At 39.8% G+C, this 144,179-nt stretch overlaps 4 protein-coding genes across 6 annotated transcripts in view; 3 read left to right on the top strand and 1 right to left on the bottom strand.

The window, feature by feature from the left end:
* Positions 1-537, top strand: part of LOC122653089 (30S ribosomal protein 3, chloroplastic-like) — a 958-nt gene extending 421 nt beyond the window's left edge. Inside the window, exon 2 of the mRNA XM_043847019.1 lies at positions 84-537. Coding sequence (XP_043702954.1) covers positions 84-365 — 282 coding nt within the window. The 3' untranslated portion in view covers positions 366-537. The remainder of the gene's footprint in view (positions 1-83) is intronic.
* A 17,690-nt stretch (positions 538-18,227) lies between these two features.
* Positions 18,228-108,298, top strand: LOC122652561 (pyruvate kinase 2, cytosolic-like). 2 transcript variants are annotated; one of them, XM_043846343.1, is made up of 16 exons: positions 18,229-18,402; positions 19,383-19,479; positions 19,560-19,657; positions 42,504-42,659; positions 42,761-42,838; positions 42,938-43,069; positions 67,887-67,967; positions 74,795-74,863; positions 74,991-75,080; positions 82,376-82,520; positions 82,633-82,721; positions 91,891-91,986; positions 92,068-92,135; positions 92,243-92,342; positions 92,497-92,553; positions 108,102-108,298. In XM_043846343.1, the coding sequence occupies exons 1-16, from the start codon at positions 18,337-18,339 to the stop codon at positions 108,252-108,254; spliced, it is 1,575 nt and encodes a 524-aa protein (XP_043702278.1). In that variant the 5' UTR covers positions 18,229-18,336; the 3' UTR covers positions 108,255-108,298. The 2 variants fall into 2 exon arrangements, with proteins under 2 accessions (XP_043702279.1, XP_043702278.1); XM_043846344.1 differs by lacking the exon at positions 67,887-67,967 and having other exon boundaries at positions 18,228-18,402.
* A 1,284-nt stretch (positions 108,299-109,582) lies between these two features.
* Positions 109,583-110,699, bottom strand: LOC122650798. The gene is made up of 3 exons (XM_043844178.1): positions 110,531-110,699; positions 110,218-110,347; positions 109,583-110,132 (listed from the first exon to the last, which is right to left on the bottom strand). The coding sequence occupies exons 1-3, from the start codon at positions 110,697-110,699 to the stop codon at positions 109,583-109,585; spliced, it is 849 nt and encodes a 282-aa protein (XP_043700113.1).
* Positions 110,700-130,947: 20,248 nt separating this feature from the next.
* The window catches only part of LOC122652660, a 19,445-nt gene continuing 6,213 nt past the window's right edge, over positions 130,948-144,179 (top strand). Inside the window, exons 1-4 of one of the 2 annotated variants that reach the window (XM_043846466.1) lie at positions 130,948-131,028; positions 138,092-138,098; positions 139,808-140,088; positions 141,516-141,763. In XM_043846466.1, the coding sequence (XP_043702401.1) occupies positions 139,845-140,088; positions 141,516-141,763 (492 nt within the window). In that variant the 5' untranslated portion in view covers positions 130,948-131,028; positions 138,092-138,098; positions 139,808-139,844. Of the gene's footprint in view, positions 131,029-131,094; positions 131,224-138,091; positions 138,099-139,807; positions 140,089-141,515; positions 141,764-144,179 lie in introns of those variants that run through there. The other variant, XM_043846465.1, reaches the window with a different exon arrangement.

Here is a 144,179-nt window from a genome sequence, read left to right on the forward strand (position 1 = left end):
GCGTTGCTTTCTTACATTCTATAGTTAAATCTGTTTCAGTATTTCGTTTGTGTTGAATTTCTCTCTAATCTTTGAATGTGTAGAAGCTTGGAGTGGTTGTTAAGACAATGGAGAAACCCAGGCTTGTATTGAAGTTTATTTGGCTTGAGAAGAACATTGGTCTGGCACTCGATCAGAAGATACCAGGTCACGGCACCATTCCGCTAAGTCCTTACTATTTTTGGCCGAGGAAGGACGCATGGGAAGAACTCAAGTCCTTATTGGAGAGTAAGCCATGGATATCACAGAAAAGGATGATTATCCTTCTTAATCAGGCTACTGATATCATCAATTTGTGGCAACAGAGCGGTGGCAATTTGTCTTAACTTGTTAATTTTGAAAGGGGAAAAAAATTCCTTTGCAGTTTTGTCTTACAATTAGTTTGTTCTCTGCATAGATTAAGCTCTATCTTATAGTTGAAATCTATGGTGCTCTAGTTCTTTGGGCTGCTTGTATTTCTTTACATTTAATTTTAATGAAATCTTTATTTTTTTTCTTGCTTCAACAAGCATACTGATTTCAGTTTGACATGACAATTACTAGATAAAGTTTTAAGTGGTGAATTTGGCTATGCTTTGCCCTATTCTGAAAGTTCTTTTTCTTCCTCTTTATGCGTAAAGGTTTGTGTTACATTTTCCAGAACTAGAGTTATATTTCCTGTATATGGTTAGGAACTTGGGTAGGACTCATCCTCAAAAGCTAGCCGTTAAGGAGAGGGTGCCCAAGTACCGATTAACCCACCCACATCCCCATTCATATCTGATGTGGTACTATTTTTTCGCCTATCTCGTGGAACTCCAACAATGTCCCCCTCCATGCAGGAACTACTAAGATCTTCCCCATCTCCCCTTCCACATGGGATCATCCGAGATCACACCGAGTTCCCACGCCTTGGCTTTCCTCCAAGTTTGGCCCTGCCACACCCTGGCCACAACTTGGCTCTGCTAAGACTTGTTAGGAATTTGGGTAGAACTCATCCTCAAAAGTTAGCTGTTAATGAGAGGGTGCCCAAGTATCTATTAACCCACCCACATCCCCATTCATATCTGATGTGAGACTATTTTTCCGCCTATCGCGTGGAACCCCAACATATACAATGAAAAACTCCTTATCAAAATCAAATGATGACTATATAAAGCAGCCAGGCTAGAGAAATTAATCTTAAAACTGTGGAATTAGAAGTTTGGGTGTGTGTCTGAAGTCCATACTCAGCGATTTGGGGTTGTTTGTTTAACTAGCTCCCTCTGAAAGGCAAAAATAAAAGCTTCACTCCTTCAGGGTGTACAAAGGTTGGAGCACACACATGCCAAGTGACCTTTATGATGAGTTAGTGAATTTTATTCTTGATAGCAAGAAAATATTCACCTTACTTGTAGTGCGAATTGGAGAAGATACAAAGAGCCTTTTGGTTTGATTGAGTCAGCTTTAGAATCTGGAGTTTGAAAATGTTAGGGCAGCTGTGTTGTAATGTCTTTTCAAAATTTGACATGGCCCAACTTCCTAGAAAGATTTGTTTGGACTTTTCTGTTGAAGAATACTAAGTTTGCTTGCCTTTCCTTTCATTGTGAGATCATGACCTAAGACTCTCTGGAACATAGGTGTCTATTTACTTGATCCATGTTTCTTTGAGGGGCATCTCATCTATTGAAGATGGTCAGACAATGGTGATATCTGGCTCTTCTAACAGTCATAATTAGTTGATTTAAAAGAAGAATCACCTAATTACTTTTGACATGTTTTTACTTCTAAAAAATGTTAGGATGATTAATAAATTACTATTTGAAAGTGTGTGCATAGTAGCTCTACACCTATCTGCGTACTGTTACTGACACATCTTATTAGTCAAAGAGCATTAAAGCAGTGCTAACCTTGAACCGGTTAGGATCGTGGGTAAGGGATAAACCCAGACTCAAGAGAAATTGAATATCTCAGAAAGGACTTGTCTAATTATGTACAAATTCAGGTTGAAGGCTGGTCTTAACAGGATAAGTAATCCTGTCAACCTTGGTCTGAATCTGATGGACAGATCCACAGATATTGAGTAATCCTACTGGGAGTAGGATAGTTTAAGTTCTGCAGAATTGCAGGACTGACTACAGTTCTAATCAGAATTCAGTTGAGAGCTTGAAAAGGTGAATACACCAGTAGCAGAAAACAGGAATTAAAATAGCAAATAAAATTCAGAAATTGAGATTTTTAGAAAGCAGACTTGAAGTAGGATTTCTGAAATCAAAGGCTGAAACTTAATGATTCAGAACAGAAATAACAGAAACTATTCAGTGACATAATCTGAACAGTTTTCTGAACTCAGACTTGAGAAACCAGATCAGAAAACAGAGTTTTTGAAGAAGCTGACTTCAAGTAGGAAAGCTGAAATTTGACTAGAAGGTTTGAAAACAAAACTTGAAACCAGAACCTAGGGCTAGAATTCAGAAATAGAAACTGAAGAAGAATAGGGCAATATAACAGCTAACAGAATAGTATTTAACGATAATAAACAGAATTAAGAAAATAGAAAGAAATAAGCATGCGCAAGAGAGATCTGACCTGTTTAACTAATGGAGAAGAGGAATAGAAAGAAAAAGGGTGATATGAAGAGGAATCCACCTGATCTGTTGGGCTGGAATCCCACTGGTACCCCAACTTGAAATCCCACCAAGGTTCACTACTGAATCTCACAGCAGCTTAACACTCGTGAATCCACAAGATTCAATAAACCTGAATACCGTATCTGCAAGCCTAAATCCGCACACCAAAACAAAGCAAAATCCTTTTCTTTTTTAATTCATCAGAATTCGTGGGTAGGACATTTACCTTACATGATTATATAAAAAGACTCTAAACAGGATTCAAACTAAACCTACAATTTCTCCAGCCAATAGCTTGCTATGGAGTTAGTCTACTGCTACTAATACTCTGAATAAAATAAGAAAGAAAAAGCTTAGAAAGGCTAGATTCATAGAGACCTAATCTAGCCCAACTAAAACATTTTAATAACGATTAATAGTAAAGGAATAGGTCTCTAACTAGATCCCACAATTTAAGTAATTAATAAGTCCATATTCATTCTTTCTACCCTTATTTTAGGCCCATTAAAGTGTCCTATTACAATAAAAACCCATTGGACCAATGGCCCAACACAAATATAACCCAACCCAAAGCATATTTGCACTAAAATAAGCCCATTTTCTCTGATTTTTCTGCATCAAGGATATGGTTTATGGCTACTACTGCTGATCTGGTTTCAAGGGTTGAATCTTGCTGCGGGAAGATTTATTTGGATAGATTTTTTCTACCCTACTGTTGGCTTCGATTCCTTACTGCCGTGGTGTTCACGCCTCTGTTCCAGCAAAGGGTTTGGGTTGACTTGGTGTTATGTCGTGGAGAAGAAGAGGGGTACTTCAGCACAATGACAAGTATGCCCCTCCATTTTTCAATTGTTATTCTTTTTCTATTTCCACTTCCAGCTTTGCCCTTAACTTATGAACTTATTTAATCCTTGACCCTACGGTCCTCTTTGTTTCTTTCAAAGGAATCGTATACTGTTCACCATAGTTACCAGAATGCCATCCCTTTTTCAACTTTGTGTTATTTGCAATTCTGCCATTCCCCTATTTGACTACCTAATTGACCCTTGAAAATTCTGGATTACATATTCCAACAATATTAATGATCCTAAAGCTTATGTGGAAATGTAAAGACTACAGAATGGAGTGAATGAAACAACTGGAAAACAGTCTTGAGACCTAATAAAAGGGTATTGATTATTTTGAGGCCTCTAATTGTACTTCACTGTTTATCTTGCAAGAGAATTTTGTGTATAAACCTTTGCTGTTTTTACAACTTGCCCACATGGTGTTCAGTGACATCATCTTACATGTTAAATGTTCCATTCTATCTACCGTTTGCTTCAGAACTACAGCTTGCTAAGAGACCTTGCTTGTCACCCTTCTAGCTTGTTGAGATAGGCTACGTTACCCACTTGGGGTAACGTAGTCCTAGTTGCTTTCATTACTTATTTTATTTTGATTAGTTTTTTATTGTTTTATTCCTGTTTTTCCCCCTATACGATTTCTATTTGGGATTCCTAGTTATAGTGGGAATTCCTAGTAGGAATAGGATTGGGGGGGGGATTCATATCTATGCTGTAACTTGTTTTTATTATAAATAAGAGGCTGGGATGATCGATCAGATCATCTAAGCATTGTTTCCAAGGCTGTTTACATGGTATCAGAGCCTAATCTGATCTAGGAACAGCTACTCTCGATTTCTGGTTCTCTCCTCTCTCTTATTTCTCAGTTTTTCCTTTTTTTCTGATCTTCCCCTTTCTCGGTTTCTGGTTTTTTCCTTTTTTCTTTCGCTCCATCACTCTCGGCCTTTTTTTCTCCATCAGGGCAGCAACTATGAGGTGATATAATGCAAATTTAGTTGCTGCCCTCAATGCCACCTCATTAAAGATCGAAGAACAAGAGGTGTGACCTATTTCTGCCGGCAGGTTTTTTCCAACCTTGGAGATCGAGCTATTTTTCAACTGGAGTTTGATTTCTGCACTTATGGAGATTGGTTCCTGCTATTATTGGTCTGCACCAGCCCTTGTTTGAAGACTGCAGCGTTGGTTCAGATCCAATTCTGCATTTTTTTCTGCATCTTTTTCCTGCAATCAGATTATATTCCTAAATTTGTCAAAAATTTAGGGCTTTTTATTGGCTCATTAAAAAGAGCTAATTTTTGAAAGTTTTTTTCCCTGCTATTAGAGGGAAACTCGACATCAGTTTCAGCCCATTCTGCAGGCTGAAAATTCTGCAATTTCAAAACCCATTATTCACACTCGAATCAGGCTTTTTGAAGATCTAATTTTTTCTCCGCTTGGCTGAATCATGGGTGACTCAGAGATGACTACTGCTACTTTTGGAGGAGATCAAACTAGGTCTGATTTTCTCCCTTATGCTGCTGCCATCAAGCTTGATGGTACAAATTACTTAATTTGGGCCAAATCATTATCCCTAACAGTGGCTGGAAGGGGACTCACTGGCCATCTTACTGGCACCACCCAACAACCTACTGAAGAAGGGGCTGCTCGCACTAAATGGGCTGCCGTAATGATTACTCGCAAAGTTGAGAGATCAGCCTTGCAAACTGCTAGTTCCACTCCTGTTGCTTCTGCTGACAGTGTTGCTACTTTTACTACTACCACTAAAGAGCCTGTTAAGTGTGAGCATTGTCACAAACCATATCACACTAAGGCTCAGTGTTGGAAATTACATGGGAAGCCAGCTGATTTTGAGGCTAAACGTGGTCGTGCTAAGTCTAAAAACAAAGCCAATCACACTGAAAGTGTAGCTCCAGCTCCCACTGCTGACATCGGTTTCTCCCAGGAAGAACTCCAAGCTCTATGTCGTATTCTGAACACATCTGCTGCCTCTACTACGTCTGCTGCCAATTCAGGTTCCTTCTTTGCCCGTGCAGGTATTTCCTTTGCTGGTCATTATGCATCAGTAGCATCCATTCCATGGATTATAGATTCTGGTGCTACTGATCACATGACAGGTTCTTCCAGTCTTTTTAATACATATTCTCCTGCTTCTGGTAAGGATAAAGTCAAAATTGTTGGTGGGTCTCTCTCCTCCATCTCAGGGAAAGGATCCATTGGTTGTTCCCCTTCCTTTACACTGTCATCTGTGTTGCATATTCCCAAATTTACAACTAACCTTCTTTCCATTAGCAATATCACTAAATCCTTGAATTGTAAAGTGACTTTTTTTCCCACTCACTGTGTCTTTCAGGAGCTGGACTCGGGGAAGACAATTGGATCGGGTAAAGTGCATGGTGGATTGTACCTACTTGATGGCGATCCTAAACATACTCAGACTTTACCTTCGACATCTTTCTCCTTTGACTTACATAAATGGTACTCTAGACTAGGCCATCCCCCTTTAGGTACTTTATCAAATTTATTTCCTGCATTAGTTAAAGACTGTAATAAGGAAGACTTTTTTTGTGAGCCTTGTGTCTTGGCTAAACAGACACGTTCAACTTATCCTATTTCTAATAAAAGATCCTCTTCCTTGTTCCATATTGTTCATACTGATGTGTGGGGGCCTAGTAGGAAAGCTTCCCTGACTAGCCATCGGTAGTATGTCACTTTCATTGACTGCTATTCTAGGTTCACTTGGGTATACCTTATGCACACAAAAAGTGAAGTTTTTTTTATGTTTTCAGCACTTTCATCAAATGATTAAGACCCAATTTAATGCCACTCTTCAAATTTTAAGGAGTGACAATGGGAAAGAGTATATGGAAGGTCAGTTCCAAAAATACCTTGCTGCACATGGAATCCTCCATCAGACAAACTGTGTCGATACTCCAGCCCAAAATGGTGTGGCTGAGAGAAAAAACCGCCACCTCCAAGAGGTGGCTAGGGCTCTTATGTTTGCCCGCAATGCCCCTTCCCTTTATTGGGGGGATGCTGTCCTTACTGCAGCCTATTTAATTAATAGGCTGCCCAGTCGGGTTCTTCTTTCGAAAGCCCCTATTGAGCTATTACTTGGCTCTTTTTCCTTTATAGTCTCACCTAAGGTATTTGGCTGCGTTTGTTATGCCAGGGATACAAGGTCCCTTAGTAAACTTGACCCACGTAGCCTCCGCTGCATTTTCTTGGGATACTTTGCTACCCAAAAGGGGTACAAATGTTACTACCCTCCATCACGCAGGACTTTTGTCAGCATGGATGTTGTCTTTTATGAAAATGTTCCATATTATGTGTCCCTACCTCTTCAGGGGGAGAGTGTTAGTGAAGATGTGCTGACTATTGACTCTCCACCTCCACTTCAGTCTGTTTACCATGAGTCTGAACCAGTTCGGCCTGCCCCTGGTACTCCCCCTGAGTCAGGGGGAGAGGTTCCTATACAGGGGAAGCAAGCTACCCCGGTCCAGACTCCTGTCCAGAGGACTATTAGTGAATTTCAGAGGAGGATTGATGCCAGTAATATGAAGACCTATGCAAGGAAACATAAGCAGGTTCAATCAACTGTTGCTCCAGTACCCATCCAATTGCCGAACCCGGGTCCAGAACCTGCCTCTCCACCTGGTAATGTTCCTGATTTACCTATTGCTCTTCTCAAAGGTGTCAGATCTTGCACTCAGCATCCCATATCTCATGTTTCTTATGATTCGCTTTCCCCATCCTTTTGTGCCTTTGTTTCCTCTCTTTCTTTTGTTCGTATTCCTAACAATTTGCAGGAAGCTTTATCAGACGGAAAGTGGAAGGCAGCTATGATGGAAGAAATGGAAGCCCTGAAAAAAAATAACACATGGGAGCTTGTAGTTCTTCCACCTGGGAAGAAAACCGTTGGATGCAAATGGGTGTTTGTGGTGAAACAGAAGGTAGATGGCACTGTGGATAGGTATAAGGCACGACTCGTGGCCAAAGGGTTCACTCAGACATACGGCATTGATTACCAGGAAACTTTTGCACCTGTTGCCAAGTTAAATACTGTTCGTGTGTTATTATCTTGTGCAGTCAAGCTTGGATGGGATTTACAGCAGCTAGATGTAAAAAATGCCTTCCTTAATGGAACATTGGATGAGGAGGTGTATATGGACATTCCACCAGGGTTCTCTTATGACAGAAACCAAGGAAAAGTATGTAAACTCAAGCGTACACTTGATGGGCTGAAGCAGTCACCTCAAACATGGTTTGGGCGGTTCCACAAGGCCATGATTTCTGTGGGCTATAAGCAGAGTAATGCTGATCATACACTCTTTATAAAGAGGGTTGGTGAAAAACTCACTGTTCTTATAGTCTACGTTGATGATATAGTGGTTACTGGCAATGATGGTGATGAGATCAGACGGTTGAAGACCTTTCTTGGATAAGAATTTGAGATTAAGGATCTAGGGAAATTACGATACTTGCTTGGGATTGAAGTAGCCAGATCTTCTAAAGGCATTTTTCTCTCCCAGAGGAAGTATGTCCTAGATTTATTGGCTGAGACTGGTTTGCTTAGCTGTCATCCTTCAGATACTCCTATGGACCCTACTGTTCAACTCAAGGAGAAAGAGGGTGAGCCTGTTGATAAAGGCCGGTACTAAAGGCTTGTAGGGAAGCTGATTTATCTTTCACACACTCGTCCTGACATTGCTGTCGCCGTGAGTACTGTGAGCCAGTTTATGCATGATCCCTACTCTTCACACATGGAGGCTGCTCTTCGTATCTTGCACAGCTCCTGGAAAAGGAATTCTTTTGTCTACGCATGGTCATCTACGGATAGAAGCGTACACTGATGCTGATTGGGCTGGTTCTGCAGATCGCAAGTCTATTTCTGGGTATTGCTCCTTTGTAGGTGGAAATCTTGTCACGTGGCGTAGTAAGAAGCAAAATGTTGTTGCTCGTTCTAGTGCCGAAGTTGAGTTTCGAGCTATGGCACAGGGTATTTGTGAGTTACTCTGGCTTAAAGGGCTGCTACAAGATCTTGGTGTTCCTATTCGTTTTCCTATGATGTTGTATTGTGACAACAAGGCTGCAATCAGCATAGCACACAACCCAGTACAGCATGATCGTACCAAGCATGTTGAGGTGGATAGGCATTTCATCAAAGAGAAGTTAGACGAAGGGTTGATTTGCATTCCCTTTGTGACGTCTACTGATCAACTTGCAGATATCTTCACTAAGGGATTGTTTGGGAAGCTGTTTCATCCCAATCTAGTCAAGTTGGGCATGGTCAACATCTTTGCTCCAACTTGAGGGGGAGTGTTGAGATAGGCTACGTGACCCACTTGGGGTAACCTAGTCCTAGTTGCTTTCATTACTTATTTTATTTTGATTAGTTTTTTATTGTTTTATTCCTGTTTTTCCCCCCTATACGATTTCTATTGGGGATTCCTAGTTATAGTGGGAATTCCTAGTAGGAATAGGATTGGGGGGGATTCATATCTATGCTGTAACTTGTTTTTATTATAAATAAGAGGCTGGGATGATCGATCAGATCATCTAGGCATTGTTTCCAAGGCTGTTTACACAGCTAAATAGATTTTCTCCAACTAGAGGGTACTAATGTACTATGATGCAGGGACAGTAACAGTGCTGTGGGTAAGGGGTTCAATACTTAAAATAACATACCAATACTTCTAAAGTAGCAAACAATGTCATTCAGAGAAGTAAAACTACAGTATTTGGATGCTGCATCTTGACCTTCTAAAATGATTTGCAGCCGCCTTTGAAATATTTTGTAGACCTGGGGGAAATTCAGAAAGATGCAAAATTTACTCACTTTCACCATCACTGTAAGAGGTTATACAGAGCTGAATATTATGATGATGTATGCTAGGCTGAAAAACAAACACTAGCAAATCTACTAGAAACCAGAATTGCAGTGAACCAGAAAACTATGAATGTGGTAGAAACTATGAATATGGCAGAAACTAAACATGATTAGAACTTGGAGACAACAAATTTGATGGGGCTGAAACTAACGTATGTTAGAGGTCCTAAACTCCTAATGGGGTATGTGGTTAGAATATTAAAGCAAGACGTTGGTTAGATTAGGAGATAGGAACATGGACAGAAATAGAAACTAAGAAAAACCAGAAAATAGCAAGGAGAACTTGAATAACTTTCAATCCATCAGTGTGATGGTGCTCAAGTTTAGGTTGAGTGGATTAGAAGGGGAAGGGAATAACATAGCCAAAACTCTGCCCAATCCGAAGGTTAGATAATTAGAAAACAGTGACTGAAGTTCAGACATGTATGCTGTAAAAGAAGTCCTATCACAGACCTGAAACAGTATTGTAAAACTAATAGAAAATAAAGATGTTTTTGAGGATAACAACAAAGGATTATTAAGACACAAAATAAGTTCATTCACCCAACAACATCCCATGATAGAGAGAGAAAGTTGCTGGAATACCTACAGAACAGTAATGGAAGAAAGAGAAAAGAATTGAAGAAGATCAGAAGATAGAATGGGATATGACCAATAGGCTTCACCACCAGTCCCAAACTATAAGGATTCACCACCTTGGGTTGCCACTTGCTTTACCACAAGGGCTGTGACTGATTCACCACAGTACACACACTCACATAGAGCTACTTTTCCAAAACATCAAATCTGTGTGCTAGTGTACTCTTTGCTCTTTATTTGTGATAACCAATGAAATGATTGCAAGAATAGAAGCTCTGCTTGCTACTTGGCTGTCAAACAAACACTAAAAAAGAATCCTTCTAGTAAGTATCCTTAGCTATTACAAGGAAAGTAGAAAGCAAATCAAATAGAGACTAGGATGGAATCCTTCTAGAGGATCCATTGCTATTACATGCAAAATAGAAAGTAACAAAATTAGGAACGTCTATATAACATAGTTATCAAGGCGGCAAAGCGACCATGGCGTTGGAGAGGGTCTAAAATCAATGTGACATCAACAAGGTGGCAAGGCGCCCGCCTAGGCGACCTGGACGCCTTGATAACTGCTATTTAATATCTATCTTAACCACAAAGTAACTCATTACATGGAATTAGAAACTAAGAAAACAGAAACTAACTACTTAATCCCGTATAGGCCTTAATCCCTAATATTTGGGTTTATAGAATCGATGTGTTACAACAGAAAACTCAAAATTACTTAGCCCGTAACCCATATAACCTATTGGGGACTTAAATTTGGGCTTAACTTATTGAACCACAGGTTCAACTTGACCCAAACAACTGAATGAAACCCCAATCCAAAAATTCTTCTTCCACATGCTGTGATTTGCATCATATTGACTTATATCCAAATAAAATGAAATATTACTCAACTTGAAGCTGACCCAAAGCTGCATGGTGGGAGGTCGAGATTCTTTTTCGTCTGCACACATCGAAGGTCTAAATATCATTCACACAATTCAACACTCAGGAGATGACTAGTTTTTTCATTCTCCTCCATTTTACCTTTTTTTTTTTTGACAAAATTTTTAGTGAGTTGGAGAAATGCAATTGAGCATTGCTGTATCTCCATTGCCTGTCTGGACTGAATAATCATATAGAGTACTGCTGCTTGTTGTCACTTAATTTCTTAATCATATATCATCAATTGTACAGAGTACTGCATGTTCTTTAAACACTTAATTATCTATTTCTGTTTGATTCATTGTTTTAAGTTTTATATATTTTTTTAAATTTTGTGTTTCTCGACAGTCCCTATTCCCTAATTATGCTTTATTTCTGGGTTTTTTTAGCTTGTATCATAAGTGGATGAACTTTTGCATCATTGGTCTGGATACTATGCCAAGGTGCTTTTCTATATAATAAAAAAAAGGTGATGAAATTGGAAGAAGTTTTGTCCTCCCCTTAAAAGGCAAAATTTTATGATGTATGAGCAACTTTGGCATCAGAATTCATGCTCAATCCTGAGATACTATCCCTTGGTTCAAGATGTTCCCATTGCCATTTTCGGACCTTGGGACTAGCATAAAGAAAATATTCACAGACGAGGTCAGCTCGGAAATTTGTTTAATTGCATGAGACAATTTCCAAGGGCCAATTTCTTCTTGAGGCCCAAGCTTCTGTGTTTCTAGTGTTATCCTCTACCATGGATTTCTTATGGTACCGTTTGACTATTTCAGAAAATTTCCAGCCATGTAGGAAGGCTAACGTTTCAGCTTTGTTGGAGTAACCTAAAGTCTGGAAGGCATTGTATTGTCCTCCCTTCACTATACTGTAAGTCTCCCCTATTTCTAAGAGCCAGATTGCAACAAGGAAGTCAAATGACAGTTCAGTTTTACTATTTTCTGCATTAAAGGACTTGAAGGTTCATCCCATCTTTTGAGATATTGATGATGATCATTCCTTCAATCTCCATGCCTGAGTATGTCCCTGAATGAAACCGATTTTAAGCGTTTAAAGATGGTAGCCAATGTGTCGCCTTTGTTTCTAATTTCTCAATGATATTTTGAATGCTTGAAATCTTATACGTAAATATAAGATATATATATATATATATATATATATATATTTTTGGATGAATAATATAAGATATTTTTGTTCCCAAGTATATATATTTTTTCCAAGCTATGTGATATGTCTTCACATTTCTGGATTTCTGAAATGCTTTCATTCCATTATTGAATCATTTCATTTGTGTCAAACAGGAAGACAAAAAGCAGCCACTTACAATAGGAAATGGTTCCAAACTAACTTCATTAATTAATTCTCCTTCAAGGACTAGCATCCATAATGATTTAATGCTTGGCTACAAATTCTATAGTAGACTTCTCTTTTGTCTGTGTGTGATGAATCAATCCCTTTATGTTAGACTTTGAGAGTGGGGGAAGAAGAAAGACCCACTTCAATTCTTCTTCAGTCTCTTTCAAGGACTAGCATGCACAATGGTTTTGGAGACTTGGTGAAAAATGCTATTTTGGACTTGTCTTTGTGTCTGTGGTTGATCAGTCCCTATATAAGCCACTGCATTTTCAAACTCTAGTGTTATCCAAATTTCGAGCCATTAAAACATCAAACAAGTAATGTCCAAAATATAGTGGTTCCTGCTGCTTCTACCACCCTAATTTCTGACAGTTTTATTAATTAATGGGAACATGTTAGGAAGACAGAGATTCGTTCAGAAGAAGTAGATCATCTAGCCAGACTCTTGCCATGTTCCAGTGTCTATATCAGTAGAATGAAAGGACTGAATGGAGGAAGAATTTCACAGATAGATATGTCAATGGATTTTTGAAGTGGTTTCTAGGTTTAAACTTTATAATGCCATCCATTGGAGTCTATTCCATATATATGTTTTTGATAGTGAAGATCCTATGGCTCCTTGATTTGAATGTGAACCTCCATTTCCATTTCCCAAAAGGACAGTATAGTGTTCCTGAATGATGCAACTCTGCCACCCTGCCGTCCTCATCATCAAGTGACTTACTCTCTCTAATCAAATCAAATGATTATTTTCTCCTTCCCTCCTCCCCTGGAAACCTGTAAGCCAGTCTGTATTGGAGAGTAAACAAGCTGCAGCTTTTGGAGGTCTAGAGAGCATTTCAGTTTCATTTTTATTGTTTCCTTATTATTTTCTCACCATATCATTGGACCATGGTATATCAGCGGTTGAACTCATTAATTTCTCTGAGGTGCAGTTAAATTTATATGTTTTATTTTCACCAACTTTACAGGCAAAGCACACATGCATATAGTTGAGCATGGGAAAATAACTGACAGGTGAAAAGGAATATGTGGCTTCCTTTTGTATGCTTTTGGTAGAATGATTGAGTGAATCCAGAAGAGTTGCATGCTTGGTGAGAAAAAGATTTGACGATAAATATGCACCAATGTCTGGCTTATAAAATATGCAACCCCCCCCCCTCCCCTCAAAAAAAAAAAAAAGTGTTCTGTGGCTTGCTTGAGTACTAGGTTGTTAGATCTTAGTTTGAATAGCTAAAGTGCCTTGACCACTTCATGTAAGAGGCTAAAACTACATCAATGAATATTTTTTTAGGGGCAATTAGAATTTTGGAACACTAGAGGTAAATTTTATTGTCCAGACCATATAGGGTTATTGTTGCCTTGAAATGTGTTTCTCACTTCTATATTTTTTAATTTTGAAGGGAAGCAGAAGATGGTTTTCAGTTCTTATATTTCAACCATATTAGATGCATTAAAAGTGAAAATGATAATTTATTAATAACTGATGGTGAGATTAAAGAGAGACGAAATTTTTTTTTCTACTACTTACTAAATGAAAACAATACACGTAATAGTGTTTTTAAAGGTTGTAACTTGTAATAACCATTAAAAAACCATAAATCACACACACACACACACACATATATATATACACGGAAAATTAGGATGTCTGAAGTAAAGGAAGCTTTAAAGGAGATGAAAATAGGCAGAGCATTTGGTCCAGATGAAATCCCAATAGAGGCAAAGAGCTTAGGAATTTGTGGAATAACTTGGCTAACTAAGTTGTTTAATAAGTTATGAGAACAAGAAATATGCTAGATGAATGGAGGAGAAGCATTGTGGTTCCGATTGATGAAAAATAAAGGTGAAATTCAAAAGTTGTAATAATTATAGAGGAATAAAACGTATGATCCGTACTATAAAATTATGGGAGAGAGTAATTGAAACCTCCCTGAGACTAGAAACTAATATTTTGGATAACCAGTTTGATTTTATGCTAGGAAGATCAACCACAAAAGCAATTTATTTCTTAGGAGACTAATGGAAGATGTAGAGAATGTAAGAAGGATCTCCATATGGTTTTTGCTAACTCGGAAAAAGCTTATGATGGAGTCCTTAGAGAGTTAATTTGGCAAGTGTTAAAGAAGAAAAGTGTTTCGAGTAAACAAGTAGACATAGTTAAAGATACTTATAATGGTGAAGTGACTATGTCACAATTGTGGGGGATAGGGTAATAAATTGCCAATTACAATTGCATCAAGTATCAGCTCTAAGGCCTTATTTATTTGCGTTAATCATAATGAGCTGACTAGGGACATTCAAGATCAGATCCCTTGGTGCATGTTTTTTGCTGATGATATTATTTTGGTGGATGAAACGAAGGCAGGGATAAATGCAAAGTTGGAATTGTGGAGATCAGCCTTGGAATCAAAAGGTTTTACGTTAAGTAAAACAAAAACAGATATGGTTTGTTGAATAGGATTGAATGGGGTAGTGAAAATTGATGATAAGGAAATATCATAAACTGATAATTTTTGGTATCTAGATTCAATCTTAAATAAAGAAGGAGAAATAGAGGATGATGTTGCATAAAGAATTAGAATAGGGTGGATGAAGTGAGAGTTGCATCCAGAATTTTGTGTGATCAACATATTGCTTTAAAACTCAAAGAAAAATTTTATGACAATTATACTGCCTGCAATGATGTATGGAGCTGAATGTTAGGCAGTAACAGAACAATATATAAACAAACTTTGTGTAGTTGAAAGTAGGACTTTGAGGTGGATGAGTGGTAAAATTAAAATACACAAAATAAGGAATGAAACAAATTACAGCTAGTTTATTAGTAGCTTCAACACATGATAAGTTGCGAGAAAGCCGTTTGTGGCATGGACACATGCAATGGAAGCCTTTGAGCAATCCTGTTAGGAGTGGTGATTTGATTCAGATCGAAGGAGCTAAAAGAGCCAAGGTAGGCCACTATTAACAATTATGGTTTTGAATTGAGCTGATTGGAGAAAAAAGATTCATATAACCAACCCCATTTAGTTGGGATAAGGCTGAGTTGAGTTGTTATGTAATAAATTTAGATGAGCTTCTGTTTCCAGTCATATTCAGTTTCTTTACATTGTATCAGAATCATTACTAATCATTAATCCCAAAGTTAGGTGAAGGTTCTCCTCTTAAACAAATGTGCCTTAACTTCTATTATTTAACAGAAGTAAGGGAAATCACTTGCAGTTACGTGATGCTAAGAGCCACAAGTTGATATGCTCTGTCCCTGGTTGGATTAACCAGATTGATGTCAGTGCACTGAATCATTGATTAACAGACCTTCTCAGCTCCATTTCAATTGGAGATAAGTTAGGAACTGGTCAAGAAGAGAGATTGGTAAACTTAGACACAACAATGAGACACTACTATTAGATTATCACAACAAAATGATTCCCTTTTCACATACTAACACACTGAATCTGGTTACAATTTATGTTTATAATCAATAAATGCAACATCCAACAAGATTTTACATTTAGCTAAACCTCTATATTAGTGTGCGAAATAAAAAGGTAGGCAACCAACCCAACCACTGGAAATCTGTGTTTACTAACTATCCCAGCCTTAATTTGTTGCACATTTTGTAGGTCATCACCTATCAATCAAGGTTGAAAGATGATGTAGAAACAGATATCCCAGATGAAGGCTTAAGAAAGCTTCTATGATCCCAGATATCTAATCAATTAAGTCTGACCTTGCATGTTTGCACCAAGTCTTTCCCCTGCATTGGTGCAAAAATGAAGGTCCTCTCATACGCAAAATTAGTTAATCCTTAGGAAATGTGATGGAAGAAAGGAGGAAGAAGGAAGCAGTAAGCATCAACCAAACAAGCATGAGTAAAGGATACGAGTCCCCTCTCCCTCCCCCTCTTTCCGTCTCTACCATGGTTCATAATCTCAGATCGGCCGAAATTGGGTGGATTGGACTGGTATCGACCAAGACATATCTCAATCCAATTTCCGATATTAGGAACCATGGTCTCTACTCAATCAAATTCCTTACCGGGTTAAACACTGGAACATTAATCAGATAGATGGTGTGTGGTTTGTGTGATTATACTTTCATAAAAAAAAAAACACTGGAACATTAATCAGATAGATCTTTAACTACTATGCCAAAAATTGATCACACATGTTATGATCAAGGAGCAAGACAAATAGCAATTAGATTCAAGGATACTCTTTAAGGGAACATAAGATCACCTGCGGTTCCTCTGTCCGGTACGGTTTCCTAGTGTCTCTAATAAAAGGGGGGTGGACTTCACCCGGGCAGTGTGTTCGGTCAGGGGTGGAATGGTCATTTCAGTCCCCCCTACCTATGAGAGGAATTGCACAACCGTACAGGTCAACAAACCTCAGGAGATAAAGGTCTGTCAAATTAATGCTTCTTCAGATCACGTAATCCATCAACTACTTGTCATATCTTTCATTGCTACAGAAAACAAGTGATTGTAAGAGAACTTTAAGCGAAATCACTTATGGGAGAGGGTTCTCCAAGTTGGCAGCTTGGAGAATGCACCAATCAAGGTTGCATACCACGGCTTGTTAGCAAGGGGTATAGACTACAGAGAAGAGAAACTAGTAACGATGCAATCAGCCAGGTTGCGTTGGATTTTTTTAAACCCTAACCCAACCCTAGGTCTAGTTATCTCAACCCAGGCCCAGTCCTATCAGGCTCAAGCCAACCTAGCCCGATCTGGATTGACCCAGATCGGATTGGGCTGGGCGAGGTTGGCCCTGATTAACCCTAACAACCCCTCTTTTTGTCATTTCAGGGCTAAGCAAGGCCAGGCTACCCTGTTTTTTGACAGCATGTATGATAGTATTATGCATGATTGTATATTATATAGTTTTCTATATATAGGGTCTGGTTCATTTCGAGGCCTCAGCCCAGGCCTGACCCGGCTCTACTTGAGTTTGAAAATCTCAACCTTGGTCCAGCCCAAGACCTATCGAGCTCATGCTGGGCTTGGGCTCACTAGGCCAAACTTGCACCATAGGAGAGAGAGAGGCTGCTGGGTTATGGATTTAGTGCATGGTATTGGATCATGTATCGGTCAATTCTAAAATCGATACTGATATCGATATGGGGTTATGGATTTAGTGCATAGTATTGGATCATGTATCGGCCAATTCTAAAATCGATACTGATACCAATACGTATTAGTCATATCCGGCCGGATTAGACGATTTTGCCTCATAGATTTTGATTTTTTTTAATTTTTATTTTGCCCCCTTCAAACCATGGTAACTTCGACCCAATATCGACCAGGCATTGACACTAATACCGTTCCGATACTGAATCTTAAAACCATGGCTGTAGCGTAGAATGCTAGCTCTGGGAACCTTTTCCAATTATTATATGAGAAATAGAACGTTGCTTGGTCACGTGGATTTTGCCTCCAAACACAGGAGTGTGTGAAATTATTTTCTCACCTCCGTAAAATAAAAAGTTACATCTAGACAGATGCCTCTATGCATCTCATTGGCCCATGTCTTGGTGCAAGTGTTACACGACTAGGCAGCAATCTCTTGCCCTTATTTTATGGGAACATTTCTCTGTCCATGAACTTGCCCTGTGCTCAGACACAGTCACACAGTGATACAAAATGACCACAGCAACCCTCCTGGTTGATGCCCAGACTTGCATTCTCATTGGTTGAGACATTGTGCACAGGAGCCACGCCCCAGGCAGAGTGAATTTTTTTCGTGTACGGTTATCATCAATGAGATTTGTCATTTGTGGCACCTTTGGCTTCCGAGGGAAAGGGCAAAAATGTGATAAAATCCGGAACAAGAGACTTTTCTGTAATTGTACCCACTCACACCTGTTCTTCTTCATTACCTACTTCCAACCACGTGGGATTCCATGCGCGAAGGAAGCTGAACCACCAAACAGCTTCAGTCCTTCCTGTACTAAAATGCATCTCACTCCCCCGTCCCCCTTCCCCCTTTCCCCACTTCGATTTCCCGCTAAGATCCTCAGTCTTCAACAACCTCTCCTCCGGTCCTCCCTCTCTCTGCAGTACTCTTAAGTTTCTTCACAGAACGATCTCTCATCTTTCTCTGCAAAGCCAATCACAATGCAAGGCCAAATGGTGATCGAAGAGCCTGTACGGCTTGCTTCCGTTCTCACATCTAGTAAACCTGTAAGCTCTTCTCTCTCGGTCCTTTGTTGTGATCTCTTTTCACATTTATGTCATTTACAATGTGTCTCTTTAGATTTTAGTATTTCGGTACCTTGCTGGTTTGTATTCATTCAAAATTTGGAGAAATTTATGTCTTGGATTTAGTTTTTTTCGCCATCTCTACATCTTCTTTGTATGAGTTGTGAGTCTTAAATTTTTACTAATGATTTTTTCCTTGTTACTCTACGATCTCAGTTTCAAGATTCTGGTTTTGATCTTGAGCTCTTCTCTGAACCACTGGCTAACTTCGCAAGGTTCTTTTTGTGGAAGATTTTATGCGGCTGTCTCTTTGATTTTTTCCTTTTAGTTGATCATATTTTGCCATTTTTGTGCTTAGGCTGTTTGTTTTACCATAAAATATAATAATAAATTTAATTATATATATATTTTGCTATTTGACCTTTTTTTTAATTGTAAATGATCCATAAGCACATTTGAACATGATTGAATGAGGGAAAGAATCCAGCCATATGCTATGATGGGGGGGGGTGGTCGAGTCCTTAGTGAGTGCCAAGAGTATCAATAATCAAGATACCTTCACTATTTTGGGAAAGTAACATCTTGAATTTTAAAATGGCTGTTAATTTTTAACTTTTTATTTTTTATTTTTTATTTCATTTCAGTTAAACATTCCCCCCCCCCCTTTTTGATCCTTACACAAATTTTTATTGATTTTCAACCAATCCCGTAAAATATTTTGCGGTGAAACAAATGTGACATTTAGTGAACATTTGACAGTTTAGAAATTTGATCCTCCATGATTTGCTCACTAAAGTCTGTTTTTGATTTTCTTGCTTTATGATATACTTGGTTTTCTTCAACAATTTGGGTTGCCCTACTATAATTGTCATTCTTCTGGGATTCTGGTGAAAAAAGGGGTGTGTGTAACTTGTTCATTTCATTATAAGAAGGTATTCTAATGTTACACGTGGAACCTGCAGAACTTCTTACCTTCACTTACAAAGATCGTTGGGACACTTGGTCCAAAGTCACGCTCTGTAAAAGTGATTGAGGGATGCCTAAATGCGGGAATGTCAGGTGATTTTAAGTCACGCTCTGTAGCAATGATGAAAGATTACTTCGTTCTGATGCATTCTCTGTATCTTTGGTTTTGGCAGTTGCACGGTTTGATTTCTCCGGGTTTGATGGAACATACCACCAGGAAACTCTTGACAATTTGAGGACAGCGGTAGAAAATGTTAATAAGCTATGTGCTGTAAGTTGTAGTCTATTGATTTTTTTACTCCCAAATCCATTTTTTGGCTTACATATTATGGAGTCTGATGCTTACATCATTGTTCCTGTATGAATTTATATTGCTTGCTAATAATTCATTTTCTTTGTGATAATTTGAGTGGATACCTTTCATTGCAATGTTTTTCATCATTTTTTGACTCTAGAATTTTTCAGTCCTGTACCTTGGTCTTTCATTATGGCAGCTATGGACTACAACAGGCTGCAAACTTCAACCTGAATTTTTATTTTCTGTGCAGCCTAACTGTGTAACTTATGTATAAAATATCCTTCACCCTGTATCATTGTTGCTCTATTCCTTTCAAAGTCATTAGCAAACTAACGAATGGCTGGGAGACAGTAGAATTTCCTACACTTTATCTATCCTACAATACATAATCTGTCAATATTTAGACATTCATTCATAAAGAAACAGTTTTATAGTTACATTTTCTCTTGGAGAGGTGAGGGGTATTGATGCAAATCACAACCAATGGAATAAGAAGGATTTTTGGATTTGGGGTTGGTTCAGTTTTTGGTGTTGGCAAGAGAGAAACCACTAACCAGTCCTTACCGTAGTAAGTTCGGGAACGACAATAAAATGGGCATGGATACGTACGACAATTAAATGGACTAGACAGCAATAATACTTTCAAAAAATCTGGCGTAATAAAATGCGTACAGAAATGATGCAGTATGTGTTTAATACAGCCACTCTGTAAGGAAAAATACGGACATATATTCACTATAAAAGAGACATGTAGACCACCTAATAAACAAAATAAAAGCATGAATCATTATTATAACACAATATGTTTTATGGGTGTGAATTCAAAACTCACAAAGAAACCTTCCAACTAATTCCATCAGATGGACAGATACTCCAAAACAACCTCTAATTACAAAGAAACCGATCCACAAGAGGGTAAACCAAGTCTGCCAATTTATTGAATAAAGCTGCTTCTCTGTTTTAGATTACTAAAAGAGTCTACCACTAACCAACTTATCTGTTTTAGGTCACTAAAAGAGTAACATTTTTATGTCCCTCTGCAAACATGGGTAAATCATAGCTTAAAGTTAAAGGCCAACCATCTGATATGATATTGCAGACAATGAATGACTTGGAACCTATCCAATTGGCTTCCTGTGCCTCCTCAATCTAGTTTTCTGCACATTGGACCAAGTTTGATGATTTGATTCCTCAATGGAGCAGCTGGAAGTATTGGAATTACAGGTTTCTTAGTTGCAGCTCAAAGATGATGTGGGATCGTCAATAAAAGTGTGCAATGGAAATGCTTTGTAGGGAAACATCTTGCAATAAAAGGACTCTTACATCTTCTGGGACAACCTTCATCTCACAGAGGTTGTCAACAGGATTGTGGCACAAAGACCTTTAAGGAACACCAAGACTGCACTTTATCTCTTCAACATCCAACAATGGAGAAACAAGTCCAACCCAAGGAACTCCCCTTGGCAGATGATTTGGTACCAGACCAGCAGCCTCATCTCTTTACAGGAAGAAATATCAAGCGGAGAGACAGGTCCAACGCAAAAAACCTCCCTTGCACTGCTGATAAAATGAGGAGCTGATGCAATCACAGTTGGAGACGGAGAAGAGAAAGGGGCTGCTGCAGGAAGATGGCACTTGCGGAACTTTGGGCCGTTGCAATGGCTGCTCGAGATGGAGAACATGAAGGGGGTTGGCGGCAGATTGAGATTGCGAGTTAGGGTTACGATTCACAAGATCAGAGGAAGAAGAAAGGGTGATGGGTTTTAGGGGGGTTCTCGTTTTATTTTAAAATAAAGCCATGTTTTTTAAAAACGTATTATACATGGATCGGTTCGCATATAATACATGTTTAATAAACGGTTTTATAAAGTACACGAATTTTACTATATGTATTGAAAAATCCATAAAAAAAATTTCATTGATACGTTCGGATACGCGTGTGATGGAATTATGGGAATAATGACTTGTGACTTTATGATCACAGCCCTACTTTATTTATAATAGATGAGAGAATGTTCTAGAATAGGAACAAGTACAAGAATACTCCTGTGTAGACACTGAATTTTGTCACCCTTTTGCGATGATGACAACAGGACACGGACAGACATCGGTATCTCTCTCAAGAAGGACTCTTGTCCCTACATCTAAGCCAAATCACCCTAAAGACCTTTTTATCAAATGCTGAAGGAGGTACTGCTCATCTTCTCCAACCACGGCGGAAGCCCATTTAAGGCCCAAAAGTGTGGGCGGTGACATACTCTAACCACGGCTCCGTAGACAGTCCTCCACGGCACCATGGAAGCCTCCCACGGCAGCGTGGCAAAAAACCATGCGGCCGGGGGAGGCTGCAACCTCATCAGGATGATGTCACCCATGGCACAGTGGAAGGGTCCTCCACGGCGCCGTGGAGGTGTTCCATGGTGCCGTGGAAGTGGGACACCCCCTATAAATAGGAGGGTCCCCCTCCCCCCATTTTCATGGATTCCAAGCCTAGGGAGACCCTCCGAGTCCGATTTTTGCCCTCTTTCAAGCCTTTGTAAGTGAGTTTTGAGCAATATTTCGAGTTGTGGGTAGATTCATCGATTACCCACTTGAGTGAAGAGCACTCACCTCCTAGTCAAGATGTTCTTCTGTTTGCATTATGGATAACAAAAGCCTCCTTTTATATCCGTTATTCTGTCTGTATAGAGATAACGAGAATCCCTTATACAGTCGTTGTTCTACCCGAAGTCTGAGTAACGTAATCCATCTCATATAGTCCTTACTCTGTTCTACAAGAGAGATGCAGGCTGATCGTCATCTCCACCTGACCCGTGAGACATCACATATTTCGTATTTGGTACATTTTTATTTATTTCTTGTATTTCTTGATAGGTATCTGTCTCTTTCCTTATTATTTTTGGTATAATGTAGACCATTAAAGTAACTTGCTTTAGTGTACATAGTAAATGATTTTTTTTTTTTTCTTTCTTTGTTATGTTTAGTACATCAAAATCTAGCCTTGCATGTTGATATATGATGTATTATCAAGGGAGAATATTCGAAAACAAGCATCTAGTAGAAAGACCGGATTATCCGGGCGAGGTGGATGCCTAATATCTTCCCACTCTCATAACCTGAGCATTTACCCTGAGTCTCTGACCAGACCATATGGAATCATGTAGCCCTTTCTGCTAATCCCGGATGCAAGGATTTAAGTATCGGTATCGGGTATCGTATCGGTCAGGCGATTTTAAGAGACGTATCGTATCGTATCGTATCGGAGATACGTATCGATCGGTGCAGAAATGCATGAAAATGATCAAAATACACATGAAAATACACTTTTGGACACAAAAAACAATATAAACAAGCAATTTGTATCATATATCATGCATATATACTAAGAATTGTGAATAATCAATAACCAGACAAGTGCGGCATTTTGAAATTATTATAAAAGATTAAACTAACATAGAAATTGCATCATTTTCATGTATTTACTACCTAGCAAAGTTGCCCTAAACAATATTTAAACATTTTTATATTTTCTACAACTAGTTACACATTATTTAATTTTTCATAATGAAAAAAAATGACATAATGAACTACATATATGAATCTAACTCTTCTCTTCTATTTCAGCCAATTATACATTTTATTAAATTATAATGAAAGAGTATAGATGGAAAAATCATGATTTTTGACATTTTTTAAAGTATTTTATAAATTCAGAAAATACCCAAAAAATTAAAAAAAATACAGATTTTATGATAAATGTATAATCTTGTTGGGACGTCATAGATCTATACATAATGTACTATATATACTATATACATTAGCATTTGTTTTAAATTTAAGAAGAAGAAAAAAAAAATCATTTTAAAGAAGGAATTTTCGGTTTTGGGTGAAAAATGCCAAAGAAACATGGATTTGAAGTCAAATCTTTGTAAATGTATACAAAGAATGCAATTTCTATGTTAGTTTAACACATTCCCTTTGATTCATACAAAAAAACATACCAAAAATCAAAGATTTAAGTAAAAGAATCAAGTTTTTTTCAAAAAACTTACCTTTCCCTTCAAGAACAGCTTTTGATTTCAAATGTGGGCTGTTAGATGCACCAAATGATGTGATTTCACCAGCTTTAGGGTCGTTTTTGGCAAAGGATTGAAAGCCCTCAACAAATCTTACCCAAAAACCAAGTTTAAATGTGTTTTTTAAGGGTTTCTCAAAGCTGGAAAGAGGTTTTTTTCGCCAGCCTGCTCAAAGTTTGACTTTCTGGTTTTGAGAAATGAAATGAACATGTGGGTTTTAAGTAACGATACGTATCGAGACGTATCGAGTCGTCTCGATATGTATCTGTATCGGTCGATACATATCGAGACGACTCGATACGTATCGTTTTTTTAAATATAATAAAATAACATTTTTAAAAACTCTCGGCTGTATCGATACGTATCGATCTTATCGTATCGTATTGGTACGTCTCGGTCGATACGTCTCGATACAGTCGAGACATTTGCATTTTTTTAAAAAAAGAAACGGCTCGGCCTGTATCGTATCGACCACGACCGATACCGAGACGTATCGACCGAGACGATACGATACGGTCCGAGACTTAAATCCTTGCCCAGATGGGACTACACCCATTGGGTCCTAGGCCCTAATCCTAGGTGGTGACTCCATTTCTTTATTAAGTATGATCCCAATCCCCATGATGATATGTTGGAATGATATGCCGTTATTCATCGAAACCAATTTTTGTCACCATAAGGCTGAGGGACCCTCGTCCTGAGGACCGCAGTACTTACACCCTGAAAATAAATAAAGATTAAACTACCCATGTACCCATATTACAACACTCCCCCTCAAGTTGGTGCATAGTTGTCACGCATGCCCAACTTGTATACGATTGGATGAAAAATCTTTCCACTAAGACCCTTCGAAAACAGATCCGCCAATTGCTCCTCAGACTTAACAAACAGAACACTAACAATTCCTTGTTCTAGTTTCTCCATGATAAAGTGACGATCGATCTCAACATGCTTTATTCATTCATGCTGCACCAGATTATGAGCAATGCTGATGGCTGATTTGCTGTCGTAGTAAAGCTGCATTGGTAGTTGGATTGGAGCATAAAGATCTTGAAAAAGACCTCGGAACCACAAGAGTTCACAAATACCATGGGCCATAGCCCTAAACTCAGCCTCTGTACTTGATCTAGCAACCATTTCCTGCTTCTTGCTTCGCCAAGTGCCTAGATTCCCACCAACAAGAGTACAATACCCTGAGGTAGATCTTCTATCATCGGGGGAACCAACCCAATTAGCATCAGAGAAGGCTTCTATATGTAGGTGGTCATGAGGAGAAAAAAGAACACCTTTACCAAGAGCCAACTTGAGATACCTCAAAATTCGATACACAGCCTCTAAGTGAATGGAATGGGGATCATGCATCTACTGACTAACTAGGCTAACAGTAAATCATAGTTGTCACGGCGTCACGGCGATCCAAGTCGGTGGAAGGGTGTCACGTCGATATATCGACATGTCGCCCGCCATGGCGTTGCCATGGCGAGCATGTCGACCATGTTTAATTTTTTATTTTCTGTATTTTTAATGTCATTTAGTATGCTATAATATATGTCCTATAACATCAAAAATCAACATGAAAGTGTACTACACTACTACTAATATACTATGCCACTATGGTTTAATTCATGAAAGTGTAACTAATATCCATTAGTGTATATGAAAGTATGAAAAATTGAAAATATAGATTAACCTATCAAATAATTGAAAGCAATAGTAAAAATCAAATGATAGGCTAACTTTATAAGCTTGATAGCAATAGTCTTTCTTTAGTGTATGTGATTTGGCAAAGCATCTAAGCTATTAAATGGTTTAAAAAAAATAAATTTTAATCTAACTTTTATATGTACAAATATCGACCGATATGCCAACATATCGTGGTATGGCGTCCATGGCGACGCCATGCCATATCGAACGATATATTGACATCCACCATGGCGTAGCTCGATATGCCACCTCTCCCAACGCCAGGACGCCATGGCGGTGCCATGGCGACGCCATGACAACTATGCAGTAAATGCAATATCTAGCCTAGTGTGAGAGATAGATCAATCTCCCAACCAATCTCTAATAGCTTCCTTTGTCAACTGGCTCACCATCCTTACTTTTAAGATAGAAATTTGCCTCGAGTGGTGTATCAGTTGGTTTGCAACCCAGCATCCCTGTGTCAGATAAGAGGTCAAGTGTATACTTCCGTTGAGAAAGGAAGATAAATTGAGCTAACCGAGCAACCTCAATCCCAAGAAAGTATCACAACTTCCCTAGATCTTTAATCTCAAATTGTGTGCCTAAAAGGTCTTCAAACGAGCAATTTCTACAACTTCACTCCCTGTAACCATGATGTCATCAAAATATACAATAAGGACCGTAATGAGCTCTCATGACTTTTTTTAATGAATAGAGTGTGATCATCGTTATTTTGCTTATAGCCAACAAACACCATTGCTTTATGGAAGCGACCAATCCAAGCTCGATGAGATTGCTTCAAATCATACAAGGCTCGCTTCAATTTACACACCTTGCCTTGGGTTTCCTGGCTAGAGAAACCAAGAGGGACATTCATATATACCTCCTCTTTGAGTTCTCAGTGGAGAAATGCATTTTTTACATCAAACTGTTGAAATTCCCAACCAAGTTGATTGCATAAGAGAGAATTACGCTAACGGTGTTCATTTTTGCAACTGGTGCAAATGTTTCTTGTTAGTGAATGCCATATGTTTGTGTAAAACCCTTGGTAGTTAGCCTTGCTTTGTATTTGTCTACCGTCCCATCCATCTTTTGTTTAACAGTGAACACTTGCTTGCAGCCCACAGGTTTTTTTTCTGGAGGAAGGGATACCAAGTTCCACGTGTGATTCTTCCCAAGTGCCCTCATCTCTTCAACTATAGCAGCCTTCCATTATGAAATCAGCTAAAGCTACCTGCCAGTGTTTAGGGATAGAATCAGAAGACAAGGAAGAAACAAAGGTACGAAACGAAGATGAAAGGGAATCATACGAGACCACATTAGAAATGGGATTTTGGGTGCAAGTCCTATGGGGTTTGCGAGTAGCAATAGGCAAGTCAAGTGTAGGATCTTTAGTAGGAGTTGTGGGAAAAAAAGACTCACTAGGTGGAGACAAAGTAGGAGGACTTAGATCAGAAGGTAACAATTGGCTCAGCATAGTAGTAGTGGTAGCATCAACTTGCTTCTATCGATGTCGAGAGCGAGAGAGAACAGAAACCTTCAACGGAGTGGGTTCTCCCTGAGCAAAAACAGTGGTCTCCCTGGGCTCCCCCTAAGAAGGCACTGTGTCTGTGTCCTGAATAATACTGTCTTTCTCAAAAGGCAAGGGACTTTCCATTGTTTCCATTGGACTTTCCATTGGGGCAACCAGAAGCACAGCTTCACTGCGGAGGGTGAGAAATAATCCTTAGTTTCATGGAACAACACATCCATGGTAACAAAAATATGGCAAAATGGAGGATGATAGCACTTGTATCCCTTCTGCATGGGTGAATAGCTAAGGAAAATACACTGGAGACTGTGGGGATTGAATTTCCCATGTTGGTGGTGATTATGGGCAAGAAACAAACATCCAAACACCTTGGGAGGAACAACAAAGGAGGAGGAGCCAATGAGCAGCTCTATAGGGCAGGGATGTGCATTTCAAACATAAGGGACCGAGTCACCTCCAACAGATGGCGATTCTTCCATTCGGCTACACCATTCTGAGTCGGGGTGTCAATGCAGCTTGTCTGATGAATAATGCCATGATCAGCCAAGTATAACTGGAACGAACCATCCACATATTCCTTGTCATTATCAGTGTGAAGAATTCTGATCTTAGCATCATATTGAGTCTAAACCTTTTTGTGAAAAAGCTAAAAGCAGTAAAAACCTCACTCTTCTGAGGTAACAAATAAATCAAAGTAAGTCGAGTATTGCATTCAATAAAAGTGACAAACCACCGATACCCAGAAGTTAAAACACATCGGGTACAACCCCACACATCCGAATGAATTAAAGTAAAAGGTTCGGAGCTTCTATCATCAGATGGGGAATAAACCGACCATGTTTGCTTGGCAAAAATACAAGCATCACAAAAGAAACCATTTGGATTACATTGTTTAAATAAACTAGGAAAAATCTTTGCTAAACTGCCAAGAGGAGGGTGGCCCAAACGAGGATGCCATTGATATATTGAGATAAAGCAACTGTAGAGGAACTAGGTGGAGCTTGAGTAGCCGAAGCAGAAGAAGGTGGGAGCCCATTATCTAGTAGGTACAAGCCACCAGCCACTTTACCATTGCCAATTGTTCGCCCCGTCGCCAAGTCCTGAAAAAGACAATGGGAAGGAAAAAAGGTTACTTTACAGTTCAAATCTCAAGTAATACTACTAAGTACTAATGGAGAAACGATTGGTAGAAAAGGTTGGAACATATAACGCTTCAGATAAAGATAATGACGGAGAGCACTTAGTAGATCCCTTCCCAGAGATGGAGGAAAGAGAACCATCAGCCACTCAAACTTGGCCCTTACTGGAGCTAGGAAAATACTCAAAAAATTTATGTGAAGAATCGGTCATTTGGTCGGTGGCCCCTGAGTCGATAATCCAAGGAATGGATTCAACAGAGGCACAATGGCCACCGACAGAAATACTTGAATGGGCAAAGTTTGGGTCAGAGGTCCCTAGCAGGGATACAGCTGAGGTTGTAGAGGGTGAAGGAGGTGTCTCGAACTTGGTCACCAGACGACAGAGAGTCAACAGCTCCTCCTGAGATAGGGACGCCCCTGTGGGAGCAATGTCAGAGGTCTCGATATGATGTGCCTGAGCTGATCCTTAACCATATCCACGACCACGACCTTGACCACGACCACGGCCATTAGTAGGACGGCCATGAAGGTTCCAACAAAATTCCATGGTATGGCGCTTTTTCCCACAGTGATCACATTTCACCGTTTCCCTGCTTGAAATGGGGCAATCACTAGAACCACGAGATGAAGATCCTGAACCAGAAAAAAGTACAGATCGATCCGGGGAAATAGGTTGCAACATAGCAGCACGACGATTATCCTTTGATTGAACCATGGAATATGCCTGTTCCAGTGTAGGAAAGGGACCACAATTTATAACATGAGCCCGAATCTGATCAAACTGGATGTTGAGGCCAGCCAAAAAATCATACACTTGGAGCTTGTCTTCCCGTTTCTTGAAGTTTGTGGCATCGGTGGAACGAGTAGCAGAGAAATCATCATAATAATCTAATTCCTACCACACACTTCTCAACTTGGAATAGTCCTGGGAAAGCGTCATCTCTTTCTGGTTAGTTTCATTAATCTTCTTGAGCAGCTCATACACCTAGGCATCATTGCCGACCTGAGAATAGGTATCCTTGGCAGCTGAATCTAGCAAAAAGTAACCTCAAGCAATGTTAGGGTTCATGGAGTAGATAAGAAAAGACATGACAAGGGAGTTGTCTAAACTCCATTTTCTCTGAGACGGACCAGCAACAATATGCTTCTCAGATTCAAGAACAAAAGGAAGTGAGAGTGAGACCACATCAATTAATTGCTCCCATCAAATTTGATGTAGCAATCGCTGACTTCGTCCTGGACTGTTGATGCAGTAGTAATGTTTGACATAGCTGCTGGTCAGAAAGAATCAAGAACAAAAGGCTCTAACAATAATAGAGCAAAGTCGAAATCTTTAAAACACGAACAGATCCCGGAGAAACATTACAGAAATCACTGATCTCGGAAAGAAACCCGGAGATCTCTTCAACACATTATAAGGGAACCAAAAAAGGGAGCCCTCGGTGGGAGAGAATATCACCACCAAGGGTGAAGAAGGGAGGCCGAGAGGTGGTGCTGGTGCTAGAAGAAAAATGAGAAGAGAGAGGCAGAAAAACTGAGAGGGGAGAGAGAGGTGGAAACTAGAGAGAGGGAAAAAACAAGAGGGAGAGAGAGAGAGAAAGGGAGGGAGGTGGAGGCGAGAAAGAGAGGGAGAGAGAGGTGAAGGCCTAGGGTTGAGTGGTGGCGGCGGCTATAGGCATTAGGTTGTGGATCTTGAGGGAGATCCTAGCCCTGATACCATGGTGGAATTTTGGGAATAATGGCTTGTGACTTTATGATCACAGCCCTACTTTATTTATAATAGATGAGAGAATGTTCTAGAATAGCCGAGGTTTTAAGTCTCTTAACTTATCCACCGATACTAACCAATATGTAATTTATTTTTAGGGTACTGATACGATACCTAAAAAAAGTATCAACTATATAGGATTGATACTGATCGATACATTTGATACATCTCTTATAAACTATATTTTACATATTACTTATTTATAGTGTTTTATGCTTCAAAATTGTATTGCATGTATCCTAGACATTTCCATGTGTATCTTGCATCTCTTTTATACGATACGGTACATCTCTTAAAATCACTCTTCCGATACGATACCCGATACCCGATACCGATACTTCAAACCTTGAGAATAGGTACAGTACAAGAACACCCCTGAAAAAAATAAAGCCCAAACTATCCTTTTACCCATATTACAACAATGTATAGTCCTTACCAGAAAGAGTTTAACACTCCTGCAGTACTGTGGAGGTTTAACAATAATACCCCTGCAGTACATATCTTAAACTCCCCCTCAAGCTGCACCCATGCCCAGCTTGGAACAGCACTTCCAGAAGTAGGACTAAACAAAGGCTTGGTAAACATATCACACAACTGATTTGCAGAAGAAACAAATGGAGTAACAATCAACTTTCTCATCACTCCTCACAAAGTGCGTCAACTATATTGTGTTTGGTCCTTTCATGAAACATCAGGTTACTGGCAATGTATCTAGCAGCTTGATTATCACTGAACATATTCATAGGTTTAGTAACCAGAACTCCCAACTCTTGAAGTAATGACATCAACTACATCAACTCAGCTGCATTATGAGCCGTAGCCCTATACTCAGCCTCAACACTGGATCTACCCATGGTCGTTTGCTTTTTACTTCTCCATGTAACAAGGTTGCCACCTATAAATTTACAGTAACCTATTGTAAATCTCCTATCACCGTCAGTACCAGCCCAGTCTGCATCAAAATATCTAACAAAATCAACATGCTGATGAGGTCGGTAAATAAGCCCCTTTCCTGGAGCCCTCTTTAGATACCTTAAGATTCGACATGCTGTGAGGTCATTCCACCCCTTGTCCTTGAAGGTGGGTAATATGTTTTCATATAGTGTTGCTCCAATCTGACCTAGCTGGCACGTGATCCTAGTTCACAGCAGAGAACAAGACAGGAAGCGAGTGTACCTTTGTTCGTTTTTTCTCCATCAAGCTTGGAAGTTAAGGATAACTGTAGGTCGGTGGCTACCTATAGAAATTCCAATTCGATCTGTCCCCCAGCTGGGAGGTATCTACCTCATCCTGATCACAAGCAGAGGTCCACCGTGATGGGGGGTACTTCTTTTTTTGTTCTTTTTCTGGTTGTTCAATCTTAATACATAATAGAACATGTTCTTGATTGCATAGTTGCTCATTAGTTACGATTTCTTGCTGATTGCTCATTTGCTCATTACTTAGGACTCTGTACTCATTATTTACGACTACTTGTTCATTCCGCTCATCAGTTACGATTCCTTGTGGGTTCAGCTTGGGCTTTTGAAGATTTCTTTTCCATTTCTTCCTGGCCTTAGCAGCTCCGACAAGGCTCCGATCAATAATAACAATGGGGTGCCTTCTTGCCATTAGGCATAACCCACTCGATTCAAATCTTATCTATTCTCCACCTTAAGAAATAAGAATCTTGAGATGCTGGTAAGGGATGGATTCTAATAGTAAGCAACTGTCGCTTATCCCTTAGTAGTAAGGCTCTAATTGAATGGGGGAACCTACCTATAGAATGGAATAGATTCGGGGCTTGTAGCCCCTATTACTATTAGACAATCCCATCAAGCACTGATACACTATCGGGAGAGAAGATGGCTAGCTCTTTAACCAACGACTCCCCCCTCCCTATGGTATGAATTCATTATGTAGCATACACCCAGGTGACCGATTTAATAGAAAAGATTTTTTTGAATAGATCCCGTGAAGAGGCAAGTTGTGAGATGCCTTATCTTCATCATTATTTATGTCTTACCAATTCTCATCATTATTTATGTTTTTCAATCATTACTTCATCAATTGATTGGACGGGTGATTCTTGCCAGTAGCAAGGAGTTCGATACTAGAGGCTTATAAAAGATTCCTTCAAATTTCGAATTCTTCTTGGGTGATTCCATAAACTGACTGGCAACTCCAACAACAATGGAAATTTCAGGTCTAGTACAACAGTGAGGTAAATAAGTTTCCCAACTAATCTCCTATACTGATGTTTGTCACCAATTTCTTCGCCATCATTTGTCCCTAACTTATGGTGTGGATTCATAGGTGTATCAACGGTTTAGAAGCAAGCATACCAATCTCAAACAAGATATCTAACACATATTTACTCTTTGATAGACTAATCTGTTTCTTACTTTGAAGCACTTCGGAAGAAAATACCTGAAAATGCTGATGTAGATAAGACTTCACCTCTGTAATAAAACCAATCTAGCATCCCAATGCTGAACAAGTGAAACCCACCTCTAATTTGAACTTTTTCGAACTTGTGTAATTACAGGTTCTGGGTCTATGCTTGCCTCTATGCTGTGGGCTGCATCAGTGGTGGATTCAAAGCAATCCATTGACACACCTATGGAGGATTCTGAGGAGCCTAGACAACTAGCTATCCTTGAGTCTGAGAATCCTGCCGGGTCCCAGCATATCAGTTTCTTATGCCAGACATGCTAGATCGAGCATATGCAGAACCTCACCATCTCCTAGGCCAATCTCTAGGTAAGAATCCCTTTCTATAAGTATATATATTTGCTTAAATACTGGTTTAGGTGCAGAATAGTAATTTATACCTAGTGGGACCTACACCTCTTTGTAGATCTGGGCTGCTTAGATGCCAACATACCCGGGCCCACTTCCATGACCTATAAAGGCCTAAGTTATAACTTAAAAACTTAAACTAAGTAATTAATTAACTTTAGAAATAGATTTGTAAATTACATTTTTTAAACTCATTCTAATTATAACATAACAAACAGCCTTTAGTAAGACTTACTATATAAAGAATCCTTAGTTTAGGATTCAATTTAAATCTAAACAAGAAATGTTTTCAGCTTTGGGACCTTAGAAGAAACTAAGGGAAAAGAGAAGGAAGAAGAAGAAGGAAAGCTAGGTTGATCTTTTGGGACTTGGAGCTTGGGAATTTGGGGCTGCCATCATCAATTGAACTCTAAATTCAGGTAGGGTATCTAAACCTAAATCTGTTTTCCCAAAATCCTTTTCTTCTCTATTCTATTATGGTTGATTTCTTGACTCATACCAACCCTAGTATGATAAACCCTAAATTGGGTTGTTAATAACCCTAAACCCTAACCTAATTAAACCAATCTACTGTTCTAGGACAGCACCCAATCTTAACCCAAACTTCTCAACTTCTTCTTTATTTATCTTGCTGAATTCTTCTTGGGATTAAAACCCAATTCAGCCTAGACCTAAGGTATTGGATGGCTTGTGATAGAATCCCAATTTGGACTTGGGTATAGCTTGGTAGATCACCAAAGCCATGCTGATATACCAACTTCTTATTTTCTTCTTTGGTTTCAGCTATATTTCCAAATTACAAGATTTCTACTTTATTTAATTTTAACTGGGAAACCTAATTTGATCTTACATGCAAGTGGGTCAAAACCTTCCCCTTGTTGTACTCTATTAAAGCCCTAAACCAATTTTGGGAAGATAGCCCCATACATGAATGATCCATGAGTTTTGGATCTCAGAACAGCCACTGGTAGTCCAACCGAATTCAGACAGCTGAACCCTACGGTTAACCGGATTCAGCCAGTTTTGAATCCGGTTCTACCCACAGCTTTGGTTTTAGTTCTTGTATACTTTGGGCTTTTGACCAGGGCTAAGTTAGACCTAACAAATGTTGTATATTGGTTATATAGGCTATAGTAACATCAAGAGGTGTAATAGTTGTGTGTATTGGAGCTTCAATTGACTAGGATTATTCTCCAATACAGGTAAGGGAATTATGACTTTTCTTTGGGAGTGTTTATTCTTTAATTAATATTTATGTTGGTTGCCATTGGCATGCATCATCATAGTAGAATAATCATGTAGTTTTGTAGCTTTTATTTTGCATTAGATGAATGCATGTTATAGGTGTCATTTCATATTGCATCTGCATACTTTTACTACGATCTATTATGATGTATTGAGAAATGATGTTGAACTTCTAAATTACTATCTATTGCTGCTTCATATGACATCATGTTTAGAAATGCATGTGGTTAGGCTATCATAAACCCAAATGCTACGACCCTTGCCAACAGGGGTAAGGTGTTGGATAACCCGTGGCAGATCTGATGAGTTAATACCGGAATGTCATTCACTGTCCTAGGTTTGATGAGTACATACCGGAATGGGAACAAAAGTAGGGTTATCAGTGGGGGCTCGTCGGGGTCTGATGTGTATATTCCAGAACTGGTGGGTCCCCATAGTAATAGAGTGGTATTCTTAGAAAGACCAATGAGTTTCATTCCGTGACTGAGAATATCATACCTACTACAGTAGCATTTATACCTCATGAGACTTAGACATTGATGTTAGTAGCATTCTTAGATGTAGGTCATGCATCATAGATTATATGCTTAAGTTTGCATGTTTCCCTTACTGGGCTCAGTGGAGCTCACCCCTGTGGTACATCTTCTGTTTCAGATAGTGTTGCTGGTTCTGAGAAACCAGATGATGGTGTTATTATTGCTTCTGACTTCTACACCAAGGAGGACCGTACGGTGCAGAAGTTTGAAGTTTATGAAGCTTACTGCGGATGCGATGCATGCGCGTTCACTTGATCTGGCCTGATGGAGCAGGCTATCCCTTTTGTGTTTATAAACTTCTTTTGTGAAGTATAATATGTAGATACTGTTGTACTTTTGTATTTGTGGTGCCTTTTGAGAACTATACATTGTATTACAAGTTTCACTTAATATAAATATTCAGTTATCACCTGATCTCTTTATTATTGTTGTTATTATTACTGTTTATTCTCTTCCACTGCGATGATTTAATGTGTTTTATGAACTGTGATTAGGACTTAGGAGTACTGTACTAATTGGTCCTGGGGGATCGATTAGATGCCAATTGGCATTCGGTCACACCTTGCCCTTACTAACCGGGTCGGGGTGTGACAGAACAAATATAGAGTGATCAGAATAACATTGTGAGAATCCACACCGACTAATAATCGAACTGAACTTATTGAACTAGGCTCTAGGTGAGTGTTTTAAACCATAAATTGCCTTGTGTTACTTACAAACTCTGAGAATTCTCACCCTGAGCAACATACCTTGGAAGTTATTCCATACATACCTCCTCATGTAGATCACCATATAAGAAAGCAGTCTTGATATCCAACTGATATAAAGGCCAGTCTATATTCACAGCTAAGGAGATAAGTACGTGGACCGAATTAAGACAAGCCACAGGAGAGGTCTCAAAATAATCCACACCATAGGTCTGAGTATAACCCTTCGTAACCAAAGGGAACCATCTGGATTGTACTTAATGATGTACAACTAGAGACAACGCACAAGATCCTTTCCTAGAACCAAATCCACCTGGGTTTATGTCTGATGAGAAATCAAGGCATTCATCTCTATTTCCATAGCCACTTTTCACCCAAGATGAGATACGGTCTCCTGATGAATTTTGGGAATGGATTTAGCAGATAGTGAGAAAGCAAAGTTATGTAACGGAGATGGAAGGTGAGATATAGAAACAAAATTTTCAATAGGATAAGCAGTCATGGATTTGTGAGTACAAGAATGGGTACCTTTGCAAAGAGAGTCATCAAGAGACGAGGAGGAAGTAGGAGCTGTAGTTGGGAGGGTCAGACCGTGTAGTAGGTTGGAAGCAGGAGGAGCCGAAGCAGGCTACATATTCTTTTTACGCCGCAGATACACTTTCAATGGTGTAGACGATGTAGTCGTCGGAGCATCATCAAAAGGCATGAGAATAGGGATAGGAGGTGCGCGAACATCTGTGTCAAGGGAAGAGTTAAATGCAGGAGATGAAAAGTGTGCAGTATTTTCAAAGAATTTAACATCGACACTGACAAATTGCCATTGGTAAGAGGATCATAGAACTTGTACCCTTTGTGAGTTCTAGAGTAACCAAGAAAAACACACTTGACAGTCCTGGGAGACAACTTATCAACTTGAGGTTGCAAATTATGAACAAAACACACAGTCGCAGTAGAGAAAATAAGGGGGAGTTTGGAAACAAAACAGAAAAATGTGAATGGTTACATATTACAGAAGAGAGCATTCGATTAATCAAATAACAGGCGGTGAGCACTGCGTCACATAAAAATGTTTGGGAAAATGCATATGAGTCATTAGAGACTGATCAATCTCCAATAAATGTTTGTTTTTCTGTTCAGCAACCCCATTTTGTTGGGGGTATATAAGAACAGCTCATTTGATGGATCATACCATTAGCAGAACAAAAATTAGATATCTCACGCTGAGTGTATTCAAGTGCATTATCAGATAAAAAAAAAACTTTAATAGAAGCATCAAACTGAGTCTTCATTTCACTGTAAAATATTTAAAAACAAAAAGAAATTCTGAACGATCTTTCAACAAATACAAACATGTTAGACCGGACTGATTGTCCACAAAAGTGACAATAATAAAAATCTAACCTGTTTTTTACACGACAGGGACCCTAAATATCAGAATGTACTAAAGAAAATAAGGATGGACTTCGAGACACACTATGAGATGGGAAAGAAGACTGATGATGCTTCCCAAGTTCATAAGCTTCACACTTAAGGTGAGACATAGATTTGTAACTAGGAGCCATGTGCTGAAGTTTAGATAACAATAGATGACCCAACCAAAAGTGCCACTAAATAGGAGAAAGACCACCAGATGTAGTAGTAGCAATCAAGGTTTAAAGTATCGGTTTGTATCGTATCGTCTCGGCTTATACATATCGGTATCGATGATACATACTGGCATGTATCGTTTTTTGGAAAATAGTATGTCTCGATTGGTATCGTATTGTATCGGCCGATACACTGGTACAATATGATACAAACCGATACATGTCGATACTTGCGATACGTACGTACGTTAAAGGTTCTGTGAGTGTATCGATATGTATCGGCTGATATAGCTCGATACATACCGATACAGTAGATACCGACCGATACACGTTGATACGGCCATTAAAGGCCCATGTGACTTGACTATCATACTATGATTTTGTTTTTAAGATTGGAGAGTGAAGGAGATTTCATAGAAAAAACAGATTTCACAGAAAAAGGTAGGTTTCAGAAAAACTTGATCTTTGTGTTAAATCATGGTTTTTAATCCTATTTTTTTCTCTACTTCGATAGATTTAGGTAAAAACTAAGTTTGTTGATGCATCAAACTTGATCATTTGCAAGGATTTGTACTCAAATCGATGAAAGTCTCTTGTCTCGTTATATGTTGCTTTCCATTTTAATGTTTATGAATGATACATATTATAGATTGCTTATTTATGTTGTTTTTGCTCCAAAATTATATTTCCATGTGTTTCTTGACCATTTTCTTGCGTATCTGTAGCATACAATACAATATGATACGTCTTTTAAAATCACCCTTCCAATACAATACCTGATACCAATACCTTAAACCTTGTCGGTACCTTCAACATCTGAGCTTTTGTTTGCTATTTTTGGAGAGGAAGAATTGATCACATCTGGCCATTAGACCCTGGAGATCTTCTGAAGTATTATTAGCTTAAATACCTAGCCATCCTATCGACCTGAGTTTTGGTTACATCCACTGGTTCCATTGACTTGCGCTGTAGGTTTTAATATTTAGTAACCACTTGCTATTTCTGGTTTGGTTTATAACTCTTGATCTAACCATCAGTTGGCTGCAGTAATTAAAGTGTTTTCTATTAAGCATAAGGCCTACATCTGATCATGGTACTAAATCTCGTTTCGTTTCGGTGTTTCGGTCTGACCGAAATTTCCGAGATACCGAAATTTCGTCGAAATCTCGGTCGAAATATGGTATTTTTCTGTGGGTGTAAAATGCTAAAAATGTCCGAGATTTCCGAAATTTTCGAAACGAGATGACCGAAATTACCGAGATTTCCTAAACGAGATGACTGAAATTTCCGAAATTTCATCGAAATTTTCGAAATATTCGAAATATTGTATTTTTTCATTTCGGACTTGCGTTTCGTTTCGGACAGGTCGAGATACTCGAAATATTCGATATCTCGACCGAAATTTCGCGAGTTTTAGTACTATGCATCTGATCCAAATTTGAGGGTATTGTACTCTAAGATCTGTGAGTTACCCATAGTGGCTATTTCTGAAATATTGAACTTACCAATTATTTCCATCTGCTGTAACTATCAATGCTACAGTTGGATTGCCACCTTCTTTGGGGGTATAGTACTGTTGCTGTAGCCGTACACTTGACCTGATTTTAGGTCTAATCCAGGCCCTGTTACTGTGGTTATTGAGTCATCTTTATTGCTGCAATACAGTAACTGACAGTCCTACTTGTGGGTTAGGAAAATTGTTTACTGTTTATTGAGCATAGACCTATTAGGTATACTTTAGTATGTTATGTTCTTTCCCACCTTTAATTTGCATGAGCAAAATTTGTGTTTTTTGTTTCTATTTTCAGAAAACTCTATTAATAGTTCTTCTTGTTGCAGCATTTCCCTAAATGGCAGCCTTGTCCTTTACTTTTGCCTAAATGTCGTAAATAATATTAATTTTGTGGGAACTGGTAAAGGGAAATTTACTAGAGAATAATATTATCTGAAGCTTCTTCTTTAAATGGCACGTTATAAGGTGGTATATCAAAGAGACAGCAAATTGAAGGACTAGTCAATAATTGTATCTGCTATTCTTCTTGACCATTCCCCCTTCCAGTACTCTCTCTATATATGTAGAAAGTGTCCCTTGATTCAAAGAAAAATATTTGCAGTTGTCTTAAGAGCAAAAAGATTGTAGTCCTAAAATTATTGAATTTGTTTCACTCAAATGCAGTACAAAAATTTTGAAAGCAAGTAAGCAACTTTCAATTTATTTTTTCTGGATTCTTGTTTTCTCAAAATAAGAAATGAAAAAAAGTGGTAGCATCTGAGTCTGTGTTTCTATTGTACTATTCTGTTGTCTTATGTTCCTTGATGTTTTTCTATTTCTGATTTGTTATCAATAAATTTGATAAAGGGTGCACCCAGTGCACGAGGCTCCCCCATTGAGGGTCATAATGTACGCAGCCTAATATTATTGAATTTGTTTCACTAAATTATTGTAGTCCTAAATTTATTGAATTTGTTTCACTCAAATGCAATACAAAAATTTTGAAAGCAAGTAAGCAACTTTCAATTTATTTTTCTGAATTCTTGTTTTCTCAAAATAAAAATTGAAAAAAAGGGTAGCATCTGGGTTTTTGTGTTTCTATTATACTATTCTGTTGTCCTGTGTTCCTTGATGTTTTTCTATTTCTGATTTGTTATCAATAAATTTGATAAAGGGCGCACCCAATGCATGAGGCTCCCCCATTGCTGGGTCTGGGGAGGGTCATAATGTAAGCAGCCTTATCCTTGCTTTCGCAGAGAGGCTGTTTCCAGACGTTATCAATAAATTTGATACTCATCAAAAAAAAAAAAAAAAAAAAACGCAGCCAAATTAATGTTATCATCCATAAACAGATGCGGTTAGAAAAAGAGATTTCTCTTTGTTCTAGAGTGGTGTTGCTTATTAGTTGGGTCTGCAGGCTTGCTTCAAAGAAAACATAATGGTGGTTTCAAATTTATTCTTTTTTTTTTGTGGGTGAATAAAAAATTCATTACCAAAGGAAAGAAGAGAGGGGGGGGGAGAATACAAACAAGCGCGAACCAATTTCAAAGCTCTACCAAAAAAGGGAAGAACTTGCAAAAAAGAGGGCAAAAAACCCCACAAAAAGCAACATGCTGAGGGAAGGGCAAACTCTGGACTGCAAAAGGCACCCAGACCAGCCTTGACCAACTGACACTAACCTGGGTCCAAAGACTCGCGGCAAAGAGCATGATCTCTGATGTCCAAGCTTAGAGGTAAAACCTTCTCTGGGTAGGGAAGGGAGTAGACAATGTAAGGGCGAAGCTTAGTGAAAGGAGGGGAGCTTGGGTTACGATGACGAAAGACTCGAGTTGGAGGGGGGGGGCGATAGGCTGGGGCACAAAGGGGAGCAAACCAGCGTTAGAGGTAAGGTCCAAACTAGGGTGGGCCTCAAGGGGAGAAATTACAGGCCCATTAAGCCCAGCGGGAATAGCCAAAACGGAGATGGGCTTGGGCAAAGAGGGTAAGGGAAGAGGAGTAGGGGCCACAGGGGGGTCCACTAAGGGGGAAACACAAGGGGAAGAAGGGAAAGAGGTACGAGGGGTCAGAAAGTGCTTCTTAAGACCTTTGAGGAGATTTGAGATCCCCAGGTTCATACGGGCTGGACTATGGGGGGACATGATGGTGATGGAAGGGGCCAGTGCCAGCGTCTCAGAAGGGAGAGCAGAGTTGGCAGAAGCAACAAAGAGATCAGGCGAAGAGACCAAAGGAAGGAAACGGTTGTGACCAGCGGTCCTTAGGCCATCAGGGACCAACGGACGACAGGGAGATGAAGGGGGACGAGGAGGCGGAGACAAGGAAGCTGAGCCATGGCAGTGAACAGGGTTTTGAGTCCATCGCCGGCGACGACCTCGAGAGGGAGAAGAAAAGGGGGCACCGTCCCCACCAGGGGAGGAAACAATGGGAGGGGGTAGAGGGACGGAAGGGCTTTATGAGAGGCCAAGCTAGGGATTCCATGGGAGGCGGAAAGGTCGATGGCAGGGGTAAGAGGATTTGGAGGAGCGATGGGGTCACGGTGTTAGAGAGAGGGTTAGGGGGTGATTTTAGAAGTTAGGGAAATGGAAGGCAGAGAAGTCAGGGACTGACATTTTCAAATTTATTGTTAAGGGTCTGTGATGATGGTTACTAGATGCTAATGCTGAAAGATATGTTGATTGAAATCAATTACTAATGGAGAATAATGAAAGATTAAAAGAGAATTACATCATCCAATCGGTTCAGCTATAATGCTAGAATGACATACAGAAGTTTGAAAAATAAGATAAACCTTATCATTGATCTGATCAATGAGATAAGAATGCTGAAATTTATGCCCGTCAGGCTTCACTGAAAGAACCTAGAGAAAGAAAACAGAAGATAAGGTTTGACCTTCTAACCATGTCAGGAGAGCCATTCTCTAACCCCCCAACATCGAAGTTTCATTCAATACCAGAAAAAACCAACCAAATCCACATGTATATAAAAGTTACAGCCAGATATTTTCAACTCACTCCATGTCCAGTTAAAGTTCTAAACCTAATAATTATAGAAAAAAGCTGAGTCCTACTTTGACTCAATTAAATCCTATTTGGGCCCAAACCTGTGACACAGGGCTGAAGTTAAACTCCTGATGAAACACTATCCTAAGCCAAAACCCTAAAACGAGTAAAAGAAAATAGAAGAAATAAAAAGGAAAGCCCACATGTGCCCTCCTGTCATAAAAAAAACAAGCCCACCGCTTAACATAAATCTGGAACCCATCAGATGGACATAAATCTGGGGGGAGCTATCATGCATGTTGATTAGTTTGTGTCTCCCACTAATAAGTTACAAACTTATTTTAGATCCAAGGATGCCAGTACTTGTGCACTTAACTTCTTGGATGGTGAAGAACTCCGAACTCCCCCCCCCCCCCACTTTCATTCCAAAGTTCTAAAAGAAAAAAAAAATCATCTTTAGTGGTGGTTTCACCTGCTGCTATGTAACGCCCCAAGAATTCGGCCAAGTACTGGCTCGCCTGGGAGATCGTTGAGGTGTCCCCACTAAGACACGGTAGAGTACTAGGGGGTTTGGAAGATTGGTGAGGGGGTGCAAAACTTAGTCCAGAGTAGCCTCCTCTACTTGGTAAGACACGTTTTAAAGCCTTGAGGCCCATTGGGCCAGAGAGGACAATATCATGCCAATAGAGGGGTTGGGTAATTACAATGGTATCAGAGCAAACTCCCGACACCGGTGGTGGGGCCACAGCAGGGACGCTGTGTCCGTAAGGGAGGAGAATGTAATGCCCCAAGAATACAGCCTAGTACCAGCCTGCCTGGGAGATTGTGGAGGTGTCCCCACCAAGACACGACTGAGTACCAGGGGGTTTGGAAGATCGGTGAGGGGGTGCAAATAGTCCCACATCGGCTGGGGAGGGAGATCCTGAGCTATTGATAAAGAGTAGTCTCCTCTACTTGGTATGACGCGTTTTAAAGCCTTGAGGCCCATTGAGCCTGAAAGGACAATATCATGCCAATGCATGCTAGCCCCAACTAGGTCCATCCAATATATCCATATTTTGTTTTAAGCATTGGGCCATCTGAATTTGTTGCCTTTTCGGTATTGCTATTTTCTTTTGCTTTCTAGGTGAACTGATTTTGCTGAGCATTCATTTAAATTTTTTCGTTTTGGTATTGTTATTGCCTTTTGCCTTCTACATGGCCTGATTTTGCTGAGTACATTTATATTCTTTGTAGTTCTTTTTTTTTGTAATAATTGTTTTTAATTCATCACTATCAGGTTATGTTAGATACTGTGGGACCAGAACTTCGAATTTGCAACAACAATGGGAACCCCATTGAGCTGAAGGTTGATGGTCATGTTACCATTACACCAGATGTTTGTAGAGAACCTTCAGCTGAGGTCTTACCTGTAAATTATGCTGGACTTGCTGAGGTATATGTCGATTCTATCTCAAAAGGGAAAACTTCAAATGGAAAAGATGAAATGGTATTCTTGGTTAATAATTCCCCTCCCCCCAATTTTTGGAACTGTAGACAGTTAAAAAGGGTGACACAATATTTCTTGGGCAATATCTTTTTACGGGAAGTGAGACAACCTCCGTATGGCTTGAGGTGTAAATTTCAACTACTGTGCTCTTCTTTACTTTTCAATCAGAGAAGGGTCCTAAAGATCTAAATTATGAATTTCAACTTATCTTCTGATTTGTGCAGGTGTTGGAGACGAAGGGTCCAGATGTCATTTGCTTGGTGAAGAATACTGCAACTCTTGCAGGCTTTATTTTCACCATGCATGTTGCCCAAGTGCATATCAATCTGGCTACCCTAACTGACATTGATAAAAAGGTGAGCTGTGGTTCTTTTATTCCCTTACATAAATTGCAAACCTTTTCGTAATAGCGAAGTCATAGGCTCATATTACATTTTTGGGAGTTGGGATTTATGGAGGTTTAGCTGTTATTTTTCGATTCATGGTGGAAAAGCACTAGAAAGAAGCAACCAACCCTACAAAGTTTAAAAAGTGATTACACACTTTTCTAGCTGAGTGAAGCCACTTTTTTCTTTGTTTTCTATATTTTTTTTTTTGGGGGAGGGGGGGGGGAGATATTTTCTAATGGGACCCAAGTGGTTAAGGTTTTCAATTCTTTTAGTCAGTAGTATGTAATAGTAAAAATAGTTTGTCAAAAGACTCAGTGGTGAGGAGCTTACAGCAGGTCTACTATCTAAGGTCATAATTGTAGGAGCCACACCTTAGCTGATTTTTCAGTACTAATGCTCCACCCATTTCATGTCTTTCCTTGACCAGGTAATATAGATGGTGCAAGAGTTGAAATTCTAGGATTTGACTCACCTATACTTAAACTTGATGCTGATCCGATGTTCTCCAAACACTACCAGCATAGGAGGAAGAAAAAACAGGCTGTTCTTTAGCCTGAGGTTCTGGTTAGACCATATTTGTGGTCTGGTTTGGACCAGATTTGGTTCAACCATGGTTTGCTACTAATATTGGGTCATGGATTCCTCTTTCTTGTTTCTATTTTTGTTATTCTGCTTGTTTTAGAAGGCTGGACTCTAGTTACTAATTCCAAGCCTTAATAGTTTCTAGTTTGTTAATCCACTAGATGGTTTCTATTTTGTGAAGAAATCATAGGCTGTAGGGATTCCTCCTTTCCATGCATGGGAGGTTTCTATTTTGGTTGTTTTCTATAAAGTAATAAATAAAGAGAAGTTGTCATACCTCCACCAACGATTTTGACGATTTGTGAGGTTTTTGCTTGTTATTTGCTGTGAGATGCAGTTCCAGTGTGAGAAGCAATGCTACCTTGGTGGGAGACCTAGAGGGCTGGTGAGATGCTTGTCAAGGCCTAGGTGAGAAACCTGGTCATATCATTTTTCCTATTCTTCTTTGTATTGTCTGTTTTTTTCTCGTAAAGGTCAGTTTCTGCTCCTTTTTCATGTGCATAGCATCTACTCCCCTATTTGGTTTTTCTAACATTGTTATGTTCTCTAGTTGTTTGCTGAGTTTCTAGTTCAAGCGTTTGGCCAGATTCTAGTGTGAACCAAGTACCAAGCTCGTATCATTTCATTCCATTGAGGGTAGTGTCTACCACCTTTTAGACCCCTGCAGACGCCCTTGTATTTGGGTTTTAGTTCTGTTTTGGTACTTTCTATTTTGATACACTAGTTACTAAAATCATTCACTCACTTTCTATATTGGTTTCTCATTCTATTTTATATTCTAGTCGTTGTTTTCCAGAATTTTCTATACTTGGCTACTGCTTTCAGCAATGTATTATTTTAATAACCTGTTGATTATTCTAACTATGACCCTTGGATTAGCCTCCAATTGTCTGGAATGCTCCTAGCCATACCTAGTCCACTTGACTAAGTTTTGATCCCCAATGGATTATCCTTAATTAGGTTGCTGAAACATCCCGTATTTAAGTTAAACTTGACCTTGGGTCTAGATCACTGCTTGTTATTCTGATCCCAGCCATTGGGTAATTAGATATCCACCAAATTGTTGTTAGACCTGTGGCTAAACTTAACTCAAGAGACTCTGACTCTATTAACCTTCACGAATCACTCAACCAAATCACTAATATGTTCCAGCAGTTGTCGGATAGTATGATTGTTATGGAACAAAGGTTTGAGTCACATCCTTCATCGACGTGAAAATTCTTAGCATTCTAAACCTAACGAAGGATTACCAGCCCACTCTACTACCAATATCATGAGATTCATGGGTATAAGCTACAAAGGGTTCCTATACCCCAACCTTCCTTTGAGGACTTCATGAGAGCATATCTTGACGGTAATATTGGTGCACCTAATAGGCATTTTGACGACTCCCAAAAGGTTAGGCTAGAGCTGAAAGAGTTTGATGGGATATTTGACCCACAGGTACTATGTGATTAGATAGCCGCTTTGGATGATTGTTTTGAGTGGTATGATTTGACAGAGCCAAGAAAAATGAAGTTAGCTTGAGCAAAGCCTATCGGACCAGCAAGGGAGTGGTGGAACAATCAAGAACAGAGATTGCAAATTTGAGGTACAACACTTGCTACTTGGGATGAGATGAAAGAAGAACTAAAGAGCAAGTACCTTCCGTGCTCAATTACATAATTTACGAAACTCCTTATGGCAAGGCACCCTTTTTGTTGCTGAGTACATGCAAAAAATTGACTCACTTGTTTCGAAGACGTGAATTGAAAAGAATGATATCTAACTATTGTCTCTATTCAAGTTAGGGTTGCATCAAGAAATTCAGGGGGACCTTAGCTTGGTCGAAATTTATGATTTACAAATTTCTTTCTGAGGGCTTTACGAGCCAAGGAACTATTGAAACCACCTGTGAGATGACTTGGTTTCCAAGCTGAGGAGTATAGGACACCAATAGTGTTGTCTCAAATAATCCTACAGTTCGACAGACATGTGCTCCTATATCTACAAGAAGGGAAATGATCCTATGACTAGTGGTAGTGAAACGAAGTGCTATCACTTTAACAAGTATGGCCAGTTCACCAAGTTCAGCCCTGAACGGCCAAATAATGCCATCGTGGCAGCCGTTGAAACCAATCCAGAGTCGAAAGTTTATGATGAACTCCCTCCTGAGGAACTAGTTGAAAAGCAGCCTGTTGATGATGGTTAAAGGGATGGTGAGGAGACTCATGGCATTCTTATCTTGTGTTTTGTCCAAACAACTGAGATTATTGGGTACGGATATGATGAAGAATTCAGAGCTTGACACTACGACGGAGTTTGAAATGGTGGAAGTCGAAGATACAATTGGAGGAAACTCTATGGACACGGTGTTCATGTATGCGTCTGATCTAGAGGTTGAGAACATAGAGTTGGAGGCAACTTGGTCACATGGCGAAGCAAGAAACAATCTGTGGTTGCTTGTTCAAGTGTTGAAGCCGAGTTTTGTACCATGTCCCATGGCATTTGTGAATTAATGTGGCTCCGGGGACTGTTGAAAGGCTTAGGCCTCCCTACATCATTGCCCATGATGCAGATGGAAGTTGAGAAGTGTAAGGAAACAAGGAGAAATATGGAAGTAGAAGGTTGAAGAAGAAGAGAAGATGGTGCAATGTTGTGTGTGGGAGTATTGTCTCCACCACACCTATATTACTTCACTAATGAGATAGAAGAAATTACATACACCTCCCTAGGGAGGTAAAAGGTAAAAATAAAAAATTACAATATAAAGGTACTAGTTAACAAACGAGTTCCTAAAGTACCCTTCTAACATATAAACTCTAACACTCCCCCTCAAGCTGGAGAATAAATGTCATGCATTCCCAGCTTGCATAATAGGGTACCAAACGAAGAGAAGTAAGCCCTTTGGTAAAGATGTCTGCCAGTTGATCACCAGTTTTCACAAAACGGTTGCAAATGTAGCCAGAGTCTATCTTCTCATTGATGAAGTGCTGGTCCACTTCGATGTGCTTTGTTCTATCGTGTTGTACCAGGTTGTGAACAATGCTTATAGCTGCCTTGTTATCACAATAGAATTAAGATTTATAGATGATCGATCCTAGTAATAGAGGAATGGTTTACAGCATGAAGGAGAAGAAGAAGAGAGGAAGAAGAAGATAGTTGGAGAGAATCGTAGGATGTTAGAAGTGCCTGCTCGTAACATCCATTTACTTCATTAAACCATTCTTAGGAAATTACAAGGACCTCCCTAGGGAGGTAAAAGAGAAACAGAAATAAAAGTTAAAAATACAACTCTAGTGACTTATGACATAGACATGTGCTAAAGTACCCCTAGTACATAAACTCTAACACTCCCCCTCAAGCTGGAGAATAAATGTCATACATTCCTAGCTTGGACAATAAGGTACTAAATAGACCAGGAATGAGACCCTTGGTGAAGATATCTATTATTTGATCACCTGTCTTCACAAAGGGAGTACAAATGCACCCAGAATCCAGCTTCTCTTTGATGAAGTGTCAATCAACATTAATATGTTTGGTTCGATCATGATGAACTGGATTATGGGCAATGCTTATAGCAACTTTGTTGTCACAATAAAGTCTCATTGGCCCTTCAAAGTCAAAACTCAAGTCTTGAAGTAGTCTTTTTAGCCATATAAGCTCACACACTCCAGGAGCCATGGCCCTAAACTCAGCCTCTGCACTGGATCTAGCTACAACTGGTTGTTTGTTACTCCTCCAGGTAACTAGATTACCACCAACAAAGGTACAGTACCCAGAAGTAGATCTCCTGTCAGAGACTGAACCAGCCCAATCAGCATCTGTGTAGCCTTCAATTTGCGAAGGTCATGCTTGGAAAATAGAAGACCTTTTCCTGGACAGGATTTCAGGTATCTAATGATGTGATACACTGCATCCAGATGTCCGCTCTTGGGAGCATGCTTGAACTGACTCACTACTCCAACTGCATAAGAGATGTCTGGTCGAGTCAAGGAGAGATCGATTAGTTTCCAAACTAATCTTTGGTACTTGCTTGCATCTATAAGAGAAGAACTACATTCATTACCAAGCTTATGATTCGGATCAATGGGGGAAGTTGCTGGTTTGCACCCCATCATGTCTGTCTCTTTCAGAAGATCCAAGACAAATTTCCTTTGGCAGATGTTGATTCCTTTCTTGATCTAGATACTTCAATACCCAAGAAGTATTTCAAGAGTCCAAGCTCTTTGATCTCAAACTATTTAGCCAGATAAGACCTTAATCTATTTATTTCAGCAACATCATTCCTAGTTACCACAATGTCATCAACATAGGCAATGAGAGTTGGAACTGTACCATTACCTCTCCTGATAAACAAGGGTGGTCAACTTGACTCTGATAATACCCATTCTTCAGGATGGCTTATCTAAATCTCTCAAACCAGGCCTTAGGAGATTGCTTGAGGCCATAGAGAGCTTTCTTTAAGAGACACACTTTCCCTTCAGCTGAGGGACACGTAAAACTAGGTGGAGACTGCATGTACACTTCTTCTGCTAAATCTCCATGAAGAAATGCATTCTTCACATCTAATTGGTACATTGGCCAATCTTTATTGGCTGCCACTAAAAGGAGAACCCTGATTGAGTTATGCTTGGCTGCAGGGGCAAAAGTCTCCTGGTAGTCAATGCCATACACTTGACTATACCCTTTTGTAACCAGCCTAGCTTTGTATCTTTCCACTGTACCTTCGGATCTGTACTTGATGGTATAAACCCATCTGCATCCAACTGGAGTTCTCCCCTTGGGAAGATCAACTAGAGTCCAAGTATTGTTCTTTTCCAGAGCCACCGTTTCCTTAGACATTCCTTGCCTCCAAAAGTCTTTGGTTGTGTTTGGTATGTTCATGTCAACAAATCAACCCGTACCAAGCTTGAGCCCAAAGCTCTTAAGTGCATCTTCTTGGGCTACTCCGATTCAACCAAAGAGTATAAGTGCTACCATCCTCCTTCCCGAGGGCACCTTCTCTCCAATGATGTTACCTTCTTTCAGTCTATTCCTTACTTTTCTTCTCCTTAGCATCCTCTTCAGGGGGAGAGTACTAGAAGTGAACAAGATGCTGATGTCATTCCTTTTTTATCTCTTTTGCCTACCTCTACTTCCCCATTCCTATTTGATATTGGAAAATACAAAGAAGTGGATGTTGTTGATACTGATGGTGTTGCTGATATTGATGCTAGTAGTGGTGTTGATGTTAGTAGTGGTGGTGATGCTAGTAGAAAAAAAGAATACAAGGAAATAAGATTCAAAGATGTTGTATTCACAAGAGGCGAATGCTTGTTGAAGGGAAAAGGAAAGCAACCCTAATATGTGTTGAACGGAAAGTAACCCTGCCAAAACCCCTCTTTGGATCCACATCCTCAGACTCATCCTCCTCAGTCAGGTAATACTTCTCCTTTTGAATTAGATCTTCCCATTGCTGTGAGAAAGGGGAAGAGAGCCTGTACTAACCCCATAGCCCAGTTTGTTTCCTAAGACTCTATTTCTCCTACAGGTATTGCCTTTTCCACTGCCCTTGAGTTTTCTTCCATTCCCAAAAATGTCATAGAGGCCTTATCCGATCCAAAATGGATGCAAGCAATGTCTGAGGAAATGGTGGCTCTGGAAAAGAACAATACTTGGACTCTAGTTGATCTTCCTAGGGGGAGAACTCCAGTTGGATGTAGATGGATTTATACCATCATGTATAGATCCGATGGTACAGTGGAAAGATACAAAGCTAGGTTGGTTGCAAAAGGGTATAGTCAAGTGTATGGCATTGACTACCAGGAGATTTTTGCCCCTGTAGCCAAGCATAACTCAATCAAGGTTCTTTCGGTGGCAACCAATAAAGATTGGCCAATATACCAATTAGATGTGAAGAATGCATTTCTTCATGGAGATTTAGCAGAAGAAATGTACATGAAGCCTCTACCTGGTTTTACGTGTCCCTCAACCGAAGGGAAAGTGTGTCTCTTGAAGAAAGCTCTTTGTGGCCTTAAGCATTCTCCTAACTCATAAACCTCCTACCTATCTTAGGTTTCATGGAGAATATCAGCCAAGTCATAACAGTGGAGTTCTCAGTCTCCCACTTGAGAGAGCCTGGATCAGTTGTAGCAGGAGCCTTAATAGACCCAGTAATGTGTCCCAACTTTCCCCTACTGCGTAGGGACAACTTCACAGAACAGGACCAATCCAAGTAGTTGGTATTGTCCAATTTCATAACATATATTTGGGTGTTGGGATTGTCAAAGGAAGCCATAGTTGGGACACCACTGGCCAGAATTGGTCCACTAACCTCAGAATCAGCCCCAAACACAGTAGACATACTGCCAAACAACTCAAGGGAATGCAAAGTAAAACCTTGTACAAATAGGGAAACACCTCAACCCAACCACAATAAGGAGAGCAACAAGCAAAAGGTGAACCAAGAGCATACACTTGATGAAAAACCACAAACCAAACAACAGCAGCACATATCATCCAAGGCCATAACACTAATCAAATCTACCACTCACAGTAGCTAAGAACCACACAAGATAGCACAGCCTCAACAAAGATCTTCAACAGAAAAAAATGGAAGAGAAAATACCCTGCTGGCAGTAACAGTGCAGCATCATGGATGAGAGTAAGGCTCTCAAACCTGCTTCATGTACCAATCGAGACCTTAGGGGCCTGAAAGAAAACCTCTAGGCGACTTAAAGGGCCCAGCCCCAAAGCAAACCAAGCTGCCAACAGGCAGAATCGAACAGAGAAGAGAAAAAGTTGGCGGAAATCTGGGCAGCAACCTTTGGAGCAGCACCCCTCGAACTGCTTCTCTCTTCAACCGAATGCTGGAGGGGTTGAAAGGACACCCCTAGGCGATCCAAATGCACCAAACCTCATCCCAAAAGGTTGAGAGATGAGGGAGAAACGAAAAAAATGATATAGAGGCTGGCGGTAACAATGGTGCAGCTGGTAGAGCTTCAACTCTTCATCAGTATCTGCACTCCCTCCATTCTATATTGAGTCACAGAATGGAACTACAAGGGATGTATTACTTCACATTGTACAGCCGCTAATGGAACCTAAAGGGAAGGAGGGTTCCAAAGAGAGGTAAAAGAAACAAGGCTGACCCTAGCCGACCCTCAAACCAGAGGACCTTGAAGCTCTGATACCAAGTTAAGATTTACAAATGATCGATCCTAGTAATGGAGGAAGGGTTTACAGCATGAAGGAGAAGAGAGGAAGAAGAAGATAGTTGAAGAGAATCATAGGATGTTAGAATTGGCTACTCCTAACATCCATTTACTTCATTAAACCATTCTTTGGAAATTACAAGGACCTCCCTAGGGAGGTAAAAGAGAAATAGAAATAAAAGTTAAAAATACAACTCTAGTGACTTATGACATAGACATGTACTAAAGTACCCCTAGTAGATAAACTCTAACAAATAGAGCCACATAGGTTCTTCAGTATCAAACCCTAATTCTTGAAACAATCTTCTCAGCCATATAATTCACAACTCCATGTGCCATTGCCCTAAATTCTGTCTCTGCACTGGATCTAGCTACAATAGGCTGTTTTTTGCTTCTCCATGTGACCAAATTACATCCCACAAATGTGCAATAGCCAGATGTGGATCTTCTGTCTGAGATGGATCCAGCCCAATCAGCATCTGTAATGCCCTCTATCCTTAGGTGGTCATGTTTGGCATACAATAGTCTTATCCCTAGGGAGGACTTCAAGTATCTGAGGATGCGGTATACAACATCCAAGTGCCCACTCTTGGGGGCATGCATAAATTGACTCACAACTCCCACTGCATAAGAAATATCTGGGCAAGTCATAGACAGGTAGATGAGTTTTCTCACAAGTCTCTGGTACTTCCTTGCATCAACAAGAGAGGGACCACAATCTTTTCCTAGGTCGTGATTCTGCTCAATAGGAGAACTTGGTGGTTTGCAGCCCAACATCCCTGTCTCTTTCAACAAATCAAGAGCAAACTAACTTTGACATATGTTGATTCCTTTCTTGGACCTTGACACTTCAATTCCCAAGAAATACTTCAAGTGACCCAAGTCTTTAATCTCAAGAGCCATCATTTCCTCAGACATGGCTTGCTTCCACTTTGGATCAGGCATAGCCTCAGTAACATTCTTGGGAATGGAATCAGAAGAGAGGGTAATAGTAAAAGTAAGACTTGTAGCCTGTAGGAGAGAGCATTATAGGAAACAAACTAGGCTATAGGATTAGTACAAACTCTCTTTTCTTTTTCTAACAGCAATAGGAAGGTCTAAATCAGAAGGAAGGGAAGGGTTGTCATCTGACTGAGGATGGTGGAGCTCAAGATGTGGATCCAAAGAGGATTCTTGGCAGGTCTTCTTTCCCTTTCCCTTCAAGCATTCACCTCTTTTGTACACAACTAATTCTTTTTCATTTGCTAGCATCAACACTGAATAAGTATCAATGTCAACAACATCCACTTCTTTATGTATCCCAATGTCAAACATAAAGGAGAAATAGGTAGGGGAGAAAGAAAGGGAATATCATCAGCAGCCTTTTTACTCCCACAATTCTCCCCCTGGAGAGGATGCTAATGAGGAGCAAAGAAGGGTACAAATTTAAGGAAGGTGACATCTTTGGAGATGAGACGCCGATGGGAGGAAGGATTATAACAATTGTAGCCTCTGGAATTAGAAGAATACCCAAGAAAGAAGCATTTGAGAGCCTTGGGGTCAAGTTTAGTCTGAGAGGATTTGTTAACATGAACACAACAAACCCATCTGAAGAATTTGGGAAGAAGAGAGAAAACAGAAGCCTGAGGAGACAAGGTTTCTAGAGGAGATTTGGAACCAAGAAGTTTTGTAGGCATGCGGTTGATGAGAAAGGAAGGCGTAAGAAGGGCATCAGACTAAAAAGTCTTGGCGCATGCATGCCAAATAGAAGACTCTGAGTGACCTCCAATAAATGGCGATTTTTCCTCTCAGCTACCCCATTATGTTGGGGTGTGTCAACACACGCTAGCTGATATATAATGGCATTATCAATAAAAAAGGTTTGGAGACCACCCAACATGTACTCCCCCTCTTTATCAGAATGAACAATTTTGATTCGACTGTCAAATTGAGTCAAAATCATTTGATAAAAATTCTTAAAGGCATCACAGACATCACTCTTATGTTTTATGAGGATAGTCCAAGTAGTGCGGGAATAATCATCAACAAATGAAACAAAATAGCGATATCCAAGTAAAGAAGTAGTAGGAGAGGGTCCCCAAACATCAGTATGTACAATATGAAGGGAACGGTGGATCTATTACCATTGTAAGGATAAGAAGAACGACAATGTTTAGCAAATAGACATGATTCACACTAAAATACATGGGAAGAAGGAATGGAAGAAAAGAAGTACGACAATTTTTATCTCAAAATACTGAAGGAAGAGTGGCCCAAACGTTGATGCCACAACATCACAAAGTCAATAGTACTATGTCACTATGCCCACATACGTAGGACTAAACAGTAGGTAGGGGTGATAATCCTAGATCAAGAATGTAGAGTCCCTTTTCCTCCCGTCTACTGCCAATAATCCTCTTTGTCACCAAATTCTGAAAAACACAATGAGAAGGAAGGAAGGTGACACAACAATTCAAGGATTTGGTAGATAACTTACAAAGAGCAAGTTAGTAGCAAAGTTAGGGACATGAAGAACAGAGTCAAGAGAAATAGAAGTGACTCGAACAATATCCTTACTAGAAATAGAAGAGTGGGGGGACCATCACCAATGATAACCTAATCCCTACCATAACAAATGGTGTAGGAATCATAACACTGAAACATACCAGTCATATGGTCTGTGGCTCCAGAGTCAATGACCCACTTAGAGGTAGTAGAAGGGTTAGATGTAGAGGCCTGTGAAGTGGAAGATGAAGAATCTAGCACTGCAGGTGTAGAAGTAGAGCTGTCTAGATATGACAAAACCCTGCGAAATGCTGCAATATCAACCTAAGTGAGAGATCTAGTATCTATCTGTAGTCCATATGGAGATCCTATAGGTACAACCTCAATCATTGAAGTGCATGCTCCGGCTCCGGCTCTGGCTCCCCCTCTCCTGTTGCTTTGCATACCAGGGGGATAGCCATAAAGTATCCAACATCTCTCTTGTGTGTCCAAATTTCCCATAGTGGTTACAACTGAGCCTATCCCTATCATGTCCTTGGGGTAGAACCTGGCATCTTCCTCCAATAGCTGACATAATGTAGGAATACCAAGGTTCGAGAACTCGGGTCGCAGTGGCATCTCGGCCAGGCTAGAAACCGAGTCGCGCCGAGATCTCGCTGAGTTCTCGGCGAGTTGCTGCAATTTTTTTTTTTTGGACTCGGACCCCGAACTCGGTGGGTTGTACACATATTTTGGGTCTGAAACTTGGTATCCAGCCTATTTCAGGCCGTTTAAACACAATGGCATGCCCAGATTTGCCAAAAAACAAGTCCAAATATGAGTTTCACTTTGGACCATAGGTTGGTAGGCGACGAGTCGTACTAAAACAACCTAATCTACATATAATTTAGTAAAACATAACAAATTAGCAATCAAAACATTCTAATTAGTACACATCAATCAAAACATTGAAATAAAATGTACATTACATCAATGTGCACTTAATTTGTTACATAAAATGAGATTGAACAAGAAATTCATCCCCATATCGATCCACATAGAATTCCCATGTCATGGAATTGCTATAGTGTTGCAAATAGTGTGACACAGTTTCCATATAAGTCTTCTGATCAACATATACCAATTTCCCTATCTTAGGGTACATGGGAGGCTGTTGGTATGAGGTGTAAGATCCACTGCTACTGTCATATTGAGTTTGAGGCATGTATGGCTGGTTTGGGACTAGGAATGTGTACTCAACACCTGACGCAGAGCTTTGACTGTTATACTCAGCTGCTGACGGCCCATACTGACCATAGGCACTATAATCAGAACCGGTGCTCTGCTGGCCATAGTCATAGCCATGATGATGCTGAGATGATTGCCATGACTGATGCTCACTAGTAGTATCTATACTCATGCTTCCGAAACTTGTAAGCATGGTGTTCATACTGCTGATGTCCTCCTCCTGAGCATATGACTGATGTGAGTACTTGCGACCCTTTTTCTGTTGTATGTTTTAGGGTGGCCACTATGGTCTTGATCTTGAGTAGCATGCGTAAACTGAGACTCACCGGTGAAACGCACAGGGTCCTCCTGCGTTCCAACTTCTTGCTCGTACTGCTCGCGCATCCCCTCATGACGATCATCATAATAACCGCCACTCCGCATGCCACTAGCAGCAGCAGCTTCTCCACCACCACCACTAGCATCACCATCACCATCACCATCACCATCACCATCACCATCACCATCACCATCACTAGCATCACCAGTGTCATTACCACCACCATCATCAGCAGCAGCAGGACTTCCTACAGCAGGCTCAAAAGGTTTCGGTAACTCTGCATGTGCACGCCCCTCTTGCGTCGACATATATTCATCAACATCAGTGCGGGTTACAGATGCAATGGTGGGGTTGGGCCTACCCCCAGGCTGATCCATATCAGGTGTACCACGATCCCTCACCCACTGGAATAGGGGATCCTCATCGTCATCAGAGTCCTCTTGAAAAATGTTGGACAGTTCAATGGGTTCTTTATCATTGGCCTCAATTCCTTCATGTATGTGCCTCATCCTTAATCTCATATTGTAGTGCACATACACAAGCTGCTCCAGTCGTTCGCTACCCAACCTATTCCGCCTCTTTGAATGTATCAATGAGAATGTACTCCAGTTGCGCTCACATCCGGAGGATGAACAAGTTTGTGAGAGCACTCTCACTGCTACCTTCGTCAGGTTGGGTGAACTTGTACCATAAAGCACCCACCAGTCGGCTGCAGTACAAATATAGAATAGTAAAAATATGTACATTCTAAAGAGATAAAATTATAATTCATAAATGTAATATCATGCCACCTACAAGGGTCTGACTTTTGTCTACCCTCCTCTGCAGCTAGTCGACCGAAACTTGCTGAGGCCTCTCTGAAGTATTTGATCTATTTTTAATTTGAGGCATTAGTATTTCCTATTTAGTAATTACATTCATAAACTAACTACCAAAGTGCCAAAGTCCTATACTCTCACCTCATCATTGCAAGCGGCTTGTGTCTTTGGATGGGGCTCCAACTTCTGAGTAACAGCTTGAACTGCCTTTAACAATTCTATGTCTAGCCCAAGATCATGGGAGTAGTGATACTTTTGATTCAAATAGTATGCTGGTAAAGTAAACACTACAAATATGATTTGTTAGTGACTTAATGGCTTTAATGCCTTTAGGGTTTTGAATATGTAAATGTAAAAAAGTTATAACATTTAAAGTATAAAGTATGTTGAACTCACCAGATTTATGCAATGGATGACTCAAGTGCTTCTCCCACCGCTCATCAGTGATGTTAGTGTAGGACCTTGCACTTCGAGGTATAGCAGCTCTAACCATTTCCTTCATTTTTTGGATGGCAGCATAAATGTGGCCCAAAGTAGGCTTCTTCTCTGTATCAACCATCCTCAGTACTGCCACCACTGGCTCTAATATGCCAACCACTTTCCCCAAGTTCTTCCAAAATCCATCATTTGCAATGGTCTGTTATGCTACCTTTGCTTGTTCTGACTTAGAACCTTGCCAACCAAACCATTCATGATTTGCAAACATACACCTTAGACCTATCGCCTTACTCTGAAAGCTCTTCAATGCAATGTAATTGGTGGCAAATCGAGTGACACCAGGCCTCACTAAATCTCCATTGCATTTCTCCCTCATCAAGGCTAAAGCATAAGAATGGTTGTACACAAAAGTTGTCACTTGTCTTGCCCTATTTACCACACCCGCCACCAAAGTCTTTTTCCCCATGTCCTTCAGCATTAAATCAATAGAATGGGCTACACATGGGGTCCAAAAGAGCCGGATCCTCTTACTCTTCTTATTCATCAACTTCTCTCCAGCCTTTTTATAGTTGGAACCGTTATCTGTCACAATTTGGATAACGTTCCTTGGTCCTACCTCCTCCACCACTTGCTTCAACTCCTTATACAAGTATGATGCATCCTTTATTTGCTTTGATGCATCGATAGACTTCAAGAATATAGTCTTTCCATTGCAACTCACCATGAAATTTATGATGGACAGCCTAGTAGGTCCAGTCCATCCATCAGCCATAAGAGTAACCCCATATGTCTCCCACATTGGCTTCAAACCATCAATGTATTCTTTTAGCTCCTCTACCTCCTAAGGCAAATATACATTGTATAATTCAAATGGTGAAGGTCCCTTCCATCCTGCACGAGCCCTCCCTGCAGCATCAAGGAATGCATTATAGTATGTTCCTTGTGCTACATTGGCTGGAATGCCATGGTAAAACATGAACTTGCTGAAGGCTTTTCGTGCTTCCTCTTGTTTACCACCAAACACTTGTGGGATGGTTGGCTGGTAGGCATTTTGTTGCCTAAAAGTGGTGGGATCCTGCTCAAAAATGGGTTCTGGATCTTGTACTTGTGGTCGGGTTTGGGGTCGTGGTATATTTCTTATCCCAGTGCTTCTCCTCCTCTCATCTTCTTGCACTGGTGCAGCTGAGCCAGATCCACCAGCTCCTCTTACTTGCTCATATGCTCTTATATTATCAAAATGAAAACCTTATCTACTCTCAGCCAAAGTCTGCTGGTAAATTCTCCATTCAGCCTTTGATTGAAACTTACCAGGTGGAGGCCCAATGTCAGTATCATCTCCGCCACGGACCTCTACACCAGCCCTCTCTAGTATTGCCTCATTAAACTCTTGTTGCATTCTTTCCCTCTCAGATTTTTTTAATCTTCCTCCTTTCAAATGTTGTGCCATTGCCACTTTCACTTGGATAGGAACATTTGGGCATGATGAAACATCCTTGCCTATACCAGACAAGTGTTGCTTCAACCTGGTGGCTCCTCCAGATAGCAACTTCCCACAATAATTGCATTTGGACTTCTTTTTGTCTGCGAACATGGGAACTCCATGTTGCCATGCTATATCAGATATTGTATACAAAATGTCTTATGTTTTACACTGTTACATAAAAAAGCATGTATTAATAACCATGGATCATTTAAAGTAAGGTATTCAAGACTTAAAGTATGCTATTCATAACTCTTAAACGTAATGTCAAGCTACTAGAGCTATGAAATAATTATCTCTTATTTATCACCTAACCCTAGTATTTATTTGTTAATTAAAAATAATATTTTGAATTTTTTTTAAAACTATTTATACCTTAAAGTATAAGAAAAATATAATATAATGATGAATTTGACACCATTTGAAGTTGAATATTATGTACATATGTTGTACATAATTTTCCATAAGCAATAAGTATTTTTCCTTAATATTATATATATATATATTTAATTTTTATAATATATTTATTAAATCTGAAAAATCAAATAATTTTTTTAATGGGTGAAAATAAAAAATTAATCCATGGGGCTGTAGAGCATCCCAAGTAGTTTAACATATATCAAAATCATTTTCAAACAATCATTATTCATCCTATTTTTTTCATTTTCTTTTTTCAAATAAATCATTTATTTTTTCAGAAATTATAATAAATAATTTATTAACTGAAAAAAAAATCCGACTCCATCAAGTGATAGATCGGGCAAAGATGTTCAACATATATTAAAACCACATGAATCTAACCAGGATTACAAAAATTTTTTTGGAAAAAATAGATTTGGAGAAGAAATAGAAAATACCTTTGAAATCTTGCAAATAGGTGATGATGCTCCAAATTGGCACTTGAATCTTCACTTTGGCACTTCAATCTAACTCCAAACAATGCATTCGAGCCAACAATCGAAAGAAAGAAGAAGAAATTTGAAGGAGAGGTGTTTTTCCCCTTGGTTTAGAGCCTATCGAGTTCTGTCCCTGCTCTCTCTTATGTTGGAAATGGGTTTTTGAGTGAAAATTGGGCTGAATACAAGTAAATAGCACTTTTGGGCCGAGAAATTGCACTCCTAGGAACTGACTAGTAACTCGACTCGGTATTGCCCAAAACCGAGAAACTTGGTGAGATCTCGCGAGTTCTCGAACCTTGAGGAATACACAAAAAATGGGGATGATACCCAAACCCATTGGGGAGTACACACTCTACCTAAACAGAGACAGTTCCTTTCAGGTAAGACTTCTTCAAACAACCTCTGTCAATTCACTGATCTAGACAGGTTGAAGAAACACACTTACAAGATGGGGGAATACCCAAAGTCAAATGGGGAGTATATTCTCAACCCAAAAAAAAATTTCAAACACTGGTGAACATAGACCAGCAACCAAACAAGGCAATCAACTCAAAGAAATTCAACACCACGACATTCTTGTAGGTGTAGCTTCATCACACAACTACTAGAGAAGCTCAAACAACTTTCCTCACGAACCCCAAGCAGTCCCACTTCGAAAAGAATATCCAAATCAAGTGGAGAGATCACACTCAACCCAAATACACAATCTAATACAAGAAAAAAATTCCAGCCCAGGGACAAGCACCAAATTGATGAATCTCCACTGAAACAAACCCTTTGAAGGGTAGCATCAGCTTGACATATCCAAGAAATATACTCACAAAGTAGGGCTAACAACAAAAATTTAAATGGGGAGTTGCTACTCAACCCAAAAGAAACTTGCAAACATTGGTAATTGCAGTCCAACAAGCAAACCAAGCAAATACTTCGACAATATCCAACTCCACCATATGCTTCACTGCACAATGATCTCATACAGCCATATTAAGGGCTCATACAACACAAATCACCAAAACCAAACAGCTGGAAACATCACAGACTATGTTTACAAACAGAACAGGCCAAAAACAGGGGATGGCGGTACCATATAATCCAACAGAGAAGAGAGTTGTGAAGCCATGACTCATAGAAACATACAACGAGACCATGGGGGGCTAAAACATACCCTAGGGCAATCCAAATGAGCTGAACTCCATCTCTAAAGCAAGCTGGATGAAGAAGAGAGAGAGAGAGAATACCCAAAAGCTGGCAGTAACTGGCTGCCTGGCTGGGTTTGTGTGTTTTAAATTCCAAACCCTATTTCTTCAAATAAAAAACTTCTTTGGTGTCTCCATGGTCCTCATTCACGCTCCTTGCAAGATATCTTCAAACATTTCACATAATGGTCTCTTCCTTAGAACCCCTTTGTAACCTAGGGTTCCAAAGAGAGAAAAAAAAAGAGAAGCAAGAAGGTAACTTGACTCTCAAACCAACAAAGTGTGCTCTGATACCAAGTTGGAAGTTGAGAAGTGTAAGGAAACAAGGAGAAATATGGAAGTAGAAGGTTGAAGAAGAAGAAGAAGATGGTGCAATGTTGTGTGTTGGAGTATTGTCTCCACCACACCTATATTACTTCACTAATGAGATAGAAGAAATTACATACACCTCCCTAAGGAGGTAAAAGATAAAAACAGATAATTACAATATAAGGAACTAGTTAACAAACTAGTTCCTAAAATACCCTTACAACATATTAACTCTAGCAGATGCTTTACTGTGACAACAAATATGCCATTAGCATTGCCCATAATCCGGTCTAGCATGACAGAACCAAGCATGTGGAGATTGATCACCATTTTATCAAAGAAAGCTGGAACAAGGATTGATTTGCACTCCGTTTGTTAAATTTGGAGGCCAGTTGGCAAATGTGTTTACAAAGAGTTTAAGTAGTAAAGTTTATGGTCCTCTTGTATGCAAGTTGGGCACGTGTGATATCCATGCACCAACTTGAGAGCGAGTATTGTAATATGGGGTTTAAGGGTAAATTTGTTCTCAGGATTTATGTAATGTTGCCCTAGGGGCTTTATAGTCTTTGTACTCCATTACTTTGTTATTATAAATAAAGGAGGACTGGGGTCTCATTGACACTAGTCACAATTCCCAAAACCATTAGCATATTCCTAACAATTTTGGTGTGATGGCATCTTCACTGCATGTTTCTGGATTAATCATATGCCATCCTCTATGCTTGCCAATAAGTCTCCGTTTTTTGTTTTGTTTCCAGATTTATCGACTTTCCACTTACCCCCTTGGGTTTTTGGTTGTGTGTGTTTTGTACACAATTTACATTCCCCGAGTGATAAATTGGCTCCTCGGTCTACTAAGTGTATTTTTCTAGGTTATTCTCGTACTTAGAAAGGATAGTAGTGTTATGATCTGGTTACCCTGAGGCTGTTCATTAGTGCTGATGTGATCTTTTTTGAGGGCACTTCCTATTTTTCCAGTCAGCCCACCTTATTTGGGGACACGTGGACTGGTTCTGACTCACCATCCATTCCCTCCTTTATCCCTATCCTTACCCCCCCCCCCCCCAGTGCAGGTTTATCAATGCAAGAAGAAGGGGCAGCTCCACACGGAAGTTTCTGCTCCAACTCCATCACTATCTGCAGCGATCTCAAGCTATGGTGCAAATCCTTGTCCTCTTGTGTCTGATGACTTGCCAATTTCTCTTCGTAAGGGTACACGCTCCTACACTCAAAAATCAACTATGTACCCCATTGATAAGTCTGTTTCTCTCTCCCATCTTCCCTTTCCCTATCATGGTTTTGCTCTCTCCTTGTCTACTACTACTATTCCCAGGAATCATATTGAGGCTCTTGCTGTCCCTAGGTGGAAAGCTATCATGGATGTGGAAATGGATGCTCTCTTGATTCGTAGTACTTGGAGCTTGGTAGATTTGCCCCTGGTAAGGACTTGGTAAAGTGTCGGTGAGTTATACTGCTAAGTACCATTTGATGGCTCTGTTGAGTAGCTGAAAGCGCATCTAGTTGCCAAAGGGTACACACCCAGACTTACGATGTTGATTACTTTGAGATGTTTTCGCCGGTCGCCAGATTGAATTTTGTGCATCTTATTATTTTTCATTGGCTGTTAATTTTGATTGGTTGTTTTTTCATTTGGACATTAATGGTTTCCTCTATCGTGATTTGCTCAAGGAGGTGTATATGGAGCAACCTCTAGGATATGTTGCTCAGGGGAAGAATGATGGTCATGTGTGCAGATTGCACAAGGCAATTTATGGGCTGAAACAGTCTCCTCGGGCTTAATTCGAGAAGTTTAGTGCGACTGTGACCAAGTGTGGCTTCTCTTAGTGTTTTTCAGATCATTAACTGTTTGTTCGTCGCCAAGGAGAGAAGTTAGTAGTCTTGGTGGTTTATGTGGATGATATCATTGTCTTTGGGAATGATAAGGTTGGTATTGCTGAGGCAAAAGGATACTTGCAACAGCATTTTCAGACCAAGGATGTAGGTCAACTCCATTGGTTCCTTGGAATTGAAGTTATCAAAAGTACAAAAGGAATCAGCCTGTCTCAATGGAAGTACGTCATGGATCTTTTGTCTGACACTAACATGATTGCATCAAAGCCATTGGATATTCCTATGGACCCTCATCAGAAATTTGAGGTTAATGATGGTGATCTTCTCGAAGATGTGCATTCTTACAGAACCCTAATTGGGAAGTCGATTTATCTAATAGTCACAAGGCCAGACATATCCTTTGTTGGAGTTCTTAGTCAGTTTATGCAGTCTCCTCATAAAGCTCATTGGGATGCGTCTATTCGTGTCCTTCAATACTTGAAGGGTGTTCCTGCTAAAGGTCTTATTTATCGTTCCAATAGGCATATGGAGTTAGTGGCATTTTCTAATGCAGATTAGGCAAGATCAGCTAGTGATTGTCGTTCTACTACAGGGTATTGTACCTTTGTTGGAGGTAAACTAGTTACATGACATAGCAAGAAACAAACTACCATTGCTAGGTCTAGTACTGAGGTAGAGTACATAGCCGTGGCTTATACTACTGTTGAACTAATGTGGATTCGGTCTTTACCTCTTGAGATGGGTTTTCCTATGCCAACACCTCGAAGATGTATTGTGACAACCAAGCAGCTGTCTACATTGCTAGTAACCCTGTCTTTCATGAGAGGACGAAGCATATTGAAGTGGATTGTCACTTTGTTTGAGATGTAGTCTTAAAGAAGCTGATTGAGACTCCTTTTGTTGCATCATTGGATCAGGTTGCTGATGTGTTTATGAAGTCTTTGTTTGCTCCTACTTTTCGCTCTTGTTGTAACAAACGGAGCATGGGTGATATATATGCTCTAGCTTGAGGGGGAGTGCTGAGTTTTAGGGGTATTTTCGTCATTATTATTATTCTCGGGTTTCATATCTGGGTTTAGTATAGGTCGTGGGTACAAGGATAGTATAGTCCTTGTACTTTTATTTCCTTTGTTCTAAGATATTATAGATATATGAGGGGGAGTCTGCGGTAGTGTATTGAATACTAGCCGCAGGTATTCCCCTCTTCTTGGGAAGCTTGTTCTTTCTCTCGTCTTGTCTTTTCTCTTCTTTCTCTTTACTCTCTTATCTGATTACAGGGTCTTGGCATTGTAACAAAATGTTTGACCGCATTTTTTACCATCCCATTTAATTTCTACACTGTTTTAAACTCGCCGTCCCGAACAAAGTTTTTATGCTATTCCCATTTTAACTAACTACGGTTTGGACCAGATTTGGTTCAGCAATGGTTGCTACTAATGTAGGGTCTAAGGTTCCTTTTTCTTGTTTCTATTTTTGTTATTTTGCTTGTTTTAGAAGGCTGGATGCTAGTTACTAATTTCAAGCCTTAAATAGTTTCTATTTTGTCAATCCACTAGATGGATTCTATTTTGTGAAGAAATTTTAGGTTGTAATAATTCCTCCTTTCCGCACATGGGAGGATTATATTTTGGTTGTTTTTTATGAAGTAATAAATAAAGAGAATGGGCCATAACCCCCCCCCCCCCCCCACACACCAATGATTTTGACAACTTGTGAGTTTTATGCTTGTTATTTGTTGTGAAATGCAGTCTACCATTGACAGAAGCAATGCTACTTTGGTGGGAAACCATTAAGGCTGGTGAGATACTAGTCAAGGCCTAGGTGAGAAGCCTGGTCATATCCTTTTCCCTATTGCTCTTCCTATCTTCTCTTGTCTTCTTCCTAAGGTCAGTTTCTGCACCTCTTTCATGTGCACAGCATCTACTCCCCTATGCTTGTTTTTTTAACATTGTTGTGTTCTCTAGTTGGCTGCTGAGTTTCTAGTCCAAGTGTTTGGCCAGATCTTAGTCTGAACTAAGTACCAAAGCCCCCATCGTTTCCATCAATTGGTGGTAGTGTCTGCCACCTTTTGGAGCCCTGCAGCAGTCCAGTGCTTGGGTTCTTCTTCTGTTTCGGTACTTTTTAGTTTCTATCTTCACTTTCTATTTTGATTCACTAGTTACTAAATCATTTACTCACTTCCTATTTTGGTTTCTCTTGCTATCTTACATTCTAATTTCTGTTTTCCCTGATATTTCTAATCTTGGCTACCTTTTTCAGCAAGTTACTATTTATATCCTGTCGATTATCTAAATCTGACCCTTGGATTGACCTCCAATGTGGCTGGAATACTTCTAGCTATACCTAGTGCACCCGACCAGGTTTTGAACCCCCATCGGATTATCCTAACTTGGGTTGCTGGGACATCTCTGATTTGAGTTAAACTTGATCTATGGTTCTAGATCGCTCCTGATTATTCTAATCCCAGCCATTGGGTAATTAGATATCCACCAAAACCTTCCTTACTTCTGTCTTGTAACCATATCAGCCTCAAGTCCAATCATAGAACAGTTTCTTTCCATTCAGACTTATGATAACCTGCATTCCTGAGGTTTCATCATTCTCATCAAACCCTAGCTAGGATCCATTTTTCTCAGAAATTCCTTGAGTTAATGCCTGTTTTCACAAGTAACCCGCCTGCGCCTCAGTCATAATTGATCAGCAGCTATTAGATTCCTAGATTCCTTATTTGGAACTAGGTTTTTAGTTGTCTGAATCAGCACTTTTTTGTTGGGGTGCTACTCTCTCTCTCTCTCTCCTGTTCTTCTCTTTGCTGTCTCAAGAAGTGTACTTCTATTCCATTTCCTTTTCTCCTTGTCTTTGTCATAAATGTTGCTTTCCCCTCGCTCCCTCTTTTTTTTTGGTAAGTTTATGAAGTGTTAATTGTCAAGAGGGAAAAAGACAAAGGGATGGATGTCCTTGGAGGTGGGAGTGTAGAGGGACTGATTTTTAGAGTCTGGTCAAGGGAATGAAGGATATTTCTGGTAAAACCTTGAGCTGCAAGTCTAAAGACATGGGTTTGAGTCTGAGGGTGGCCACTCCATCCAAAAATGCCATAGGTTAGACTGGCTCCATTCTGCAAGAGCAGGATTTGCGCGGGAGCCCTAATCTCAAATGTGGCAGACCAACTGTTATGGTTTTCCAGTTTTCTTCATTGGAGGTGAAGAGAGGTGGAGCTTTTGAGTAGTTGGATAGATAGATTACTGATCTGGATATAAAGGAAAATCATCTAATTGTTAAGAGTAGGGTGTAAAAGATTAGGTTCTGGTTAAGGCTGTGATGCAGTTAAAGCTGTCCAATCGGGCCAATTGGATCTCGGAATACTTTATTTTGGCCCGTGGGTGGGTTCAATGGGCCTCGGGCTTTTTATTTTTGGGTTTATTGATGTAATAGGCCTCTTTTATAAGCCCATAAAATGGATGTAAAATTATGTGAAATTAGTAATTAATTAAGGCCGGATTTGGTATGATTTCTATTTCAATTTTGGATTGATTCCTTGAAATAGTCAACAAATAGATTTTTGGTCAAAAAATTGAAATTGTTTTGGTTGTATCAATGAGAAATATTTCAAGAATAAAAAAATCCATTTGATAGTTCAAATTCTAAGAATAGATTCTCTATATTTCTTTGGGAAGGATGGTGGTGGTGGCGGCGGGGTAGTGGTGATGGTGGTGGCAGGGTAGTGGTGACGTGGAAGTAGTGGGGGTGATGGTGGTGGCGATGGCAATGGTGGTGGCAGCGGTGGCAGCGGCAGTGGTGGCGGTGATGGTGATGGCAGGATAGTGGTGGTGGTGGTAGCGGGGTAGTGGTGGTGGTGGTAACGGGGTAGTAGTGGTGGTAGTGGTGGTGGTGGTGGTGGCGGTGGCAATGGTGGGAGTGGGGTGGTGGTGGCGGTGGCAATGATGGGAGTGGGGTGGTTGTGGTGGTGGCAATGGTGGGAGTGGGATGGTGATGGTGAGACCATTAAGAGAAGAAGGGTGGTGTTTTATTTTTAACATGAAATTACTACTTTGCCCATGAAATTAATCATGTGTTCATTCAAGAGCAAGAGTGCTAAATCAAATGAAATAGAAATTCTGAAACAGCTCCTCAGCTATTTCACTTGATTTCTATTTCTCTGAAATAAGGTGCAAAAATCAAACCAAACAATTTCAGAAATAGAAATCACCCCCTGAAATTGAAATAGAAATCATACCATATCAGGCCTAAGTGTTTGAGTTAGATTAGGATGCTTAATAGCTTTAGAGTATTTTGTTTTGAGCCTATTTTCTTTAAGTCAGTATAAGAGAATGGTTAAGAGTCCTTTTGTGTACCAATTTAGGAATTTTAGAAGGTCTTTACATATGTTATAAACCCCCATAGGTCTTTATATATGTAATAAACCCCCATCAATTGGAGATAATTTGAGAAAAAAATTGGAGTTTTTTTAAGAGTCTTGGAGCTATTGAGCTTGGCATTTGGGATTGGTACCCCAGATCTGATTTCTTCTCTTCTCTATTGATTACAAGATTAGTTTCTCCAATTCACTTCTCTCTTCATATCAATTCCTAGTTTTGATTCTGTTACATTGCATACCAATCTTATCTGTCTTTTTTTCCTTCCTGGTTTCTTGAATTCTAATTCCAACTAGGAATTTTCTGTAAACGTCAAATTTAACATTGGATTTCAATTATACTTCCATACTTACCAATAGGTTTTTGTTCTGAACCTTCTTATGCGAGTTACAGTTTCAAAATTCAAACTTGAAACTGATTTCTTCATTCTTGTTTTCCTACAAGCCTGATTTCAATTTCCTCAATCAAGATCTGTTTTCTTAGTCTGATCTCAGATTTCTGGTTATCATTAGGCTTGTTATTTGTTTCTGAAGTCAGTATCTAATCTGCTTTGTCTGAAACTTCCTTTGATTATGCTTCTTTAAGTGGGAATCTTCAGATCCTAGAAATCTGATCATTGATCAAGCTTGATTCTCCCATCGATCTTTGACCAGAATTTTGGCTGAATCTAATCCCTCGATTCTCTGTTATTGAAAAAAGGGTGTACCCAGTGCACAAGGCTCCCGCCACTGTGGGGTCTGGGAAGGGTACCGTGACCAATAATCCCGATTATCTGTTATTAAAATCCTTTGAAAATCGGTTTCAGTCCTTACTGCGATCTTCTCGCAAGCTGATCTTCCTGAGTTTCACTGGTTTGAGATTATTACTACATTAGGATCTCTTCAACTTTTACACTAAGAAGTAAGATCATGTTTTCTATATTCTAATAGTCCTTGACTCCAGTTCTTGAGCGCCCCCCCCCCCCTAACCCACCCAAATAAAAGGAAGAGAAACCTGTTATGATACTTCACTAGCTTTTGTAGATTTTTGTTTTACATTAGCTTAGTCATACTGTTCCTCTTTGGATGGAGTTCTGACTTAGTTTGAGTCGAGCTTGAAATAGTCGTAGTTCACGTAAGACTCCAACATTGGCTTTCAAACCTTTCTTCTATGCTTTTTATATTGTACATTTGAATTTTCTTTTTCGAAATTTCCTCATTCCCGTTTCCATTTCCAAATCAAATTGTTAGAAAGCCCAGAAATCATCTGATCTAGCTATGAGACTACGAAAGAGGATGTTCTGATCATTTACATATTCTTTGTGAGAAAGTTGAGTTTTCCTCAGTTTTCATGATGCTGTTCTTTGGCTGACAGCAATACAAATCTTACGTTTGTCTCAAAAATGGAAAAAAAAAGTTGAAGTTTTCATAACCCCATTTTTTTTAGTAATATCTGTTTTACCTGAAAAAAAATTGAATGCTTTCATACAGTTTTCAAAAGATGTAGGCTGCTATAATGAGATTGCTTAATATCTTGACCTTACAGTCTTATTTTTTTATTTTCTTTTCCTTTTTTGGTAGATTGCTGAATACCACTTCATGGTAATATGTGATCAATGCTTGACCTGTATGTTATTGGTTTACACTTGTGACAGGTCATATCTACTTGGGGCTCTCATAATAATGTTGACTTCATTTCGCTTTCATATACTCGTCATGCAGATGATGTTCGAGAGGTGGGTATTTTTCTTACTCCTTCAACTTATTGCTATTTTAATATTTATGGTGTTCATATCACTTTCTTAGCTTTTGATCTACAATCAGACACCATGCCCCCCCCCCCCCCGGCGGTCCCCTAGTCCAATATTGTCTGGTTCAAAGGCCACATCCCCTGCCATAGCTTTAACGTTTGGAGAACCCTTAAACTTTGCCTCCCCATCCAATCATTTCTTCTCCACTGCCACATCCCTATATCCCCCTCCTGTGTTCTATGTTGGAACAGTATTGAGTACATCGACCACCTCTTTTTCTCTTGCCCCTTAGCCCTCTCTATCTAGAAGAATGCCTTGGCCTCTATTTGGCACCGTAGCACGGTAGCAGGAGACCCTTCCATTTGCAAGGGAGTGGCTTTGGTTGAGTTGGGTTTTTTCGGGTAGTACAATCTGTGATACCGCCAGCAAGCTTGTGTTTGGTGCTGCTATTTCTCACATTTGGATGGAGTGGAATCTTCGAAGATGGACCTCCAATTCTCGCTCTATTGACATGATTTGGAAAGCCATCTTCTTTGATGTTAGCTCTAAACTACACATGTTTCCCCATAGACCTCTTGTTGATACCTTAAGGAACAAGCATATTGTTGTATCTTGGGGTCTTGATGTTTCTCTTCTTCGCTCTGGTGGCCCGGCTTCTTAGGGCTTAAGTCTTGTATAGCTGCCCCCCCCCCCTCTCTCCTCCCCTTTCGTGGATTTTGGTAATGAGTTTTTTATTCACAAAAAAAAAAAACATTGAATAACACATTCATCCAAATAAAGAAGATAAATGATACTGTTGTTCGCTACTATTTCACCTAAAAGCTTGAATTGTTAGGTAAGGGCAGCGTCAATGTATACATCAACACTCCTTTAACTGCAGGCCAAGATCTCATGGTCCTTACACGTGGAGCTCACGCGGCATTTTCTTTGCGCAGCACCGAGGGAGAAGAAATGTCAGGAAAACTCTTCTGATGCACTTCTGAAGAGTTGAACACTTGTCCTCCTTGCTCTGATACCAAGTTGAAATCTAAAGGTTGCAAGAGAACGAGGGAGCAAGAGAGAAGATGTGGGTAGAAGGTTGAAGAAAAGGAAGAAGGGAAGTTGTGGTAGAATGTTGTGTATGAGAGAATGAACTCTCTCACACTTATATTGCTTTACTAACATGATATAAGGAATTGTATACACCCCTCTAGGGATGTAGAAGGAAAAATACAAAATAAGACAAAGATAATAAACCAGTTCCCAAAGTACCCCTAATACATAAACTCTAACACTCCCCCCTCAAGTTGGAGAATAAATGTCGTACATTCCCAGCTTGCACAATAGGGTATTGAACTGGTGAGAGATGAGCCCTTTGGTGAAGATGTCTGCCAACCGATCACCTGTCTTCACAAAAGGGGTGCAAATGTAACAAAGGCCTATCTTCTCCTTGATGAAATGGTGGTCTACTACAATGTGCTTTGTTCTGTCATGTTGCATAGGATTGTGAACAATACTTATAGCAGCTTTTTTATCACAATAGAGACACATAGGTGCCTCAGTATCAAACCCCAACTCTTGGACTAGCCTTCTCAACCATAGGAGCTCACATACTCCGTGAACCATAGCTCTAAATTCTGCCTTTGTACTTGACCGAGCCACAGCTGGTTGTTTTTTAATCATCCATGTGACCATGTGACCATGTTACCACCCACAAATGTACAGTAGCCAGATGTAGATCGCCAGTGAGAAATTGAACCAGCCCAATTAGCATCAATGCAGCCTTCAATCCTCAAATGGTTGTTCTTGGTATATACAAGACCTTTTTCCTAGGGAGGACTTCAAGTAACTGAGGATCTGATATACAACATCCAAGTGCCCACTCTTGGGAGTAAGCATAAATTGACTCATCACCCCAACCGCATATGTGCTATCTGGATGAGTCAAGGAGAGATAAATCAGCTTCCCCACTAGCCTCTGGTATTTCTCTGCATCAACAAGGAGAGGACCACAAATCCATAATCCTCTCTTAGCTTGTGATTCTACTCATAGGAGGGTTTGTTGGTTTGCAACCCAACATCCTTGTTTTTTTCAACAAGTCTGGCATAAACTTCCTTTGACATATATTTATTCCCTTCTTAGACCGTAACACTTTTTCCCAAGGTTTAATCTCAAACTGTTGGGCCAAGTAGATCTTCAGCCTAGCTATCTCAGTCATATCATCTCCAATCACCACAATGTCATCAACATTGACAATAAGGATTGTGATGGTACCATTACCTCGCCAGGTAAAGAAATTGTGGTTAGCTTGACTCTGGGAATGTCCATTCTTCAAAATAGTCTGTCTAAACCTCTGAAACCAAGTCTTTGGGGACTATTTGAGACCATATAATGCCTTTTTTAGGAAATATACTTTCCCTTCTGTTGAAAGGAACTTGAAGTCAGGTGAAGTTTGCATGTACACTTCCTCTTCTAAGTTGTAAATCACCCTGAAGGAAGGCATATTTCACATCCAACTGATACAATGTCCAATTTCTATTAGCCACTAATGATTAAAAAAAAAACCCTTATCGAATTATGCTTAGCCACAGGAGCAAATGTCTCCTGATAGTCAATCTCATACACCTGATTGTACCCTTTGGCCACTAACCTAGCCTTGTATCTCTCAACAACACCATCTGATCAGTACTTGATTGTGTAAACCCATTTGCAACCAACTGAAACTCTCCCCCTGGGAAGATCGACCAATTTCCGAGTACAGTTCTTCTCAAGTGCTATCATTTCCTCAAACATGGCTTCAGTGACATTCTTAGGAACGGAAATAGAGGAAAAGGGCAATAGTAAAAGCAACACCCGTAGGAGAGAGAGCATCATAGGAAACAAATTGGGCTAATAGGATTAGTACAAACTCTCTTGCCCTTTCAAATAGAAATAGGAAGGTCTAACTCAAAAGGAAGAGAAGGAATGTAACCTGATTGAGGAAGGTGGATCTTAGGATGTGGATCCAGAGAGGACTCTTGGTAGGTCTTCTTTCCCCTTCTTTATACACAAGTTTCTCATTACTGGAACCAACACCTGAATGACCACAAATATCAACAACATCCACCTTTTTATGTTTCCCAATATCAAGCAAAAAAATGAGGAATGGGCAGGGGTGGAAAAAAAGGGGCGACATCAGCAGCCTTTTCACTCTCAGTAGAGGATGTTGAGGAGAAGTAAAGAAAGGGACAGATTCAAAGAAGGTAACATCTATGGATAGAAACCACATTCGGGAAGAAGGATGTATTTATAGCCTTTGGTAGAGGGGGGATACCCAAGAAAAAGAGGCATTTAATAGCCTTGGAATCAAGTTTAGTCCGAGCAGATTTATTAACATGGACATAAGAAACACACCCAAAAACCTTGGGGGGAAAAGAGAAAGCAGAAACCTGAGGAGATAAGGTTTCCAAAGGAGTTTTGGAACCAAAGAGTTTTGTAGGCATTCTGTTGATGAAGAATGTAGTAGTAAGAAGAGCATCATACCAAAAATTCTTCTATGCATGCATGCCAAAGAGAAGACTCATTGTGCCTTCCAATAAATGGCGGCTTTTCTTCTTAGCTACCCCATTTTGGTGGGGTGTGTCAACACAAGCTAGCTGATGGAGAATGCCATTATCGGTAGAAGTGTTTTGGAGTCCAATAGACATGTACTCCAGCTTTAACGACTAAACAATTTTAATTTTGATATCAAATTGAGTACAGATTATTTGATAAAAAATTTTGAATACATCACTCTTATGTTTCATTAGAAAATTCCAAGTAGCACGGCAATAATCATCAACAAATGAAACAAAATAGTGATATCCAAATAAATAGGTGATAGGAGAGGGTCCATCAGTATGCACAATGTGAAAAGGAATAGTATATCTATTACCATGATAGAGATAAGATGAGTGAGAGTGTGTGACAATGTTTGGCAAACATACATGGTTCACATTGAAAAATATGGGAAGAAAAAAAAATGAGGTTACTGTTTCCTCATAACAACAAAAAAGGGATGGCCCAAATGTTGATGTCAAAGCATAATAAAATCTACAGTACTGTTGTCACTACGTCCACATACATAGGATTGAGCTGTGGGCAAAAATGGTGTGTGGGGTTCAAGAAGGTAGAGCATTTTCTTCTCATGTCAACTGCTAATTATCCTCTTCATCACCAAATCCTAACAAAGACTGTAAGGAAAATAAAATGACACAACAATTTAAGGATTTGGGTAAGTGATTAACAAATAGGAGATTAGTGGCAAAGTTAGGGACATGAAGAACAGAGTCAAGGGAAATCAAAGAAGTAACATGAGCACTGTTCTTACTAGAAATGGAGGAAAGGGAGCCATCAACGACCCTAACTTTGTCCTTACTAACAAATAGAGTAGGAATCATAATACTAGGACATACCGGTCATATGATTAGTGGCACCGGAGTCAATGACCTAAGATAAGCAATGGAAGGAGCAGATATAGAGACCTGTAAAGCTGAAGCCGAAGAGTCTGGTACTGTAAGTGGAGAAGAGGCCTGCCCACTTGTGACATAACTCTGCGGAATGCTGCAATATCCTCCCTGGAAAGAGAACTGTGATCTATCTGTATGCTAGCTGAATGCCCCATAAGGTCACTCTCAGCCATCACAATCTGTGCTCGAGCACCCCCCCCCTCTTTGGCCACCACACATACTAGTAGGTCTGCTATGCATACCAAAGGCTGCCATGACGTACCCAACACCTCTCTCTAGTGTGCGGAGGTTTCCCATAGCGATCTCATCAGAGCCTATCCCTGTCATCTCCACTGGATGGCCCATGGCCTCTGCCACCACCATGCAAATCTCTATGGGAGCTAGAAGAAAGAGTAGACCGCTCAAGGGAGGATACAGGTTCCATGGCAACCCTTCGAGTCTCCCCACTCTGCAAATAGCTACATACTTTATCTAAGGAGGGAAGAGGAGACTGGACCATGATTTGTATCTGCATTGGCTCATATTCCAGGTTCAAGTTACCAAGGAGAATAAGAACACGCTCCTTCTCAAGTGTTCGGTAAACCTTAGCTTCATCCTCTAATTGGACAGTTGGAGGTCCCTATAGTGATCATACTCCCTAGAGACCAATGACAATATTATAATACTCAAAAATGTTCATATCTCCGTGTTTCATTGTAATGACTTTTTGGAGGAGTTTAAAAACCTTAGCCGAGTTACCTACTCGATCAAAAGTCTTGGACACATTGTCCTAAATATCCTCAACAGTCTCCTCTTTCATAAGCCTCCTCCCAATCTGAGGCTTCATAAAGAAGATAACTCCGTCATCCAAGTGGAGTTCTCGGTCTCCCATTTTGGATACGTTGGGTCATTTGGGTTAGGAGCTTGAATGGTGCCTGTAACATACCCTAGCTTCCCCCTACTCCACAGGGAAAGCTTAACAGAATGAGCCCAGTCCAAGTAGTTAATGTTGTCCAACTTCACAATGGAAGTCTAGGTATTTGGGTTTTCAAAAGCCATCCAACTAGGATGAGCACTACTCAAAACTTCAGCAGGTCCACTAACCTCAGATATATTGTAGAAGCACAAAGTGCGGAGTACACACTCTACCCCAATCCTCCATCCCAACACTCAGAAAAAAAAAATTCCAGCAAGGAGAGCAATTTCACAACTTGAAGGCATCCAACTCAAATACACTCTTCTAGGTGTAACATCACCTCACAGCAACTCAAGAGATCCTCATAATACAGTCCACAACCCAAGGCAGCTAACAATCATCATAGGCAATATTTCATATTCAAAAAAACAGGGGAATTGTTAGAGTTATTAGAAGCTATCCACAACCCAAGGCAGCTAACAATCATCATAGGCAATATTTCATATACAAAAAAACAGGGGAATTGTTAGAGTTATTAGAAGCTATGTAATAAGGGTAGTTTGGGAACTAGCCTAATGACTAGTTTCCTTATTATGTATTTTCTGTTTTTTTCAGTTTTACCTCCCTAGGGCGTTGAATGTAATTTCCTCATAATTAGTAATAGAGTAATATAGGTGGTTGAGATGTCTCTCAACATACAAGACATTCTATCGAAATATTTATCTCCCGTTTCTCTCTTGTCTCCTGCTTCCTCCTCTTTTACTTACTTTCTTAACCCAAAATCCAACTGGAATAGTGTTGGCGGTAACTTGAACTCAAGGAAGAAGTGAGTTGTGGCTCAACAGCTCTTCTCATCATGAACCGAGGGCAAGAGGGGATGAAAGGAGGGCCTAGGGCAATCCAAAAGGATCCTATCCCAGCCTCAATAGCATCCAGATGAAAGAGAGAGCCCCATTCCAAGAAAAAAGCTGGCGGTAATGGGGGAAATGCTGCTCTCCTTCGGTTTGAGCTTCAAACCTTATTTCTTCATGTGAGACCTCCAATTGATGTTTCAATGATCTTCATACAAGTTCATTTCATGATTTCTTCTAACTTTCCACATAGTATTCTCTTCCTTGGAACCCCTTGGAACCCCTTTTAAACCTAAGGTTCCAAAGAGAGGAAATGAGAGCGGAGAACTTGCAGCAAGAGTCTCAAACCAAAACTGTGGGCTCTGATACCAAGTTTGCTACCGTTTCACCTAAAAGCTCGAACTGTTAGGGAAGGGCAGCGTCAATGTATGCATCAACAATTGTCTGTAATTACTGATCATCTTTTTCATCTAATCCTAAATTTAAGATCATCTAGTTTCTTATAATGATCAGTGGCTCTCCATACTGAAAGTGAAATTTCATGTTTATGTTGATTGTATAGAATTGCTGAGGTAGTCCAACATTTTCTTTTCTGTGCAGCTTAGAGCTTTCCTTAAGACACAGAATCTTCATGAAACTCAAATATTTGCCAAAGTTGAAAATGTGGAGGTGAGAAATTATGTTTGACATGGAACAACTCCTTATGACATAGTTTTTTTTTGTTCTTTCTCCAGGTTAAATTATAATGACCATTTGAATGAATTGACATCTTATTTAAATTCTCTATTTTTACCAGGGTTTAAAGCATTTTGATGAGATCCTCCAAGAAGCAGATGGTATCATACTTTCTCGTGGGAATTTAGGAATAGACCTGCCCCCTGAAAAGGTAAGATGTGTTCTTTTTTGAGTGGAAAGTTGAACACTTACAATTAAGTTCACCAAACTCTTACCTCTTTAAGTTTAGCATGTAAACACTTCCAGGTATTTGTCACCCTAGAAATTGCAACCGTTAAGTTCATCCTTTTAGTGAGGAGGCTGGATCGTGTCCTTGTACCAGTACCGTCCAATGCCCTCCAGGGCCAGTCACATGGAATCCACTCCTCCTGTGGGTCCCACTGTAGATTTCATGTGACTGGCCCTGGAGGGCATTGGACGGTACTTGTACAAGGACATGATTCGTGCTCTTTTGTGAGTACGTTGACAGTGCCTTTTATTGTTAATGTTTTTATGATAATGCATTGAATAGTTTTTCGAGATTATGCTGACAATGTACTTTATTGTTAATGGCTTTAAACAAAGTTGAATGGCGAAACAGGATTCGTGTAGCTTACCAAATTTAGTTGGAAAAGGTTAAGTCGAGTTAAGTTGGTTTGAGATGATTTGCATTATGTTGCTAACCTCTTTATGATAATATTTATATAGTTATAACTGTAGAAATACTTCCAGTTATGTGTGTGTTTTACATTACATTGAAATGGGATAATTATTCAACAGCAGCCAGGACTACAATTATGTGGCTTAACAGCAAAATACTTAAAGGGGAAATAAAACACTTAACTTCCTACACGTCTCAACTTAATATAGCTCTTAATGGGTCCAGAACTGGCCCATTGAGTGGGCCTAACATAAACATAAACAGGCTTGTAACTACTGGACTCAATGGGCCTTTTGAAGCTGGAACTCAATAGGTCTTTTCATGGCTAAAGCTGGGCTGGACTGGGGCTTCATATCTGGCCTTTTGCGGCGTAAAAACTGGCTATCTCAATGGGTGTATCTTGTTCTCTTCTGCCTTATTCGAATATCACATCGACTGGACGTCATTTTGTTGTTCCCACCAAGAACATCTGCTTGGCCCAAGTCTGAGATTATTGGATCTTTCTGATCTGTTGTATTCTTTTGATGGTCCAGAGAATGTGATGTCAGCTAAATAGATTCTGTAGATTGAATAATGTAGTCATTCAATTATGTCATATTTTGGCATGGAGAATCTTTTAAGTGGTTATGTCTATTTGAATGATGTGTGTGAAATTCTTCAAGTCTGTGTTGTAGCCACAGCACAATTGCCCATTGGACCAGTCATTTGTCCTTACCCAGTACTTCCTGTGTAGAAATTAAAACTTCAAATGTGCAAATTTGAAGAAATTGATACATTTGTCCTGGAAGGCTTATGACTAGTTTGGCCTGTGCCTATATTTTATTCTTCTTTTTTCCATTTAAGTTTGGACCGTGGCTGCGATATTCGGTTTTTTGGCCATTAAAATGATTCCGCAAGTACACTCCAAGTTTGTGGTTATAACATTTAAGGTATTAACAAGCATGACTGGAGGCTCTGAAAGTACTTTTATCTTATTTACTCTCTCTCTCTCTCTCTCTCTCTGTGTCATTTAATAGTACTTGTTTTTGGTGTTTTTCTGGTAAGCACATAGTCAGCAAATTTGCTACACTGGCCGCTGTAATGGATTGACTTTAACATTAAAGACCTTAGATAATTGTTTATAGCCTGCATACTTCTCCACTTATTCTACGTATTTCCTTGCTGAATTTCTCCATATTATCTCCATGGCCAGTTGGGTCATCTTCAGGTTAGCCTGAAGCGTAAACCCAACCCAAAACCATTCTGTTGCAATCACTGCATAAATACTTGTCTTCGTTTATGAGGTGGCCTATGAATCTTTTTTTTTTTTTTTTTTTTTTTAAAATCATATATGCTTGTTTTCTTCAGGAATCAGGAGATTAAGGCTATGTTTGATTACAAGTAAAGTGAAAGGAAAGGAAGTAATGTTAAAGCAAAGAAATAGTAACTTTTCTAATCATGATTGTGTAACTAACTTAGAAATTTACTTGATAGTAGATACGGTGATTAAGCTTTTCAACACTTTGCAATTGTTAGTCCTTCGTCATACTTCTCTATTCAAGTCTAAGTTATCTTTCAAATAGATCTTTAGCCCATTCTCATACTTTGTATTCAAATTATGTAATCTGTCAAATTAATAAGCAATTGAGTTAGTCACATAATTACTCTTGTTAATGATTAAGAAAGTTTCCATGGGTATATTACCTTACGGGCGAGACGGTAAAACCTACTGCTACCAGTCAGCCTCAGAAAAAGTGGAGTTCAGACAATGCGTTGGTCATGTTGTTTCTCATTAATTTGATGCAACCTAATATAGTTCAGGGTTATTTACTGCTTGATACAGCAGCCAAAATCTGGAATGCTGCTAAGGAGACTTATTCTCAGGTTGGTAATGATGCCCAAGTACATGAGTTGCGGAAGAAGATTTATGAGACCAAGCAGAAAGAACTCTGTCACAGTACTACTCTGAGTTACGTGAACTGTGGCAGGAGTTGGATTTTTATGAAGACTTTCAGGCTACCTGCCCTGAGGATGCTACCAACTTCAAAAAATGTGAGGATAATAGATTTCTTGGCTGGTCTTAATGTCGAGTACAATCAGATTCATGCTCAAGTTCTCAGCAGAGATCCTTTTCCCTCTTTGGAGCAATCATATTCTCTGCTACTGTTGGAAGAGAGTCGCTGTACCGCGATGTTGCAGACCATATCACAGGAGCGGTCAAGTTCTGGCTCTAGTACTCAGTCTCGGGGTGGTTTCACACATTTCAGTGATCATTCCAGTTCTGATCAGGAACTTGTCAGGTGCAATTATTGTGTAAAGGAGCGTCATTCTAAAGACCACTGTTGGAAGCTTCATGGCCAACCAACCACCTCTCGTGGTCCTGGTCGTGGTGGTGGTCGAGGTCGATCTACTCTAGCCCATACGCATCATATTGAGACATCCGATACTGTACTCACAGGTTCTTCTCTTTCTCAGGATGACCTGCAAACTCTCAGGCGTCTCATGACCAAATTGGAGCCTTCTACCTCATCACCACCGGTCTCTGCACCTGCCTTGGTTACTTCTGATTCAAATTTTGCCCACTCAAATATCTCTTTTGATGGTCATTGTGCCTTGGTTGTATCCCATCCTTGGATATTTAACTTTGGTGCAACTGATCACATGACTGGTTCTTCCAATTTATTCTTTCAGTATTCTCCTTCTTTAGGGAAAGACAGAGTTGGGTAGCTGATGGTTCCCTCTCCTCTGTGTCTAGAAATGGTTTTATTCATTTCTCATCGTTATTATGTTTTCAATCCGTTTTACATGTTCGTAACCTCTCTACTAATCTTCTTACTGTTAGTAGTATCACTAGAGATTTGGGTTGTAAGGTCACTTTTTTTTCCATCTCATTGTCTTTCAAGACTTAGATTTGGTTGTGGTAGAGTGCAGGGTGGTCTATACTTGCTTGAGGATGCTCTCCCTTCAATTTCAGCTGTTCTCAGTCAGACTCACCAGACAATTTCAACTCCATCAGCCTTGACCGATTTGCATCAATAGCATAGAAGATTGGGTCATCCACCCATTGGCACCTTAGCTAGAGTATTCCCTAGTTAATTTAAGCAGTGTAATCTGCATGATTTTCATTGTGATGCTTTTAACCTTCATTGATTGTCACACATGCACTACCTAAACCACTGTACCATAAGAATGAAGTCTTTCGGTGCTTTCAGATGTTTCATATCATGATTCGAACACAATTTGATGCTAAGGTGAAGATTCTTCATAGTGACAACAGTAAGGAATATATGGAAGGACCATTCCAGACTTACCTTGCTGATCAGGGTATTATTCGCCAAACTAATTGTGTTGACACACCTGCTGGGAAGGGAATGGCAGAGTGGAAGAACCAGCACCTATTGGAGGTGGCTCATTCTCTCATATTTGCCATGAATGTTGCTTCCTAGTATTGGAGTGACCGCATGCCTACTCGTGTATTGGATTTTTGGTCTCCTCTTGATGTTCTACATGGCTCTTCATCATTTATTGTGCCTCCTAAAGTATTTGGGTGTGTTTGTTTTGCTTGTAACCATCGTTTTCCTGGTAAGATTGAACCCTGGGCTCAAATGTATTTTCCTTGAATGCTTGGCTACTCAAAAGTGTTATAAATGCTATCATCCTTCTACTTGGCATATGTTGATTACTATGGATGTGGTCTTCCACGAGAACTTTGCTTATTTCCCCTATTCGGCACCTCTTCAGGGGGAGTCTGGTACATTTGGTGAAGATGTGCCTTCATTGATTCCTCTTGATAGTCCTTGGATGAGTCCTTGGTTGAGACGGAGGATACTTCAGTTTAGGGGAAATTACGGACAAAGACCACACAACAACAACATCATCAACCGTCCTTGCGGGTCTATTCTCAGAAACAACATGTTGACACCACCACCAGTGTACCTACTCTACTAGCACCAACTCTACCCATCGAAACACCATTTGCTGATCTGGGTTCTACTCCATCTGGTAACATTCTTCCTTCTAGTAACATTGATCCTTCTCTTGATTTGCCAATTGCAATTCGAAAAGGTGTAGAACATTTTTTCAACATCCCATATCACGTTGTTTCATATCATTTTCTTTCTCCTTCCTACTGTGTGTTTGTGTCCTCCTTCTCTTTTGTTTTTGTTCCTCAGAATTGGCAGGAGGCACTTGCAGATCCTTAGTGGAAAGAGGCCATACTCAAGGAGATGAACGAACTTCAAAAGAATGATACTTAGGAGTTGGTGTTTCTTCCTCCAAATAAGAGACCTGTGAGTTCAAGTGGGTGTTCACAATGAAACAGAAGGTGGACAGTACTATGCACAGATATAAGGCCAGGCTTGTCACTAGAGGATTTACCCAGACCTATGGGACGATTACCAGGAGACCTTTCCTCCTATGGAAAAAATGAATACCGTTCGTGTCATTCTTTTATGTGTTGTCAACCTGGGGTGGAAACTGCAACAGCTTGATGTGAAGAATGCATTCTTCTATGGCGAACTTGAGGAAGAAGTATACAGGGAAATTCCTCCTGATTTCTCTTGTCAGTAAACTCTGGGAAAGGTTTACAAATTGAAGCGAGCATTATATGGGCTGAAACAATCACCCAGAGCGTGGTTTGGCAGGTTTCATAAAGCCATGGTGTCAGTAGGCTATACTAATCCTGATCACACATTTTTTATCAAACGTTCAGGTGATAAGATCACAGTGCTTATCGTATATATTGATGACATTGTGGTTTATGGAAGTGATCCAGATGAAATAACCCAGTTGAAGGCTTACTTGGGTAAAAAAATTTGAGATTAAAGATCTCGAGAAATTATGCTACTTCCTTGGCATTGAAGTTGCTCGCTCATTCCACCAAAGTAATCTCTCTCTCTCAAAGAAAGTACACTCTTGATCTCCTCTTTGAGACAGGAATGTTCGAATGTCGCTCTGCAAATACTCTTATTGAGGCCAATGCTCATCTCAAGAGCTGGCAAGTTGACAAAGGCAGATATCAAAGGTTGGTTGGGAGGCTGATATATCTCTCACACACTCAGCCTGACATTCCCTATGCCGTGAGTCTACTTAGCCAATATATGCATGATCCTTATTCTACTCACTTGGATGTTGTCTTTCATATTCTTTGTTATTTGAACTCTGCTCCAAGGAAAGGTGTCTTGTTCTCTCCTCATAATAATCTTCGTATTGAGGCCTTCACTGATACCGATTGGGTAGGTTCTCTTGATGACCGCAGATCTACATCTGGTTATTGCACGTTTGTGGGCGGTAACCTTGTTACTTGGAGAAGCAAGAAACATGTTGATGCTCAATCTAGTGTTGAAACTGAGTTTAAGGCTATGGCCCAAGGTATCTATGAGTGGCTGTGGCTGCAGGGTCTCCAATTTGAGTGTTGTACTAGTAACACTGCCTATGATGTTGTACTGTAATAGTAAGTCGGTGATCAGCATTGCACATAATCCTGTTCAGCATGATAGGACGAAACATGTAGAAATTGATTGTCACTGCATCAAAGAGAAGCTGGATCAAGGAGTTGTTTGTGTTCTGTACAAAGTCCGGAGATCAGTTAGCTGATTTTTTACTAAAGGTCTTAGTTGTAAGTTGTTTCACCTGATTGTGTCCAAGTTGGGCATGTGTGATATTTATGCACCAACTTGAGGGGGAGTGTTGTAATATGGATGTAACAGGGTATAAGGGTATATTCGGTATTTTATATCTGGAATATTCTAGTATATTTCTTCTTCTACCATAAATAAAGAGGGCTGTGGTCATAATGACACAAGCCACAATTTTCCCAGACTTGCATCTGACTGCATGTGGACATGCATGATAAACTTATAAATGCCAGAATGTCAACATATTGGTTTCTATGGATGTGCCTTGGGTTGGGGAGATGCTTGTGTTTTGCATCGCATACTCTTCTAAATGGGTAAGGTACCAGAGTCGGGGCTTGTGTCAAGTTCTGACATTCCGCCAAATAATGGTATGATCCATCTGAATATATTTTCTCCTCCACTGCCCCCCACTCCAAACACAATATGAAGCAACATTTGCTGGCGAATGAGTTGTGTCTTTTCCCATAAGAAGTTTGTACGTCATGATGTCTGTTCGTTTATCTCCTTGTCTATAGGTATGAATGCAGAAGCTAATTGTTAAATTTAATATGATACTTATGATGTAATAATTTTCTCCTGCATTTTATTTGGGATAAGCAAGTTGGTAAGTGGCTCATTGGACCCAGTTCAATTGCACTGCTCATAGTTTTTAAAAACTGGACCAAACCAGAGGCCAGATCAGAAAAGACCGGACCAACCACCCCACTTTTTGGTTTGTGGTTTTTCCTCAGTTTTGGCCTGTTTTCTCCTCAAAACCAGTGGAAAATGGAAAAGGGAATCAGGGCTATTTTTGGTTCAACCTGCAGTCCGGTTTTAGAAACTGTTGTATTTCTGATCAATAGATCCAATTTCTGTTGTTTTTTAATTTTCTTGACCATGTCAAACTCTGAGAGTTGTCCCTATGTCAATGCTAGATCCTAGATTGCTTGCATGCCAATATGTCTAATATTACCTATTACCAGACACCTTTCTGAACTTCTTACTACATGATATAATGATAGTAAACAATTCTTATGATTTAAGTTATGGAGAGAACAAGTTGTTCTGGATATGACAAAAATTTGTGCTTTGGCATCTGGATGAGGTAACAATAACGACACTATATAGCATGCGAGAAATATTATGCGAAAATCTTTTTTGTATTTTTTCTGCATACTGATACATGGACACTTACAATATCTCTTACTGTAGGTATTCTTATTTCAGAAGTCTGCTGTTCACAAGTGTAACATCTCCGGGAAGCCTGCCATAATTACCAGAGTGGTGGATAGTATGGTTGAGAATCTACGGCCTACTAGGGCAGAAGCAACTGATGTCGCAAATGCTGTCCTTGATGGTCCATAAACTAAATACATAATACATCTGTAGCTTTATACTATTTTCCAGTTTGTTCAAAGTGCCTAATACTATGATATTTGTTTTTGTTCCTCAATGTTTACATATCTCAGGCACAGACGGTATTTTATTAGGTGCAGAAACACTTCGAGGTCTCTATCCTATTGAAACAATACAAACTGTTGGGAGAATTTGTTTTGAAGTAAGTCTTCATATCTGCTAATTTGAGAGTTGATATACAATGGTGTATGGTAGATTTGTAATTAGAAGGAGAAAGATAGGATCTTTTGACAACTAAATCTCCTTTTTTTTTTTTGGGTAATTCTCTTTAGTAAGTATAGTGAAGTCAAATATGAGGAGAATGGATTTCTGCACGGAAAGAGAGAGGAGGGAGGGGGGAAGGAAAAGAAAAACTTAAAGATGACCCCACAATAATAATTCGCCAAAACAACATAGTTCATGACTTGTATCATGACTTGTATCTGCACTTGTTAGGGAACAAAAGAAAAAAAAAATCCAGCAACTATCTATTACATTATGCTATAAGCCTATAAGTACTTCAAGTTAATGTGCTGATGCTTATTGTAGATTTATTTTTGCAATTTCTGATGCCTTTATCAGTGACTGACTGAACTGTGGGGGAAAAATGTTCTGTGACATCTTTTTTCTTTCTTTTTTCTTTGGAGTACATCTTTTCTTCCATTTTTGGAAATTTTTTTCCAATTACAAGATAGCAACTTCTGGAGTTTGATTTTTATCTGAAGCATCCATTCTTCTGGGTAGCATTCCCATAGGCAAGCTATGGGGTGCCACTCAATGACCAGATGGGGTACAGTAAGCTGTTAATCATTGAGGAAACCTGTTTTAGGTAAATGTTCTGGTATAGTGTAGCAGAAGCAGGAGGTAGGTGTTTTTTCTGGGTACGGAAGGATGGTTATCTTTGTGTAGGTTTGTCTGTGGTGGTTGTCTTGGTATGGATCTTTGTTGGTCTTTCTTTTTGTCAATTGTTGAGATAGGCTAGTTACCCGATTGGGGGAACTAGTCCTAGTTGTGTTAGGATTGCAGTCCTAGTTGTGTTTGTGTTAGGATTGCAGTCCTAGTTGTGTTAGGATTACTCTTTTTCTTTCTTTTATTTTTTATTTTCCACTATTTTATTGTATTTTCCTCCTCAGCCGAGTGCTACTCTGGGATTCCTAGTTGTACTAGGAATTCCTAGTAGGATTAGGACTGAGGAGTTTTACTTCAATTACATGTACTTCAGATTACTATAAATAAAGGGCCTGGGTGATCGATTCTGATCACTCAAGCATTCATATTCAGAGCTGTCTACATGGTATCAGAGCCATCTCTGATCTGAAGAACAGCTTCCCTCGATTTTTCTGGTTTCCATCTTCAACACACTCTCGGCTTCTGGTTCTCTTCTTCTCCAACTCTCTCGGACTCTCTACTTCATGCAGGGCAGCATCTTTGAGGTGATTCAATGAAGAATTAGTTGCTGCCCTCCATGACACCTCTCTGAAAATCATTCAAATACTGGGGTGATCTGAACCTGCCACAGGTTTCCTCCAACCTTGGAGATCAAGCTGCTGCCCTAATCGAGCTGGATTTCTGGTTTTATTTGGAGATTGATTCCTGCACCTTCTGATCTACACCCTATTGTTTTCAAACTGCAGATCCAAAGCTGCAATTTTTTGCATTCAAACTGCAGATCTGAATTCAATCCACAGCAGATCCAAATCTGCAATTATTTTGCATTCAGATCTGTCCCTGCTGACCCAAATCTTCTCCAATTCAGGGCTTTTATTGGCTCATCTGAAGGGGCCACTGTCTGGAGGACACTTTCTCTGCTACAAGGAAGACACTAGAACCTTGTTTCAGCCAGTTCTAAGGGCTGCAACTCATACAGCCTTAAAACCCAGGGCTCTACTCGATTAGGGTTTCCTATTACATCATCAGTTTTTTTCTGATTTTTGAAGGAACTTTACATGATGTCTGACATCACTTCAGCTGACTCTGATGGATCTTCTCGACCAGAGTATCTTCCTTTTGCTTCTTCCACCAAACTAGATGGGACAAACTATTTAATGTGGTCCAGATCCACTTACCTTACAGTTGCTGGCCGTGGCTACACAGGACACCTTACAGGCACTACTCCTATCCCTACTGAAGAAGGAGCTGCCAAGACTAAATGGTTATCCACTGACTCCATGGTCATGTCATACCTTATTCATTCTATGCATCCTTCAATTGCATCGGGCTACCTTCTCCTAGACACTGCTGCCCAGATATGGAAGGCTGCCAAAGACACCTATTCACAGGTAGGGAATGATGCTCAGGTCTACGAATTAAGGAAGAAAATCCATGACACCAAGCAGAATGATTCATCAATCCCTCAATACTATGCTGAACTCCGCAAGTATTGGCAAGAACTTGATCATTACTCTGATTATCAGCCCACTAATGCCACTGACATTGCTGCCTATAGAAAGCATATTGACAAAATTAGGGTTTATGATTTTTTGGCTGGACTTAACGTGGAATACGACCCAATTAGGGTTCAGATTCTAGGCAAAGACCCTTTCCCTACATTGGAATAGTCTTATGCCTTGGTTAACAGTGAAGATCGCCGAAGAACTGCTATGCTCAATACTACAGTTTCGAATCGATCAGCATTACAGACCGGGGCTGGTTCTACTCCTTCAGTTGCTGATACTTCTAAATTTGAGAAGACACAGATTAAATGTGAGCATTGTGGAAAATTGTGGCACACCAAGGCCACCTGTTGGAAGATACATGGCAAACCAGCCGACTTTGAGGCTAAACGTGCTGCTCGCAAATCGAAAAACAAAGCTAATCATACTGAAGCTGTCACTCCTACCCCTCCTACTGACACTGGACTATCCAAGGATGAACTTCAGGCTTTCCGTCATATGTTACAGGCTTCCGCTGCTACAACAACACCTGCCAATTCTTCCACTCCTCCAGGTTCAAATTTAGCTCACTCAGGTATTTCTTTTGTTGGTCACTGTGCATCGGTAGTCTCCTCTCCTTGGATCATAGACTCCGGTGGCACTGATCATATGACTGGATCCTCCAGTATCTTTACTCGTTACTCTCCTACATCTGGTAAAGACAAAGTACGAGTAGCTGATGGCTCTCTCTCCTCTATCTCTGGAAAGGGCTCCATCAGTTGCACACCTTCCTTACAGTTATCATCTGTTTTACATATTCCTAAATTTACCACTAATCTTTTTTCTATCAGTAGTCTTACCCGTGACCTAAATTGTAAAGTAACCTTTTTTCCTTTACACTGTGTGTTTCAGGATCTGGCAATGGGGGCGACGATAGGATGTGGTAAGATGCATGGTGGATTGTACCTGCTTGATACTGGGAGTCTTACTTCACCACCGCCTTTGGCTTCTCCCATCCCTCAAAGTGCGTTAGTTTCTTCTGAACTTCAACAATGGCATAATAGACTAGGTCACCCCCCTTTAGGAACATTATCCCTTTTATTTCCAGCATTAGCTAAAGAATGTCATAAAGATGATTTTTTTTGTGAAGCCTGTGTTTTGGCTAAACAACATCGTTCTACTTATTCTATTTCTAATAAAAGAAGCTCTTCTCCTTTTAATATTGTTCACTCTGATGTTTGGGGGCCTAGCCGCAAACCATCCCTTAAAGGCCACCGTTGGTTTGTTTCTTTCATTGATTGTTATTCTAGGTGTACATGGGTATATTTAATGCACAACAAAAGTGAAGTTTTCTCTTGTTTTCAAAATTTTCATAAAATGATTCAGACCCAATACACTGCCACTCTCAAGATATTGCGTAGTGACAATGGTAAAGAATACATGGATGGTCGGTTTCAGCAGACCTTGCTGCCCATGGAATACTCCATCAGACAGTTGTGTTGATACCCCAGCCCAAAATGGTGTGGCTGAAAGAAAAAACCGCCACCTTCTTGAGGTGACTGGGGCTCTTATGTTTGCCCATTCTGTCCCTTCCCAATATTGGGGAGATGCTGTCCTGACTGCTGCTTATCTTATCAATAGGCTCCCTACTTGAGTCCTTGACTCTGCCACCCCTGCTTCATTACTGCAGGGGTCCTCCACCTTTGTTATCCCACCAAAGGAGTTTGGTTGTGTCTGTTATGTTCGCGATACCCGATCTCCTGGCAAGCTTGAACCCCGTGGGACTCGATGTATTTTTTTAGGTTACTCTCCTTCCCAAAAGGGATATAAGTGTTGCCATCCTCCTACCCGTCGCACCTTCACCAGTATGGATGTTGTCTTTCATGAAACTCTATCTTATTATCACCCCACACCTCTTCGGGGAGACTTTTGGTGAAGATGTGATGGTTGACCTTCCCATCTGAGACCCGGACTCGAGTCCAACTACCTATTTCACCCCCCTCCTCGACTGTTGTTTCCTCCCCTCTCCCCTCTCCTACTTCCCCACCGGCTTTTCCACCGGATTTTCCCCAGGGGGAGAACTTAGAGGATGCTGAAAATCCTATTGGTGATAATTCCCTTCAGGGGGAGGTGATTCCAGTCCAACAAACCATTAGGGAATTTCAGAAGAAAATTAACGACTCTATCTCAAAACATATCACAGGGGACATTCCCAATACAAGCAGCTTCCATCCACTGTAGCTCCAGCACCACCACAGTTGTCGGCCCTGGAACCAGATCGATCTCCAGGTAACATATCCTCTCCTTCATCTCCTGATTTACCTATTGCTCATCGTAAAGGTATTCGGGCTTGTACCCAGCACCCCATTTCTCATGTAGTCTCTTATGACTCCCTTTCTCCATCATTTCGTACATTTGTCTCCTCTCTTTCTTCTGTTCGTATTCCCCAAAATTGGCAGGAAGCTTTTGCAGATGGAAAGTGGAAAGCAGCAATGATGGAAGAAATGCAAGCCTTAAAAAAGAATAATACATGGGAACTTGTGGTTCTTCCTCCAGGAAAGAAACCAGTTGGATGTAAGTGGGTGTTTGTGGTGAAACAGAAGGTAGATGGCACTGTGGATCGATACAAAGCACGTTTGGTTGCAAAAGGATTTACTCAGACCTATGGGATCGATTACCAGGAGACTTTTGCACCAGTCGCGAAATTAAACACTGTCAGAGTGCTACTTTCTTGTGCAGTGAATCTTGGCTGGGAGTTACAACAATTAGATGTGAAGAATGCCTTCCTCCATGGAGAACTTGACGAGGAAGTGTACATGGACATTCCACCTGGATTCTCTTGTGATAAGACCGGCGGGAAAGTTTGTAAATTGAAGCGTGCTTTATATGGACTGAAACAGTCCCCTCGTGCATGGTTTGGGCGATTTCATAAGGCAATGGTCTCTGCAGGTTATAAGCAGAGCAACGCTGATCATACTTCGTTTATCAAGAAAAATGGTGAAAAAGTAACTCTCCTAATAGTCTATGTTGATGATATTGTGGTGACCGGGAATGATAATCATGAAATCACCCAGTTGAAGACTTATCTTGGGCGAGAATTTGAAATAAAAGATCTGGGAAAACTAAAGTACTTTCTAGGGATAGAAGTTGCTAGATCTTCTAAAGGCATCTTTCTTTCTCAAAGAAAGTACATCCTAGATTTATTGACCGAGACTGGAATGCTAGGGTGTCATCCTTCCGATACACCTATGGATGCTACTACAAGACTTAAAGAAAAGGAGGGAACTCCTGTTGATAAAGGTCGGTATCAAAGATTGGTTGGTAAGCTCATCTATCTGTCTCATACAAGACCTGACATAGCAGTATGTGTGAGTATGGTTAGTCAATTCATGCATGATCCACACTCCTCTCACATGGATGCTGTTATCCGGATCCTTCGATATTTAAAATCAGCACCGGGTAAAGGAATTCTTTTGTCTCCGAATGGTCATCTTCGTGTCGAAGCATATACTGATGCGGATTGGGCTGGTTCCTCTGATAGAAAGTCCATTTCTGGCTATTGCTCATTTGTTGGCGGCAATCTTGTTACGTGGCGTAGTAAAAAGCAGAACGTCGTGGCAAGATCTAGTGCTGAAGCAGAGTTTCGTGCTATGGCACAAGGTATTTGTGAAATGTTGTGGCTCAAAGGTTTATTACAAGATATCGGGACTCTTGTTCCTCTTCCCATGATGTTGTATTGTGACAACAAGGCTGCTATTAGTATTGCTCACAACCCGGTTCAGCATGATCGTACTAAGCATGTGGAGGTTGACAGACACTTTATTAAAGAAAAGTTGGAAGGAGGGCTGGTGTGTGTTCCGTTTGTGCAATCTTCTGACCAGCTTGCTGATGTGTTTACTAAAGGCTTAAGTGGAAAGATTTTTCATCCTATTCTTGTCAAGTTGGGCATGGTTGACATTTATGCTCCAACTTGAGGGGGAGTGTTGAGATAGGCTAGTTACCCGATTGGGGGAACTGGTCCTAGTTTTGTTAGGATTGCAGTCCTAGTTGTGTTTGTGTTAGGATTGCAGTCCTAGTTGTGTTAGGATTACTCTTTTTCTTTCTTTTATTTTTTATTTTCCACTGTTTTATTGTATTTTCCTCCTCAGCCGAGTGCTACTCTGGGATTCCTAGTTGTACTAGGAATTCCTAGTAGGATTAGGACTGAGGAGTTTTACTTCAATTACATGTACTTCAGATTACTATAAATAAAGGGCCTGGGTGATCGATTCTGATCACTCAAGCATTCATATTCAGAGCTGTCTACATCAATAAATTCTTGTTCTTCCTATGTAAAAAAGGAAAATGGGAAAAATAAAAAGTAGAGGCCTTGATTTGAAGTACAGTAGAAACTTGAGGACTTGAGTCAGTGACTCATCAAAATGAGGACTGATAGCAGATCAGCTGAGAACTGTGAGTATAATTAGTTATGCTTCTGGAGGACAGTTGGAACCAAGATACTCATAAAAAAGAAGGAATCAGCAGGTCAGACCTAAAGTAACAATTGGAGATATTACTGGAAGTCTGGAACTGAGCACCTATTCTGGGGTGGCAGCTTGTGGTAGTAATAGATTGTGCATATCCTTTCTTTGACTTTCTTCGCATTCATTACTGCTTGAAGAAGATCAAAGCAGTTAGAATTTCTCCTCGAAGAAATAACTCTCCAAAAAGATAGATACATTGATATGCCCATATAAACATCTCCTCCATGTACTATAAAATGCTATACCCTTTCAGGTCTGTAAAATTCCAAGGAAAACAGTTTATGAACTTTATAATGAACTTTATTTTATTTCTACCACTATTTTGGATGCTACAAAAGCCCTAGAAACCCTAGATTAGAGGCTCTGAATAAGCATTTGGAGTTTTCACTTTTCAGAGCTGAAATCGGAATCTCCCTTCAAGAACTGCTATAGACATCCAGTTGTAGTGGGACTAGCTTTTGAGAAATGAATCTCCAAAATTCTCTTGCCAAATCTTTTGATGACCATTTTTTTTAGGTGGTATCAGAACACATAGTTTGGGTTTATAATTTGGAGTATCCTCACCGTAATCATTCAATGTAACAAAACTGACTAGAGAAAGTCTACCTTCTAATGAAACATGCTGCTTACATTATCTCAATATATATTTCTCTGACTTGGAGAAATCATCAATTTAAAAGCATGTTAGTAACAACCACCATATAAAGTGATGAAAGAATGCTTTGGTAGAATTTTTTTTAAAAATCATGTGCACAGCACTTTACAAAAGGCTATATCAGAAGACTATAAGAAACCCCAAACTTGGTGCCCCAGAAGATTATGATAGGCTCCACTAGGGCTGCAAATTTGGCCCTGTCGGCCCGAACCCGCCCTGAGCCCGAACAGGGCCTGGGCTAAGATTTCTGGCCCTGAGGGCGGGTTAGGGCCCGAAATTCCTGGCCCTGAGTCAGGGTCGGGTCGGGTCAGGGTTGAGACCTCGGGCTTAGCCCGACCTTGATTTTGACCTTGATTTTGGCACTGAAGAAATTTCTTTATTTATTAAAAAATAGAAGCTACTACGAATATAAACAAGTGCTTGGTGCACTTGGCAGTTTGTGTTGTAAAAATGCCATTTGCTACCAAAAGGTCTTGGGTTCAAGTCTCTTCCCTCACATCTTCTCTAGACTTCTTATTTTAATTTAATTATTGCAGGGCCAGGGCCATTAGGCCAAGCCCGACCCAATCAGGGCGGGCTTGGGCTGGGCTTGGCCCATCAAGGTCAAGGTTAGGGTCAAGGTATTTAGGCCCTGAGTCAGGATCAGGGCGGGCCTGGGCCCAGCTAAGGGGACTCAGGGTTGGGCTAGGCTTTGAAAAAGCCCGGCCCAACCTGACCCTGTTGCAGCCCTAGGCTCCACATACACGTCATCTCTGTCTACCCTCTTCTCCAGCTAGCCTATCGGCAATTGTGTTTCCAGATCTGAGACTCCAATGGAGTGATATGTTTCTGTTAGCTTCCATGGTCCTTGTTGATTCAGTTCTAGCCATCCAATGGCTGAGACAGACTCATTCAATGATCAAATGCACCCACTGTATATCAAGGGATTCTGTCTAGTGATCCCAGCTTTGAGTCCAGCTGTCAAACAATCTCTACACCAATAGAGCTCGAAACACCTGCAGTACCAGCTGGTCCTGGATTCTCCATGCTACTGCCATCAAAATTGAGTTTAATAACTCTAAGATTGGGGGGGAAGGGGGGAGTCCAATGACTGATCACATATGATCTTGACCTAACTATCAAATACCAGTCTCTAATCACCATATGAAAAGATATACTATGAATAATGAAGGGACCAATGAGCAGCTGTCACCATCACAACCCCCCAATTCAGCTGGTCTTGGAATGCTTTCATGTTTAACAATGCACAATATAAGGGAATAGTACCGATGCTGCAGTTGGGCTTGCTAGGTATGTGGTAGAGTTCTTTGTTGTCAATTGGGAGACTTTGATTTTGGTTCAAAAAAAAAAACTCTAGACTGGGTCGTTCTTGAAGATAAAAAAACAAGGAACTTTCTAATCACAACTGAGCCCAGATAGGCACATACATCAATGGAATACTTTGCTTTGCCCTATCAAGATAGAGGGAAAGAAATCCAGGATGCATATATTGTCTTCTGCCTCTAGGAAATCATTCTTTTGCTGAATTCTTAAAAATCAAATATCCAGTAAAAGATTGTTCTAAATTAAAAGGCAAACCTCTTATAAAATTTCATTGTCAGATCCTTGCTGAGTAATTTATGTCAGATCTTCTAATGCCTTACAATTTAAATTGTTAATATTCCCATTACAGCTCAGTACATGGTGCTCAATGGCTCATTGGCCTTTTAAACCAGTTTGCTTTGTTATAATTCTGTATCTTTATGATTCACGCCCTCACCTGAAAAATACTGTTCATTGCAGGCTGAATGTGTTTACAACCAGGGTCTTAATTTCAAGAAAATAGTCAAACATGTTGGAGAGCCAATGTCACATGCAGAATCTGTTGCTTCATCTGCGGTATTTAAAATTCTTGAATTGGTTGTCTGCTTTTCTTTATAGCCTTAAACAGCACCAAGATAATCCTCTTGCCTTTCAAAGGTACGTGCTGCAAATAAAGTCAAGGCGGCGATCATTGTCGTGTTCACAGCATCTGGGAGAGCAGCAAGGTATTTTCTACATGTTTATGATCTCCAATGTCTGTTACTTATCTAGTAGAAATAGATTGAAAAAAATAGTGACCTGGAATCATGACCTGGAAAAGTTTTATTAATAGGTTGGTTGCAAAATATCGGCCATCTGTGCCCGTGGTGGCTATTGTGATTCCACGTCTTACTAAAAATTCATTGAACTGGACTTTCTCTGGCACATCACAGGTATGACTAGCTGTCACAACTGAGTTTAGGCTTAACATTTGTCAGGGTTCATTTTGGGCATTAGAATAGTCAACAATGCTATCACTTTAAGTATGTATTGGCTTTTCATCTCTTTCAACGTTATCCGTAGCCTCTGTCTATTTTTTTACTGCAGGCTAGGCAATGCCTTGGTGTGAGGGGAGTCTATCCTATATTAGCTAGTCCCAATGTGGTAAGCATTTCCCTTTTGTATAATCCATAGATGTCAAGGCATCTCCTAGGGTAGGGAATGCCTAGGTGTCTAGGCACCTTGGTCGCCTTGCTGGTGTCACCTTGTGTCCAGACCCCTTCCAACACCTTGGGTCGCCTAGATGCCGTGACAACTATGGTATAATCTGATCAATATTGTGCCAAGCAGACAAACAAAAAACATATATGCATACAATACTTACACTAGCAAAGTTGGTTATATAGAAAATGTTAAAAAATTAACTTTGCTGCATGCTGGTAGAATTTTTCTTCTTTCATGTGGATAATGATATGTATGGCACTTGTGGTATGCTTAATTGAGGAGCAGATGCCTTTATTGTATTTCATACAATCTCAAATATTCCATATGAATGACACCTTCTGGTGGCAGCATCAGTGCTCTCATTTCCCCTACTTCAGCCATAAATTGCCAGCAACACTGCAAAGCACTAACACCATCCATCACCACTCAACTGCAAGAAAAATGGGTTTGATGACTTATATGCACCATCATAGACACCTGAGCTGCAAGAGAGGTGGTGGACATGATGACTTGTAGCACCACCATAACCACCTGGGCTACACGACATGTTTGACTTTGGCCACACCTATGCACCGTCATGGACAAGCTCTTCTATCCTTACTTTGACTAGTTTGTTATTTTCTATCTCGACGACATTGTGGTGATGCAGGACAACTTGAGATGGAGCTCCAATCGGTTATGGTTTTCAGCCCATATCCTGGGTTTAATTAAAACCATTGAACCAGCCTAGTTTGGTTCAACTCTTGGCCCAGTCGGATCAGTCTTTTCTGGGAGAAATTTTATGTATCAGCCAACCTGTATTCCCCCCCCCCATCGATCCAGCAAATATTGTGGGAGATTCTTCATATTTATTAGCCATTAATTTGCTGATTTATAGGGTATTTAACAGATTTCGTGGGAGCCTAGGAGGAAAGCTATTAATCAGCACTGGAGGAGATAATTAATAGCTGATTATAGGGTATTTAACAGATTTTGTGGGAGCCTAGGAGGGACAGTTATCAATCAGCACTGGAGTAGATATAATGATCAAGATTGTGTGGGCCCCATGGCCAGCTCGCGGAGGGAATAAAGGGAATAAAATAGGGGATCAATGGAGAGAACGATGCTGCCTTGCGTGAGAGATTTTAGAGATAGGTTGTTAGTTTCCTATAATTTTGGATTATATCTAGTCCTTGTGTGGGGGCTTAGTAGTTTTAAGCTAGTTTCTTTTTTCATTATATTTATTTATGTGATGGGTAGTTTCTATTTTTAGGACTCTTTAATTTCTCTTTATATATGATGTAATTCCCCATCATTGAAATTATGGAAGAATAGAATGAATTGAGTTTATGAGATGTGCATGTGCACTCCCCCCCCCCCCCCCCTTCTACTGCTTTTTTCTTCTCAAGGTTTCTCCTCTTCTCTCCTGCTGCTTCTTCTTCTTCTCACGGTTTCTTCTCTTCCCCCCCCCCCCCCCTGAAATTCTGATTTCTTTCTAGTTCTTCACTTCTTCTATTCTGTCTCCCATTATCTAGTATCAGAGCCGAAGGATCCCATCTTCTTCCTTCCCTTGTGATCTCTCTTCCCCATTCTATTCTTCTTCCTTCCTTTTCTTCTTTATCCCCTCTTTCCTGTTACAGTTTTGCGGTACAGTGAAGAAAAACAAAAAAAACAAAAAAAAATAAAATTCAGTCCTGCTGTCATACAAGATCAGTCCCTGATTTATTAAAACTCGAGGATGAGTTTTTTTTAAGAGGGGGAAATTGATGCAGGACGACTTGAGATGGAGCTCCAATCGGTTATGGTTTTCAGCCCATATCCTGGGTTTAATTAAAACCATTGAACCAGCCTAATTTGGTTCAACTCCTGGCCCAGTCGGATCAGTCTTTTTTGGGAGAAATTTTAGCTATCAGCCAGCCTGTATTCTCCCCCCCCCCCACCCAATCAATCCAGCAAATATTGTGGGAGATTCTTCATATTTATTAGCCATTAATTTGCTGATTTATAGGGTATTTAACAGATTTCGTGGGAGCCTAGATGGACAGCTATCAATCAGCACTGGAGGAGATAATTAATAGCTGATTTATAGGGTATTTAATAGATTTTGTGGGAGCCTAGGAGGACAGTTATCAATCAGCACTGGAATAGATATAATGATCAAGATTGTGTGGGTCCCATGGCCAGCTCGCATGGAGGGAATAAAGGGAATAAAATAGGAGATCGATGGAGAGGAGGATGCTGCCTTGCGTGAGAGATTTTAGAGATAGGTTGTTAGTTTCCTATAATTTTGGATTATATCTAGTCCTTGCGTGGGGGCTTAGTAGTTTTAAGCTAGCTTCTTTTTTTATTATATTTATTTATGTAATGGGTAGTTTCTATTTTTAGGACTCTTTAATTTCTCTTTATATATGATGTACTTCCCCATCATTGAAATTATGGAAGAAAAGAATGAATTGAGTTTTTGAGTTGTGTGGGTGCACTCCTCCCCCCCCCCCCCCCCCTCTACTGCTTTTTTCTTCTCAAGGTTTCCCCTCTGCTCCCCTGCTGCTTCTTCTTCTTCTTCTCTTCCCCCCCCCCTGAAATTCTGATTTCTTTCTAGTTCTTCTCTTCTCCTATTCTGTCCCCCATTATCTGGTGCATAGAAAGACATTTGAAGACCACATTTGTCACTTGGAGGCTGTCTTTCAGGCAGGGTTTTAAGTATCGGTAGGTCTCATATCGGCCGATACATATCGGAATCAGTGGGTATTTTGATACGATACTTATTTTTAAGAAAAATTTGTATCGATCGATATGGGACATACAATCCCATACTCTCCAATACGGGTCCGATACGGTGTGATACAAGTAAGAAACACTTGATACACCTTCTTTAAACCTGCAAAACAGAAATCATGAGCGAAATACAAAACTGAGAGCAACCGAAGGTCTTGGAAACTTTTTTTTTTCTCTTCGAAATGAGTTGGAGGAAATAATTTAATTTCCACAACGGACGGGAAATACAGGACACACGTATTGAGCCTTACATGACAAAAAGGAGAAAGAAGATTGGTTAGAAGATCGGAGGTTGGGTCTCTCTCCTCATGGTTTCGGATATCTACCGCTTGACATCCCTTCCTTGAAGAAGTATGAAGAAGAAACAGATCGAGAGTTACACAGTAAGTTGGAATTCAAATATCATACCCGACTTAAATAACGAGCCTACACTACAGCATTTCAACAAGTTTTGTTGACTTACAGTGCCCAAATCATGAATTGAAACAAATTTGGACGAAAAAGTGATGAAGTTGTAGATCTCTTTTTTTTCTGGGTGCTCAAATCTTTTCTTTTCTTACTTTTTTTTTTTTTTTTTTTTTGTTGTTATCCATCACTAGATTATGTAAAAACGATTTACATTCTTGCATCAAGCTGATATGTATTTACATATTGCATAATAAGGTGTTTTGTGCTTCAAAACTATATTTTATATGTATCATAAGCACATCCATGCATTTCTTGACCATTTCCATGCATATCTTTGGCATATCTTGCATCTCTCCAATACGATATGTCTCTTAAAATCGCCTCTGATACGGTACTCGATACCGATATATAAATCCTTACTTTCAACAACTAAGGGAGAGGGAGTGATCACTCGTCTGGGAGTATAGTATTGGAGCCCTCTCAAACATCATCTTGGTGTTGGTGGGGCCATGCCCACATTATTATCCAGCCCACGGCCCAAGTTCCTAGAACTTGAACCGTCAGGCTCTAAAGAGGGCTTAAGAGGGTGGGTTTTGTAAAGCCAATTTTGGCTTTGTTTGTTTATTATTATTTTTTTTTTTCTTCTTTTGCCTTTGGTTTCTTGGCGGTGAGTTCTCAAGAGAAGAGCATACAACAGAAAGGAAAACTAGAGAAAGGAAAAAAAAGAGGAAGAAAGGAAAGAAAAGGAAGAAGAGAAGAAGGAGAAAGAAGAGCAGGGAGCTTAGGATTGGTTTTGAAGTCATGTGTTTCTACTGTAACTTTGAGATCTCTACAAAGCAAGGAGACTTTGAGAGATGTGGTGTTTGTGGTGAGAACTTGATTTGGCTTCTTGTGAGATAATCCCTTTTGTATTGTCTCCAATTGCTTATACATCTCAAGTTTAGGAAAAAACTTGAGAGAGTCATTATACTCCTATTTTTGTCATAGTGGATTGGTGCAATATTTGCCCCGACATTTTTTCCCTCTACACTGGAGGGTTTTTCCATGTAGAATTCTTGGTGTTGATTGTGTGATTGTTTTCTTGCAATTTTATTTCTGTTATGTGCTTGGTTATATTTGCTTGGTAATTTTACATTAGATTATTGGTTTCTCAATACACACTAGACAAGTAGATTTGACTAATCCCAACAGGTATCAAAGCTGCGGTTCTCAGGTTGTTTTATTCGTAGTGTTTGGTGTGTATTAAGATGGAAGAGTTATCTGGTACGATGATTAAACTCACTAGTCCTAATTATTCTATATGGAAACCCAAGATGGAGGACATTCTGTATTGCACTGATTTGTATGATCCAATTGAGGGAATCGAAGCCAAGCCAGAAAATAAAACTGAAAAAGAATGGGACATGATGAATAGGAAAACCATTTGTACTATCAGAAAGTGGGTTGATGATTGTGTGTTTCATCATGTTGCTAAAGAGACCAATGCCTAAGCACTTTGAAAAAAATTGGAGAGTCTCTATGAGGGGAAGACTACACAAAATAAAGTTTTCTTGCCTGACACTTGGGAGACTTTGGTTGTTTCATTGAATAACTCTGCTCCAGATGGTGTGTTATCACTGAGTGTGGTGAAAGACAATATATTCAATGAAGAAACCAGAAGAAAAGATATATGTTTGGATAGCTCACAGGCTCTTATCACAGAGAACAGGGGTTAGGAGTAAAAGCAAAGGACCAAGAGGTCGCAGTAAATCCAGAGGCAGGTCAAAATCCAAAGAAGGCAGAAAGTGTTATCATTGTGGTAAATGTCACTTGAAGAAAAACTGTTGGGAATTGAAGAAGGAACAGAAAAAGGAGAAAAATCAAAAGAATTCAGATGATAAAAAATACTGCAGCTACTGTGTCTGATTCTGAAGACCTGGTGGTGCTTTCTTTTGATGAAGAAGAATGTAACCATGTTGCAGACCATGGTGTTGAGTGGGTAGTTGACTCAACGACATCCTTTCATGCCAGTTCCACAAAGGAGTTCTTCACTTCTTATAAAGCAGGAGACTTTGGGAATGTGAAGATGGGAAATAGTAGTTACTCAAAATTTGTTGGAATTGGAGATGTGTGCCTTCAAACTAGCATTGGGTGCACATTAACTCTAAAGGATGTGCGACGTGTTCCAAACATTCACCTAAATTTGATCTCTGTCAATGCTTTGGACCGACTCGGATTTGAGAATGATTTTGGCAGTCGAAGATGAAAACTTGCCAAGGGATCACTGGTACTTGCTAGAGGAGAAGCATGTCATACACTATATAAGACATACATGAAGGTGTGTATGGATGGGCCGAATGCAATTGATGATGATTCTTCACCAAATTTGTGGCTCAAGCAACTGGCTCACATCAGTGAAAAGGGGTTGCACATTTTAGCAAAGAAGTCTCTCATTCCCTTTGCCAAAGGTATGTCACTAAATTCTTATTATCACTATTTATTTAGGAAACATCATAGAGTATCATTTAATAAGTCATCAGTTAGAAAATCTAATGTGTTAGATTTGGTTTACTCTGATGTTTGTGGTCCAATTAAGGTTGAGTCATTAGGTGGAAATAGATATTTTGATACTTTTATTGATGATGCTTCACGAAAAGTGTGGGTATATTTTTTTTGAACAAAAGACCAGGTATTTCAGCATTTTCAGAAATTTCATGCCATGGTGGAGAGAGAAACAAGAAAGCAATTGAAGTGTCTTCGTACTGATAACGGAGGTGAATACACATCTATTCAATTTGCAAGCTACCGTTCAGAGCATGGAATGCGACATGAGAAGACAGTTCCTGGTACCCCACAACATAATGGTGTGGCTAAGAGGATGAATTGCACCATTGTGGAAAGAGTCAGATGCATGCTAAAAATGGCTAAGTTGCCTAAGCCATTCTGGAGTGAAGCTGTTCGTAATGCCTGCTACCTAATCAATAGATCTCAATCAGTGCCTTTGGGTTTTGATGCTGCAGAAAAAGTGTGGACAGGTCAAGATTTGAAGGTATTTGGTTGCAAAGCTTTTGCACATGTGCCCAAAGAACAAAGGACAAAGCTTGATGATAAAGCAGTTCCATGTGTGTGTGTTAGCTATGGAGATGCAGAGTTTGGTTACAGATTATGGGATCCAGAAAAGAAGAAAATTATTAGACGCAGAGATGTAGTTTTTCATGAGAATGAGACTTTGGTAGATTTTGAGAAGACTGCAGATGGTGCTCCTAATCCCACACCAGTTTCTTCTCCATCAGATAATGTCACAGATGGGGAAGAGGTGCAAGAAGAACACAGTGATTATGATGAGTCAGAGACAGTTGGTGGTGAAGACATGCCAGATGCAAAAGGTGTTAAGCAGGGGGAGCAGCCCCTTCCTCCAGAGATTATAGAATCTCAGGTCAGAAGGTCTACAAGAGAGCACCAACCATCAACCAAATATCCCAGTTCTGATTATATTTTACTTACTGATGAAGGGGTGCCAGAAAGCTTTCAGGAAGCACAATCTCATAAAAATAAAGAGAACTAGATCAAGGCAATGCATGATGAGATGAGTTCTTTGAAAAAGAATGACACCTATGATTTGGTGGAGCTCCCAAAAAGAAGAAAAACATTGAAAAATAAATGGGTGTTCAAGCTCAAGAAAGATGGTGAAAAACTAGTGATGTACAAAGTTCGTTTGGTAGTAAAAGGTTTTGGTTAGAAGAAAGGAATTGATTTTGATGAGATCTTCTCTCCAGTTGTGAAGATGAGTTCTATTCGAGTTATTTTGGGTTTGGCAGCTAGCCTGGATCTTGAGTTGGAACAGTTAGATGTGAAAACTGTTTTTCTCCATGGTGATTTAGAGGAAGAAATATATATGGTTCAGCCAGATGGATTTGAAGTGAAAGGGAAAGAGCATATGGTTTGCAAGTTGAAGAAAAGCTTGTATGGATTGAAACAGGCGCCAAGGCAGTGGTACAAGAAATTTGATTCATTTATGGTGAACCACGGTTACACAAGGACAGTTGCAGATCATTGTGTTTATTTCAGAAGATTCTCTGATGGCAACTTCATTATACTATTGCTTTATTTTGATGATATGCTAATTGTAGGATAAGATTGCAAGATGATTGATAGGTTGAAAGATAAATTGCTCAACTCTTTTGACATAAAGAACTTAGGTCCTGCAAGACAAATTTTGGGAATGCAGATTGTTCGTGACTGGAAAGTAAAGAAATTTTGGTTGTCTCAAGAACAGTATGTTGAGAGGGTCCTTGAGAGATTCAACATGAAAAGTGCTAAACCAGTTAGCACACCTCTTGCAAGTCACTTCAAGCTGAGTAAGAAGACTTATCCCTCTACTGATGAAGAAAAAGAAGAGATGGCCACTGTTCCTTATTCATCTGCAGTTGGGAGCTTAATGTATGCAATGGTTTGCACACGTCCGGATATTGCCCATGCAGTTGGTGTGGTGAGCAGATTTTTGGCTAATCCTGGCAAAGAACATTGGGAAGCAGTGAAGTGGATTTTCAGATATTTGAGGGGTAGTTCTAAATTGTGTTTGAGTTTTGGGGATCCAAACAAATCTTGGAAAGCTTTACAGATGCAGATATGGCAGGTGACCTTGATGGCAGAAAATCCACTTCAGGGATCTTGTTTACTTTTGCAGGGGGAGCTGTGTCATTGCAGTCCAGATTGCAAAAATGTGTTGCTCTATCTACAACTGAAGCTGAGTATATTTTTTTTTTGGGTGAATAAGAATTTCAATACCAAAAGAAGAAGAGAAGAAATTACAAAAGGCCCTAAAGAGGAAGAGCCCAACCAGCCAGCCTAAGCATTAGCCGGAGCAACCAAGGAGACATTTGAGAGACCCCAGGACTGAACAATGGTCCTGTTCCTATGGGTGTCTTTACAAGTAGAGGGGGGAAGTAAAGATAGCTTTGCTTTAATTTCAAAGGAAATGGAATCCGAAATCTTTTGGAAAGGCCGAGAGATGGAAGTCCATTTTCTCAAATTACGCTCCATCCAAATATGGTTGAGAGTAGCACAGAAAGCCATCTTCCCGACCGTGTCACAAGTAGAGGAGCCAGCGAAAGTCATATCAATCCAAATCCATTCTCTAGCGAAGGGAAGAATACGCCTTCGGACAGGCTAGCATTTAAGGAGCACACCCTTCCAGATTGCAGCTACAGTAGGACAATCAAAGAAGAGATGGTTTAGGTCTTCATCATTGTTCTAGCAGAGGCAGCAAGCACGAGGAACTGAGATCTGGCGGCTGCGAAGAAAGGCTCGAGTAGGGAGACAATTGTTGAAAACTCTCCAGGCTGTAAAGCAATGCCTAGGAATGTGATGCTTGAATTAAAGGAGCATGTGCCGAGGACGAGGGCCTTTCAGCGAATAAAATTCCAAGCAGCCTTGGAAGAGAAGGAGCAAGAGCGTGGAGTTCCAATTGACACAATCACCTCTTGAGGCAACCCTTCTAGTGACCGGATGGAGGTCATTCCGGATAGGAGTGAGGATAGGACCGAGAGATGGGGAGCCCAGCCATTGTGGTCTAAAATATCAGCAACCAATGAAAGCCTATGTAAGCTGAGGAGTAGATGGATCGGGGTAACCCGATGAAGCAGAATTCCCATAGGGTGCCAGTTGTCAAGCCAGAGTTAGGTAAACTGACCATCACCAATGGTAGAGCGAATGACTTGAAGAGTCAAATGACGGCTGGCAATGATTTTCTTCCAAACCCAAGAAGCATCGGAACCCACAGAGGCAGTCCAAATGGAATCATGGCAAAGGCGGCCCGAGTAGATCCAATCAACCCAAATGCTCTTCTTTTTTTAGGCTATCTTCCAGAGGAGCTTGAAGATACCAGCTGAGTTCACTTCTTTGATACGCCGAATGCCTAGACCTCCTTCCTTCTTGGGAAGGCACACTGCAGCCCAACTCAAGGGATGAAGAAACTTGGAGGAGTCAGAGCCCTTCCAAAGGAATGAAGCCATAAGAGCTTCCATGGCTTTGATAGTAGATTGAGGGAGTCCATAGATACCCGACCAGTAGATATACGAGGCTTCCAGAACTGATCTAATGAGGGTTAGCCTGCCAGCATACTAAAGAAGCTTGCTTTTCCATAGCTGAAGTCTCTTACGGATCATGTCCAACAAAGGGGTGCAATGATGAGCAGAAAGTCTAGCAGTGATCAAAGGAATCCCCAGGTATTTGACAGGCATCTGACCTTCAGTGAAACAGAGATGGCTAGGAAAGTTGCTTTGTCAGCCTCAGTAACTCCAGTAAAGAAGATGAGGGACTTGGATGGGTTGATGCGCAAACCTGAGAGCTCTTTGAATTGCTGGAGACAAAGTAAAATAGTCTCTAAGGAGGCAAGCGAAGCCTTGGAGAATATCATCAAGTCGTCTGCAAAGGCCAGGTGGGTGAGCTTTAGCCCTTTACACTTGGGCATAGGAGAGATGAGCTGCTGGTCAGTGCAAAGCTAGATCTGCCTGGAGAGGATTTCCATGGCAATAGTAAACAAGTAGGGGGAAAGAGGGCATCCTTGCCGAATCCCCACATCAGCTCCAAAGTACCTTGCCGGACTGCCATTAACTAAGACTGAGAACTTTGGGGAAGAGATGCAAGAGCTAATCCAGTGAACAAAGGGTACAGGAAACCCCATCTGAGTCAACACTTGAGCAATGTAGTCCCATCTAAGAGAATCAAAAGCTTTGTGGATGTCGATCTTCAGGAGTAACGAAGGAGAGTGATTCTTCCTATCAAAGCCTTTGACAATATCATTACAAAGAAGAATGTTATCAGAGATGTTCCTGCCAAGGATGAAGGCTGTTTGATTATCACTCACCAAGAGGTCCACCACACTCTTGAGCCTTATAGCAAGAATTTTAGCTATGAATTTGTATAGAAGATTGCAGAGAGCAATGGGCCTGAAGTCATTCATAGCAATTGCACCTTCCTTTTTGGGGATAAGGCAGAGGAATGTGTGATTAATACCCTTGACTTGATTGGGATTAAGGAAGAAGCTCTCTATGGCAGCTATAAGGTCAGCTTTGATGATATCCCAAGCAGCTAAAAAGAATCCCATACTAAAACCATCCGGCCCAGGAGCTCCATTGACCTTGAGGGAATGAATAGCTTTCACAATTTCATCTTCTTTTGGAATAGTACTTAGGGAATCCAAGAGTTCAGAAGGAACAAACTTGTTGAGCAATTGGATAGGGACAGAAACATGCTCCTGTTGAGGCCTAGAGAAAATTCCTTTGAAGTGCTGAACTGCCATGTCCTTAATATCCTTAACTGTGTTAGCAACAGTGCCATCCTGCCGAGTGAGCTGAACAATAGAGTTAGAATTAACTCTAGCTTTCACCGACCTATGGAAATAAGCTGAGTTGGAATCCCCCAAATCCAGCCATTTGATTCTTGATTTTTGCTTGAGGAAACTTTCTTCTCTGGCTAGTAAGGTGGAAAGTTGAATAGAGACCTCTTTTTCTTCCAAAGCAAGGGAATCATTGAGCAAGTCAGACTGCAGCCTAGATTGAATGGAAGCAAGTCTGTCTTTGCGATCTTTAACTTGGATGGTGATGTTGCCAAAGATGTTTAGGTTCCAGTCCTTAAGAGCAGCCTTGACATTTTTGAGTTTCTTGGAGAAGGCAATGAGAGGGGTGGAGAAGGCAAGGACAGGCTTTTGCCAAGCTTCCAGCACAACCGAGAGGAAGGTTGGGTGAGAGGACCACATGTCAAAAAATTTGAAGGGCTTGGGGCCAAAAGAAGTGAAGGGTTGAATTGAGAGAGAAATGGGAGAGTGATCAAAGATGCCTGGGTTTTCAAAAGAGGCATGAGAGGAAGGGAAGGAGTTTAGCCACTCTTCATTAACAAGAACTCTGTCTAATTTGCAGGCAATGCGACTGTTTCCAGCCCTTTTGTTGCTCCAAGTAAGGGGAAACCCAGTCCATCTGAGGTCATTAACAGCTATATACTCAATGCAATCGTTAAAGTCATTCATAGCAACCTGGTCACAGTGGTCTCCCCCCTGTTTTTCAAGACTGAAACGAATAATGTTGAAATCTCCTCCAAGGCCCCAAGGCTGGGACCCAATTTGGCTAGCAAAGGTTCTAAGATCAGCCCAAAGAGAAGACCCGAGAGTTGGGCAGTTTTCAGCATAGACCACGAGAGAAGAAAAAGGAGAAGTGGCCTAAGGAATCGAGAGAATTTGGTATGCAGGAATTGAGAGGAGGAAGTCGAGAGGGAGATGGAGATTTTTTGGGGTCCCACAGGAGCCAGATTCGGCCATTGGGGTGATGGATGTAGTTGGAAATCAAAGACCAACCTGGAGCTATGAAGGCAAGGATTTTGGAAGAGTTGGGCTCCTTAATATGGGTTTCCAGGAGGCAGCAAAAGCACGAGCGAGAATCTCTAATACGCAAACGAACGGCAGCTTGCTTCGCGGGAGAGTTGAGACCGCGAGTATTCCAGACAGTGCCGTGAATCATTTGGACAAAGGCTGAAGGGGCATCGAAGGCTCTAGGAGCCTGGTCAACACTGCTAGAGATCTGGTTTCACTATGATGCCGCCGGCGATAAGAGCTGCCGGAGGGAGCAGAAGGAGTGGGAGGCGTAGGGAGGGGCTGACGAAGTAAAACAGGGGAAGAAAGAGAAGCGGGTATAGAAGATGAAGTTTTCATCAGAACTGGGTCGGGTCCAGGACCCAACAGAGAGTTGGAACCCGTCCGAGAGAAAGAAGGGGTTGGGATGGAGCAACCCGACCCAGAGGAGAGAAAGTGGGATGGGACAACTGGGCCAGGGGGAAAGGAACCCGGTTCAAAAGGTAAGGCAGACTGGGAAAAGCCCAAGTGGCCACATGGAGGAGGGGGGTCAACTGAAGAGGGGCCCACATGATTCAAGATAGCAAAAGAAGTCGTCTCAGGGTTCAATAAAGAAGGGGAAAGCTGAGAAGGGTCTTCTCCGTTATCAGGTAGAGACAACTCGCAAGAACCAGAGGTCAGGGGAGAAGCTGCACACCTCAGAGGAGCAGACGAAGACTTCGAAGCAAGAGCAGCACCATTTTCTAAGCCAAAGCCTAGAATAGAAGTCTCGGCAGCAGGATCTTCTGTCATGCGAGATCTGCTCCGGGGGAGAACCTCAAACTGTAGCTTCTCGGGACACGAGATAGGGTCAGAGTCTTCAGACGAAGCCAGGAGGCTAAAACGATTATGTCCGTCTGACCAGGGCTGCTGCAGCGACTGAGACTGTTCCTTGGTGCTTTCTGGCGGTTTCTTTTTCTTCCAACGATGGTTCAGTTGCCGGAATTTGGATCTTGAACGGCCTCGAGAGGCCGAACGAACATCCCTATTGTGAAGATTCAACGGCTCAGCTCTAGCAGTGGCCAAACTCGCAAGCCTCTCCAGGGGAATACCAACAGATAAAGCAGGTCCAACTCCCCCCGAAGGAAAAGAATTGAAGCGAAGATCAGAGGTTTCAGCAACCAAGGGCTGGCCAACAGGAGTGCAATGCTGGGAGCCGTGGCCGAAAGTTTTGCAAACCAGGCAATGAGGCGGCAGCCAATTGTAGTGTATTTCCTGGTCGAAGGAATAGTTCTCGCCTTCGTTGACAGTGATGAACGAAGGGAGAGAGTCCGCAGCGGAAACTTCAACACAAATTCTCGCAAAAGCTAAACGATCCTTCCTGCGAGTACGCACATTAGAGAACAAAGGTTTTCCCAAGGTAGAGTCGATCAGGCTGACACCATCAGTACACCAGAAGTGAAGAGGCAGTCCTGGCAAAGTGATCCACAGAGGGATGGAGGAAAGGTCCAAGCGCCTGAGTTGTATTTGGCAAGTCCACTGACGCAAGAAGATTGGCTTTTTACCCACCAGCCAAGGGCCACCTTCCAAGGCTCGAACTTTGTCAAGAGAGGAGGAGAATTTGAAGATAAAAAAACCCATTGTCAAGCATAAAGGTATCCAGAGTACCATGGGTACGCCATTGCTTAGAAAGGGAAAGCTTGACAATAGGAAAAGGAGGTCGAGGACCCAGAAAATTGCCCACAAGGCAATCTTCCCAAAGTTTTGCTTCATCCGAGAGCAGTTCAGAGGGCAGCAGACCACCTTCGAAGGGCCGTTGAAGCGAAGGAACAAAGTGCGGGGAAGTCCATCTCGAGCCGGGAGAGGAACTGCACCAAGGACGGAACTCCAAGAAAGAGGTGGGAAACAGGGGGATGCAGAGTAGAAGCAGGGGAAGGAGAGTGGGAAGCAGGGGCAAGACTGGAGGAGGCCATTAGATTGCCTGAATATCCTTCATCTCGGCATATTCTCTAAAGCTGAGTATATTGTTGCTACAAAAGCAAGTAAAGAGATGTTATGGATAAAGCGTTTTCTTGGTTAATTGGGTTTGAAGTATGTAGTATTTTGTGATAGTCAGATTGCTATGGACTTGAGCAAGAATGCTATGTATCATTCCCGCACAATGCATATTGATGTGAGATATCATTGGCTACGTGAAATTGTGGAGAAGCAGTTACTTCGTCTTAAGAAGATTCATACTGAGAAGAATCCTACAGATATGATGACCAAGGTTGTTCCCAGGGAGAAGCTTGAGCTTAGCACAGCTTTGGTCGGGATGGACTCCAAGTGAGGAGTCGCGTGGTGGATCTCCTTCCTCGTGGGCTGGAGGGGGAGATTGTTGGTGGGGCCCATGCCCACATTATTATCCAGCCCAAGGCCCAAGTTCCTAGAACTTGAACCGTCAGGCTCTAAAGAGGGCTTAAGGCGGTGGGTTTTGTAAAACCAATTTTGGCTTTGTTTGTTTATTATTTGTTTTTTCTTCTTTTGGCTTTGGTTTCTTGGCGGTGAGTTCTCAAGAGAAGAGCGTACAACAGAAAGGAAAACCAGAGAAAGGAAAAAAGAGAGAAAGAAAGAAAAGAAAAGGAAGAAGAGTAGGGAGCTTGGGATCGGTTTACTATAACTTTGAGATCTCTACAAAGCAAGGAGACTTTGAGAGATGTGGTGTTTGTGGTGAGAACTTGATTTGGCTTCTTGTGAGGTAATCCCTTTTGTATCGTCTCTAATTGCTTGTACATCTCAAGTTTGGGCAAAAACTTGAGAGAATCATTATACTCCTATTTTTTTCATAGTGAATTGGTGCAATATTTGTCCCGTGGTTTTTTCCCTCTACACTGGTGGGTTTTTCCACGTAAAATTCTTGGTGTTGATTATGTGATTGCTTTCTTGCAATTTTATTTCTGTTATGTGCTTGGTAATTTTACATTGGATTATTGGTTTCTCAATACATACTAGACAAGTGGGTTTGATTAATCCCAACACTTGGTTTGGTGTTCCTGTAAGCTGCTCTGGGTGATCCCTTATGAGCATTCTGGTCATTGTATTTTTGTCCTTATTATGGTAGAGCTACAAATATGAGATGCCGATAATAACTTCAAGACTGAAACAGAATGGAAGCTGCATCTCAAAAGTTCCAGAAACTCAATTCATTATTTTGAGATACATGTTCCATAAATAAGAGCTGTATCATCAAAATCCTTAAAGATCCTATCCAAGTTCTAATGCAGAATAACCTGTGGGAAAATTGGAAGCAGCTGCATTTTCTAGAAACCTCTTAAGGATTCTTGTTCCAAGTCAGATGGCTTGTGAATTCCCTTCTAATTGAGCTGTCATTTTTAGTCTGCAGGAGGGACCTTGAAAAAGGAAACTCATTTAGAGATATCCTAGCCCCCTAATGACCACCATGAATTGGCAGCGGATGCTGGATGAGCTCCAAAATCTCACTGGGAAAAAAATAGCTGTGTTGGTTTGTGTTCAAACTGCAGTGAAGATGGGGATTGATGGTTGATCATATTGACTAAGATATTGATGTGGCTTCTTTGGGATGCCAAGCACCTGCACTGTCCTGATCCCCGGGGCTTCTGGTCATCAAAGGGAAGTAGTTGTAGAATCATATTCATATGAAAATACTTGAATTAAATTAAAAATATTTTGCATGTACTTCAACTGCTGAATAGAATTTTACAGTCCTTGATGGGAATAGGTTGAGCTCTGATTACCTTTTTCCTAGTCAATGCATATTAAATAATATCAATTGCATTCCACTAATTCAGTTTGATAACAGATGAGACATAGAGAAAATAAAGATGTGGCCATGTGGGCACATCTTTCTTAATTCATCTCCAAAAAAATGTTTGTTTTTAACTATTCAGAGCATAAAGGTTCCAATAAACAACAGTATGTATTTTTTTTCATGTTTCATATTCTTCAGCCTACTGAAACACTGTTTATTGCTTGTAGCTTCACTGTTCCTTTCTTTATCTTTCAGGCAACATCAGGCCGGGCAACTGAAGAGTCTGGACTGAAACTTGCCTTGAATCATGGTAAATCTGTTGGCTTGGTCAAGCCTAATGACCAGATAGTGGTCTTCCAGAAAATTGGGGACTCATCAGTTGTCAAGATTGTTGAGCTTGGAGACTAGCTATTGCAAAATTTCAAGAATTTATTTTCATCTTTATTTTACTTCCATTATTGGAAACATGGGTGGTAACATCTCCATCTTCCCTGGTCTAGTTCTAGTTTGCCTCACAGTAAATCTCAAATAATCATGCCCCATTTTTCTTAGTTCACTGGGGAATTTATTTAATTATACTTCCTGTAGTTATTTATTTTGGATTTCATATGTGACCTAGCAAGGGATTGTTAACTGTATCTTCTAAAAATGTTCTTCTGAGGACCCGAGGCAAGTATAAATTCACTGTGTGAAAAGGTACCGTGCTAGGCTTGCTGTGTGCTTACTGGCACTGCCTAAAACTATGTAGGTATTTTGCTTCGTGTGATTTTTTTTTGCTCAAAAGAGATGATACAGATAATCTACAGAAACATTTGAATCTGTGTTTTCCTTGTGATGCTGAGTAAAACAAGGAAAAATATATGGGTTAAAAGAAGAATTTTGATGGTGGGAAGAAATTCTTTGATTGTTTCATGTAAATGAATCAGCAGGTCAACTGATCCACAATTATGCCAAGGTTCTGTTTAGTTTTACTTTTTCATGTATAAATAATGGGAGAGCGTTTGATATACAGATAGTGTGCAGTTTCGTGCCTTGGAAGAGGGCCATTGTGGGAAAACATTAAAAATAGTGGGCATATGAGACATATTACAGGGGGTGTGCCATAGTAATCCGAGTCTTATGAGGGGTGCCAGCATGCAAAACCAGGTGTGCCTGATCATGATTTTGGACATTTTAGAGCGATTGGTTTTTGGGGTTTGGGGATAGGATTACTAGGTTTTCAGATTTGGTGTCGATTCTAGGGTTTTGGGACCGATTTTGGCTGATTCCGATCCAATTAAGATTACTTACTGATTCAACCCCGATTAGTATAAAATCCTATGCGGATCCCGAGAGGGATGAGTTTAGAGATGGTCCTAATCTTGTACATTTTTTGTGCAAAGTGGTCAGTCTCAAGACTCAAACCTCATATGATGGAATATTTTACAAGTGTTTTTTTTTTTTGGTTGAATCTTTTATAAGTTAATGTCGATTGAACCACACCCATTTTTGTTTTTAATCATTAGTCAAAGTTAAAAGTGTTTGGTATTTGTAATTGATTTCTATTTTTTTTTTTTTGGTAACAAGAATATCAATTAAAGGCGTAGGAAAAGCGCAAGGAGTCAGTTTTACAAAGATCGGACACCCAAGAGGTGGTAACTGGCCAGTCAGTCCTGCCTGCTAAGGAGACTGCCTTCTGGGCCAGGGAGTCAGACATGCTGTTAATCTCCCTGGGAATATAAGAGAAATTACAAGTTCTAATGTGTGATTAGAAATTTGATATTCGAAATAATAGGTTGGATATCAGGAGGAGTTTCTTTGGTGGTGATGAGTTTAATAGCTTCCAGACTATCGGATTCCACCATAAGACACTCCAAGCACTCAGCAATACACTGCAGCAGACCGCTACGAATGGCAAGACACTCTCCTTGGAGAACTGAGGAGAAGTGTGCAAGTTCTGAGGTAGTAGTAAGTGGCAATCCTATGTAACTCCTCAACACATAACCGAGACCTCTTTTGCCATCTTTGAACGCCGCATCAGTATTCAGAAGGGTCGTACCCATTGTGGGAGGAGCCCAAGACACTATGCGATTAGAACTGAGACTATTAGCTGGCCCACCTGAAGGAGTTTTAGACTTTCTTTGAGCCTGCTCGAAAGCACCAAACTGAACTTCAGCTTTTCTGTTAACCTCCATTGGAGAAGACACAGTGCCATTAAAAATTAACTCATTGCGGGCTATCCAAAGTTGCCAATTTGTATATGGAAGCTGCAAGACCTTCAAGCTCCTTTTTATGCTCCTTCCCCAACTGTGGCCAAGTACTCCAACTATGAATAAGAGAGTGCAATTCCGGATTGATGGAAGAAGGGGAGAAACAGAGTCGTGACCCAAACCATGTGGCTCGAGCAAAGTCACAATCCAATAGGATGTGGTCCACAGTTTCTCTATCTTTGCCACACCTAGCACATATAGGATCCACTTGAACATTGCGCTTAACGAGATTGACTCCTGTCGCAAGACCCCCTGCACAAGACCTCCATAGAAAAGACCTGATCTTCGGAGAAGTAAAACAAGACCATATCTTCTTCCAAACTAAGGAGGAGATCGGCAAAGGGGAGGAGGCTGTAGAATCGGTGGATGCTTGTAGCGCGTGATATTCCTCCAAATTAGTCAACAGATGATATGCGGATTTGGCTGAGTAGATACCATTGCGAGTGCCTCCCCACCTCAGCTGATCACTCATGGGAAATAGGCTCAAAGGAATGGCAAGGACAGCAGTAGCATCTTCAGCATGGAAAATCTGTCTAAGTAGTTCAGATTTCCATGTTCGATTAGCCTCATCAATCAGGTCATGCACCAAGCAAACATGTTGCATCCTCCTTATGGGATGTCGAAGTTTAAAATCAGGGGAGGAGGGGATCCAATTATCCTCTTGACTATTGATGGAGGAACCGTCACCCACTATCCATATTAAGCCAGCTTTTAACACTTTGTGACCTCGATAATCCCTCTCCAAGCCCAAGAAGGGTTGGAGCCTGTGGTAGCCTCAAGGAAGGAAACATGAGGGAAGTAGAGTTGCTTCATAGTGATAGCCCAGGTAGAATTCGGATCTGTCCAAAGTCTCCACGTTAATTTCCCCAATAGAGCTTTATTTACACATACGCTGCCATGAAATTCAACAGATATGGTTCTCCCCCACCTTATCCCCCCAATAGAAGTGAGTTGCTGCTTTCCTTATCGTATCATGATGAGACTCTGGAAGCTTGAAATGCGAAGCTGCAAATGTATTCATGGTGAGAGCCACAGATTTAATCATTACTTCTCCGAAGATCAGGATTACAATGTCCTTTACGATGAATTCATATTGCCATTTGATACTATAATAGGTGGGTTAACAAAGAAATATATCCGTGTTCTCATGAGCTCCTCTGATAGCCTAATTGATATGGATTCCCAAGAATCATTTCTTGGTCGGAAACTTTTGGGTTAGAACACACTTCTTGACATGGTTATGTGAGAATTAAATAAGCACCAAGGCAACAAGTGAATAAAATATATATGGAATCCAAGTGAGGCAAAATAATTAAACACCATAAGAGCAACACACAACACAAGAGATTTACGTGGAAAACCCTCCAATGAAGAGGGAAAAACCATGGGGCAACATCAAAACCAACTTCCACTATCAAATATGGAGAAAATATAACAAGGTCTTTCAAGCTTTTTGCCCAAAGCTTGAGAAATACAATCAATGGAGAAATTACAAGTTTTCTCTTTCAAGTCTCAACAAAAAACTTTCAATCGCACTACCAAAACCCCAAAGACTATGGAGAATCACCAATCTTGTAGAGACAACTAGCTCTTGCAATGGTTGATGATGTAACAATGATTGAAGTAAATCTTCAAGAAACCCTTGTTCTTGAGCAATCTTGTTGAGATTAAAGAGACTTTAACCTTGCTTCTTCTTCTTCCTTAAGTTCCTCTTCACCCTTGAGAAAAAAACCCTAAAGAAAATGCTCATCAAGAGGAAACCTTTTCTTTTTCCCCAAAATTGAGTTTTTCTTCCAAAACCCACAAACTACTTGTTTCACCTTCTCTTTTTCTCTCATTTTTTCTTTTAATAAAACTAAATGGTCAAATGGTCACTTAAACACCCACTCAAATGGGCCTGGACAGCAATAATCTTCCCCTCCACACCCCTGAGGAGGGAAATCACCAACTTTGACTTCTCAGATTGAGTCCACACAACTAGCTCTCTACACAATTCTTCCTGTATAGACAGCTTTTGTCATCATGTCAGAAGGATTTTTATCTATGTGAATTTTCTCAAACTACATCAAATTTCTCTCTAACACATTACGTATCCAATGATATTTGAAATCAATGTGCTTGGTGCAGGAATGATATGTAGCATTCTTGGTCAAGTCTAAAGCATTCTAACTATCACAATAAACTACATACCTCTCTTGTTTCAGCTCCAATTCTTGAAGAAATCTTTGCATTCACAACATTTCTTTTCCGACTTCAATAGCAGCAATATACTCCGCCTCAGTAGTAGAAAATGCAACACATTTTTGTAATTTTGACTACCATGATACAGCTCCCCCTGCAAAAGTGAATAAATATCCCGAAGTAGACATTCTACTATCAAGATCACCTGCCATATCAGCATTTGCATATCCTTCTAAAACTAGTTTTGAACCCCCAAAACATAAACACAACTTGGAAGTACATTTTAAATACTTGATAATCCATAACTACACTCCAATGTTCTCTACTTGTATTAGATAGAAATCTGCTCACAACACCAACTGCATGTGCTATATCTCGTCATGTACAAACCATTTCATACAGCAGACTTCCCACAGCTGATGAATAAGGGATGATTGCCATATGTTTCTTTTCTTCTTAGTAGTAAAGCATTGCTTCCATATTAACTTTTTTTGGTAAAGGGCTTCCTTCTTAACTTAAAGTGACTTGCAAGTGATATTCTAAGTGACTTGGCATCTTTCATGATGAACCTTTCAAGCACCAATTCAACATACTTCTCCTATGACAACCATAGTCGTTTGTTTTTCCTGTCACGAAAAAGTCTCATACCTAGAATTTGTTGTACAGGCCCCAAGTCCTTCATGTTGAAAGACTTGAATAACTCTTCCTTGAGCTTGCCAATTTATTTCAATGTCCCAACCAACAAGAAGCATGTCATCAATATATAGCAAAATGATAACAAAGTTACCATCAGAAAAATTTCTAATATAAACAAAATTATCTAAAATTGTCCTTTTATATCCATGACCCACCATAAATGAGTCAAATTTCTTATACCATTACCTCAAGGCCTGTTTTAGCACATAAAGGCTCTTTTTCCAATTTGAAAACCAAGTGTTACTTTCTTTTCACTTCAAATTCCTCTAGCTTTACCATGTAGATCTATTCCTTCAAGTCACCATGAAAGAAAGTAGTATTAACATTTAATTGCTCAATCTCTAGATCCAAACAAGCTGATAGACCCAAAACTACTCAAATGGGGGACATTTTCTCAACTGGAGAAAATATTTCATCAAAATCAACTCCCTTCCTTTGGCCAAAACCTTTTACCACCAATCGAGATTTGTACTTCACTTGTTTTTCACTACAATCCTTCTTTAGCTTGAACACCCATTTGTTCTTCAAAGCCTTTCTGCTCTTAGGAAGCTCAATCAACCCAAAGTATCAGCTTGGGACAAACCTGTCCAAGCTTTCTCCTCCCCCCTTCTAGCCTTATCTCAGCTCCTCAATCAAGAAGAAAGCTTCCTGAAACAAAAGTCCATGATCAAATGGCTTGAACTTGGGGATTCCAATTCAGCATACTTCCACCGATCCTTGAAATCAAGAACCAACCACAACTCCATACTTCAGCTTGTTGCTCCTGATGGCACTCCAGTTACTAATGTGAATGGCATCAAAGATATGGCTGTGAACTACTTCAAGAATCTCTTCTCGGGCCTTTTGGATGAGGCTGATCAAATACCAGAAAATGTGATCAACAAGTTCATCATTCCAAATGAGGAGAAAATTATTGCTGCAATTTACTCTACCAAGCTAAATCGAGCACCTGGACCAGATGGCTTCAGCATGGGGTTCTTCTTAGCAGCTTGGGATATCATCAAGGAGGACCTTATCAAAGCAATCACTAGTTTTTTCTTCAACCCCAGCCAAGTCACTGAGGTGAACCATACTTTTCTCTACCTCATCCCAAAGAAGGAAGGAGCCTCTGTGATGACTGACTTCAGGCCCATTACCCTTTGCAACCTGATCTACAAGTTCATAGCCAAGATCCTTGCTTCCAGGCTCAAGACTATGGTGGATCTTCTAGTCAGTGAGAATCAATCTGCCTTTATATCGGGTAGAAGTATTTGTGACAATATTCTCCTATACAATGAGATTGTCAGAGGATTCGATAGGAAAAACCATTCCCCGGCTGCTCTTATGAAGATTGACATACACAAAGCCTTTGACTCTCTGAGATGGGACCTTATAGCAAAAGTCTTGAACAAAATGAGGTTTCCAGCAGTCTTCATTCATTGGATCCATTGCTGCATCTCCACTCCTAGGTTCTCTGTTCTTGTTAATGGCAGCCCAGTAGGCTATTTTGGCTCCACTGTAGGGGTGCGATAAGGCTGTCCCCTTTCTCCCTACCTCTTCACCTTAGCTCTGGAATTCCTATCCAGGGAAATTCAGTTATGTACAGATCAGAATCTCATCTCTCCCATTCCCAAATGCAAAGCCCTCAAGCTTTCCCATCTGGCGTTTATTGATGATCTCATGATCTTCTCCAAGGCCTCCATCACCTCTTTTGAGTCCATCATGAATTGTTTACAACACTTTCAAGCTTTAACGGGACTTCACATCAACCCCCTCAAGTCCCTTATCTTCCTAGCTGGGGTCCCTGATGATGTCAAGGCTGCTTTGAAGGGTATATGTGGCTTCAGTATTGGTCAGTTTTTAGTGAAATACCTGGGTCTTCCTTTGATCCCAGCAAGATTATCTGCTCATCACTGCACTCCTATGCTGGATCTTATTAGGAAACGACTTCAACTTTGGAAGGGCAAGCTTCTATCCTATACAGGTCGCTTGGTGCTTGTCAAATCTGTTCTCCAAGCCTCCTACATCTACTAGTCTGGTATCTACGGGCTGCCCCAGTCCACCATTTAGAATTTGGAGTCCCTCATGTCTTCTTTCCTTTGGAAAGGCACTGATGCTACTAGATTCCTTTGGCCTATCAGTTGGAACCTAGTTTGCCATCCATTAGAGGAAGGAGGATTGGGAATTAGAAGGATAAAAGATGTGAATTCTGCCGGCATTATCAAACTACTTTGGAAGATTGTCTCTAAGGCCAAAAGCATTTGGGTGGATTGGATATATTCAGGCCTTCTCCGTTCAGACTCTCTTTGGACTGTCCACATAGCTGCGGATGCTTCTTGGACCTAGCACAAGATTCTTGAGAATAGACCATTGGTTCTTGGATCTATACATTCTCACATTGGTAATGGGAACTCCACCCTTCTCTGGTTGGATCACTGACACCCTATGAGTATTCTACTTCACCAGGTCACCCCTAGAATGATCTATGATTCAAGACAGCCTAGAACTGCCTTGGTGGTTGATATTCTAAATGATGATATATGGTTGGGATCCCCCTGACTCCACTACCCCTGCCCTTACTTCTATCTGGGCTCTACTTCCTTCTGTTTCTAGAAGACCTTTCAATAGGGATGACAGTGTCTCTTGGCTGCCTAGCACTTTGGAAAAGTTCAGTACTAAATCAGCTTGGAACCTTGTTAGAACTAGCTTCCCGCTTGTTCCTTGGAGGAAACTTGTCTGGTACAAGCACCACATTCCTCGACACAGCTTCACGGTCTGGAGAGTCTTCTCCAACTGCCTCCCAACGCAAGCTTTCCTCAGACACCGGCACATCATGGTTTCTCCCAACTGTGGCCTTTGTTGGAATGGGATTGAAGATGTAAATCACCTTTTCTTTGGCTACCCCTTCACCCACTCTATCTGGAAGGGTATCCTTTCCAAATGCTGGCCTAGAAATAGAAGGATCCTACCTTTTGACCGAGAATGGATTTGGGTCGATATGACTTTTGGTGGCTCTACTCTTTGTGATGCGATTGGGAGAATGGCTTTTTCTGTGGCTGTCAACTACATTTGGATGGAGCGACATCTTCGGAAATGGACCTCCAAATCTAGATCCACCAACCAGATTTGAGATTCCATCTCCTTCGAAATCAAAACTAAAATTAGTTTAGTTGCTCCCTCTACTTGTATTGACACCCCAAGGAACAAGCTCATTGTTGTATCCTGGGGCCTTTCTTCTATCACTCTTATACCAGCAAGCTCCGCTGTTTGAGCCTCTTCTGCTGGTTCTTGTTTTCTTCCCTCCTATTTGAGGGCTGCTCTTTAGTAATGAAACTATTATTCACCCAAAAAAAAAACCCAAAGCATCATTCTTCTGCACCCATTTGTTCTCCAAAGCCTTTTTGCACATAGGAAGCTCAATCAACTCATGGTATCATTCTTCTGTAGAGAATTAATCTCATCTTGCATAGCTTGCATCCAACTGTGTTTATCTTCATGAGAATGTACTTCTTGAAAACTTTCTGGCTCCCCCCATCAGTAAGCAAAATGTAATCTGAAGTGGGGTACCGGGATGATGGTTGATGCTCTCTAATGGATCTTCAAACTTGTAAATTTGTTATATCTGCCTGTGGGGGTTGCTCCCTCTGCTCCACTGCGTCACACTCTGTCATATCATCAAGAACTTCTTGCACTTCTTCCCAATCTGTGGTATGTTGTAATGGAGAAGGGACAGGTGCGAGATCAGTAACACCATCAACTGCATTTTTTAAGCTTTTCAATCATATAAAAAATTGCCAAACTTTGGTCCTCATGAAAGATCACATCCCTAATTCTCATAATCTTTTTATTTTTAGAATCCCATAGCCTATAGCCAAATTTCTTCATTTGCATAGCACATAAATATGCATGGAGTTGACTTATCATCAAACTTTGGTCTATGTTCTTTAGACACATGGACAAAATGCTTTGCATCTAAACATCTTCAAATGAGAGTAAAACAAATTATTATTTGTACATACCCTATCTAGGATATCTCACTCTAAAGGAGTTGAAGGAGATTTGTTAATTAAGTAGCATGTTGTCCGAATAGCTTCTCCCCAAAATGACTTAGGCAACTTGGCATTGTGTAACATGCATCTAACTCTTTCAATAATTGTTTGATTCATTCTTTCTGCAATACCATTATGTAGAGGAGTGTGGGGTATTGTATTCTCATGTCGAATGTCATGACTAGTATAATAGCCTTCAATAATTTACCTGTCTCCCTTTCAATCTTGGCATGGAATTGTTGGAAAAAACTGAAACACTTGACCTTTAGTTTTTAACAAATAAACCCATAACCTCCTAGTTGCATCATCAATAAAAGCTCACAAAATAAGAATTTACAACTAGGAGATTTTACTTCAATTGGACCACAAACATCAGAGTAAACCAATCAAATACATTAGATTTTCTTTTTGATGATTTACAAAGTGAAACTCTATGATGTTTACCAACTAGGTAATGATCACAAGGGTCAAAAGATATACCTTTGGTAAATGAGATAAGTTCTTTCTTTGCCAAGACTTGCATGTCTTTCTCACTCATATGGTCAAGCCTTTTATACTACAAATTTGGAGAGGAATCATCTTCAACAATATTCAAGTCATTATTGCAAACCTTTGCTTGAGTCTTGTTTAGAATACAACATGCGTTTCCCTTTGCAACGACAAGTGCACCCTTGGTAAGTTTCCAATGTTCATTGTTAAAATAATTTCCGTATCCTTGTCAATCCAATGCAAGCCCAGAAATTAAATTAAGATGAATATCGGGTACATATCGCATATCCTTTAGGGTCAAGGTGCAACCCACATTAGTTTTTAAGCACACATCACCCACTCCTGTAATCTTAGAATAACTACAATTCCCCACTTTTACATTGCCAAAATCTCCTGTTTTGTATGATGTAAAAAATTCTTTCTTAGAAGTAGCATGGAAAGAAGCACCTATATCAACAATCCATTCAATTTCTTGACCTGCAACATGTAAACATGATCTTCTCCGAAAGGAAGCACCACAGTTTCTTCATTAGATAATGCAACTGTGAAATTTTTATCATCATTCTTATTTTGGTCTTTGCCTTTTTCTTTTCTCTCTTCAAATGCCAAAAACTTTTCATGTGACCTTGCTTACCACAATGGTAGCACTTTACGTTGTCTCTAGATTTTGACCTTCCTTTAGATTTGTCACGGCCTTGTGGTTTTCTACTTCTCCCTTATATTTAGTGATAAGTGCTTGTGAATTCTCAACATCCACTGAACTTCTTCTGGTTTCTTCATTGAACAAACTACTGGCAACTTGACTCATGGTAAGCATACCATTTGAAGCTGAGTTACTAAGTGATACAACCGAAGTTTTCCAACTGTCGGGTAAATAGCTAAGTAGAAACAAAGCTTGTAGTCCATCATTCAAAACCATTTTCATGGCAGACAACTGGTTTACTATGCTTTGGTTTTTCATTCAGGTGTCCTGCAATGGAACCACAATCTTTATATTTCAAGTTCACTAGCTTTTTAATCAAGAAAGCCTTGTTCCTAACAGTTTCTCTCATAGAGAGCCTCCAACTTCTTCCAAAGAGGGTGAGCAGATGTTTCATTAGACACAAGGTGAAATACACTATCATCTAACCATTGTCTAATATGTCCAATAGCCTTCCTATTTAGATTGTACCAATCTTTATTAGCCATGTCTTTTGGCTTAGCCTCCTCACCTTCAATGGGTTCATATAAATCACTATAATAAAGATATCCTCCATTTTGGGTTTTCAAATCATTTAATTTTTTTCCACTAAGCTTAATCATAGTACCTGTGGTACTACTCTCCATTTTAATTCACACACAATGACTATCACAACTCAAAGCAAGCATGCTCTAATACCACTCTGTTGGGTTAGAACCCACTTCTTGACATGATTATATGAGAATCAAACAAGCACCAAGGCAGTAAGTAAACAAAATATATATGAAATCCAAGTGAGGTAAAATAATCAAATACCACAAGAGCAACACAAACAACACAAGAGATTTACATAGAACACCCTCCGATGAAAAAGGAAAAACCACAGTGTAAAATCAAAACCAACTTCCTCAATCAAATATGGAGAAAATATAACAAAGTCTCTCAAGCTTTTTGCCCAAAGCTTGAGAAATACATTCAATGGGGAAAATACAAGTTTCCTCTCTCAAGTCTCAACAAAAAATCTTCAACCTCACCACCAAAACCCATTCCCAAAGACTATGGAGAATTTCCAACCATGTAGAGACAACTAGCTCTTGCAATGGTTGATGATGTGACAAAGATTGAAGTAAATCTTCAAAAACCATTATTCATGAACAACCTTGTTGAGATTCAAGAGACTTTAGCCTTACAACACTTTATTGTAGCACTCAAAACTCACTAAAAGTGCTGATTCTAAACTTCTAACAAAGAGACTAAGAATAATGGACCCTCCTCAACATGAGAGAGTGTATTTATTCATCCATGACTGAAGGATCGATCCCTATCACTGGTAGGATATCTTGTGGTGTGATTTTGCATCAATGGTAGATATTTTACCAACAAACTTAACCAATGGGTGTGGGCATGTGTTTTGTTGCAAAAGGGGGATTTTTTTGGGGCCTACGAAAGCCAAATAACGGATCTAAGTTGCCAAAATGGGGCTTGGTCACATAAAAAATCAAAATCTCAACCATTCATGATCAATTTTGGATGTCTTAGCTTACACAGAAATCGACATCAATATGGGGGGACATCGACATGATATTGATGAACAAGCCTTGATGTCTGCTCAGGCTTGTTCACTATCGGTGAATGATTTTATAATGTCAAATGCAAATCGGCATTCAGAAAATACTTAGATAATATAAAAAAGGATCGATGTCAACTCCAGTTCAACTTGATGTCAGTCTGGGCCTTTTAATTGTCGATCTCAATTTAGGTATCGATAGTGCATTTTGAGCTACTTGGGCTAGTTCTGTGTTGGACTAGGCTGGTTCCAAATTGAACTAGGTTGGGTATAGCCCTTCCAAGAATGGTTTGGAATGTTTAGACTCTCATAATTCGGATTCAAGTGAAGGGTCATGTGAAGGGGTTTCAAGATTTTCCCTCTTAGGGGTATTTTTGGGTGAACAATTTGTGGACGAATTCAGGGAAGTGGACACTTGCTCTACATCAGCAAATACCCAGACTCTACACCTTGAAGAATGTTTATCATCATCATCATGGGGGCCTCCGGTGGGTGATAAGATGAGGTGTCTACAAATACCAGGCCATAGATTTTGGTTAGTCATAGCCAAACAACTCACTATGTTGAATGTTCTTCTAATAGGGCAGTGGAAACCATATTGAGCTTCACTCACATTCACATTCACACTCTACATGCTGAGCGAACCAATATATAGTCAGTCCTTTCGATAGACATCAACCATTGACACACCATAGACACACAATGTATATATACAACAATAAGTGTTTCTTAGGTAAGAGAAAATACAACTACCAAAGATTCATATTGCCAAACACAACTGGTGCTAAACTATTTAAGAATCTCAAAAGTATCAATGTTCAACACACATATGTACCCACATCTATATTTTCATATGATCTTTACTGGGAAAATATAAAATGCAACAACCATAGAATAGACTGCCCAAATCTATCCATTTATCAATCACAATAGAATGCCCAACTGGTATTAAAACATTTAAGAATCTCAACAGATCAATGTTCAACACACATATGCGCCCGCATCTATATTTCCATACATAAATGTAACCATAGAATAGGCAGGTCAAATTTGTCCATAATTGTAAAGCAGTTAATAATAATTTTTTGATTGTTGCACATAAGGGGATAATAAACTATAATTAATTAATTTAACTATATTCAATTGGGTTTGATAAACATACATTATATGTCATAAAATCCAATAATCTCTCACTTGTATATTAAAGCTAACATCCATGTTCTCAATATGCTTATAAAATAAAATTGTTGTGAGTCCCATCATCATGGGGTCAAACAAATTATCTGTAGAATCAACTTTGGCAATGATGACATAATTTCGTTAAATGAACTCATGAATGAGATGATATTTGCTTTTCACATGCTTATTCCACTTATGAGCTCTAGGTTCCTTAGCTTAAGCAATTATTCTTTTGTTATCACATTATAGGGATATGTGGTGTTCTACGAGGTCAGATAAAAACATTATCAACCACATCCCTCCTTGGTTGCTTCACAATTATGGTTTCAACCTTTATTGGACAAAGTTAGTCATGTCATGTGTTCAATCTCCTGAGTTTTCTATTTTATTGAATGGTTCTCCTCTTACTTCTTTCACTCCTTCTCGTGGACTCTATCAAGGAGATCCACTTTCATCCTACCTTTTCATCTATGTGATGAGGTTCTATCCTCTCATCCTATGAAACCCACCTCTAATTTGAACTTTTTCGAACTTATGTGATTATAGGTGCTGGGTCTGTGTCTATGCTTGCCTCTATGTTGTGGGCTGCATCGATGGTGGATTCAGAGTAATCCTTTGACATGCCTATGGATGATTCTGAGGAGCCAAGACAGCTAGCTATCCTTGAGTCTGAAAATCCTGCCGGGTTCCAGCATATCAGTTTCCTATGTCAAACATGTTGGGTCGAGCATATGCACCTTACCATATCCTAGGTTGATATATAGGTAAGAATCCCAATCTATGTATATATATATATATATATACTATTCTTGTTTAATTACTGTACTAGGGGTTGAATAGTAATTTTTACCTAGTGGGACGCACACCCCTTTGTAAATCTAGACTGCTTAGGTGCCAACATACTCGGGCCCACTTCCATTACCTTAAAATCCTAAGTTACAACTTAAAAATCAGAATTAAGTAATTAAATTACTTTAAAAACAGATTAAAAAATTACATTTTAAAAACTGATTTTAACTAACAAGTAACAAACAGCCTTTAGTAGACTTCATATATAAAAAATCCTTATCTTAGGATTTCATTTCTACACCAAATAGAAATCGTTCCAGCCCTGGGAGCTTAGAAGAAAATTAAGGAAAAGAGAAGAAAAGTTGGGATTACTCTTTTCCAACCTTGAGATTCAATTAGAATTGAAAAGTAGGGCTACCATCATCAAGAACCCTCTCAATTCAGGTAAAGCCTCTAAACCTGAACATGTTTTTTCTAAATTACTCTCTTCTCTCTTCTCTAATGGATGAATTATTGACCCATATCAACCCTAACATGATGAACCCTAGATTGAGTTGTTCAAAACCCTAAATTGAAGACCTAATTAACTAATTTATTATTCTATAAACAATCTGTATCCCTAAATCCCTATTTTCTCAACCTTTCTCTATATGTCATATTGATTTCTTCTTAGAATTAAGACCTATTTCAGCTTAGACCTAATAGCTTAGATAGTTTTTGATAAAATCCCCATTTAAGACTTAGTTAGAGCTTGGTAGGTTACTAACACTAGGCTGTAATACCAATCTCATATCTCCTTCTTTCATTTCAGCCATTTTCTTAAAAAAATTACAGAATTTATAATTATTTAAAATTTTATTTGAAACCCTATTATGATCCTAGATGTAAATGGGTCAAAATCTTTCAATTGCTGTAATCTATCAAATCCCTAAACTAATTTTGGGAAAGTAGCCCCATAATTCAATGACCCATGGACTTTGGATCCCAAAATAGTCACTGCTAGTTGAACCGATTTCACACACCTGAGTTATGAAGTGAATCGGATTCAGCCAGTTCTGAATCTGGTTCTACCTTTTGGCTGGGGTTCTTGGGTACCTTAGGCTTTTACCTAGGACTACATTAGATATTTGTTATATATTGGTTATTCAGGGACTAATAATCATCAAGTGGTGGGTTAATTTGGTGTGTTGGAGCTTAATTTGTCTAAGGATATTCTTCAGTACAAGTAAGGGAATTCTGATTTTCTTTGGAATATTTCTTCTTTAATTCTTATTTATGTTGGCTGCCACCTACATCCATCATCCTAATAGTATATTCATGTAGTTTCTATAGCTTTTACTTTGCATTAGAAGTATGCATGTTATAAGTGTCATCTCATTTTTGCATTTGTATAATTTTACTATGATCTTTTTTTTTTTTTTGGTCGAAATTTTACTATGATCTATTGTGATGTGTTGAGAAATGATGTTGGACTTCTAAATTACTATATATTGCTGCCTCATATGACATCATGTTTAGAAATGCATATGGTTACATTATCATTAACCCAAATACTACGACCCTTACCAACAGGGGTAAAGGTGTTGGATATCCCGTGGCAAGTTTGAAGGGTTAATACCAGAATGTCATTCACTATCCCAGGTCTGATGAATACATACCGGAATGGGAACAATAGTAGGGTTATCACTGGGAGTTCGTCGGGGTCTGATGTGTCTATTCAGGAACTGGCGGGTCCCCACCATAGTAGAGTGGTATTCTTGGAAAAACCGATGAGTTCATTCCGTGACTGGGAATATTATACCTACTACAGTAGCATTTATATCTCATGAGACCTAGACATTGATATTAGTAGCATTCTTAGATATAGGTCATGCATCATGGACTATATGCTTGTGTTTGCATGTTTCCCTTGCTGGGCTCAGTAGAGGTCACCCTGTGGTACCTTTTCTTTTTCAGATAGTGCTGTTGGTTTTGAAAAACCAGATGATGTTGATATTACTACTTCTGACTTCCACACCGAGGGAGACCGTGCGGTGCAGAAGTTTAAAGTTCATGAAGCCTTCTGTGGATGTGATGCATGCGCGTTCACTTGATCTGGCCTGATAGAGCAGGCTAATCTTTTTGTGTTTATAAACTTTTTGTGAAATATAATATGTAGTTACTGTTCTACTTGTGTACTTGTGGTGCATTTTGAAAACTATACATTGTATCACAGGTTTCACTTAATATAAATACTCAGTTATCATCTAATTCTTTTATTATTATTGTTATTATTACTGTTTATTCTCTTTCGCTGCAATGATTTACTGTGTTTATGAACTGTCATATGGAGTACTGCACTAATTGATCCTGGGGGATTAATTGAATGCCAGTTGGCATTCGGTCACACCTTGCCCTTACTAACCGGGCCGGGGTGTGACACATCCATCCATTACTAATTCAAAAAGGTATTCATGAGATTAAAATCTCTCAGAATTGCAAAGTTATTTCCAGTATGGCTTTTATTGATGATTTATTCTTTTTGGAAGAGTATCCATTTGTAGAAACCTATGTTTTTCAAGCTATTCTAGAAAAATATTATCATTTTTTTGGTCAATCCATCAATGTTGCTAAATCTAGTGTCTATTTTTTCTCCAAATGTCCCATCCGATCTTAAAAATCATATTAAAACTCGTTTTGTGCTCTCTCCCATTACCTCACCAGATTCTTACTTGGGAATTCCTTTAGTATCTGGTCATTTGAATAAGATTCAATCTAGAGTTAATTCTAAATTGAGTGGTTGAAAATCTAAGTTATTGAGTATATCCAGCAAACACCCACTTATTCAATGCACTTTGGCTGCTTTACCTCAATACTTTATGTCATGTTTCCTATAGCTCCACTCTATTCTCAAGGATCTTGATTCCTATATTTGAAAAGTTTTTGGAGTAATGGTGATAAATCTTTAGTCCCTATAATGAAGTGGTCAATCATCTATCGTTTCAAAAAATCTAGTTGACTCAATATCAAATTATTTACTCCTATGAATAAAGCTTTACTATGTAAGAAGGCGTGAGAACTCCTCTCTCCTAAAAATATCTCTATGAAGCAGGTTAACGAAATCTAAGTACTTCCCCAACACTGACTTTCTTCATACCCCTTGCCCATCTTCTATTTCATGGGGGGTGGAAATCCATCTTTAATTCAATAACCATTCTCTTAAAGGGCTTGTTTATTCATGTTGGCCATGGTTGCAGGATCAATCCGTGGATCGACCCATGGATCCCCCATTTCTCTCCTTTAGAAGCCTCTTTCTCTCTTTCTATTGATGCTCTACATACACTAGTTGAGTTAATTAATGCTAATCCTCAATGCTGGAAAGCTGATCTGGTGCATTTCTGGAGGCCTCAAGCAGTAGCTAAGGCAAATAATTCTTATTCTTTTGTATCCCCTCTAATGACAAATATATATGGGCTCCTATCACCAATGGCCTCTTTATTGTCTCATTAGCAGATCACCTTGCTCTCCCGAATTACCTACTACCATAATTCCATTATGGCTATGTATTTGGCATATAAAGACAACACCAAAAGTTGGATTCTTTCTATAGAAACTGATGTGGGACAAAGTCCTTCATGTTGAGCAGTTTTTGATCTCTCTGACCCCATTCTTGATCCAATGTGGAGACAAGGTATGTTCGTTATACCTTTCATGACTAGGTTAAGAATAACCAATTCATAGGGGAGGGGGTTGGAGTATCACAGGGGGGACTATAACAAATCCGGGTATTTGGAGTTACGAACACGCGGCCGGGGCACATATTGTGTTTTCTGGCTTGTGCTTCTTGGTAGCTGTCTGGCATTGGGTGTATTGGGATCTAGAAATATTTTGTGATGAGCGTACAGGGAAACCCTCTTTGGATTTGCCCAAGATCTTTGGAATTCATTTATTTCTTTCAGGGGTGGCTTGCTTCGGATTTGGCGGCTTCTAATCAGCATAAGTTTTAATCTTAATAGCTTATGCCCTTTGTGCTCTTCCTCTAATCATCGCTTCCTATATTGTGCTTTGGCTTGCGCTTTATGGATGACCATAGGATTAAATCCTCATGCAACAAGCAATATCTTTATCAAGATTGGATGGCTATATTCGGTGTTCAAGGCAATCTCATATTTAAAGACAAAATCATTAGTCTTATGGCTAGCACTCTTTAGCATATTTGGCTCGCATATATTGATGCATCTTTTCATCGGGATTCCCCTTATGCATTGTCATTGTTGAGACGTCTCTCCTCATTTATAGATTCATATTTACTTGTACAAACTCAATTTGGTTCATCTTACAACGATATTCACATTTCTTGGCAACCTCCTCCACATAATTATCTTAAAGTCAATGTGGATGGCTCATGTCTTGGAGCTCTTGGGCTTGTAAGTATTGGTGGCACTTTCAGGGATCACTAAGGGTGATTCATCTAAGCTTTTGTGGAACATGTTGGCATCACCTTTGCATATGTAGTTGAAGCTTTAGTGATAAGACAAGCTCATTTCGCAACTATCAAAATCTTATTATAGAAGTGATAACCTAGGAGTTATTTTTCTCTTGAAATGTTATTCTTATTCACCCCTTGGTGAATAGTTCATATCATCACTGACTGCCATAAATTGGTCTCTCAATTTTCTGTAGTAAGTTTTAAACATGTCTATTGACAAGGGAAAGGTGTAGCGGATGCTCTTGCCTCCTTTGGTTAGAGACTTTTTTTTTTTATTTATGATCACATCTCACCCCCTTCTTTGTCTCTTTTATTGTATGTTGACGCTAGCGGAACTTCTATTCCACATTTTGTATCTAATCTTTCTATAATACAAGTATATATCTTATACAAAAAAAAAGATCGATTTTCCCTCCACCCACGGTGAATGGGATCCGAGGGGCGAGAGAGGGCGGGAATGGGTATTGGGAGGACATTTTGGAACATACTAAAACCCTAGAAGGGGTTTGTGAACCCTAGGATGGTGGGTGAACCATCCTTTATGGGTAGAGGAAAACTTTGTGAAAAAAAAAATTGAATATATCACATTATCACATATTTCAAATGATTGCTACTTATTGGCCCACATGTCATGAGGTCAAATGTAGCCTGGTGAGAGTCTTTAAACTTGATGCATTGGGGGGAGCACCTTTGGCGTGGTGGAGGTAGCCAGACACAATAGAGCACTGGCCTAAGTCTTACAGAGGTCGCTAATTCAGCTATTTGCCACGCTACTCGGTTCTCACCTAGGTATTCCCCCTATCCCACCCCTATCTATGGGATCCCACTAATAGTGGCGGTTAGTCATGATTAAAAAATAATAATTAAAAAAAGAGCACCCCTGGTATTTGAAACAATAATAGACCCCCCCGGTTCTTTCAACATTATGTATTTCCTCTGATGGCTGACAGCGTTAGTTTTGAAAGATAAAAGGCAGTTTTACCCTCTTTATATCAGTGACTAAAATAAAATACCATTTTTACCCTTATTACATCTTCTCCAAACCTAAAATCCCCAAATCTATTTTCAAGTAGGGTTTGCTACATACCATCTCTGGCGTAGGTGAAGAAAATAGAAATTTCTGGCGGACCTCCCCTTGCCCAGCAACCCTCCAACGAAGATAAATCTCTCCACCGCCCTTCTTTCCCAATAGTTTTTTGTGAAATAAGATCACAAATTTCAAACACCCCCACTTGCGATTCCAGCGACTCATGGTTGGCTACACTGTTGAGCTTCTTAGCATTGCAAACTTTGTGAAATCAAACTTGGCATTTGCCGCATATAAAATAAAGTATTGGAATTCTGGCCAGTTTTGGAGCCATGCGTTTTTGAAACTGTAGATTATTGGTGGTGGTCTGTATATTTTTGCTCATTCCTTCACTACGTCTTCACTCTTAGGAACAAAGTAGTAGTTGGAGAAATAATTTTTATTGCTTTTAAAAATTTTGGGAAAACAAGTCATTGTTGTAGATTTGATTTCCTATGCTTGCATGAGTTTTTTACACCTGTGTAATGGCTTGTTATTTAGCCATTAGAAACTGTTTGACTTGGTTGTACTTGCTATTATTGGTATTTGTATTTGAATATTTAACGCCCCAAACGCGTACGGTTGGATTTCGAATAGTTAACTCAAATCAACCTGTTAATCCTCAAGGTAACACAATGAACACCTAAGATAAAATATCATCTTGATAGTCATTAAATTTAAAACCGAAATAAATATCCGAGTCTTCCAAAGGAGAAACATAACCAATGTTCCAAGCCAAATAAATTGAAATAAAAGTTAAAGTTCAACATGGACTATCCAACTCAAGGAACATAAAATACTACTCTGAAGATAAACCCAAAAATATATCTTGGGCAAGCTCTTCCAAATCACTCGCGCGTAAAACCACTCTTCCCCAAAATTCTCTGGCTATATCTACGTCCTCATCTCAAGCTTGACCAAAGTCCTCATCTGCAAAACATCACATTCTGCTTGAGTGTTAGAAACTCAATAGGCTACATTAATAAGAAAATGAAATGCTTGAGAAGACATGATATCAGTGGTGCAAGGACTAGCCGAGTAACAAAAAGTCATGTATGTAAGTGTAAATTTTTATATCCTTAAATTTTCAAAATACGATACTCGTGAATTACATTTCAAAATCCAAATCAAATTCGAAATGACAACTATACTAAATTTCGTATAGCCTATCCATCAAAGGGGCAAATAGCCATTGAAAGTATCCCACGATAAAATATGACATCTCATTTCAATGCAAAGGTGGTTGCATGGGAGATTTTCTTATATACCTATAGAGACGGACAAAAAAAACCACCAAAATAACTAGTGGTACAACTATAGCCCACTAGACTACTTTACTAATATGACATGAATACTAATGCCAGCCTATTCCCATTCCTTACCCGTCATAAAGTGGTATAGGATTTACAAAACAAATCAGATTCAGAGGCAAAGGGCTTTCACCTCCCATACCGTCGTACGGGTTTCTAGTGAGAAGCAACAAAAGGGACTCTACCAATAGGACCATAATCCATCTTTCTAGGCAGCCACCTCCCAAGGACTAGTAAACCAGCCCCACTTTCGGCTCAAATGTATTACAAAACGTAATAGAGTAAAACATTGACAAGTTCTTTAGACTAGTCACATAAGAATGGATCACAAAACATGGTTTAAAACAATATATCGGCGTACTGAACTGTTACATGAAATAAAAATCCAAACAGAATTGATGCAACATAAGAGCGTGTAAACCAAAATAGAATTTTAACACTACATAACAGGGCATAGACCAAAAACGGAATTTAAATACAACTGCAGAAATTTAATGAATAAAACCCAAAACAGAATTTAAATACAACTGCAAAAATTTAATGAATAAAACCAAAATAGAATTTGAATACAACTACAGAATTTTTACTGAACAGAAGCTCCAAAACAGAATTTAAATTGCAATTGCAGAATTTTTAATAGATGAAATTCCAAAACGGAATTTAAATTGCATATCATGGATTCCCTAAACAGAAATTTAATTTACATGTCATGCATTTAAGTATATGAACATGGATTCCTAAATCAGAATTTTCCTCCATATAACTCTAACCTTTGAAGGGCTCTTAAACCTTAAAAACTAATCCACGACAAGGAAAGAACATAGAATAAGGAACCTACTTCAAACCAAGCCGACGTCCTCACTCTTGTCCTTAGCCGTGATTCTTCTTAGCCCTTCTTTTCACCTTTTCCAATCTTCTTTGGCTCCTCTTATGCTTGAAGTCTTCAGGCTAAAAGATGGAATGAATCCAAAAGGCTTATTCTCTTCTATATAAAAAAACCCAAAATCCAATCAGAAATAGAGAAGGAAATCAAACGTGATTCCTCCCCATTTCTTTCTTTCCTTTTTTATTTTTTTATTTTTTTTACCTTCTTTCCATTTTTTTTCCTCCACGATCCCTCAATGGATCTGCCCAGCGACCCAAATTGGCTCTCAGGTCAAGCCCAAAATTTTTGGGTCGCTACAGAATACTCTTCTTTTCCATTGTAGATCAAACTTTAATCGTCTAAAAAGAGCATTTGACTTTGAGATTCTTGGGAGACAGGAATTGAAATTTTGTGATTCTCTAAACCTTCAAAAATGGAATAGGCCAGAACTGTTGAGGATGTACTCTTAAAAACTGGGCAGTCATTGGGTTAAAGAGGATGTCCGTTGACTCTGTTTCCAGTTTGGACAAACGAACCATGGTGGCTTCTTGATCGTCATTTTCTTCTCTTGAATATCGGAGTTGAGAGTGGAGCTCCTCTCTCACAGATTGTCGGAGAGGATACTGGAGGTTTGCAAATCGCTGGTGAAGAAAGAGGTGATAGAGGGAGGAAGATGAGGTTGGAACGATGGTTGAGGAGATGGGTTTGGGTTATGTAACATAAGGGTAAAAGGGTCAATGTACATTATTAAAGGGTAATATGGCCATTTATTAATGTTTAGCATCAATTAATGGTTTCAACTTATCATGGCTTACTTGTAAGCTTCACAATAGCATAAAATGTAAAAGTTCAAACAACGGGTGATGTTCTGTTATTGTTTCAAACACTAGGGGGATGCATGTAATTTGCTCTCAAAAAAAAACTTGATGCATGGTAGACTTGGTAGTCCCAGAGTCCAGATCCACATCTCATGGTTGGTGTGAGATCGACTCTGATGGTTAACATCATTAGAAAAGAACTATTATTGATAGTCATTTTTTTCATTCATTTTTCTAACCACGGGTTGATAGATCAAACCTGGTCGGGCCCTTTTTTCAGTTTTACATGGTCCAGTGTTCTTTAAAACTACAATAGTCACTCACGACTCACAAGTAGGGGTGTAAATGAATAACCGAAATCCGTTTCCGTATCCGTGTCCATATCCGTTTAGCACTATCCGAAGCCGTTCGAAAGCTAAATAGATGCGGATACGGATAGACTATGGCTATCCGAAAAGCTATATTTACCTGTAAACGGATAAAACATCCGATTCATATCTGTGTCTGTATCCGTTTCGCACTATCCAAATCCATCCGATAGCTAATCAGATGCGAATGCGGATATAGCACTATCCGAACCAAATCCGATCCGTTTACTGCCCTACTCACGAGGACCTTTCGTGTTAGAAAACTTTTTCTTACAGCCCGTAAGTATGGGCTAGAATACTCGGACAGTATATCATGCAAAGTATGAATCCATGGCCGTCTCTCTAGAGGGGGTTGGTTACTTTGGTTACAACCTCATGTCCTCATCATTGTAAGAGCCAAGACCGAAATATCATTGTATCAAACAGACACAGGTAAGTCTGTAATTGCAGTTGTGTACTTCTCTCATTCTATTTGAATCTGGTCATGCTCATCATGGTTCTGTGATCTCTCTTCTCCTCATTTTTGTTATTCTATCTTGTAACCTTTTCTTCATTTCTTTCTTCCTTTGCTTCGCTTTTATGGTGGTTTCTGCAGAGCAGTTAGGGTTTCAATTTCGTGTATTCGGCATGACGTTGAGATTTGATACACTAATTCTATCATTAGTTCATGTTTCGATTTATAGAGTTAGGGATGGGAACTGGTGTTTGGGAAGCCTGCATCAATGTCCTCTTCCTTCCCCCTGTTTTAAGTATGAATGTTGGATTTTATAAAAATTTAGAACTATTTAGAACAACATGGAAGAGATTTACAGTTACCCATTTTGTTCTCTACTGAATGGAGCAATCCGTTACAGCTGAAAGGGAGGGGAGAGAGGGAAAAAATTTATATTTTTTTGTTTTACTATTATTATTATTATTATTTTAAATTTCGAACAAGTACTACCTTTTATATTAACTACGGCAATACCATCTCAGAATATCATATCCTCAATCAATTTGCTTATTTAAGGAGTTGAGGTTAGGGGATGAAGAGTGTGGTCGACTTTGCAGGTCTTAACTATACCTTTTAATCATTTTTATGGTTTTGGTCTGTAATTGGTATTGTTTAGATTGATGATAGGGAGATACCCAAACACCCAAGGTGATACTTTTCAATATTTAATTTCCATCATAAATAAAGAAGGGGAAATCAACGAAGATGTTGCTTATAGAATTAAAGCACGGCAGATGAAATGTAGTGCTTCTAGAGTCTGATGTGATTGGTACAATCCATATATATAAGACCAACAATGTTGTACAGAACCGAGTATTGGGAAACAAAGAAACAACATATTATTTATAAAGGAAAAAGAAAAGCATGCTTAAATGTGTTGCTGGAATGGAGATATTGAGGTTGCTGAGTTGCAAACCAGAGGTAAGATAAGAAACACATCACTAGAAGCTGTTTGAAGTGGTTAGGGCATGTACAGTGGGGGCCATTGAATGCACTGGTAAGGAGAGAGAGAGTTTGCAGATTAGAGGAGTTAAAAGAACCAGGGGCAGGCCAAAGGTTAATAGGATGTAGTGAGGAAAATATGGGTGCCTTAGGTTTTAACAATAAATATAACTTTAAACAGGGTCAATTGGCAAAATAGGATTCTTTTTTTTTTTTTTTTGGTATGATAAGTAGAATTCATGTTGCTGATTCATTTAGTTGGTTGAGTTGTGTTGTACAGTTTTGATACATTTTACTGAAGTAGTTTTCTAGTGATGAATTTTTAGCTATTTAGCTTCTATCTTGATCTGATTATATGTCATTATCAAGATGTTCTAGGTTGCCTCATTCTTTAGTTCAATGTTAGCTCTCTTAACTATACCTTTTATTTTCCTTCTTTTTATTTTTAGAGGCATGCTTTTGGAAATTTGACACCTATTTTATGTTAGATGGCGCACATGTTTTTGTTTATGTTAAAATGCATAGCGAACTCCATATTTTTTTGCACAATAATTTTTTTTTGAATCCAAAGTCTAATCCAATAACAAATTTGTAATGTATTCCAAATTATCTTTGACAATGCCTTTGATACAGAATCAGGGTAGGTGATTCTCTCCTTTGTCTAGGTGATATTAATATGGGGTTTAATTTGTAGAAACCTTAATAACTGGGAAATAGTTAAGTGCACTTCTTTTTTTTGGTCTTCTTGAGAAAGTTCAGTGTTCTCAAATTAGGGTAGGATAATCTTGTAATGGGAAAGCTTGGGATCTTAGACGACTAAGTCTCAGCTCTATGCATCATTGATTGATACTTGTTATCTCCCAAGGTGCCTTTTTTTGTTGTTGTTGTTTGTGTAGGAGGATGGTGTCCCGACTATTGATCACCTGATCTCCAGTGACCATGTGCTTCTGAACGTGTATATGCCATGTTGACAACGCTGCTGGAACTGTTTTTCACTTGTTATATACTCTTGAACTTTTTTTCTGAGATCTGGACAGTGTGGTTGAAAGCTACAGGGGTTTGGTTTGGTGGAGCAGCTGGAGCTGGGTAGCAAATTCAGAATTTTTTTTTTTCATTCAAACTTCAGTATTCGACTATTCTCAATCTTCGCAGAGAAGAGGTAAAAGGCTGTGGTTCTTGATTCAGGCATATTATTGGGGGCAGTTGAAAGGCTAGAAATAGGGGACTGTTTGAAAGCTATTCTGCCTTGTTGCAAATGGTCATGAGAAGGCAAAGGAGAAACCTTTTTCGTGACTCCTACTTTTGAATTCTGAGGTCTTCGGATATCTGATGTCAAGGATCAAATTTGATGGAGATTGAAAGTTTAGAAAAAGCAAGGAAAAAGAATTGGAGTTAAATTCATAAGCCCAGCATAAAATATTGCTGGCCAATTTTTTTTTTGGGTTTGGCTTGGTCTTTAGGATGATGTATGTATCACTAAGTAGGGTTCATAGTGTAGGTTGGCTCGTTTGGAGGTTATATCCTTTAGTAGTTTAGGAGTTACATCAGGTTGAAGCTTGTTTCTTTGTATCAAGAGTATTATATAATTATCCCCTAGGAAGGATAAAGTGAGGAACAAACACATTAGAGCTGATGTGGGAGTTGCTCCAATCAGCGACAAGCTTTGAGAATGTCGTCTAAGGTGGTTTGGCCATGTGCAACGGAGGCCTGAGGACGCCCCAGTAAGGAGGAGTGATCTGATCCCGATTGAAGGAGCTAAAAGAGCTAGAGGCTAAAATGACCACAAGTGAGGTTGTGAAGAATGACATGCATTGCCTGGGGCTTGTGCCAAGTATGACCTCAGATAAAGCCTATTGGTGGGCAAGGATCCATGTTGTCGACACCATGTAGCTGAGATTTTCCTAATTTCTTATGCTATCCCTTTTCCTCTTACTTTCATATAAAACCAAACTGTTCCATCATCTATCACATTATATACAATACAAGTCAACATGAACACTGTCCTCAGGCTCTCCACCTCAAACCATGAAGTTGTGTATACTTCCTCCCTGTCTCTCCATCTGAAAAACATCAACTCATATAGGGTGAGCTTACGTCCAGTGAGGTACACATGATTTTATACACAAGCATTCAAAAATACAATATATGAAAACTAGACATTAATGACAATCATAGAATTTCATTCTTTAATTAATTAGGTCGAGTCTTGGCCATTTAGTGAACTACCGGTTGAGTCCTTAGTAGTTAGTATGCTATGTCTGATGGTATGAAGAAGCCTAATGCAACTTCTCTTTGACTTGGGAGCAATTGGCAATGCACCTCTTGGCTTATGACAAAAAGTTCGACCTCAAAGTTTCAAAATCGGGGTAGTGCACAATCTGTTAAGGTGGTAGTCGACCTCATATCATTATTCTACTCGTATTTTTAGGCACTGCAGCCCTGGGGAGGATGATACGGTGAGCATTATAGATGCGCTCTAATCCCATGTGTCCAGGCACCAGAGCCCTAGAGTAGGACCCCTCATCTATTTAAACATGATTCTAGACTTATCTACTCTCGTGTATCCAGGCATTGGAGCCCTGGGAGAAGACAAGCTCTTGAACATAACATCTACTAGTCTTACCTTCTCCTTGTTCCAGATATAGTTGTCAAGGCATCACCTAGGTGTCCAGGCCCCTTGGTCGCCTTGGGTGCCTTATTGGTGTCGCCTTGATTTTGGACCCTCTCCAACGCCTTGGGTCGCCTAGATGCTGTGAAAACTATGGTTCCAACTTCCAAGCACTGGAGCCCTGGGGAGGGTAGGCCACATCTGTACCTTAGTCCAAGCACTGGAGCCCTGGGATGGATATGGTCCTACTCATTATGAGGCCCTCATCGAGTACATAGCCCCCTACTGGAAAGGGCCAGTAGCCACAGGGTATTTTACAAATTACCATAACCATGCATACGTTTTTCTTTTTCATTCACAGTCTTCTTTTCTTTCTTCCCTCTTTCTTTCTCTTTTATGCCATATTCATTTCTTACTTTCATTAGACAGCATACAACATCATTCCCATTAAATACATAAGTCATTGCACAGCGCATAAAAGAATTCATTCCATATTCTTCCAACATATGCATTTTATCAATTCATATAAATTCCCATATGCCACATCATTAATCATCCATATACTAACATATGTAGCATTCAAATTAGGAAACGCATGATAACACTCGTAGATCAGACTAATGCAGAAATCAACCTCGAACTAGGGAAACCAGCGGGAGATCGGTTGCAGCCAGGATCAACACAATAAGGAAGAACAAATTGAATAACTGAAACTTTATTGCTCTTTTTTTTTTTTTTTTTTTGGGGAAATTTACAAAACACCCCCTGAAAATGGGCCGATACTCAAATCACCCCCTCTACACTAAAGGTGTTAGTCTGCTGTTAGTAATTGGTGTAAAAAGACTATTTTACCCTCGTACTAAATCATTAGAATCAAATTTACAATACTACCCTTTCCTTCATCTTCAACCTAAAATACCCCACTCTCACCCATTTCTTCCTCCTCTCCCCGTAATCCTCGCTTTGCAACTCCGACCTCACCATTGCAATTTCACCGGAGTTTTCTGCAACTTGGGGGGATTGGTAATAAGCATTGAACTGGGTAACAATTATGGCTTTCAGTATTGGGGAGGTTGCAACCGTACAAGGAGCTTAGAAGTAGTCTGGTTCATTCTTTCCTTCTTTTTTACCATGCTTGTCAGAATCTGCAAATTTCTCTGAAGACTTCTCAAGATCAGATTCCCCAGGAGAACCTCTTCTCTTTGCTTCCAATGATCTATTTACAACAGATTCTTTGCCTTTGCCTTTCAGATCTTCTCCTCTCTTTGACAACTCTTCACATTCTACTAGATATGAGTTAACTTCCTCATTGTTTGCAAAAGATCAAAAGGGGTTTTCCATGCTTTTTCTTTGCACTCAGATTGGCACCTTTTCTAATCCAATATTTAATGAGCTCCAGATGGGATTCTTGAACAGCATAATGCAAGGGAGTTAGGCCTTTACGGTTGGAAGCTTGGAAAGAAACCCCTGATGCAAGGAGAACTCGGACTACTTCTAAACCCTTTAGTCGCCATGTACAGATCTTTGACCAATACCCAGGAGCTCCTGCTTATTAAACCCATTAATCGCCATGTACAGATCTTTATACTTGAACCTATGAGGTCCATAATTGAGTTCCCATTCTTCAAGCACTTCTGCAAATCGAGTTCCAAGAATGATAGAGAATCATATCTGGAATCGGGCAGATCTGCAGAAATTTCGATTGATCTCAGTGATCGTTCTCTTCGATCCCCACCAATCGATTCAGACACAAAGGGGAGGGGATTATTACAAATCTGAGAGAAGACCTAACAAATTTACAGAATAACTATCAAAACAAAGAGTGAATCGAGATCTAGAACAAGGATTCTTCAGATTAATGAGTAGACATCACTCCACTTCAAATCTTTTGGATTCGGCAAGGCTCCACAATAGTATCTCCTTGATTCCAGCGTAGATTTAGGATGGCCGACTGTGATCAACTCCGATTCTCCATTCTTTCTCCCTATTTCTTCTCTCCGAAATCCCTTTTTTCTCTCAAAACCCTAGATTTCTGTTTTTCCCTTTTTTTCCTCTCTCTTCTGTCTGTTTTCTCTCTCCCATAACGAAGAAGCAAAATCAGAGAATTGGGGAAGGAGAGGGAATATTCTCTCTCCAATTCTTTAATTTAATTAAGAAAAAAAAAGAGAGTGCATGTTGGGTTTTTAGATCTAAGGGTAAAATAGTAATTATACTCTTCTCAAGGGTAGTTTGGGGTTTTCAAAAAATTTAACTAGCTGACTTCATCAGTTAACTAACGGTAGGGTCTAATTTGAGTATAGGGCTCTAATGCAAGGGGTGATCTGAGTATTTTCAAATATGAGGGGGTGATCTGAGTATTGGCCCATTTTCAGGGGGTGTTTCGTAAATTTCCCCTTTTTCTTCTTTGTTTTTTTTCTGTTTACATATAAAAGAAGAAACATAGAAGGATTAGAAGAAGAAGAATATAGGGATATAGAAGGGGGGGGATAGGATCAGCTCTCTCAGCCCATCATCTTCTCACCCATGGTCTCTCACTCTTGCCACGTCTCACAGCTTCAACCATAACTCTTTTCGCTTCAATCTCTGTCCTTCTCTGCTCAGCCTCATACTCTTATTTATAATAACCCAATTACAAAGGAACCCAGTCCCAACTAATAAGGAAAAGCCTAACCCAATCCTTAACTAGTAAGGTAACCTAAGACTAGGAAACTGATTCAAAACAGGGCTGGACTTATAGAATGCTAATCCAGTCTAACTAAAACACTGAATAGCAATTAAAACAAAGAAATAAAGACACTTAACTAAGTGATCTCGTATGCCTAGCCTCTACCCACATTATAGGCCCTACAAAGAAAACCATTGGACTAAAGGCCCAACATGTATAGAATCCAACCCAAGGCTTATTCCTAATAAAACAAGCTCATTATGGCTATGTATCTGCATCATACATGCTTATGGATCCAGAGGCCCTTTTTGAAGGGCTGATTTGGTATGATTTCTTTTTCAATTTCATGGGGTCATAAATTGAAATTGGGGTGTTTGGTATGATTTTTTATCCTATTTATGAGAAATTAATTTCATGTGAAATTGTGAAATAGTTGAGGAGTTGTTTCAATTTTGAAATTGAAATTGATTTCACTATTGCTCTTGAATGAGTACATGGTTAATTTGATGGGCAAAGCAGTAATTTCATGTTAAAAATAGAACACCACCCTTCTCCTCCTGATGGTCTGACCACTCCATGCCCCCACCGCCATCACTACCACCCCTGCCTCCACCTCCACCCTTGTCACCACCACCCTCTCCCAAAGAAATATGGAAAATCTATTCTTAGAAATTGAACTACCAAATGGATATCTAATTCTTGAATTATTTCAGATTGATGGAACCAAAACAATTTCAATTTCTTTACCAGAAATCTATTTGTTGACTATTTCATGAAATCAATCTGAATTTGAAATAGAAATCATACCAAATCTGGCCTAAGGTGGATTGTAGAAATCCTAGGTGGATTCCTAGGTATCAATTCTTATTCTTTTTCTGCTTTCTGTCAGTTTATTCTTACAGAAACCTGCTCCAATCACTGAACCAACTCTTTTTCACCGTTAAACCTCCATTGGATTGACACCATATCATTATCACAGCCCGCTCCCATCAACCCTAACCTTCCTCATCCACTCACCCAATAAAATTAGCCATGCCTTTGGATGTTTTTCCATATTTTATATTTTGAGGCCCTTCATAACATAACACCTTTACTAGCTGAACCTTATTTAGTACTTACCCCACTGATCAGCAACAAGAAGAATTTTTATTCTTTTGATTAGTAATGAAAAATATTTATTCAAAGAAGGGAAGGGAAAGAGACAGGCACAAAGTCAAGAGAGCGCTACAATTCACAGCTGACCAAGAAGAAAGACACCTCCCATTGCCACCCCCATCCCCCCAAAAAAAAAAAAAAAATCCAAAGCCCAACCAACATGCAGGAGGCCCCATCCCGCATTCTATCCCCTCCAACAAATAACTCCCAAGCAAAGATCACTTAAGAAAACTGCACACCATAGTATCATCCATGATTGAAAATGGGAACCCACTATTGACCCTTTTGTTAAGTTTAAACTCTCAAAGCCTCAGTCAGATCCCATGGATTTCCCTGGGTAGAAATATCCTGCTTATCAGGTAAATGGGGAAGAGAGACGTGGGACTCCTTTACGATTTCTCTAGAAGGGTTGAACTCTTGACTCAGCTCAACGTTAATCACAACAGAAAAAGAAGCTGCTGAAGTGCATGCCTGGATCACTCATTCACTACGGCCCAAATGTTTTAGGTGCATAACTTCTGATGCAGATTTCCATGGCACAAGATCACAAGCCTTCTCCAAATCCTTTTTTACGAATCATCCTGGCTTTCCTACTTCTTGTATCATAATCTAAGATCTTGCATGCAACAATAACCCCACCAAACATTGAAGGTGCCAGCAGCACAGCTGGTAAGGGCCTTGGCTGGTTGTAGGAAGGCTTGGGATTGAATTCTGCCTTCACTTTTCTTTCCCCTCTCCCCCAATAAAACCCTCAAAAAAGCGCCCTACCCAACATGTCTATCAAATAAAAGCTTGGGAAGTCTCTACAATAAAGTCAACCTTTTACTTCAGTCTAGTAAGCCTTTTATTTTTTATAAGATGGGTATTGACTAATGGGCATATATTCTTTAATATTCTTCGTACCTTCAAATTTTGGCAACAAAGAAATGGTGTTATTTGCATTTTTCATCCCTGGCCTGTTGTTGAATCGCCTTAAGACGCAAGAAACATTGAAACCATTGTAACATGGTGCTTTCCCTTCATCAAAGATTTGGTGGCAGCCCATCTACATGGCAGTAACTTTTCGTATCCATCTTCTGTGACTTGCAATTCAATTTCATCCATTCAGCATTTTCTCATTGAAGATGTCAATATATGTTGTGCCATTGTTTCTTTTCCTGGACCTTTACTCTATAAAAATGTTACTGCCCCTGGTAGTGCTTCCATCATACGTTTCCATGTTATCGGTATTTCTTTTCGAGAATGATTAATGTTTATTTTGTTCTTTCATATTTGTTTGGTGTAAAATATTTTACATTATGTACCATACTAAACTGGGTTTTGATTTCTGGCCGTTGTGTTTGGTAGGTTTGCTTATCAATTTCTGCTGGTGAGGCATTCAAAATGAGGCAATCAGGGCATTATGGCGATTCTGGGGTCAATGCATATGTTTCTGCCCAGATGCATCACATGTCTGCACAGAGAATGCGGCACAACTCTGCAATGAACCATTTTCCTGGACGTCCGGACGCTTTACCTTCTGAAGAAGAGCATCATTATATGTCTTCAAAAACTGAGGGTCAATGGCAGTGGGATAGAGATGAACCAAAAACATCAAATTCAATTTCATCTCATGTATACAGTGAAGGCAAGTGTAGAAATTTTCATCCTGGCACTTTGACAGTCCGCTTCTGTTGTGTGAGCTGGAGAATGTTAAGTTGTATTGCAGTTGAGATACCTCAATTAGGTCCCTACGACCCTACCAACCAATGAATCCTCTGATCAAATTGCGCTCCGAAGCTTTAGAAAATAATCTACCTAAAACATTCACAACTACCACTCATGAATCTGTGGCTAATTTCCAGCTTTCTTCCTCTGAAATCCAACTTTACCTCTGATTTTCATATCCTACGCTATCAACCTGTATCTCAATCTCTATCAGTTACCTTCCTTATGTTCACACTGCTCCCATTTATCCCCTCCCTTCGTTTCCACTTCTGTTGTGTGAGCTGGAGAATGTTAAGTTGTATCGCAGTTGAGATACCTCAATTAGGTCCCTACGACCCTACCAACCAATGAATCCTCTGATCAAATTGCGCTCCGAAGCTTTAGAAAATAATCTGCCTAAAACATTCACAACTACCACTCATGAATCTGTGGCTAATTTTCAGCTTTCCTCCTCTGAAATCCAACTTTACCTCTGATTTTCATATCCTACGCTATCAACCTGTATCTCAATCTCTATCAGTTACCTTCCTTATGTTCACACTGCTCCCATTTATCCCCTCCCTTCGTGGCCTGATTTCCTAGAAAATGCACCTCCCAAGTGTTCGATGAAATCATGAAATTACTTGCCACCTTTCCCTTGACCCTTGTTGTGTTTTTAACATGTATTATCACGAATTCATGAGGAAGACTGAGCAAATCGAGGTCTTATGATGTGACTGAATGCCAATGATGCAAATGTCCTATTGAAATTTCAGTGTTGCGATGAAATGTGAACAAGGCAAGGGTTAAAATTGACAATGATCATGATAATTAACCTAACCTGTTGTAGTCAAATTTTCTTAACCAGGAACATTTTTTGCAGCTCAATCTGTAGTTCAAGGAAGAAGAAATGGTTAGGAAGTGAGATGTAGCAGCCAGTAAATCTTGGTTGCTGTGAGGCAGGGAATGACAAATTATGTTTTGTGCCCCCCCACAACCGTGGTCCATTTCTTTTGGGTAACGAGTTATTGATGAAATCAAAAGAAAAGAAACAAAGAGTGGTTAATGAAACAAACTAAGCCTGTAGGAAGGCATTGACACCATGACAACTCCCTATTAGCTTGTAGGCTCTTGTACATTGGCATTAAGTAGGCATTTTACTGTAAGAACTATCATTCTTTTGTTTTCTGAATTAGTGAAATGTTGTTTGCCATGGAAACTATCCTATAATCACAAGGAAAACATGATCTTAATTTCCATTGACTTTTTCATTTTATATTTTGAGAAAAATCAAAATTTGTGATGACATTGATATTTCTTTAATCTCTTGAACCATTTGTTCTTAAGTGGACCACACATGTTATGTAGGTCAAGGAGGTGATCCGTCTAGATCTTATTACCAGGGTGAGAGATCAGATCCTAAACTGGGTTTCGAGAAACAATCCAACAAGGATCCTAGAAGCCAAGACCATGAGGAAGATATGGAAATTGGGTACGAGGACACCACTTTGCCACAGACATTTGAAGGTCTTGAGCAGAAATTCCTAGATGAGATCATGAAACTGACCAAGGAACAAAATGATGCTGAAGATGCAGAAAATGCTAGGCATAGGGAGGTGAGTTTAATATGGGATTATATCATCTTCGGCTCTTCGTTTGTTCATATTTTTATTTCAATGGTAGCTTGATGAGGGAAACACTAGCAACATGAAATGTTAGAAAAGTGTTTCGCCTGAGTTGTAACTTGAGTTACTTGAGAAGAAGATTAACTTGTGGTATTGTCTATCTATCCTCTATTTGGAGATGTATGTCAGATGTTGCATAAAATGAGTTTATTGGTGCTATATTTTTCTATACTGATTTTGGTTTCTTGAGTGCAAAAGAATGTTAACTTTTCATATTTTTGTTTTTTTCTGGATCTTCTACAGACATTCAGCATTGTGGGAAGTATTAACTGTAGCATGAAATGATTTGGATCAGGATCTTTCCATGCAATCCTAATTTGGACTTGATTTTGCATTAGCATATGTTAGCCAGACAATTCATGTAATGTCAGAGAACCATGTCAACATGACATGACATGGAGTTTGAGATTTATGTCTTGCATACACTCAGCAGTCGGTCATGTGCAACAGATGCAATGACGGTGGAGCTGAATGTTGGGCAGTGAAGAAACAACATATAAACAAACTGAGTGTAGCTGAAATGAGGCTGTTGAGATGGATGAGTGGTAAAACTAGAAAGATAAATTAATGAATGAACAAATTAGAGGCTGTACGGACAAGTGCAACAGAGGCCTTTGAGTGGTCCAATAAAGAAGGGTGAAATGATTCAGATTGAAGGAACTAAAAAAAGGCAGGATTAAGCCTTAAATAGCTCTAGGAGAAGTTGTGAGGAAAGACATACTTAGGATTAGTAACAAGTTTGGCTTTGAATAAAGATGATTGGAGAAAGAAGATCCATGTAGCTAACCCCATTTAGTTGGATAAGGCTGAATTGAGTTGTATACACTTTGCAATTGGATACTCACAGGGCTTTGAAGAAAATTAACCCGTCACCTTCCCTTTTTGACACATTTGAGCCAAGTATTCATGCCTTTACTCTTTTCTGGATGGACGTCCATAGATCCTAATTTATTGGATCCAACTCCTTGACACTGACACATACTTGTACCTGATCCATACCCAAACTTGTGTAAAATAGGCATTAGCTGATCCAGATCTGTATCCAATTTAGTACATGTGTGTCACTAATATCAAATGTCCTATGAGGAATATGGACTTGATATGAATTGTATCTGCATATTTCTGATTTATTTTAAGTCGTAGTTCATAGATCAATGTATGCAAATACTATTGATGTAAGGTATGAATTTGGATGGGATCTACGATTAGGACACTAAGAACCGCAACTCCAAACTGGATCCGGACTTGTTTTTAAGAAGGGCCTGATTTTGAGGGTCATTCCCACTTAAGATGGACACCGTTACCAAACAGGTTGTGTAGCTTCATTTCATGCCTTACGCAATAAAATCCCTTGTTTTTAGTCCCAGGCTGCAATTGATGTTGTTCTTCTCATTGATTCTTTTTAATGAGTAACAATAATTTATTTGAAACAAAAACTGAGAGTAAGTATAGCGGAGATACAATACATTAGTAACGACAGGCCAAAGTCCAAACGTCTAATGTAGAACTGTATTTGAAAGGTCAAAACAGTAACAAGAACAGAATCGAAATACAGAAATTATATAACCAGATTTAGGAGAATTAATAAACCACAGAATCAGTATGTCAGATGGAACTGAAAATCAAGTCGAATTCAGTAAATCAGGGATAGAACACTTGCTGAAAATCTTAGGTCAAACCAAGGGCAGGATCAGAAATTATGAACCCATCCTATTAGAACTACGAAAGGGGTATATTAGTAATTTTACCACTCAAAAAAGAAACCAACAAATAGGAATATGAAGAATATTCGATTCTGAACATGGACCAATAAAATCAGCAATAGCAGATCAATAAAAACTAGTAAATCGAGTCAATATTCAGAAAACAGAATTTCAACTTAAGGAATAAGGGCAGAATGGGAAATTCAGTGTAAGTCCAGATCAAAAGCTCCGACAGAGAGAATTCTGGTCGAGTTCCTCTTTTAGGGCGTAGAACAACTAATAAAAATTTGAGGATGATCCAGTGGCTAGATGCCTTCTAATTAAATTCGTGTAAAAAAAAAACCTTTGCGTATGAATTCCAGATTCAGATTATTAGTTGCAGAAAACTAGAATAGTATTTACTTGTTAATGGAGAGGAAGATAGAGGAGGAAGAAGAGAGAAATAAGAGAAACACTTGGGCTACACACCACAAGGTAGTTGAAAGGATTGAACACCAACCAACCTCAATCGAACACAAGGTTCCTTGATCAGGCACAAGGATCTTCACCAATGGAGAAGAAGTGATGTAGGACAAAACATGAAGAAAAAGAGGCCAAAACACTGTTCACGTTACTGTTCACATAAACAATGTCGCAGGCTCACT

This window comes from Telopea speciosissima, chromosome 2, assembly GCF_018873765.1.
Source record: "Telopea speciosissima isolate NSW1024214 ecotype Mountain lineage chromosome 2, Tspe_v1, whole genome shotgun sequence".
NCBI classification, from domain to species: Eukaryota; Viridiplantae; Streptophyta; class Magnoliopsida; order Proteales; family Proteaceae; genus Telopea; species Telopea speciosissima.

What these genes read in the sequence shown, in the direction of transcription:
- LOC122652561 (XM_043846343.1), top strand. Translation starts at nt 18,337, where the DNA reads ATGCAAGGCCAAATGGTGATCGAAGAGCCTGTACGGCTTGCTTCCGTT. An exon ending in AATCTGTTGCTTCATCTGCG is followed by an intron (nt 91,987 to 92,067) that starts GTATTTAAAATT and finishes TGCCTTTCAAAG; the next exon opens with GTACGTGCTGCAAATAAAGT. An exon ending in TATTAGCTAGTCCCAATGTG is followed by an intron (nt 92,554 to 108,101) that starts GTAAGCATTTCC and finishes TTTATCTTTCAG; the next exon opens with GCAACATCAGGCCGGGCAAC.
- LOC122650798 (XM_043844178.1), bottom strand. Translation starts at nt 110,699, where the DNA reads ATGCAACATGTTTGCTTGGTGCATGACCTGATTGATGAGGCTAATCGA. An exon ending in GTGGGGAGGCACTCGCAATG is followed by an intron (nt 110,348 to 110,530) that starts GTATCTACTCAG and finishes GGTCTTGTGCAG; the next exon opens with GGGGTCTTGCGACAGGAGTC. An exon ending in GACTTTGCTCGAGCCACATG is followed by an intron (nt 110,133 to 110,217) that starts GTTTGGGTCACG and finishes ACTTGGCCACAG; the next exon opens with TTGGGGAAGGAGCATAAAAA.